Below are 124,070 nucleotides of genomic sequence, written 5' to 3'. Positions count from 1 at the left end.
CAAGAGGCTGGTCTCTCTAACACATGCTATAATTGCAAAAATATTTACACATGCATGCATCAGTTTCCAACGGACCCAACATTGGAAACTGATGAGTAGTAGTTCATGCATATATTGTTTGTTAATAGCATGCATATATTGTTCATGACTTACGAGTGGGTCATGCAAGTTTTATGTGAATAATATACCAATACTCTTTAGATATGTTAATAGCATGCATTGTTTAACAAAATAACCATCCAAATCTGTCTATAAATAAGTAGTTCCTTGTTCGCATTATTAAACCGTCTCTGATCTTCATCTTCACTTCCATATGACCAACTCTCTTACCGATTCCTTCTCGATTTCCCCTTAGCGATGAAGACTTTCATGTTAAAAATAAAAGCTTATATAGAATATGTCAATGTTGTTGAACTCAATGATGATATAGAACAAGTTCACAATTTCACGGTTTGATTCTCCTTTTAATTATTCTTTACTATAATTTTCTCTTTTTTTTTTCTTTTTTTTTTTTATAAATTTTGTATATATATGAAGATCGAAATCGGTTTTTATGCCAGAATGTGAATCATGTGAGTGGTTCATTAGGATCAACTATCAAAGAGAATGTTTGTTTTCTTTTATTTACGGTAGTTTTTTATGATTTGTTTTTCTACTTGACTCAATTGTTTGGTTTTTTTTTTTTTTTTTTTTTTTGAATTTTAGTGCCCAATTTGCCATATGTATCAAAAATGGCGAATCACTATATCAAAGACAGGGAACATATTTCGTCATGAAAATTTTGACGAAGGAGAATCTGTAGATATTGTTAAACTTGATTATTTTGGAGCAAAACTAGTAGGCTTCTCGTTTGGCAGGAGCTGGAAAATAACAACGGTACTAATTTTGTTTATTTTACTTCTCTTTTCCATAACTTTGTTTCAAAAAATTAAACAATTTATATGTATGTATAGATAAATATGTAGTTTATTTTGTTTGGAATTTTTTTTTTTTTTTTCACAGGAGAACGACCAAGTTTTTGAAGATTTTGATCTCTCTGAACAATGGATTCAAGACTTTAACGGCCATGCAGCAGTGGCTAAAAAACTAACTCTATTTTTTAGTAAGAATTAGGCGGCTAGCTAGCTAGCTAGATCTCTGCCGGTTTGTTGAACTATGTACTTTTGTTTTTAATCATTTGGGTTAATGTTTTTTACATATTTAGGTTATTTGAAGTTTTTTTTTTTTTTTGGTTATAAACTCTTAACTAATAATTTAAGTTTTTTACAATCTTGGTTAATTTAGTGAATTAACTGAAAAGAAAAAAAAATAACCTTGACACTTCGCAATTGCCCATTTAGGGATGAATGTGGTGAGTGTGGATGGACAACTCCCGACCCTCCCCAAAAAAAAAAAAAAAAGAACAGAAATTAATAGTTTTGTTAGAATATAAATTAAGTGATTAAATTCATCTCTTCCAATCGGTTTAAGTTTTTAGAACAAGTGGTAATTCAACAGTTTTTTTACAAAAAAAAAAAAAAAAAAGAAAGAAAGAAAAAAAAGAAAGAAAGATGTATTTATGCTTAAGCAGCTGTTTATTAAGCCAGATCCTTCTGATTTAGAGAATGAGGGGGCTTGTCCCTTATTTTCAAGTTGTAAGCCTTGGGCTTTTCATCATATCAATGATAGATTATCGTTTCCGTTCAAAAAAAAAAAAAAAAAAAGGTTTTCAAGAACTATTTAACCCAATAATATATATGTTGGCTTAAGTAGATAATTAAATGTAAATGTACGTTACAGTTATATCACAAGCCATATGCATATATGGGAGTGGTAATGGTTCAAATTACTCCTCGTAGTCTTGGCAATATTCTACTATTAAATTATTTTTAATTTAATTAACATTTTATTGGTTGGATCATGCATATGTTCTTCATAAATTTAAGGTAGTCTCTACTCTCTACCAAAAGGAAATCATTTGGGTGAAGAGAGAGAGAGAGAGAGACAAGAAGCTCTCTAGAAGTCTCTCAGACGGAAGGGAAAAGGAAAGAATGAAACACAACCGGTAGTATATATATACTATATAGTGCTTCTATTAGCTTGTAATTAACAGTGACCAATACTTAATTTATATTTATGATCGAATTAAGACATTGCATTTACAAGACCATTCCAATCCATAAAGGATGTGACGACTAGAAGATTCACTATATTTTAATGCTAGTTTTCTAATCCAATCATGACCTAAACCTCGGCCCAACATTTCAGACTAGCCTATAAATAGCATACTTCCTATCTTAATATGCCAAATGACATGAAAATTGGTTGAGAACATTGATTAATTCAACTCAATGAGACAACATCAATAGCTCCACTGCCACGGATATACTACACTATCCATCCGCTAAAATTAATTTAGAATCGTTCCAAATAACTTGAAATTAAGAACATAATAATACTAGTTACTAACATTGAAAAATAAACAAGAAATTTTTATTATGTATGACAAGTTGATGAATGCCCGTATAAATCTTACAAGACATTCTATCTTCTACAATATTTAATTAAAATAAAAATAAACATCAACAGATCCAAGTCAAATGATTCTATTAGACGATTCAAAATGAGACAAATTCAAAGAACTATATATGTATTCTTTAAAAGATACTAGCTATTTTTAGAATCTTTTCATATGCACATTCTGTACAGTTCTTGATCTCATCAAACTTCAGGCAATGCAGATCCTTTTAAATAATGGAAGCTCTCTAATATTTCTGCATTATCGGAAAAATACTTCTTTAGAGTATCTTCTTCTATAGACCCTCTTAAATTTTCAATCTTGATAGCCTTTAGGCAATGACGCCAACAAAGAATTAGAATAAGTTTGCAACAACTGGGATCTTTCAATTTGTCAACAAGATTTCCGTATGAGAACTGAAATATGAGCACACAGTTAGGAACATTATCAGAAATGCCAAAAAGAAGGCCTCAATCTACTTTGGGCCCAAAAGAAAGAAGGGGTTGAAATTGAATTTATGTGAAAACAAGATAGTAACGACAATAATTTTTAGTTAGGAAAAATTCTGTTAATGCAATGGTATTGCAGTAAAACCATATATATTATCCCTACATGTAACGAAGAAGGTTAGGATGACTCCAATATTGGTTACTTCTCCTCCCTCTTTAACAAAAAAATTAAAGTAGAGGAGATACTCTTATCCTATCCATTTTGAGAGTGGTTTGAGTATTATATATCTCCAAAGAAAAAGGATTTGTGAGGCTATGGAAATAGAGGGAGGCAATAATGTCCCTTATAAATTTAGGCCTTGCCCACCACCCTTTGAATCTCCTGTACACAAAAAAGTTGAAGAAAATGCCAACAGCGCCCCAACACAGGTAGTTCACAGCCCTGGCCGGTGGCATTCCCCTTGCACCTCCTAAAATGATAGGCATGTTAATGAGCCTTATCCACTTTTGCTCCGGAAACAAGTGGCAGCGGTGCCAGGATACCGATTAGAAAGAAGTAGTTCATCTTAGAGTATAGGCCAAGAATAATAAATAAAAAAAAATAATATATATATATATATATATATATATATATATATATATATATATATATATATATATATATATATATATATATATATATATATATATATATATATTATCCCTACATGTAAAGAAGAAGGTTAGGATGACTCCAATATTGGTTACTTCTCCTCCCTCTTTAACAAAAAAATTAAAGTAGAGGTGATACTGTTATCCTATCCATTTTGAGAGTGGTTTGAGTATTATATATCTCCAAAGAAAAAGGATTTGTAAGGCTATGGAAATAGAGGGAGGCAATAATGTCCCTTATAAATTTAGGATAAAGAAAAATGTATAATCAAGGCATATAGTTAAAATTAAATGGAGGAACCTTTTCCCTCATGATACTGTTCATGCAATGCCAACAACAGTATCTGAAACAATTGCCCTAAAATGTAGAAAGATCGATCAGGTGATCCTTGAATGATGTCGATCACTAAGTTACTACTTAACTATAGTATATTATGATCATAGCCCATATATAGCACTCGATTTGAATTTGAAAACTCAAGAAACCAAAAATAAAAAGGAAGAACCAAACAAGATTATTCATGAAGATGATGCTTGATTGGAAATGCGAGAAATATAGTGGATCAAGATTTTCAGAGAATGGCTCAATCTTGGAGATAAAAATTTCTAAAATCTTACTATGCAACAGCCCCCTCCCCTAAAATAGAATAAAATAAAATAACAAGCATCATAGCATAACTCATGCACATTTCAATAATGGAATTCCCAAACCATTAATAGACCAAAAATATTTACTAAAACATCATTAACAGCAAGAGGAACAACTGCACCAAAGCCGACATCATTTAGCAAAAAAAAAACAGAGAATGACATTTTACTTTAGCATTTTTGCTTGAAGCACTAAATAACTAACAAATACAAAAAAAAATAAAGGTATTAAGAGCAAGTATTTAAATTCTAAGAAATGAACATATGTAATACCTTGAATGATATATTGTCAATTGTCTTCCCGTACCGCCATTCTATAAAGAGAATCTGTAGAAGAGGACAAATCCACAACAAGGCATCCACAAGTTCGTGGATTTGTCTTGTAGATGAAGAATATGCTTCCAGCTTCAATTGCTTAACATTATATAATGGGGACGGTAGGTTTTCTCTCAATTCCTTTGCAATAATCACACTCTTCGTAAAGTAAACAATCAAACACGTGTTAGCTTTTTTATAATATATGCTAATAATTGATGTACAAAGTAACATAGACTATGAAACAAATAAAAATAATCAAATAAATTAAGCTGGAATACGTACCTCGATATTGAAAGTTTCCCAATTTAATAATTTCGGATGACTCAAATTTGCAAGGAATTCAATCTTCTCAACATCCGAAACATCCTCGTCCGTAAATCTGATACTAACTTCTGATAGACTCGAAGTATTCGAAGAGAAGGATATAAAATAACCATCATACTCGAGTCTATGTAAATTAGGAGTAACAATATCAATTTCAACCAACTCGGAGCAACTAATAAAAGCCAAACTTCTCATGCGATGACTTGCAATTTTAATCCTTTTCAACATACTACAACGTCGTAGGTCCAAGCAGTCAATGAGTGGATGCTTAGAAAGAACGTCATGCAACCATTTGTCAGTAATGCTGCATGAATATAATAATAACTTCTTTAGATTTTCGCACCGGCCTAGGTTGATTTGGCATGGTCTCCTAAGCTTGAAAACTAAAGATTCAAGATTCGATGCTTCTATCTCTACAATCTCAAGTTCTTGATTTTCTACTAGCTCAATGGCTTTGAGTTTAGGAAGACCTGACACCTGTAGACTTTTCAACCCATAACAACATTCAAATGTCATCTCTTCTATATCACGACAACCAGCAATTAGATCTTGGACAATTTGGTCCTCCACATTTATTCCCAAAACCAACTTTTTCAAAGAGGGTAAGTTAATATCACTGTAAAAAGACTTCAACTTGCACCTGCACAATTTCAGCTCAGTTATGGACTTTGCTACGAAAACCCTCTCAGGCAACTCATACTCCTTCGTAGGCAACTCATAGCTCTTTTGATCTATCCATACGTGAAGAATAAACTCTTTTAGATTGCAATCAATTGCATAGTCAATCCAACGATTCAGAAGAGCACAATCTGATTCATCATCCAACATCATGTGAAGCCTAAACTTGTTTATACTTAGTCTTTGCCTATAATGGCCTAGTAAATATCTCTCCACAAAATTTTTGAACTCTTGTTTCTTTCTCTGGAATTCCTCTTGTTTCTCGTTGGGTGGAACCTTGCGCAAATTATTAGTAAAGAGATGTTGCTCAAATTCTGGAATGGGGAGCAAAGTCCACACGTTTTGCCATCTCTTGGACAAAATACTAAGTTGAAGTATTTGTTTCGTGGGAATGAAGGATAGAATGTGGTCTAGAATAGGGTCGGGTAATTCGGATAGCCGGTCGATTTTGTTCATCATCTTAAGGTCGAAAACTTCTTCCAAGCCAGCAGAAACGTCCTAGCTACTACCACAATCTAATTAGCACAAATCAGTTTTTTTTTTTTTTTTTTAACAAAAACTATCAATAATAGAAGTTTTTTTCCTGGAAAAGAAAAGAAAAGAAAAAATTAAAAACCAGACGGCAAACAGGGCAATAGTAAAAATTGGGAGCACAAAACAGATGCTATTATTCGGAACGAGATCATAAATTGATAGGAAGACTAACCAAATAAGCTTGCAGGGGCTGCACCACAGCAGAGACAACGGCAACACAAATTGTGTAGGAATTATTTTGTGAACAACTAAACTTGTGTTTATATAAGCCCGCCTTCTCTCAAGGATTCCTAAACATACGCGAAATAGGTGTCCTACGACTTACAGGGAAACCGCTTAATTAAATAATTAAGAATGTATACATATCATCCCGATTGACGCTTTTACTTAATTATGTACGCATATTTACAATTTTACCTTCCCACTAAAATAATAAAATAAATCAACCTTCTACAGTTCTACTTGGAGAAAGTACACAGAATTCCAATAACAAAAAAAAAAAAAAAAAAAAAATAGAAAAAGTAGTAATTTATTGCATACCTACGTGGAGTAGATTTGTCTCGTCAGTGGCAACGGCGTCGTCGCAACACAGAGGCAGTTGTTTCTGTGGACTTGCGGCATAAAGGCCGGAGTAGGCCGAACCGGTTGGGTTAACTCAGGTTTTATTACTCATCCAAATGAGGGAACGACTTATACCAAATTGCCCTTCCTGGAATTTAAAGTACTCAAATGCCCTTCCAATCCACCCATATCTATCAACAAATGAACAAACCTTCCAATACCTTAAAAACATAATAATAATAATAATAATAATAATAATTTAACGAGGCCCATAATTCTCTGGAATAATGTTATAAATAAGACTTTTATTTTTATATGACTATTAAAATTATTATTATTATTATTATTTTTTGATAAACAAACAAAAACTTCATTAAACTGGGGAAAGTCTCCATTTATCCAAACTTACAAAGTCATGGACAGAGTTCGAAAAAGACTCGACCCAAACCCGAAAAATGTAATTGGAAACAATCAATTGAGCCAGGTGATGTGCAACGGCATTACCCTCTCTTCGAACAAACAGGACACGCCAAGGAGGGAAATCTTTCATTAGGTTTTAATTTATTGTAAATTTTGTGTAAAAAAAAACATTATTGTAAATTTTAAAAGTACCATTACCTTTATAGGGATAAAAAATAATAAACATTCTACTTATAGCATTACCGGTGTTGAAATTTCTCTTCACATATTTCACTCTCATTCCTCAATGGTGTAAAAGTGATACGAAAAATGGGTATTTATGATTGACAAATGCTAGAGCATTTATTGTAGTTGTTCTTGGGTTCTTCTGTGTTGACTTGGTACAGAAAAAAAGATGAATAGAGAGAGAATTAGTTACAATGTGTGATTTTTTTTTTATTAAGCCTTTCTTCCATTTTGAGATCTCGCCACCTTCAACCACCACACGACTTTTTCTTTTTCTTTTCTTCTTTTTCTTTTTGTGAATTGACTTGACGACTTGATTTTGGTGCAACATTCGTTTCGTTTAATAATAATTTTATTTTTTTTTTTAAAAAAAAGGCCCCACTCATCTGAATCAAAATTCTAACTCCACCACCATCTCCTAATACTTTGAGTCTTTGACTAACCTAAAAGAATAATTTATTAGTAACATTAAAATATTCACTTTGTTTAAACAAAAAAGTTTAAGTTTACATGGATCACTAATGGAAGTATTGAAAAAGACGAAAAAAAAAAAAAAAAAAAAAAAAAAAAAAAAAAAAAACCAACCCACTTTCAGCTTAGCTGCATGCATTCAAATAGTGTGCACGCCTCCCACCATATATTTTTCTATTTATGCCTTAACACGATTGGAACCCGTGACACTATATTTAGACTAGCAACTTTTTACACGATCCACAAACCCAACACGAAGTTATTGGGTTAGGGTTAATAGATCTGACTTATTTACTTAAAGAGGTCAAGTTAGGGTTAACTTTTATGATTTTATACTCACATCTCGACACGACCCAAATAAGATAAGTGAACACGAATTGTCACCCTTAATTACAACCATACTTGTTAGAAACTTAAGATATGTTTAATTAGTGTTATTGTTCAATTGACATTTAAGTCTAGTGGTATGTATAAAACATCTATAAAAAAGATGTACAAAATATCTATTGACCAACCTAAAAAAATCAAATTGGAGAAGATTTATCTTCAAATGTTCGGAGTACTACAACATTTTTACGTATAAATTAAGGTGCCAGTCGATATGATATTTACCACGCTACCCATGTCAGTCCCATATCCAGTCACACAATTCCAACCCTTCCATTTTGAGATCTCGCCACCTTCGGCCACCACACAAGATTTTTTTTTTTTTTTTTTCGGTGAATCAACTTGATGACTTGATTTGAGTGCGACGCTTGTTTTGTTTAATAATAATTTTTTTAAATAAAAAAACTTGACTCATTTGAATCAAAATTCTAACTCTGTCACCATCTCCTAATACTTTGACTAACCTAAAAAGAATAATTTATTAGTAACATTAAAATATTCACTTGCTTTAACAAAAAAAGTTATTATAGCCTTTAAGGCTCAAATAACGTATATAGACATTTTGTATTGACTAATTGCTAGGTCTCTGAATGCTATGACGTACTAATCCATAAAGTGAATTCAAGGAAGTTAAGCTGGCCTCTATAAAATGTTTCCAACGGACCCAACATTGGAAACTGATGAGTACATATAGTTCATGCATTGTTTGTTAATATATAGCATGCATTGTTCACTTATGATCGAGTCGGTCATGCATTGTTTGTTAATAGCATGCATTGTTCACTTAATTACGAGTAGGTCATGCAAGTTTTATGTGAATAATATACCAATACTCTTTACTCTTTAGATATGTTAATAGCATGCATTGTTTAACAAAATAACCATCCAAATTTGGCTATAAATAAGTAGTTCCTTATTCGCATTAAAACATCTCTCTTCCACTCCACTCCCTGAGACCAACTCTTTTACTCCCTTTTCCCCTTAGCAATGAAGACTTTCATGTTAAAAGTAAAGGCTTATATAGAGTACGTCAAAGATTTTGGACTCAACGACGATAAAACACGAGTTTACAATTTCACGGTTTGATTCTCAGATCCTTTCAATTATTCTTTGCTATAATTATTTTTATTTTTTATTTTTTAATATCGATGAAGAAATGGATTTTTAGATACAATGTGATCGACAGATGCCAAAAGGTGGATCAAGTGAGTGGTTTATTAGGATCAACCATTAAAGAGAAGGTTTGTTTTCTTTTATTTATGTCAGTTTTTTATTTTATTTTTTTGTTCTACTTTACTCAATTGTTTGGTTTGTATTTTTTTTAGTGCCCAATTTGTCGGAAGGATCAAAAATGGAGAATTGCTATATCAAAGACGGGAAAAATATTTCGTCGTAAAGATTTTAACGATGGGATCTTTGTAGACATTATTAAACTTGATTGTTTTGGAGCAAAACCAATAGGCTTCACGTTTGGCAACTGCTGGAAAATAACAGCGGTACTAATTTTGTTTATTTTATTTCTCTTTTCTATAACTTTGTTTCAAACATTTGAACAATCGAAATGTATAGTATGAATATATATGTAATTTCTTTTTGTTTGGGATATTCTTTTTTCAGGAGAACGACCAAGTTTTTGAAGATGTTGATATCTCTGAACAATGGATTCATAACTTTAACGGCCATGCAGCAGTCGTTAAGAAACTAACTACAATTTTTACTGAGAATCAGGCTGCTAGCTAGGTCTCTACTGTTAGTTAAACTATGTATTTTTGTTTTTGATCATTTGGGTTAATATTTTAAATTTTTATCATATTTTAAGTTTTTGGTTTTTTTGTTAGAAACTTTTAACTAATAATTTAAGTCTTTTACAATCTTGATTTATATTAATCTTCTTTCATTTTTCGTTTGTGGTGACAAGACATTAGATATTAAATAAGACGTATCCAAATGTTACTGTTTAATTAAAAAGATTAAATATTGTCCTTTGTTCCAAAAAGAAACAATATCTAAAATATCTTAATGATTTGAGAAATGTTATACATCTCAAATTTTTTTCTCTAAAAATTAGTTCTCAATTGGTGTGTTACCATCTCATGAGATGGTGACACATCTTCCAAAAAAATAGATCTTATGAGATGGTAGTATATCCCTTGAAAACCAAGTTTTGAAAACAAAAATTGAAAAGCGTACATTTTTCTAACGATTTTAGCCATTCCGGAGGTTTTTTTTTTTTGGTATTTCCGGAGAGTTAAACTTGATGGGTGTCCCTCCTCATAGGGATTTGGATTTTTTTTTATATATATATATTATTTTTCAGCGACATAATTAGAATTAACTGAAAAAAAAAAAAAAAAAAAAAAAAACTTTGCCAATTCGTAATTCGGTTAGAATGTAAAATAAATGATTAAATACAGTTTTTTTTTTTTTTTTTTAACTTTTAGGACACGTGGTGATTTATTAGTTTTTTTGCAAATTAAAATGAAAGATATGTTTGATGTCATTCTCTTACACATATCTTGTCAATTTTTAAAAAAAAAAAATGAAAAAGAAATTCATTATTGAATTTGTGAGACTCACAGATTTAGTTGTGGATTTTCAATGGAAATATTGGACAAGAGATGTATAGAGAATGAAAAATTAAAAATTAAAAATTAAAAAAAAAAAAAAAAAAAAAAAAAAAAAAAAAACTCCGAAAAAATTCCAATCCAAATGAATCCTCTCAAGACTAATTTCTGCTTTTTTGTCCCTGCAACCATTCAAATAAAACTTACTGGAGAAAAAAACAAAAAACCAAAAAAAAAAAAAAAAAAAAAAAAAACCAAAAAGAAAAGGAAGAAGAAGAAGAAGAAAAAACTTAGGGAGATAGAGAATAAATTATATGGAACAACACCATTTTCTTTGTTGGGAAAATGACCTGTGATTCAAGTTTAAGTTTTCAAGAACTATTTAACCCGATCGATAATATGTTGGCTTAAGTATATAATTAAATGTAAATGTATGTTACAGATATGTCACAAGCCGTATGCATATATGGGAGTACTTAGTTGGATCTTATGTCGTTCTTCATAAATTTAAGGTAGTCTCTAGCAAAAGGAAATCATTTGGGTGAAGAGAGAGAGAGAGAGAGAGAGACAACAAGCTCTCTAGAAGTCTCTCAGACGCTTGAGAAAAGAAAAGAGTCAAACGCAAATTAACTTGTAATTAACAGTGACCAATTTAATTTATATTTATGATCGAATTAAGACATTGCATTTACAAGACCATTCCAATGCATAAATTAAGCTCAGCCCAACATTTCAGACTAGCCAATAAATAGCACACTTCCTATCTTAATATGCCAAATCACATGAAAATTTAATTAATTCAACTCAATGAGACAACATCAATATATAGCTACACCGCCAAGGACATACTACACTATCCATTTCCTAAAATTAATTTGGAATCGTTCAAAGTAACTTGAAATTAAGAACATAATAATACTAGTTACTAACATTGAAAAAATAAACAAGAAATTTTTATTATGTATGACAAGTTGATGAATGCCCGTATAAATCTTACAAGACGTTCTACCTTCTACAATATTTAATTAAAATAAAAATAAACATCAACAGATTCAAGTCAAATGATTCTATTAGACGATTCAAAATGAGACAAATTCAAAGAACTATGCATTCTTTAAAACATACTAGTTATTTTTAGAATCTTTTCATCTCCACATTCTCTACAGCTCTTGATCTCATCAAACTTCAGGCAAAACAGATCCTTTTAAATAATGAAAGCTCTCTAATATTTCTGCATTATCGGAAAAATACTTCTTTAGAGCATCTTCTTCTATAGATCCTCTTAAATTTTCAATCTTGATAGCCTTTAGGCAATGACGCCAACAGAGAATTGGAATAAGTTTGCAACAACTGGGATCTTTCAATTTGTCAACAGGATTTCCGTATGAGAACTGCAATACGAGCACACATGGTTAGGAACATTATCAGAAATGCCAAAAAGAAGGCTTCAATCTACTTTGGACCCAAAAGAAAGAAGGGGTTGAAATTGAATTTAGGAATGTGAAAACATGATAGTAATGACAATAGTTTTTAGTTCGGAAAAATTCTTTTAATGCAATGGTATTGCAGTAAAAGCATATATATATATTATCCCTACATGTAACGAAGAAGGTTAGGATGACTCCATTGGTTACTTCTCCTCCCTCTTAACCAACAAAATTAAAGCAGAGGTGATACTGTTATCCTATCCATTTTGAGAGTAGTTTGAGTATTATATATCTCCAAGGAAAAAGGATTTGTTGAGGCTATGGACATAGAGGGAGGCAATAATGTCCCTTATAAATTTAGGATAAAGAAAAATGTATAATCAAGGCATATAGTTAAAATTAAATGGAGGAACCTTTTCCCTCATGATACTGTTCATGCAATGCCAACAACAATATCTGAAACAATTGCCCCAAAATGTAGAAAGATCGATCAGGTGATCCTTGAATGATGGCACTAAGTTACTACTTAACTATAGTATATTATGATCATAGCCCAAATATAGCACTTGATTTGAATTTGAAAACTCAAGAAACCAAATAAAAATGAAGAACCAAACAAGATTGTTCATGAAGATGATGCTTGATTGGAAATGGGAGAAATATAGAGGATCAAGACTTTCAGAGAATGGCTCAATCTTGGAGATAAAAATTTCTAAAATCTTACTATGCAACAACCCCCTCCCCTAAAATAAAATAACAAGCATCATAGCATAACTCATGCACATTTCAATAATGGAATTCCCAAACCATTAATAGACCAAAAATATTTACTAAAACATCATTAACAGCAAGAGGAACAACTACACCAAAGCCGACATCATTTAGCAAAAAAAAAACAGAGAATGACATTTTACTTTAGCATTTTTGCTTGAAGCACTAAATAACTAACAAATACAAAAAAAAATAAAGGTATTAAGAGCAAGTATTTAAATTCTAAGAAATGAACATATGTAATACCTTGAATGATATATTGTCAATTGTCTTCCCATACCGCCATTCTATAAAAAGAATCTCTAGAAGAGGACAAATCCACAACAAGGCATCCACAAGTTCGTGGATTTGTCTTGTAGATGAAGAATATGCTTCCAGCTTCAATTGCTTAACATTATATAATGGGGACGGTAGGTTTTCTCTCAATTCCTTTGCAATAATCACACTCTTCGTAAAGTAAACAATCAAACACGTGTTAGCTTTTTTATAATATATGCTAATAATTGATGTACAAAGTAACATAGACTATGAAACAAATAAAAATAATCAAATAAATTAAGCTGGAATACGTACCTCGATATTGAAAGTTTCCCAATTTAATAATTTTGGATGACTCAAATTTGCAAGGAATTCAATCTTCTCAACATCCGAAACATCCTCGTCCGTAAATCTGATACTAACTTCTGATAGACTCGAAGTATTCGAAGAGAAGGATATAAAATAACCATCATACTCGAGTCTATGTAAATTAGGAGTAACAATGTCAATTTCAACCAACTCGTAGCAACTAATAAAAGCCAAACTTCTCATGCGATGACTTGCAATTTTAATCCTTTTCAACATACTACAACATCGTAGGTCCAAGCAGTCAATGAGTGGATGCTTAGAAAGAACGTCATGCAACCATTTGTCAGTAATGCTGCATGAATATAATAATAACTTGTTTAGATTTTCGCACCGGCCTAAGTTGATTTGGCATGGTCTCGTAAGCTTGAAAACTAAAGATTCAAGATTTGATGCTTCGATCTCAACACTCTCAAGTTCAGGATTTTCTACTAGCTCAATGGCCTTGAGTTTAGGAAGACCTGACACCTGTAGACTTTTCAACCCATAACAACATTCAAATGTCATCTCTTCTATATCACGACAACCAGCAATTAGATCTGGGACAATTTGGTCCTCCACATTAATTCCCAAAACCAACTTTTTCAAAGAGGGTAAGTTAATATCACTGTAAAATGACTTCAACTTACACTTGCACAATTTCAACTCAGTTATGGACTTTGCTACGAGAACCCTCTCAGGCAACTCATACTTCTTCTTAGGCAACTCATACCTCTTTTGATCGATCCAAACGTCAAGATTCAACTCTTTTACATTGCATTCAATTGCATAGTCAATCCAACGGTTCAGAAGAGCACAATCTGATTCATCATCCAACATCATGTGAAGCCTAAACTTGTTTATACTTAGTCTTTGCCTGTAGTGGCCCAGTAAATATCTCTGCACAAAATTTTTGAACTCCTGTTTCTTTCTCTGGAATTCCTCTTGTTTCTCGTTGGGTGGAACCTTGCGCAAATTATTAGTAAAGAGATGTTGCTCAAATTCTGGAATGGGGAGCAAAGTCCACACGTTTTGCCATCTCTTGGACAAAATACTAAGTTGAAGTATTTGTTTCATGGGAATGAAGGATAGAATGTGGTCTAGAATAGGATCGGGCAATTCGGATAACCGGTCGATTTGGTTCTTCATCTTAAGGTCGAAAACTTCCTCCAAGCCAGCAGAAACGTCCTAGCTAGTACCACAATCTAATTAGCACAAATCAGTTTTTTTTTTTTAAAAAAAAAAACTATCAATAATATAAGTTTTTTTTTTTTTTTTTTTGTCTGGAAAAGAAAAGAAAAGAAAAGAAAAGAAAAAACCAGACGACAAACAGGGTAATAGTAAAAATTGGGAGCAGAAAACAGATGCTATTATTCGGAACGAGATCATAAATTGATAGGAAGACTAACCAAATAAGCTTGCAGGGGGCTGCACCACAGCAGAGACAACGGCAACACAAATTGTGTAGGAATTATTTTGTGAACAACTAAACTTGTGTATATATAAGCCCGCCTTCTCTCAAGGATTCCTAAACGTATGCGAAATAGGTGTCCTACGACTTACAGGGAAACCACTTAATTAAATAATTAAGAATATATATATATATATATATATATATATATATATATATATATATATATATATATATATATATATATATATATATATCATCCCGATTGACGCTTTTACTTAATTATGTACGCATATTTACAATTTTACATGTCCACTAAAATAATAAAATAAATCCACCTTCTACAGTTCTACTTAGAGAAAGTACCCAAAATTCCAGGAACAAATATATATATATATATATATATAGAAAAAGCAGTAATTTATTGCGTACCTACCTGGAGTAGAAATAGTAATACTTGTTGTTTTCTGGAGCAGATTTGTCTCGTTAGTGGCAACGGCGTCGTCGCAACACAGAGGCTGTTGTTTCTGTGGACTTGTGGCATAAAGGCCGGAGGAGGCCAAACCGGTTGGGTTAACCCAGGATTTATAACTCATCCAAATGAGCGAACGACTTATACAAAATTGCCCTTCCTGGAATTTAAAGTACAGATGCCCTTCGAATCCACCCGTATCTAATATCTTTTAACAAATGAACAAACCTTCCAATACCTTAAAAACATAATAATAATAATAATAATTTAACAAGGCCCATAATTCTCTGGAATAATGTTATAAATAAGACTTTTATTTTTATATGACTATAAAAATTATTATTGAACTTTAGTTGAATTATTATTAGGTTTTAATTTATTGTAAATTTTGTATTAAAAAAAAAACATTATTGTTAATTTTAAAAGTACTATTACCTTTATAGGGATAAAAAATAATAAGCATTCTACTTATAGCATTACTCGTATTGAAATTTCTCATTACATTTTTCACTCTCATACCTCGATGGTGTGAAAGTGAGATGAAAAATAGGTGTTTATAATTGACAAATGCTAGAGCATCTATTGTAGTTTTTCTTAGGTCTTTTTATACTGACTTGGTACTGAAGAAAAAGGAACAAAAAGAGAATCAGTTACTTGACTAACCTAAAAAGAATAATTTATTAGTAACATTAAAATATTCACTTGCTTAAACAAAAAAAGTTATTATAGCCTTGCAGGCTCAAATAACGTATATAGACATTTTGTATTGACTAGTTGCTAGGTCTCTTAATGCTATATATGACGTACTAATCCATAAAGTAAATTCAAGGAAGTTAAGCTGGCCTCTATAAAATGTTTCCAACGGACCCAACATTGGAAACTGATGAGTACATATAGTTCATGCATTGTTTGTTAATATATAGCATGCATTGTTCACTTATGATCGAGTAGGTCATGCATTGTTTGTTAATAGCATGCATATATTGTTCAGGACTTACGAGTAGGTCATGCAAGTTTTATGAGAAAAATATACCAATACTCTTTAATTTACTCTTTAGATATGTTAATAGCATGCATTGTTTAACAAAATAACCATCCAAATTTGTCTATAAATAAGTAGTTCCTTATTCGCATTAAAACATCTCTCTTCCACTCAGCTCCCTACCACCAACTCTCTTACTCCCTTTTCCCCTTAGCAATGAAGACTTTCATGTTAAAAGTAAAGGCTTATATTGAGTACGTCAATGATTTTGGACTCAATGACGATAAAACACGAGTTTACAATTTCACGGTTTGATTCTCAGATCCTTTCAATTATTCTTTGCTATAAGTTTTTATTTTTATTTTTATTTTCTAATATATAAGAAAAAATGTACTTTTAGGTACAATGCGACAGATGCCAAAAGGTGGATCATGTGAGTGGTTTATTAGGATCGATCATTAAAGAGAAGGTTTGTTTTCTTTTATTTATGTCAATTTTTTATTTTATTTTATTTTTTCTACTTTACTCAATTGTTTGGATGGTATTTTTTTTTTAGTGCCCAATTTGTCATAAGGGTCAAAAATGGAGAATTACCATATCAAAGACTGGGAAAGTATTTAGTCGTAAACATTTTGACGAAGGGAGCTTTGTGGACATTATTAAACTTGAATGTTTTGGAGCAAAACCAATAGGCTTCTTGTTTGGCAACTGCTGGAAAATAACAGCGGTACTAATTTTGTTTATTTTATTTCTCTTTTCTATAACTTTGTTTCAAAAATTTAAACAATTTATATATATATATATATAATTTCTTTTTTTGGGATATTCTTTTTTCAGGAGAATGACCAAGTTTTTGAAGATGTTGATCTCTCTGAACAATGGATTCATAACTTTAACGGCCATGCAGCAGTCGTTAAGAAACTAACTACAATTTTTACTGAGAATCAGGCTACTAGCTAGGTCTCTACTGTTAGTTGAACTATGTGTTTTTGTTTTTGATCATTTTGGTTAATGTTTTAAATTTTTATCATATTTTATTTTATTTTTTATTTTTTTGTTAGAAGCTCTTAACTAATAATTTAAGTTTTATACAACCTTGATTTATATTAATCTTCTTTCATTTTTCGTCTGCGGTGACAAGACATTAGATATAAAATACAAAGTATTCAAATGTTACAGTTTAATTAAAAAGATTAAATATTGTCCTTTGTTCCAAAAGGAAACAATACATAAAATATCTTAACGATTTGAGAAATGTTATGCATCTCAAATTTTTTTCTCTAAAAATTGGTTCTCATTTTGTGTGTTACCATCTCATGAGATGGTAACACATTTTCCAAAACAATAGATCTTATGGGATAGTAGTTCATTACTTGAAAATCAACTTTTGAAAACAAAAATTGAAATGCGTACATTTTTCTAACGATTTTAGCCATTTCCGGAGGGTTTTTTTTTTTTAGTATTTCATGAGAGAGTTAAACTTGATGGGTGTCCCTCCTCAAAGGGATTTATATATATATATATATATATATATATATATATATATATATATATTATTTTTTAGCGAAATAATTAGAATTAACTGAAAAAAAAAAAAAAAAAAAAAAACTTTGCCACTTCGTAATTGCCCATTTAGGAATGAATATGGTGAGTGGAGTGACAACTCCCCGACCCTCCCCCCCCTCCCCCCCAAAAAAAAAACAAAGAGAGAGTAAAAGATACATTTTATAGTTTTTGTTAGAATGTAAAATAAATGATTAAATTCAGTTTTTCTTTTAAACTTTCGGGACAAGTGATTTAATAGTTTTTTTTGCAAATTAAAATGAAAGTTTTTTTTTTTTTTTTTTTTTTTTTTTTTTTTTTTTAACACCGTCGATTAGCGGTTATTGTATTTATAACTTACAGTTTTAAAACTGTTTTTTAATTTGGATTTTGGACCGATTTTAGGCCCAAAATTCTATGAAATCGCTAATGCATTTAATAGAATGTTGGCATGTAGGGGTGTGCATGGGGCGGGGCGGGTTTCCGCCTTTTTTGGCCCCGCCCCGCACCTTTGTGGGTTGGAAATTTCCAACCCGCAAACCGCACTTGATAAAGACTAACCGTGCGGGGCGGGTTCGCGCGGGCGCGGGGATTGCGGGTATTGCGGGGCGGGGCGGGTATTTTGAGTGGCATTTACGTAATTTTGATTTTATTTTGTAAAAAAAATAAAAATTCAAAAAAATACTGGTTTTTTAAATAAAAAATTAAATTCATATTTCCATTCAAGAACATTTTTCATGGAATTAGCCTTTTAAACTAAAAGTCCTATTAATTATAAGATAAAATTCTATGAAACATGATTTCTATTTTTTCCCATCAACAAAGCATAATTGAATAAATGTAAAGAATAAAAAGTTATAATATTTCACTATTCCATATAATCAATTTTCTTGTCTTTTCCAGAAGTAATGAAAAGATTATTTCAAATAATAATACAAAAAAAATGTGTACACTTTAACATCCCATGAAATTGAACCATAAAAATTGTATTTCTCACACAATGAAATGAGCTAGTGGACCCCTTTTTTATTTTTATTTTTACTTTTTTTCTCTTTTGTGCGGTGCGGGGCGGGGACCCGCATTTTTTAAAAGGCTAAACCCGCCCCGCCCCGCATAAATTTCTCAAATTAAGACCCTAACCCGCAAAAAAACTTGAAAACCCGGTCTTCTGCGGGGCGAGGCAGGGATTGCGGGTTTTACACACCCCTAGGCATGAGAAAATCATTAAATCAAAAGTTCTGATCAGCCATAAACAATGACATTCCCATTTCTCACACCAATCATCATCATAAAAAGAAAAAAACACACCCAAAATTAAAATTTGCTGGTCCTCTCCTTCTTCCAAACTTTGTACACCATAAAAAGTTAGAATTGCATTTTACAACCCTCATAAAACTTGTTATATAATTGGCCTCTCTCAATAAATGTCCCTTTCAATGTCAATTATGAAAAGAAACCGAGTGTTGTTGGCTAGCTTTGGAGTCTATATTTTAATGTTGTTTTAAATTAGGGAAATTGTGGATTGTAAAAAAATTAATTTGTAAAAATTTATGTCAAAAATTTACTTAATTGTAAAAATCGAAGTAAGGAAATGGAGCACCTTCCGTTGCTTTTACTTTTTTCGTTATTTTCTTTTCTTTTCTTTCAGCTTGTCTAGAGACTGTAGTTTCCCTTTTCCTATATTGCCTAGAAAAAAAAATTGGTTCGAGTGCAAATCTTTTTAATATATCTAGGTAGATAAACTAATAATAGTTTTATATATATATGGGTAGGCAGACTGTAATCCCTATAACAGCTATCTGCTTTCGCCTAGGCGTTTAACGACTGCGGAGCGGTTATAACCCCTCCGTTTGTACACTCCTAGCACAATGTAAGGTAAAAACTCATAGCTTGTAAGCCCCAATATATCTTTGTTTTGCTTAGAAAATTTGTAGTATGATCAATTAAAAGCACCGCACCTTAATGTACTAGTTAGAATGTAAATATGTCTCACAAAAATGTATCTCAGTTATGTTAGAAATAATCAACATATTACTTAATCTAACATGCACAGCGGAAAACGAATAAAATAGGATTCAGGCTTACCTCTAGCCATATTTGCTCAAGCGTTTCCACGATCCATCTGAAGAACAAGAAAATATTATTTGAGGGATCTTCTAACCTATGCCTATCACCGTATTACCGTACTGATGGTGTACACAGGCTGTTTATTTATAGGCTAGGTCAGGGACCCTCAAATATGGTAAGTACCGTATTGTTCCTCCCATCAAGGAAACAATATTATTAATTGATTTTAAATCAATTAATCGATTCTATTACGGTAATCTAAATTAATTAAATTACCTAACCGTAATACCGTAAATACTATTCATTTATTAAATTATTAATAAATGCTTCCTTATGTGGCATATAGGCCATATATGGAGATAAAATCTTACAAGTTAGGCACCGATCGATTTCAATGAAAACTCAGTCAATTTCTAATCAAACAAGCTCATCCTTCTTAAACTCACAAATAGGTAATAAAAATAGTTGCTTTTATCTCAAAATTCACAAACCCAAGCAACATCCTCAAAACATTTTTTGCATCTCAAATTCCCCTCTATTAAAGCAACTTTGAACCAGTTATTATTAACCTCATACATTGCCATTCCTACACAATACACGCGATTGAAACTTGAAAGAATTCCCTCCAAATGTTTTTTTTTTAATATTTTTTGTTCAAAAAAATATGCCCTTAATTTCACATCAAAGGCCAACTTCCCAATTCAAATAGAACCACCACTAATTGTCTAACCGACACAAATTAACCCATTGGTTAACATATGGATTTGCCATTTTTTTTAGGGCATAAATTTTTATAAATCGGTTTCTAAAATTTTTTTGTCCTAAACTCACATTTAAAAGTAACATGTGTCATTTAAATATGTGAGAAGCATATGTTTATTTATTAATATTATTAAAAAAGCATATGACAACTGACAAGTATATGCTATTAAAACAATACGTGTTTCTCACATGCTAAGGGACACATGTCAATCTTATATATGAGTTGTATAAAATTTCATATAAACCAGTTTATAGAAATTTTTTGTCTTTTTTTTTTTTTTTTTATATACCGAATAGACAAAAAAAAAAATTAAAAAATTGAAAACCAAACATTTTTCTTTAAAATTAAAAATATAAGCTTAGGTGAACAATGCCACGTCAACAACTCGTGGGTATAGTCAGTAACTTGATAGGTGAGACTCAGGGTTTTTTCAAGTTGAACCGGGATGCTGCCCTGGATAGAGATCAGAAGTGGATAGGAGTGGGGATTGTCCCCCGAGATTCTGATGGAAAGGTGATAGCGGCCAAGTGTTCTTTTTACCGTAATATTTCGGACCCTCTGGTGGCAGAGGCTTTAGGTGCCAAATTGTGTGCAGAGTTTGGGATGTTTCTGGGGTTAAGGTCGGTGATTTTAGAGGGAGATGCTGTAGGGGTCGTGAATGCTCTGAACCGAGTCGACAATGATGAGGGTATAGTCAGTAACTTGATAGGTGAGACTCATCTTATGCTGAAGAACTTTGATCGGTGGTCTGTTAAGCACGTTGGAAGAGATGGGAATAAGGTAGCCCACTCCTTAGCTAAACTGGCGGTCTCCCATCTGCAGAACCAAGTTTGGTTTGGTTCCTTCCCTTCGTTTCTGTCGGAACTTGTATTGTCTGAGATGTATTTGTGATTTTCTTGCTATTAATACAAGATCTCTTCAAAAAAAAAAAAAAAAAAAAACAACTCGTGGGTGCCAATGGCGTAGACAAGAGTATGCCACGCAGACAAGAATGCTGATTAGAACGTTAATTCTGAATCTGCCTGTCTGTCTCTCTGAAAGCTCTTACTTGTGGGTGCCAATGGCGGATCTGAAGTCAACATTTCTGAAGGTATACTCCGTCCTGAAATCGGAGCTCCTTGAAGACTCTGCTTTCGAGTGGACCGATGATTCTCGACAATGGGTCGAGTGGGTACGTCTTTTCCACCTCACCTTCCTTCTTCATTCTCATCAGTTGCTTTCCAGAACATAGCTGGTATTATTCATAGTACTTAGAATTAAATATTTTAGATTTGGCCTCGCATAATAACTCGGGAAACTGTGAAATGGGAAAGTCGTATTTAGTTGTGGGAGAACTAGTCTTAGTTCCAGTTCACCCACCATTGGAAAGGCAAATCCTGGGGTTTGTTTAGTTCTCCACATTGATAAGACGGTTTTTCTCTAAGAGCTCCTCTCTCACTAAAAATCCTTTCTTCATACTGTTATTACGGTTGTTAAATCCACACAGTGTGCTCTGAAGGTGGTGATATAGCTCATAGACCAAGATGTGCTCCAGCCTCCAGTCAAAACAAATTCAACTCATATCGAGGGCGAAACGATACAGAAGCGTTCCAGCAAATGCTTATACAATCGAGCATTGCGCCGTGCTGCCCGTGCATATTCACAGTTATTGATTTTGTCCACATTTAAAGAGTTACACTTCCAAATCTTAATGACCTCTTTAAAAACTTCTATGGGGTTCTATAACCATTGATTTTGATGCAAACTGGTTTATAGTTAGATCTAAGTTCGTAACTTCATAATTAAAATCTCTCTCTCCAAGGGTGAGTGTATAGTCATTCCTTATATTAATGAGGCTTATCGTTGGTTTCCTGACTGTCTTGTTTATTCTCTCTATTTCAGATGCTGGATTACAATGTGCCTGGAGGTTTGCATTGAGCATATCTGTAAATTTATTGAGCAGCCTTTTTGCTATGTATTTTATTTGAAGTATCATGCTGTCAGCTGTCTTGAACATAAGCCATCAAAGGAAATGAAATGAAATGGGTGTAATGAGTAAGGCAGAACTTTTTGAAGAAACGTGTCTTACTGAAATAACTGTGGATTGTATTTATCTTGCAGGAAATTTGAGCAGGGGTTTGGCCTTTATGGAGAGCTACAAATTGTTGAAAGAAGGAATGGAGTTGACTGAAGACGAAATTTTCCTTGCTAGTGCTCTTGGGTGGTGTATCGAATGGGTATGGCATTTTAAAACCTCTCGTATTCAAAGATTGTTTATGTGGATAAATCTTGTTCACTAAATGTTTCGGCATACAGATAAATTACATACTAACGAATGATTTTGTGATAATGATGTATGCAGCTACAGGCATGTTCTCTTGTTCTCGATGACATTATGGATAACTCACACACAAGACGTGGTCAACCTTGCCGGTTCAGAGTGCCAAAGGTTTGTGCTAATAGTGAACAATATTCATTTTTTTTTAAAAAAAAAATTGGTGTTGTCATTGTACATAAAGCAATTAACTAGGTGGATCGGTTGGTATGATTGCAGTAAATGATGGGGTTCTACTTCGTAACCATATCCCGAGGATTCTTAGGAAACACTTCAGGGATAAACCTTACTATGTAGATCTGCTTGATCTATTTAACGAGGTGATTGACTTGCACAGTGTTTGCTTAATTAGTTCTAATTTAGATGTATGCTAAAAGTTTACTCATCTTATGCTTTATGTAGGTGGAGTTTCAGACAGCCTCAGGAGAGATAATAGATTTGGTTACTACACTTGAAGGAGAAAAAGATCTGTCCAAATACACTTTGCCAGTGTGAGTAAAACTAATGGAAAATCTATGCCAAGAAAATAATGTCTCTGCAATTCCTAAGCTACGCAGACCATTCACACAAATTTCTGGATCTGCAAGGGAGTCATTAAGCTTGGTTTAGATTTCCACAAGAAAACAGCACATGAGCCCGAGGAAAAATCGTGATATTGACAAATTCATTTTAGGAATTGATGCTAGTTAGTTCGGAGATAGTTCCATCTGTCCTGCTTAAGACAACATAACATAATTGCATCTCCTTGACTAAGGGAAAAGTTGGAAGTGTGCATGGCTTGAATTCTGATTTTAAACTTTCATCTTCTTCCCTTTTCTTTCTTTCTTCTTCTTCTTCTTCTTCTTTTCTTTTTTTTTTTTTTTTTTTTTTTTTTTTAAAAAAAGAAAGAAAGAAAGAAAGAAAGAAGGTGTTTTGGTGCTATTTGTAGTTAGATAGTCTGTTTCCATCCCCATAATGATTTATTTTCTATGTTTAATGTTCGCACTAACATGTTTACACCTCATGCAGTTACCACCTCATTGTACAGTACAAGACTGCCTATTACTCATTTTACCTTCCAGTGAGTATAAATCTTTATCACAATTAAGGCACGAGTCACCTAGATCAATACTCAATAGGGATTGTCTTTGTTGTTGTGTATTTTGAAAGACATTGTGTCAGCTTACATCTCTGCCTTGCCCTGTGGCCCCGCCCCCATATACCCGGAGTCTGAAGTTTGATGTAATATATAGCTCCTTGTTCCTCCACATATTGAGTTATGTGACCTCCACATAAAAGAAAGATTGACTTATTATTTGAGAAGTCTTTAAAACATGATGATGCCATTTTACATTTCGGCATGGTAACCATATCAATTAATTATTCTCTTACAATGACATCTGATCTTTAAAACTTATTTTTGTCTTTGACAATGAATCGTTTGTCATCTGGTTGACTATTTTCTGTTCAAATCCTGTGAGTCTACCCAGTTTGCGTGCGCATTGCTTATGTTGGGTGAGGATCTGGAAAAACATACTGATGTTAAAAACATTCTAGTTGAGATGGGGGTCTACTCTCAAGTACAGGTAAATTGTGAAGCAGACATAGGTATTGGAAACTAATTGATATAAATTGCAATTATTTTAGTTGAAGTGTCGTAAATTTTATGAACTGCATTAATTAAGAATAACCAAAGCCTTATTTGCTTAATTATGTTATGTTATTCATTTGCTTTTTTATTTTTGTTTTATTTTGTAGAATCAATGCGGCAGGGTTAAATCAGTCAATCTAGAGCGTGTCCAGGAGATGGGCTTCTTTTGTCAATTTCAATAATCTGCCTTTTTTTTTTTTCTTTTTCTTTTTCCTTTTGTAGGATGATTATTTGGATTGCTTTGGTGATCCTGAAACAACTGGCAAGGTGAGATCCAGTGTGGTGGATTTACCATAAACACCCACCCACACACACAAATATATAATCAATTTCTGTTCCATTTTTTTTTTTTTTTTTAATTTGGGTTTTTACTTGAGTCCTTGCTGCTATCAGATAGGAACAGATATTGAAGATTTTAAGTGCTCTTGGTTGCTAGTAAAAGCATTGGAGTTAAGCAACGAGGAACAAAAGAAAGTATTATTTGTAAGAGTGGAACTTTCTTTATAACTTTTTTCTCCATTTCCTCCTCAATATTGGGATTTTTTTTTGCTCATTTATAATGTTTGTTTTCAGGACAACTATGGGAAACCAGACCCTGCCAAGGTTACAAAAGTAAAGGCCCTCTACAAAGAGCTTGATCTTCAGGTTTGAGCTTGATATCATAAAGTACCTTAAAAATATATAGCTAGAGCATGAAATTCCATAATTTCCTTTAAAATTAATTTAAGGGAAGAAGAAACTTTTGCTTGTTGACATATATATTGGCTTATCATTGTTAATCTCTAGGGCTATGTTTTCTCCTATCCCAAATTAATAGGGTGTATTTAGTATTTGCTGAGTTCGAGAGCAAGAGCTACGAGAAGCTGACAACCTCTGTTGAAGCTCATCCGAGCAAAGCAGTTCAAGCAGTGTGGAACTTATTCTTGAGTAGAATACACAAGAGGCATAAATAGAGATATATTCAAGAACAGGGATGAATGCAGGTTGGAAGTTGCAGAATATTCCCAGTCTTTTATCCTCATTTCCATTTAAACAAATTGTTGTAAATGATGTTATTGTTATCACTCCCATTGATTTATTTTTCATTGAAAAAACTTATATAAGCTTGCCTCTGCTGCTTTGTGGTGTGATCCATGCACTAAGAGCCATTTCTTGTTTGCAGGCTTTCATATGCCTAAAAAGTCATAGAATCTAAGGATTTAGATCTCCTACAATTAGGCTGTTCGAATTTTAGTGAAATTCAAACAGTTCAAGAGAGAGCACTTGCAAGGCCACCTACCTCGAATAGTAGGGCTTCATACCCTAAGTAACCCAGGATACGCGGGCCTCACAACCTTATTTATGCGAGCTGCGCAAATTTTAATGATAAATAAGCTATTTGGGTCTCATTTAAATTATAAATCTACTTTGCCAATCCTCAGCTAAAAAGGGAATAGTAAAACCCGTACCGGACTTTCAATAGACAAAGTTTTCATTTAAATTAATTGAAAGAATTAAAATTAAGAGCGAACAAAGTTTCTCTTTAAACTGAATTAGGATTAAAATTGATAATCAACATAGTTTTTTTTTTTTCCCTATGTCAATTTTGATTATTTCTCTAAGCAATCAACCTAGTATATATAAAATAATTAATTGACCAAAATGAGATTTAAAAAAAAAAAATCCATTTTTTTTTTTATACGAGGATCGCACTAGCATCGTGAAAGTCATGCATCCACATTGGCTTTGAATAATGAAACGTGCGGAGCTCATGCGACTCCAATAAAATTGGGTGTATTCAAGGTTGTTGGCTCTTACTCCCACGTCATACTATCACATCTTTAGGACCAATCTGAACCATCGGATGCCGGAAGCCTCACACTTGAACGGCTAGGGTTGGACGTTGCTCCGATGCACCGGATTGTAGTTCCATCCGAGCAGCGTCTGCTAAGTGCTAAATATAGGATAGAGTCAACAACGTGGCTCACATGAAGAAGAGTTAAATATGAGGTTGCATGGGTGTCACTGTCGAAGACCAATACGCGCGAATCTCTGTGCGCAACCCTACAATCGGTTAAACCCACGTGTCACACCAGTCACGGGCTGGCACTAACGATTTCTTCAAGGTTATTGATGGGTTGGACTGTGAGAGACTACAATAACTTCGGAATTTCCTTTGGTTTCTTAACTTATGACCTCAAATTATGTCGGAAACTACGACACTACCCTTATTCCTCATATTATAATATTATTGGTAAAAGAATCCCCTTTGTTGCTTAAAGAATAAAGACCCCAACTTCATTCATATTTCATGCGCATCCACAGGTTCATACCAGTGGAGCCCAAAGCATTTTCTAAATTCGGCACATAAAATATTCCTTAATAAAAAGTAATGGCAAAGCCTGCAATTTATACAACACGTCGCCCCATTTTACAGTTCTCGTTTCAGTTCAAAACACACTGAATTCTCCAACTCTCTCTCTCTGTCTCTCTGTGAAAGCTCTTTGCAGGTGTCAATGGCGGATCTGAAGTCAACATTTTTGAATGTATACTCGGTCCTGAAATCCGAGCTCCTTGAAGACCCTGCTTTCGAGTGGACCCATGATTCTCGGCAATGGGTCGAGCGGGTACGTCTTTTTTCGATTACCTTCTTACTTCTCATTTGCTTTCTCGGAGCTCTGTTTCTATTTTTGTCGGATTTATCACTTACTCTGATAGTTTGATTGCTTTATCGGAAATTGGTTCTTGGGATGTCATTATTTTAGTGATTTGTGTGAACTTCTTTTTACGTTATGTGCATTTATGCTTGAAAACAAAAAACCAAGTAAAGCTAAAATGAGAAAGATTCAGGGTTGAATGACCAATTTTGGAGATCAGGTTGACTTTTGGCCGAGAGAGAGAGAGAGAGATCAGGTTGACTTGAGGTGATGTAGTCAAAGAGTTACAGGAAACATAGAAAATGTGGATGGTAAAATTCATGTACGAAGAATTACAGGTTTTAGATTTGATCTCACATAAATAATAACAATAACACTGGAAACTGCGAAACAGGAGAGCTAGTTTTATTCCAATTTGCCCACGAATGAGAAGGGAAATTCTGGGTTTTGTATCGTTTTCCACATTGATATTTGATAAGACGGGATTTTTCTTGTTTTCTCTTGGAGCTCCTCTCTCAAGAGAAATCTTTTTTTCATACTTTTATTCTGGTTGTTAAATCCGTACACAAGATGTTCTGAAAGTGGTGATTATAGCAAATAGACCAAGATGTTCCCATTGAAAATTTGCAAATTCACTTCATATCAAGGGTGAAAAATATACAAGTATCAGCAAATGCTTATACAAGTGAGCATTGTGCTATTCATATTCACAGTTATTGATTTGAGTCCAGCATATAAAGAGTTACCTGTTTTTAATGACCTCTTCCATAACTAATTGCTGATTTTACTGTTTAAGTCTTAAACAAGATTACATGACTTCATAATTAACATCTCTCACACTCTCTTTAAGTGTGAGTGTGGGTGCATATGAGCTGTTTATTAAAATTATGCAGTTTTGCTGACTGTCTTGTTTATTCTCTCTATTTCAGATGCTGGACTACAATGTGCCCGGAGGTGCGAATTGAGGATATCTTTAAAACTGTTGCAACTTTTCTGCCATGCATTTCATTTGAAGTATCAGTCTGTCTTAAACTTTAGCCATCAAAGGAAATAAAATGGGGAGACTTAAGGAAATACTTTTTAAAGAAACGTGTCTTACTGAAATAGCTATGCAATTATACTTTATCTTGCAGGGAAGTTGAACAGGGGCTTGTCCGTTATTGACAGCTACAAATTGTTGAAAGAAGGAAAGGAATTAACTGAAGATGAAATTTTCCTTGCTAGTGCTCTTGGTTGGTGTATCGAATGGGTATGGCAATAGAAAACTATACTCCTATTCATATATTCTTTGTTTAGATAAATCTTGTTCATTGAATTTTTCAGCATTTTGCAGGTAAATTACATGCTAAAGTATGATTTTGTGATAATAATTTTTGCAGCTCCAGGCGTATTTTCTCGTTCTGGATGATATTATGGATAACTCTCACACAAGGCGTGGTCAACCTTGCTGGTTCAGATTGCCAAATGTCTGTGCCAACCGTGAAATGTTCTGGTTTACTTTAATTATTTTTTGAGGATTTCGTTGTGAGTAAAGAAATTAACTTGGTCAATCTGTCTGTTCTAGGTTGGTATGATTGCAGTAAATGATGGGGTTCTACTTCGAAACCATATCCCCAGGATTCTTAGGAAACACTTCAGGGATAAGTCTTACTATGTGGAACTGGTCGATCTGTTTAACGAGGTAGTTGACTTGCACAGCTTTTTCTTAATTAGATTTCGTTCCGGTTATATGCTAGAAGTTCACTTGTCTTGTGCTTTGCATAGGTGGAGTTCCAGACCGCTTCAGGACAGATGATAGATTTGATTACTACACTTGAAGGAGCGAAAGATCTGTCCAAATACAATCTGTCAGTGTGAGTAGAAATTGTAAAGGATCTATGCCAAGAAAATAATGTCTCTGGACCTTTGTGCTTAAGATAAATGACCAACCCATATGCAACTCCTAAGCTATCCAGACAATGCACATAAATTTAAATAATGTCTCTGGACCTTTGTGCTTAAGATAAATGACCAACCCATATGCAACTCCTAAGCTACCCAGACAATGCACACAAATTTCTGCTTCAGCAAAGGTGTCATGAAGCCTGGTTTATATAAAATTTCATTTACTTATCAAAAAAAAAAAGATTTCCACAAGCAAACAATGCACGAATCGGTGAAAAAAATCATAATATTTAGCATTCATTTTAGGAATTGATGCTTGTAAGTGCAGTGACAGATCCATCTGTCTTTCTGTAGACAATGTAAGTTGACTGTACGAGTCCCTTTCTAATTTTAATTTCTTTTTTGGTAAGTGTTATTAAGCAGGAATATACTCTTTCCATCACTGTTGCGATTCCTCTTTTATCTAATGTTCTCCCTAACTGGTTGATATCTCTTGCAGTCACCGCCGCATTGTTCAGTATAAGACTGCCTATTACTCATTTTACCTTTCGGTGAGTATAAGGACTAGTTTGGCAAACTATTTTCATTCTCCCTCTATTTCTTTTCACTTCTTTTAAAAATATCAAAGAAAAAACATTCTAACTTTTTTACACTTTTTATATCACATCAATAATTTTTTATTATTATTCAAATAAAAAAATCCACTACAAAACAAAACTTTTTCACTTTTCTATAAAACATTCTCAAATTTTATATCACATCAATCACTTTTTACTATACAATACACAAATATTCCCCAACCCAATTACTTACCAAACAAGCCCTAAATCTTTGTCAAAAATAAAGCACGAATTACTTGGATCATTAGTGGATCCTCTTTGTTATAGTGTATTCTTGGAAGACTTCTACATCCTTCGTCTTTTTTGACATTGCCCTGCGTTAGCCCCATTTACCTGGTGCTTGAAGTTTGACAGAACATATTAGCTCCTTGTCCCACCATGCATTGACTTTTGTGACCGTCTCTTAAAGCAATATTGACTTATTGTTTGAGAAGTTTTTTCTTATAATAACTAAATCAATGTCATTAAGCGCAGATGGGCGCAACTCAAGTACACAAGAAGTATAAAAAAGACACCCCTAATTTGGGAGAAAAAGAACACAAGTACAGAAATTCAGTAAAATTAGTAAAATGAGGACCATGGTACGCTGCCATCCAAGCATAAAGAGATTTGAACATATCAGCATTTAACTCTAATACCAGTTTCTCACAATCTTCAAAGCTTTTTGCGTTCCGCTCTCTCCCAATACCCCACTTTAAGCATAGAGGAACCATTCTCCAAGCTTTTAAAATGTATCGGCTTCTCAATTGACCTCTCGAGCTAGCCAGCCCTACTAGGCGTTACCTACTCTACACCAAAAAGCAAGTTAATACCATTTTATACTTTGGCATAGTAACTGCATCATGGAACTACTTTCTTACAATGACTTGTGATCTTTAGGCAAGTTTTGTCGTTGACATGGGAATGTTGTCATTGTTTGACTATTTTCTGTTGAAATTCCATGAATCTACTCAGGTTGCATGTGCTTTGCTTATTTCGGGTGAGAATCTGGACAACCATATTGATGTGAAGAACATTCTTGTTGAGATGGGGGTCTACTTTCAAGTACAGGTAAATTGTTGCTAAGCAGACAAAAATCGCAATTCGATTTCTCTCTTCAGAGCATACAGGTGTTGTGAACTAAGATACAAAGTATTGGATTTAGCTCGTCAGAAATTTCATTTTTGGGGATAGTGTATTACCTAAATATTTTGAAATTTGCAGCAACGATAATTGTTTTAGTTTGAAGTGTTATAAATTTCCTGAACTGCATTAGCAATAAATAACCAAAACTCTATTAGCTTAATAATGTTATGTTATTGATTTACTTGTTTATTTTTGTTTAATTCTTTTAGAATCACTCCAACAAGGCTAGTTCAGTCACTTTGAAGTGTATGTGTGTAACATTTTATATTTGGTTAAATAGACTTCTGTTGTCAATTTCAATATCTGCTTTTTCTCTCCTTTGTAGGATGATTATTTGGATTGCTTTGGTGAACCTGAAAAAATTGGCAAGGTGAGATATCCAGCATGATGTATTTATAGATAAATATATGAAAAATTAAAATTTCTGGTCCATATGTTGAATTCGAGTTTTTACTGGAGTCCTTTTTGCTATCAGATAGGAACAGATATTGAAGATTTTAAGTGCTCTTGGTTGGTGGTAAAAGCATTGGAGCTAAGCAGCGAAGAACAGAAGAAAGTGTTATATGTAATAGCTCGAATTTTCTTTATAACTAATTGTTTCCTCATCAATATTGGAATTAATTTGCTCATTTATTATGTTCGTTTTCAGGAGAACTATGGGAAATCAGACCCAGCCAATGTTGCCATCGTAAAGGCCCTCTACAAAGAGCTTGATCTTCAGGTTTGAGCTTGATCTTATTAAGTAAATCCTTAAAATATGAAACTAGAGCATGAAATCAGACAGTTGAACTAGCATACGACGTTTTTTGTTTTTGTTTTTAATTTTGCTTTTGGGCATCAAATTGTTATTCATCTTCTGATGTATATTTTCTCTAATCCAAATTTGATAGGGTGTATTTGCGGAGTTCGAGAGCAAGAGCTATGAGAAGTTGACCGTCTCCATTGAAGCTCACCCAAGCAAAGCAGTGCAAGCAGTGTTGAAGTCATTCTTGGGTAAAATATACAAGAGGCAAAAGTAGAGAATGAGTTAAGCAGAGGTTGGAAGGTGGAGAATATTCCCAACCTTTCACCTTGATTTGTATTTCTAGTTTTCTATTTGAAGAAGATTAATCTTATAAACATTTTTGTTGCTGCCTGTTTTGCCTAGTTTGGTTTCCACTTCCAAATAAAACTTGAGTGATTCTTCGCTTTTGAGTCTATATTGGCCATTTGTGAATGCCTCATAAATTGTAAGACCAATGCTACTCTCCACCTTTATTTCATAATGGCTTTCATCATAAGACTTTGCATGTCAATCATTTAAAAAAAAGAAAAAGAAAAAAAAGTTGCTTAAAACACGTAGTGTCAGCTGATTAGAAATCGTAATGCTCATACATGAATCAGGTTGGAGCCAATTAGGCATATCTGATCCATTTTTACATGATTATTGGCCATTTTAAACTCTTCAAGGTGATGAATGCATGTTCTAATGCATGTCCACTGGCACTGACATTATTAATTTATTTTTTGTTTTTTAGCAAGGAATCGGCAACGTTAAGCATAGATCTTGCTTGCCCAAAAAGGAACAATTTACAAAAATAAAATAAAGAAGCAAACAGTGGTTGATTTGTAGCATGTTGATGATGGCTCATTCTCCCAATTATCTCATCGAGAGACGTTCTTGTATACGCGTTCGAACTTATTTAATTTAAAGAGTGAATATGACTTGTTGTGAGCCTTATATATAAGTATTGACCTTTGGATGATCGACTTTGAATAAACTTTTATTAAAAATTAATTTAATGGCAGATAACTACTACTACATTAATTCGATAAGATAAAATAAGGGTGTAATATATAGTATTATTCTAAATTTAATTATTTAATTATTAACGTAATAAGTATGATTAAGACTTGCAAACTAACTTGACGTTTTAATCTCAATCAAATTTAATTATTTAAAGCATAACATAATAAAGGGTCGCATTTACTTATAATAAAAATTATAATACTCCTCGCAATAAAAGAAAAGAAAAAGGAAAAAAAAAAAATGAAAGAGAGCGTGGCAAGTATGGACCACATGGTCATGGAGGAAAGAAAAAGGAGAGCAATACTCAAAGAGTTAAGAGGGTCCCTTGACTCCCTTCCCTTGTAAATGGGACGAACTGACTGAGAAAGATGTGGTCTTTGACAAAAAGGGGATTAATAAACAAATCGTTCACGTTAACTATTTAATTTTCCGTGCCAAATCCCCAAAGCCCAAAAGATTAGCCTAATATAAGCCTATTGCCAAAGAATTTCATTAACAAAAGTCAAACAGTCCAACATCATACGCGCGGAACAGGTCTGTAAAAAAACACAAAGAAAAGTCTCGTACCTTTGCAACTTCTATCCCCCACTTTTCACTTTCGACCTTCTCAAAAAAATCTCCCCCTATATTCTCTCAGAATAATCCATTTATCATTTTCTTCTTAGGGCTTTTCTGGGTTTTTTTTTTTTTTTTTTTCCCAATTCCGATTCGTCTCTTAAATTCCCAACCCAAAATTTGTCTTATTTTGTTCCTGAAATTATTTTCATTTGTTAAATTCCTGTTACTTGCATTTAAGTCAAATAAAGATTTTGATTGCTTTTATGAGATCAAATTTGGCAAGTTTCGCAGCATTGCGTGCGGAGTAGTATCAAGTTCTGTAATCTGTTGGAGGATTATTGAATTCCCAGCTTCTGAGCTCTGCGTTTGAGTTTTCTTCGTCAGTGAACAATACCCAAGTCCCACATTAACCCATATAACCCCTCTCAACGAGAATAATCATACCATTTTTGTTGAGCCTCGTATGTATGTAAAGAATGAAGCTTTCGGTACGTGTAATCGAGGCTCGGAACTTACGGGCAATGGATCTGAACGGGTTCAGTGATCCGTACGTGAGGTTGCAGCTGGGGAAGCAGAGGACGAGGACCAAAGTGGTGAAGAAGAACTTGAATCCACAGTGGGGCGAGGAATTCGGGTTCAGGGTCGAGGACTTGAAGGAGGAGCTTCTCGTCTCTGTGTTGGACGAGGACAAGTACTTCAACGACGACTTTGTTGGGCAGCTCAAGGTGCCGGTTTCGCTGGTTTTCGATTCCGAAAACAAGTCGCTTGGTCCTGCTTGGTACCCTCTGCTGCCCAAGAACAAGAAGTCCAAGAACAAGGATTGTGGTAATTTCTGTTTTTTTTTTTTTTTTTCTCCGCTAATTGAGAGCCTAAGTTTTCTCTTTGTTCTTGTGTGTAAGTCTGCAATTGGCTCTTTGTGGTATTTACGAGCTTTGGTTATGTGCTTTCCTGTTTTGTTTCCATTTTGATTGCATCACTGATTGCCAATACCCAAATCTAAGTGTTATCCAGAAAATGATCTTTGCTTCTGTGTTTTGAGTTAAGAATTTTGATTGCATAACTTAGTTTCGGTGCCTAGTAGTAGTAGTGGCTCTTCTGTCAAAATGAGATTTTGCTTCCATGGTTTGGAGTTAAGAATTCAAATCCGAACATGGTTGAAATAGTCTCTTGGTTAGTCTTTACTTTTCTCGCTGAAATTTTAATTATTTTCACTATGTTTTCCTACAGGTGAAATTCTTCTAACAATATATTTTTCTCAAAACAATTCGTTCTTGGATTTGAATTATAATGATGATCATGGGTCGAACTCACCTTCAAGGTCTTTCAATGGCCCCTCCAACTCAACTTCTCCAGTGAGAAGTGAAGAGATTGCATCCTCTAAGGAAGAGAAGCCTTATGCACAGAAGTCCCTTGCTGGCAGAATTGCTCAGATTTTCAATAAACATTCGGATACAGCTTCTTCTTCGTCCACTTCCACTAGATTCATTGACTTGTCGGAGGCACCCGAAATCGCTGGACCTGAGGTTTATGAGAACAAGTCCGATGATCAGTCTTTTTCCGATACTTTTGAAGAAGTGATGACGACAATGGAGTCAAGGGATCAAGGAAGTGAAGTTCCAAGCAATTTACCTGGAGGAGTGTTTCTAGACCAATTGTATCAGATTGCACCTCCAGACCTGAACTGTCTACTCTTTTCACCTGATTCAAGTTTTTACAAATCTTTGGCAGACCTGCAGGGAACTACAGAACTGCAGTTAGGATCTTGGAAATTTGAAAATGGTGGTGAGATTTTGAAAAGAGTGGTTACTTACATTAAGGCTGCGGGTAAGCTTGTCAAGGCTGTGAAAGCCACTGAGGAGCAGACATATTTGAAAGCAGATGGGAAGGTTTTTTCAGTTTTGGCAAGCGTGAGCACCCCTGATGTCATGTATGGGAGCACCTTTAAAGTAGAATTGCTCTACTGCATTACACCCGGGCCTGAGCTGCCATCAGGAGAACAATCTTCCCATTTGGTAGTATCCTGGCGAATGAATTTTCTACAAAGCACCATGATGAAAGGAATGATAGAAAACGGAGCCCGTCAAGGTATAAAGGACAGCTTTGATCAGTATGGAAGTTTATTATCTCAGAATGTTAAGCCAGTTGACTCCAAGGAACTTGGGTCAAATAAGGAACAGGTTTTGGCATCACTGCAGGCAGAGCTGCAGTCAGATTGGAAGCTGGCTGTACGGTATTTTGCTAATTTTATGGTGGTTTCCACAATTTTTATGGGATTGTATGTGCTTGTCCACATCTGGCTGGCCACACCCAGCAAAATTCAAGGGCTCGAGTTTGTGGGGCTTGACTTGCCAGATTCAATTGGTGAATTCATAGTCTGCGGTGTCCTGGTTCTTCAAGGTGAACGGTTGCTGAGGTTGATTTCACGCTTCATGCAGGCCAGAGTGCAAAAAGGTAATATATCACTTGTGGTAGTTCCCCTTTCTGATTAGTGACAACAAGCTCCCCTCTGCTTAAGTGTGTCATCTGTCTCCAGCTTAGAGTCCGAGCTGTCCATATTGCCATGTTACTAAAAAAGCCAGGTTACTTAAAGACTTTAAAGTAAATTTTAACTTGAAACAGAGAGCTGAATGTTGTTTTTTATCTTACTCCTTTCAGCATTTCTGGATCTTCTAATTGTTGTCCTTTCCTTTATGTGATTTGCATTCCTCTGCTGTGTCTCTACTGCCTAAACAATTTATTCTCTTGAATCAGCACCTCTATATATCAATCTCCCTTTTATATTGGATTTGATTTATTTTGTGTATCCAATAATAGGCAGTGGTGATCATGGAATCAAAGCACAAGGAGATGGCTGGTTGCTGACTGTTGCCTTGATTGAAGGAATCAATTTAGCAGCTGTTGATTCAAGTGGGTCCTCTGATCCATACGTGGTCTTTACTTGTAATGGGAAAACTAGAACCAGCTCAATCAAGTTCCAGAAATCTGATCCTCAATGGAATGGTGAATGTTATTTTCTTCTGCATCAGTGCACTGTTTTGGTCTTAACAATTATATCCTATTACGATGTGAATTTTACAATAGTTGGATCAAAATCTATTTAGGTCTTTATCTAAATATAATCTGAATCTGATTGTTTTCCTTCTTGTGACCATGTTGCTTTTTGCAGAAATATTTGAATTTGATGCAATGAGCGAGCCTCCTTCTGTGCTGGATGTGGAGGTTTATGATTTTGATGGACCTTTTGATGAAGCTACATCCCTGGGACATGCTGAAATCAATTTTCTGAAAACTAATATATCAGATCTAGCCGATGTGTGGGTTCCTCTTCAAGGAAAGTTAGCTCAGACATGGCAGTCCAAGATTCATTTGAGAATTTTCTTGAACAATACTAGAGGTGGAAATGTTGTTAAAGAGTATCTAAGTAAGATGGAGAAAGAGGTGGGGAAGAAGGTAAATGCCCAGTTCTAGAAAACCCATTATTGCCTATGTTCTGCTTCTGATTTTTTTTTTTTTTTTAAAAAAAAGCCTTGTGCTTGGCTTTTATACTTCAGTTGTTATTAATTTCATTGAAATCTTCTGTAGATAAATGTGCGGTCTCCTCAAACAAATTCAACCTTCCAAAAACTCTTTGTGCTTCCTCCAGAGGAGTTTCTCATTAACGACTTTACATGTCACCTGAAACGGAAAATGCCCCTGCAGGTGTTCTTGCTGTGTTAAATAGTACCTTTAATTTATTTTAATCTTTAAGCTGTAGTTAGAGAAAATGAATATTAACATTCCTGCCTTTTATGAGTTCAACTGATGCATGCTTCCTAAGTTATATCTCATCAACTTGCGCTTGTTATTGTGCAGGGCCGCCTATTTCTGTCACCAAGAATAATTGGGTTTCATACAAATTTATTCGGACACAAGACAAAGTTCTTTTTCCTTTGGGAGGACATAGAAGATATTCAAGTTGTTCCGCCTACTCTGTCGTCAATGGGCAGTCCAATTATTGTCATGACTCTCCGGCCAGGCAGAGGCATGGATGCCAGGCATGGGGCAAAGACTCAAGATGAAGAAGGCAGGCTGAAGTTCCATTTCCAGTCCTTTGTGTCCTTCAATGTAGCACATAGGTAGTTAATGGACATCTTATAATATAACATGTTCACCTCTTTGAGCTAGATGGGAGTTTCTCTTTTTCTTTTGTTAGCCTATCATTCTATTTGTTTGATCGTAACTATTTTGTTATCCCCTTTGGCCTTTTGTCTTGACTTCTAGCACCTTAAACTAGATCTATATATATATATATATATTTTTTCACTTTGCACACTTCTTGGTGTATGCTGCACATGACTTGACCATTCCAACCAAATTAATGCTATATTGTTGTATTTTTGTGCTTCCTGAAACTTCTACTGAGTGCCTTCATCTAAGTTTATAGTTTTCTTATCTTTGCAGCAGTGTTAATTTCTTAATGCTTCCAATACACTCTCGGATTTGTGCCTTTTGATAATTTCACTTTATTTTGGATTTCTTTTTCATATCATCCTGTCGGTTTCAGCTCATTTTGGCTCATTCCATCTTTATCAGATACCGTAATTTTTTTATTATTGATTTTATATTTGCTGCTAGGATCTTTTTTCCTTTCTTCTTTTTTTTTTTGTTTGGGGGGGGGGGGGGGGGGGGGGGGGGGGGGTTGAGTGCTGCTGCTGCTGTACTGAAGAGCATGTCCAAATACTGCTACAATGTAAGAAGAGGATTTTGCTTCTATTTTTTTGGGTTCAAAATTTTGATTGCTTTCATTGTATAATTCCATGATCGTCGTTTTCTTTTAGTGGGGATATGATGATCTGTTCAATACCAGAACAATTTGACGCTTATCCTAGATAATGCCCAATCTATGGGCATGTTATTTCTTGACTACCACAGTTTTGTACTAGAGCCTGCTTGATCTTATTGCCATCCAACATAACACCCCTTATATTTGAGAGGGGTGTTGTTCATCACCATAGATAACATCTTGCTTTGTTATCTGGGACATCTGCAGAACAATTTGATATTTAGGAGATGCAAGTTTTAAACAATCCTGCACCCTTTTTCTCTTGTCAGAATCCTCTCTCTCTCTCTCTCTCTGAAGTGATGCTTATATTGTATTGTCTTGAAATGGTGTAAACAGGCTTAAGTAATAATTGATGCATGTTTAATTTGCAAGGGTTGTGTAATAATAACAGAATAGCATCTGCAAGGAAAAAGAAAAAAGAATATTAGAAGAATTCAACCTCCTATTTTGACTTAGACATTTGATGGTTCTCAATAGGACAATTATGGCTCTCTGGAAGGCTCGATCCTTGAGTCCCGAGCAGAAGGTGCAAATAGTTGAAGAAGAATCTGAAACCAAAATCCTCCAAACTGAAGAAAGTGGGTCCTTCTTGGGCCTTGATGATGTCAGCATGTCTGAGGTTTATTCTTCTGTTCTCTCTGTTCCTGTAAGCTACTTCTGTCTCTCTCTGCGTGCATGCTTCTGCAGGCGTGCACACATAACTCTTGCATATTCCCAAATTTCTTTTTTCCTTTTTTAACCATCCTTGCATATTGTATGTGTCTTCCTTTATCTCTGACCATCAAGTTTGTCTTGTTGGTGATGTCTAGACAAGTTTCTTGATGGAGTTATTCGGTGGGGGTGAATTGGACCGTAGAGTGATGGAGAAAGCTGGTTGTCTTAACTATTCTTACACCCCATGGGAATCAGAAAAAGGTGATTCCTACGAGAGGCAAATATATTACAGATTTGATAAGCATATTTCCCGTTATAGAGGAGAGGTGACAAGTTCTCAGCAAAGGTCGCCCCTTTCTGATAAAAACGGATGGCTTATTGAGGAGGTTATGACACTCCATGGAATTCCACTTGGTGACTATTTCAACGTATGGTTTAGACTGCTTAACGTACCTTTTACAATTGTTTTTCCTGCTCGACTTCTTTTCTCCTTTTCTTGTGTAGGCAATATTGAGCTGTGTCTTTTCTTCTTTTGCAGCTTCACCTTAGATACCAAATTGAGGATTTACCCTCAAAATCAAAGGGATGTAATGTACAGGTATTCCTTGGGATTGCGTGGCTGAAAAGCACTAAGCATCAGAAAAGGATTACAAAGAACATCTTGAAAAATCTGCAAGATCGCCTGAAGGAGATCTTCTGTGAAGTTGAGAGGGAATTTGCAGAAAGATAGTAGATGGATTTAGCGCATTTCATAGTATATCGCTATATGGACTTTGATTGGAGAGAGCTGATATTCCTACAGCATTACCTCTCCAAGTGCTGTCAGTGTTAATGTTTTCTCTGTTCATCTTCTTCCTTGGAGGCTGAAGCTAGATTGCATGATAGGTAATAATTTTCCATCATAGATGTGTCTTCTAGCTGAGATTTCCATTAGTTCTGCAGCTGTAATTGATTCAAGAAAACCCTTAATTGCTAGAAGGTTGGACAAAATTGCTGGTGGGGTTACTCATATTTGAAAGTTAAGATCTGACAGAGATATATTGGATCCTTTCCATTCTTGTGGAGGCTGATAATCTTATATTTAATCAGGCTGAAGATGGCTGCAAGTTTTGACAACATTGATTTATTGGAGCTTAATTTTCAAGTAAAAAGTTTGTAAGATGATTGGCAGAAGAATTTCAGATGATGGCCAAGTGTTGTTAATACATTATTAGGTTTAGCATTGCTAACTTGTGGAATCAGTAGTCATAAGATGATTTTTTGGCTGCCTGTTCAAAGCCTCATGTATTTGTTATAGGCTTGTTGTTCATAGCCTCATGTAATACAACAAATGTTGCTTTTTTGAAGCGTAGAAACTTTGACATGATTTATGTCATTGTAGAGTGCATTTCACGTTATGATTTCGCATACTTAAAGTGTGATTTTAAACAAAATCAGAAAAAAAGTATTTTTTGAGAGTGTACTTTTCAAAATTTGCGATTTAAAAATGTAAAAAAATTTGAATCTTCAAATCACAATCAAAATAAAAAAAAAAAAACGCATGATTTTAAATGTCAAATTGTGATTTTATCAAATACTCGGCTATGTTTTTTAAAATTATATTTTTAAATAGCATTTTTTGAAATTGATATTTTTAAATTGCACTTCTTGAAACTGTAATTTAAAAGCGGTTTTATGAAATTATGTTATGATATTTTTATTATGTGTAAATACTCTTTTTTCTTTTTTTTTTTCTTTTTTTCAAAAAACAGGGGTATAATTGGCTATAAAGGTTTATTTAATTCTTTTTAAGCTTAAATTCGTTATTAAATTAAATTATATGTTCAAGTTTGATTAATTTATTTTTCAATCAAGCTTGTGTGTTGTTAGTGAACTGCTTAATTAACTTTTTTCCTTCTCATATAAAGTAATATATATTATAGTTAAGATCGTGTTAATTGAGTTAAATAGATTGATTGATTTTTCATTTATGAACTTATAAAATAAAATTCATCAATCCCTCGACATTCTTTCATGCTTTGGCTAGTTTTCAGGGATGCTTTGATCACTAAACAACGCATGTGTTGCTGGGGTTATTCAGGACAGATTCTCTGTCCTTTCTGCTATGGAGCTCAAGAGAGCCGTGAGCATCTTTTCTTTAGGTGCAGTTTCAGTAGGCGGATTTGGACTGAAATCATGGCTGAGTGTTCTTTTTACAATGTGCCTTTGGATTGGGATGATATTGTAGTTTGGAGCTTGAAGGTGATGCAGGGAAAAAGTTTAAGAGCAGTTTTGGGTCGACTGTGTTTTGGAGCTACTGTATACCATATATGGAAGCAGAGGAATGACCTTTTGCACAATAACACTCCACGCACGGAGGAAGCAATTTTGACTCGTGTTAGGTGGGAAGCTCGAGTGAAGATTGTAGCAAAAGGGAATATCAGCCATTTCAGGAAGAATATGAACCTTGTTGCTAAATGGAATTTGCATTTTCTGGAGTGATGGGATGTTGTGAGTCCTATGTGTCTTTGAGGATTGATGGGGGTTTGATTTCTCTGTTTTGATCTTGTAGATGTTTGCTTTGTTTTATGCTGTTGTTTACTGTGTTCTTAGAAGCAGTAGGGTTGTCGTTGATGGGTTTTTTCTCTCTTGGTTTCCTAGCTAGGGGTTTGTTGTCCCTATGCAGGAGTTGTTTCCAGTTTTCACTGGAGTGTATTAGTTGCTGAGTTGAGCCTTATAAAATCTTTTATTCATCAAAAAAAAAAAAAAAAAAAAAAATTCATCAACTTGGTATTTTTACTAAATCTCATCTATAATGTTAATTATCATTAATTGAAATAATTTTATTACTAAACTGAATAAATTAAAAGCAAACTTATTGATAAACTTAAGAATAAATTTTCCCCCTACCCTTTAATTCAGTCTATTAAGTTAATGCATATCTAAAATAGTTTAATTCTCATTCGCATTTTTCATATAAAATTCATATATTAATTTGATAAACTAAATGAATGAAAACCTATGGGTGTGTTGATCGAGCTCCCCGTAAAGTTCAGAGGAGTCTATTCACTGACTTGGCTTTAATTTTTTTTTTTTTTAATGGCTTTAAAATTTAGGGATAATTGTACCGTTGGTCCATGTGGTATGTCATAATTATTTTTCACTCCCTATAGTTTAAAAAGTTTATGGGAGGTCCATGTGGTATGCAATAATTACGTTTTACTCCATGAATCGATTTTCTGTCCACCATTTTGACAGAATCTGTTAGTCCTACACGCCAGTGCCATGTGTTGCCAATAAGATGGCGACACGTGTTCATCTTAAAACTTATTTTTTTAGAAAAAAAAAAAAAAAAAGGGCAGGCTTGGGGTGGCTGGGCCACCCCCAGCCAATAAAGGTGTCCGCGCGCCACCCCCAGTGGCCGCCGGGGGTGGCCCAGCCACGCCAAGCTTGCCCTTTTTTCTTTTTCTTTTTTTTTTTTTGTTTTTTTTTTAAAAAAAGTTTATTTATTTAATTTTTAATAAATTTATATTTTTTTATTAAAATAGACACACGTCGTCATCTTATTGGTGACACGTGGCGCTGACGTGTAGGGCTAACAGATTTCGTCAAAATAGTGGACGGAAAATCGACCCAGGGAGTAAAACGTAATTATTGCATACTACAGGAACCTCACATTAACTTTTTAAACCATAGAAAGTGAAAAATAATTATGATATATCACATCAACCATCGGTATAACTATCCCTAAAATTTAAGTGAACATAAAATTAGTGTTTTTTTTTTTTTTGTTTTTCAACTAAAGTTACTGTCAAAGGAAATAAAAGAAGGAAGAATCGTACGGACTCAAAGACAGGGAGCCGATAACCCTCATCTCTCTCTCTCTCTATCTCTCTCTCCGCGCTCTCCCAACTCCTAAAGCCCAGAGGAGCCTGTTAACTCCAGCAACCCTAATTAGACTTTAATCTGAGCGGAAATTGTTTTTTTTTTTTTTTTTTTATATTTTTTTGAAATGGGTTATTCTAGCTTTACCCTCTGTTACATTTTCTAATCAATCACGTTCTTCAACCTAAACTTGTTAAATTTTTTAACTTTAGGGTTTTGGGTTGGATGGGTTTGTATAAAGCATGGCGATGAGGAAGCATGTGCAAGATTGGATGATCGGGATGGTTTTTTATTATAGTGTTTTAGATGCTAATGCTAAAATTGTATCTCATCTTTAGGGTTGGGATCGGAGGGTTTGTAAAAGGCATAGCTGTGAAGCATTTGCAAAATTGAATCTCTGGTTTGAATGCTAGTGCTAAAATTGCATCTGGGCTGAGCTCAATTTCATATTAGTACTACTATCAATCGGATAATTGATTAGGGGAAATAGAAAGAGCTATGTATGGAAGGGCTGGTCTTGATCGGTTCAAGAAAGCTCAATCCTTGGAACCATTCTCAGTGACTCTCAACAATTCAGCTCCCAAAACCAATACCCAGTTGGCCCCAAAGGCCTCACTCTCAAATCTCCACTCACAGCAGCACCAGGAAGGCCGTGTTTCTCAAGAGGTGGGGCAGACCCAGCCGGTGACTCAGGTGGGCGGTGGTCAATCGACTTGGCAGCCTCCCGAGTGGGCGATTGAGCCTCGGCCAGGGGTCTACTATCTTGAGGTCTTGAAGGATGGAGAGGTTCTCGATAAGATCAATCTCGATAGGCGAAGACACATCTTTGGGAGGCAGTTTCCAACTTGTGATTTTGTGCTTGAGCATAACTCAGTTTCACGCCAGCACGCTGCGGTCATTCCTCACAAGAATGGAAGGTTGGTTAGACATCTTGTCTCTCAATCTTCATCTTGATATTGTTGTTTTATTGGACTTGTTGTTTTTGTATGCGGTTACAGGTTATATGTTTTTATTATTATTATTATTAAAAGCAAAATATTGCTAGGAAAGAGAGTGGGATTGGCTTGTTTTCGGGATAGTGCATCGAGTATTGGGTTTCATTTATTTGATGTTGGTTGATCAATTTAAAGTTCATAATCTGCTAGAGAAAAGAACGGCCTGTTTGATATAAAGGTTAGAGGTGGATGTTTTTATTGTTATCTGTACTAGAACAGAAATATTTCTTCTTTGAGGTTCAACAGTATTGGGTTTGCGTTTTGTTGATGCCCCAAGTGGGCTATAAGTGCGTCTGAGTTTAAATATGAAATAATCTGTTCTTACCCTACTTGATGGCATTTTCACATGTGATTTAAGCATGTAAAGACATGGAGATGATTGCTTGTTACTTCCTGAATATAATTCAGTTTTGTGAAGTTCGGAAGTTTCTTTTCTTATAGTTGTGGCATTCATGTATTTTCTACAGCATTTATGTAATGGATTTGGGATCTGTTCATGGTACATTTGTTGCAAATGAGCGATTGACTAAAGATATCCCTGTTGAGCTTGAAGTTGGGCAATCTTTGAGGTTTGCGGCATCAACAAGAGCTTATATCTTGAGAAAGAATGAAGCAGCTCTTTTTCCTCGGCCTCCTCTGCCTGCAGAGATTGACTTACAGCCACCTCCTGATCCGTCTGACGAAGAAGCTGTTGTGGCTTATAACACACATATAAATCGTTATGGTCTGAGCAAACCTGACCTACTGCCTAAATCGACTGAATCTGGTAGCTCTAAAGGTGGAAGAGATAACAGCCAGCAGTCAGAGAGGCTTGCTAAGAGACTAAAGAAGCTAAGAGTGTCCTTCAGGGATCAAGCTGGGGGAGAGTTGGTCGAAATCGTTGGGGTTTCGGATGGTGTGGATGTAGAAACAGAACCTGGTCCATTAGGTGTCAAAGAAGGAAGTCTTGTTGGGAAATACGAGCACCTTGTACAGGTTACAGTGATACCCAAAGGAAAGCAGCAGTCCTCTGCAAAGGAAGACACTGCTTCCCAAAAAGGTGTGACTGATAAACTGCAGCAATTCTTAAATAAGGTAAAAAACACTCCAAAAAGTGGGATTTATGATGATCTCTATGGGGAATCATTTTCTGTCAAAGTGGGTTCTTCCTGGGCATATCCCTCAGTTAGTTCTGATGATAAGCCGTCTTATCCAACAAAAGACACCCATGGGAAGGTGCCGAGTGGAAACTCGAGTAATGTTGATGATGGCAGTGATGATGATTTATTTGGTGACTAGCTGAAGTGAACAGAGTGGGTTGTGGAACTTGTAAGGATTGTGTTATCGTCCTGTTTTGTGGGCTTGATAATATGATTGAAAAGTTGAGAAGCAGTAATTTTTGGAATTTTGTGAGCTTCCTTTGAAATGGGCGATATATATGTTGTAATTCATCTACAATTCGTAGTTGTAATTGCATGCCTCAACAAGGGTCTTTATAATCTGCAATTCAATTATAACCCATTACCAGAGAGAGAGGAGGCATAGGAATTTAGTTTTGGTTGTTTTTCAGCTTATCTCTTTTACACGCTTAAACCTGAAACTAATGTGCTTTTGTCGTTAACATCAATGCTCATTGTGATAGGCTGTGCATACAGTTGGTGTCTCTCTGGGTTGAGAAGTAGTTTATCTTACCAGGATTATTGTGTGCCCTTGTTCCCTTCTTCTTCCTTAGGCTTGTGCAACTTTTGACATGCTGAAAGGCAATATCTCTGTTGTTTTATTTTTGTTGTCGTTATGGGGATTTGGGATTGTTGTCTATTTTTTGTGTTGCATTGGCTTGTAGAAGTTTTGAGCCGCTTTGCATTTGAGGGTCAATGATACAATCACATCCCTTATATAGAGTCTAGTTTTTCCTAGTAAGAAATTAATGTGGGATTTAATGTTCGTATACCACTACCATAATATATCTGTCTGGGGTTTAACTTTCACAGGGTGTTACGCCGGAGTGACAAAACTTTGCTTTTAGTTCTGCTCTTCGTACACATGTTTATTCTCAGGGTAATGGTACTCAATGTACAGGCTACTCCTAACACATTATGTGAGTGTAGCTTGATATATAAGAGATGTTGTACTCTTACCATAATATTACCACGCCCTACCTAACTTTCCCAACTCACCAACAAATCTTTAAACCTTTTAGGTATAACCAAATCAACCCCAAACAGGGTAATAGTACTCGATAGCTTTGGTAATTTTGTTTGAGGTTTATTACTATTATCAATCTGATTTGTTTGATGTTGATTGGGTTATGCCTACAAGGTATAAAGATTTGTTGGTGATTTGGGAAGGTTAGGTAGGGCGTGGTAATATTATGGTAGAGTATGGAAGTTGGTTCTATAGCATGTGTTTAATATGGTGCTTTTAGAGAGCGGAATGCCTGGAGTTTTGAAGACATAGAGTCTTCAGTGATAAAGCTTAGAAGGAGTATGTTCAAACATTTTATATACATGATAGCTTGCTTAAAAAAGTATGCTTAAAAAGCAGTCTAAGTGGCAAACAAACATAATATGTTGCATGATATCGTATTAGTCGATGTGTAATCAACAAACTAGTCTCAGAAGTGATATTTATGGTACGTAATGGAATCGATGATGATTATCCTATTCTTAATTATTATTGATGTTATTTTTTAAGAAAAGGTAATGAAATTTGAAATTTCTAAAGGAATTGATGGGGGTTTAATGCAAGATTTACGGGTAGTTAAAAGCTAGGCAAATCTTTTACTAAGACACAGACAAGATCGAAGAACAAACATGATCACTACAGCAATTGCCAATCAAGTCAACTTCAGTATAATCTTTCTCACAATATATAGCTTTCAATTCCATGTGTAGCAACGTACATGTCGACAAACATGTCATAGCCCATAGTCTTATTAGTCCATGTGCTGTGTTATGTACGGTTGAAGCTTGTTGTAAATGTATTTCCTTATATATAATACTTAATTAATTAATAATAAGCTTTTTAGCAAGCTAGGTTATATGTGGTTGATTCAATTTTAAAGAACGTTTACATAATTATACTAATGTTTGTGAGTGTACTATTCTACAAAGTGGGTGAGGATTCAAATTTAGTGCTGGAAATATTTTGGTATGACCAGCCACATATTAATACATATAGTTTATATATAGTTCTTTACTTTCTTATCATTCTTTTGATTGGGAATTAATTATAGAGAAATGATTCTTCACCACCTAAATATACAACTTTTCACCACCTTGTCTATGTGGCAAGGTGGTCCCCGACTTTATTTTATTTTTTAAAAATAAAAAAACTCTAAAATTAGTAGGGGACCACCTTGCCACATAGACAAGGTGGTAAAAAGTTGTATATTTAGATGGTAGTGAATCATTACTCTTAATTATAACATCTTGCAACCAAATGGAGGATGGCTTTCTTACAATATATTTAGTTATCTATATAGAAAGAAATCTCTAAAATATTTAGGGCACTTTTGATATGCAAAATAGACTCCTATATTAATGGAATGGATATTCCTATAAAATAACTATTTCTTTACTCGCTTCAAATCCATTATTTGGAATTGTCATTTCTATGTGAATGATTGTTCCCTTAAATAGATAAATAACTATTCTTACAGGAATAGGCAATATATTTCAATTAAAAAACCATAAAATATCTCGTTTGAAATTTTTTTCTCATATAATTTTTTTAATGTTGTTTATAGTAATATTATTTTATTAATCCGGCCTCCAAAGAGAAAAATTTTGTCCCCATCATTGCATTTATTGAAAAACAGTACATAAATACTTACCGGCTAGTCCTTGTATTTATATCATTGGCGTCTTTGCTTCTCTATATTATAGCGAGATCCCATATTTTAAAAATATAATTAAGGGAAAAATGCACCACTCAATTAACAATAAGTGAAGTGGAGATCATGTATTTTATTGTCTATATTTTGTTTTATTGCATATAACGATGAAAATGGTGTCATGTCATTTTAACATTTTAAATGATGTAATAACATATATATATATATATATATATATATATATACTATTTGATTTGTAAAATTTAGTATGCACTATGAAATAAATCATCTCTATTTCACTTACAATATATAGAGCGGATCTTGAATGGAACACTTTGAAGAGAGAGGCTATACATTTGTGTAAAATATAAGACGTTGCACCATTACGTTACATTGACTTAAAGGGGGGACCAAATGATCTAGAAGAATAAGAAAAGGTTAAGAAGTAGATACCACTTTATTTATGTCATTAGTTGCTACACCATGCATGAGTCAATAATGTAGCAAATGCATCAGAATTAATTAAATATTTGGGTGATAAAAGAGGATTCGAATTGATCTCTTACAATGGGGTTATTCATGTCAAAGGCTGTCTGAATTCACTTAGTCGAACAAATGGCCGATCAAGTGAGACTCAAACAACCTCTTATGTAAGCAATTACCTTGTTGCATGACCCAAATCCGATAAAACTTTTTGTTTTATGAAAGCACATGATTGGCTTTTTCCCAAGATTAGTTTAGATGCTGGACAATGATAACAAAATCTAATTAAGAAACTAGAAAGTAATTAAGGCTAATGATAACTATGATGATGATGATGATCATGTTATTAAGATCGTGATCATCATCATGACCATCATCAGGACCTCATCATAACATAACTGGGGTTCGGCAGCTGGGATTAATGCAGAATATTGCTTTAAGCTAATACTGCTTAAAGCTATGGGATAAAAGCCTCCCAACAGCCCCTCTACGCATTCCCTTCAAATGAAGGGACTGAAGGGATAGGTGGCCCAGGTGGGCCTTCCCTCTCCTTGTAAATTAAATAGAATCATGTGGGACATCCCCATCAAAAAAAAAAAATGAAAAATGAGAAAAGACTGATGATACACGTGTGAATGCACACGAACAGAAAGAAGCCCTACACGCATGAAATTTTGCGAAACACACAGGGACAGGAAGAGAAATACTTGTCTGTGTTTGGCCTCCAAAACAACCAACAAAGAGCCAGAGAGATCCCATCAGGATGATGTAACAAACGGTACAGGACAAGACACGTGGCCGACATGCAGATCAGGAAGAGCCAACACAGGGACCTGTAGAAGAAGAATATACCAAAAGATAGTGGGGGGAAGCATGATCATGATGGGGTACGCACAGGGGATCTTTCAATAGGAGAAATATATTGGTCCCATGATATGCTTCTTTAGGGTAGGAGCACTCCCAAGGCCTGCCCACTTGCATTGCATGCTTTTTTCTGAATTCAATCATAGAGCACAAATTTCAAGCTCTTGGGGGAAAAGAGAGAAGAGAGAGAAATCAGACTCTTCTCCCTTTTTCCATTCCATTTCTTTTCGGTTCAAGCAGCTTATCATAATATGCTTTTGATATATTACCATGTTGACTAATACCAACCAACCACTCTTTCTTTCTCTCTCTCCAAAACTCTTGGTGATCAGACACACTGGGGGGGCCTCGTTTTTATTTAGTTGGTGTGTCTCACTAGCGGATTTTAACAGAAACCCCATAGGGCATAACCCTCTCTCTCTCTCTCCCTCTCTCTGAGGATTATATGCATGAATTCTATATATTTCACGTGCCATATATATATATTCAGCTCATGTTCATGGACACTGATGCAATATACATCTGTGTTTCCGAAGCAGAAAGCTGTGGTCTCTCATCTTCAACTTTGTGCTCTCAGTTGGACCTCAAATCCTAAATTTGCAGCTTTTCATCTGTAAATGGTACTTCTTTCTTGGAAGCAAATTAAACAGCATCAATCAGATATTTGTGGTACGTTGATCTCTTCCCATCTCCTCTTTTGAGTTTGTCAATGTATTTTCCATTTTTCCAGTGTTATATATAGTGCTAACTCTGTTGGTATATATGGAGGGGGATGATGATAAGGCTAGGTGAGATTTTGATTGAAAAAAAAAAAAAAAAAAAATAGTTGTCATTGTTGTATCCCACTTCAAAACCAACCCAAAGCTTAAGGTGCCTTTTCATTCTCTTATACAGATCATGAAGGATTCTGCCATACTTTGCTAGCAGATAAGATAATGCATGTAGAAAAAGAAACTGCACTGTAGCCGTTAAATAAAAAATTCCAAAAGAATATGGACAAAAGGAAAGCAATAAAACCCTTATGGGGGGGGGGGGGGGGGGCGGCTTAAGGAAAGTTCTTTATCAATCTCAAAAAGAGAACGTCTAACATAAATAGCTAAAGATCGACCATAGTGAATGGCATGCAATCATCCAAGTATAATTAAAGACCAATTTCATTATGTATTCAGCGAGCTAGACTGACAGAAAGCAATACATTTCCTGATTGTTCATGTGAATTCATGGTTCTGGCATGGGATCTGGTAAAGCTACCTTTTGAAAAAGTGTGGCTTGGAAGGCTTCTGCCATTTTCTGCTCGGAAGAAAAACCTCAAAGGGCTTTTCCCAATCTGATAAAAAAAGTTCAGGGCACTGTGCCACATTAGCACTGTGCTTCTCTCTTTACCACCATTTGTCTGCGAAAGCAGAGACCAAAATAGCTAGGTTAGATTTCAACCGATAAGTGGTGATAAAGGCGCCTGGACCAACTTCACATTATCCCTCACTACTATAGAACAATTTGAAAAGATTCTTCTTTTTTTCTATTTTCCCCCTTCTTTTGATGGGCTGAGAAAAGTCTTTTTTTTTTTATATTATTATTTGTTAGAAATTAGAACTTTAGAAGTATATATGCTTGGGTACTCATGTCAGATGCTAAATCTCAAATATATATTCTTGAGCATCTATGAATATAGTTTCATATGTACTAAATTTGAGATAACTTTAAAGGAGTAGCTTAATTAGTTAGAGAAGGACCGTGCAAGTAAAGGTTACTTACTCGAATCTATATATCTTTCTCTCTATTAGGGCCCAATTACTAATATAAAAAAATATTCTTAGATATCCATGAAAAAATATAATTGATCTATTTTGTTAACCATTCATGTAAGCAGATATATTTGAAAAGCAAGGAAAAATTAGTTGCACCCCCTCTCCTTCTTTCTTAATTTTTTTTTTTTTTTTTTTAGGAATGTTAACCATTCATGCCAAGTAGTGATTTAATATAATATCATATTAAAAAGGTCATAAGTTTGAACTTTATCTTCATAATATACCTTTAATTTTAATTAAATATTTTATATGTTGAACCTCACTTATCGAGTGAGAGTTTTACTCTACACATGAGGAGGTGTTAAAATATAAATTAAATTAAAAATTCATCCATTTCTATTTGTTTAAGAGAAATCTACATACTACAAATTCAACTTACTATTATCTCATTAAGTTAATGTGTACTCATTTTTTTTTTTTTAACAAGAATTGATCCAGTAATTAGTGGATATTGTCGTATCAACCCAGTAAAATAAGAATATGATAAAAGAGCAGGTGATACTCAACATTATTTTTAACTTTTGAAATAGAGGTAATTTAACTAAGAAGGGACATGTGGAATGATAATTGAGAGACCTATCTAGTACTGTGGGAGTTGAGGTGACGGGAATCAATCATAAAATCACTTTTTAGGAATTCACATTAAATCGTATCATAGCATAGATCAATCTGGACTCATTTTCCTACCTAACCCCATTATACATATCTCTAACTGGCTCCTACTTCCTAATTAATTAATTTAGAAGATATTGATTAGGAACAGCAGTGCATCGATCTTACTCACATTCTTATGATATTTTGCGTTAGTATCTTCTATGACGTAAAGTGATCCAATGGCCCTAGCTAAGACATATATATATATATATATATATATATATATATATAATGAGAAGTTTGTTAAATCGCCTATTATCGATAGAAAATGATAAATTTAATCATTAAACTAACAACATGAATGGTTTGTCAAAATTTATCTGATCATCGATCTATATATAGACTATAACGGAATTTCGCGCTGTTCAGTCATAGATGAGATAAATTTACATGTGTCTGGAATTGGCAACAGAAGGCTGAAACATCCTGAGCCTAGCTAGTGTAAGTCGGTGAGGGTGGCTGCGTTCACATCTTTCTTAATGAATTTCAACCACTTGATTAACTGTAAAGTAACTTCCAAAAACACAACAATGGAGACAAATTTGCATGAATTGCATGTAGAAAAGGTCGGTCTGAAAGGCGCAGTGGCAGGATGCATGCTATTCTGCCTCTTTGCGACTCTCGCGTCATACATTTGTTGCAACGCATATATATGAGAGCAAAAATTTGGTTTTGTTTTGTTTTCTTCTAATTTCTAGGCGTAACTTCCTTCTATAAATTGAGGGGCTCGTGGGGTTACGTACAGGAAATGAGGATGGTTGGGCCCTTGTTGGACGCAAGGTGAGGTCAGTAGTGAATGATGAACCTGTCTTTCATGATCGCTATATATGCTTCTTTATTTTTCTCTTCCATTCCATTCCATTCTCGATCTCTTCCCATTTTTCTTAATTATTTTTGCCAAATCTGTGGACTTATAAATTCATTCAAGCATGCATGTTTCACTGAGCTTTTGCAGGTACTAAAAATCACCCTTTGCTCACAATCCAACGTATATATTTACTTGTAAGTACGTCCTAATTAAGACACACGTACTGCAACCCGTCTTTTCCTGGCCTGTTGGTTTTTAGTTTTAAATTTTACGTTTCTCCTATATATACAACTTTAATTTCTTTGACTTTGTTAGAATATATATGTTCAGTAATATATATTCAACTATAACTAGGCTGCTGACTTTGTGTATTGTCTACATACTGTACTGTTTTTTCTTTTTCTCCATTTCATTAATTACTTTTATGTTGGAATCAAAAAATTGGTAAAGCTGACTTCAACAGCAATAAAGCTGACTTGTGAGTAAATATCTCAAGTCCGTTTCTTTCCAATGTAATTAATTCTCTGAATATGATATAACTGCTTTGATTTTTTTTTTTTTTTTTTGAATTATGTATATCCACTTAATTTCATGCATACATTCATTGCATGCACATTTGCACTTGCTTGCTTCTTAATTTCTTTATCTGATTTTCTTTTCTTACCCTTTTGCTCTAGATTCTGGATTTAATTTCCTTTGGCAATTATCTGGAAAGGGCAGATCCCAATGTTATATATGAAGGAAGGACTGATCAAGATCTTTTGATAGAAAAAAATTAAACGCCATCACAAAAATGAAGTTTATGAAACTTGGGACAAGGCTAGACACGTTTTACACAGAAGAAGCTACCAGGTACTGTCATCATCAACTTAATTAATCGGAAATGTGTAGCATTTTGGGGCCAAAACTAATAGAATTTGTTCAACAAATGCAGGACAATGATTTCAGATTTACCTAGTGACATTATCGTACAAATTAATGATATCAATTATCTTCTCCATAAGGTATACAATGATTTTGTACTTCTGTTCTTTGCTGATGCAATCTCCTAGCTTGTTGTGTATCTTCCTGCATGCTTCCCATTTGGACTCAGATTCTCAAGAAAAAGAGAAATTACAGTTCACATGTTAATTAGTACATCCTTAGATGATCATCACGGGTTGAAATTCAAGAAAAGAAGCATTTCAGGATAGTTCAATTCTTCTGATTGTAAATTCCTGGAAGAAGACATCCTTAGATGATACTTGTTAATTGTGCTGTTCTTAGCTGCAGTTTCCACTTCTTCCAAAGTGCGGCCTCTTGCAACGTCTTTACTCTGATGCTGGCAATTCCGACAATATTGTTACAATTGAGCTTCATGATCTTCCTGGAGGCGAAGATGCTTTTGAACTGTGCGCTAAATATTGCTATGGAATTACGATTGACATCAGCGCACACAACTTTGTATCGGCATTCTGTGCTGCTAAGTTCCTTAGAATGACTGAATCGGTAGAGAAGGGAAACTTTGTTGTAAAACTTGAGGCCTTCTTCATGTCATGCATTCTGGAAGGTTGGAAGGACTCTGTCGTCGCACTCCAGAGCACATCAAAGTTACCTGAGTGGTCTGAGACTTATGGAATCACCAGAAAGTGCATCGATTCTATTGTTGAGAAAATCCTCACACCACCAGCAAAGGTGAAGAATTTTACTGCTTATTTTCTTCTTTTAATTCTCCAGAAGATGCTGAAAATTCTAAGACTTTTTTTTTTTTTTTTTTTTTTTAACCGGGTATATGGGACTTTGCTCCGACTAGATTTATAGAACACCGTGCAAAGTGTTTTCTCAGGGTTTTGCTCATGGGCGTGCTCTGAAAAATTGTTTGCACTTAAAAATGTCGAACCTTAAACCAGAGCCAAATGACTTATTACTCGAGTCAACCCTATGGGGCTAAGACTGTTCTTATTTTAGATGAAATCTTTGCTTAAAAATGATGACTTTCTACAGGTCACATGGTCCTACACTTATACTAGACCCGGTTACTCCAAGAAACACCACCATTCTGTGCCAAAGGATTGGTGGACGGAGGACTTATCTGATCTTGACATAGACCTGTTCCGCTGTATGATTACTGCCATCAGATCGACATACATGTTGCCACCACAGCTTATTGGTGAAGCTTTGCATGTCTATGCCTGCCGTTGGCTACCAGACACTACAAAGAGTAGGCCTATAGAGAGTTCAGTGACTCAAACGGATCAAGAATTCAAGGATAAGAATCGACGAATTCTTGAAGTTATAGTGAGCATGATTCCTGGAGATCGAGGATCGGTTTCAGTTGGGTTTTTGCTGAGGCTTCTAAGCATAGCAAATTACGTAGGAGCCTCTCCCGTGACAAAGACAGAGCTCATAAGGAGATCTAGTCTGCAATTTGAGGAGGCAACTGTGAGTGACATGCTCTTTCCTTCACACTCAACCTCTGAAGGCCACTCTTACGATATTGACTTAGTTGTGGCAGTGTTGGAAAGTTTAGTGGTGCTATGGAGAAGACAATCTCCTACTGCTGCAGAAAACAGCCAGTTCTTGGGATCCATTAGGAAGGTTGGGAAGCTCATTGATTCTTACCTTGAAGTGGTTGCAAAGGATGCTAACACGCCTGTATCAAAATTAGTATCTCTAGCTGAAGCATTACCGGATATTGCTCGGCCAGAACACGATGACCTTTACAAGGCAATCAACATTTATCTTAAGGTATCTTAATAACACATCAATCTTAAACCACCGCTTATCTTAAAAGTTTAACATAATACCGGTCTTGAACTTGAATTCTGTCTCTCATGGTTTACTTTAATTTCAATCACAATATTCTATGTTGTCTAGTCTATGCCTCCGAGTGGTAAAATATTAATTAACTAATTTAGTTAGGACAACCAATTTATCATGGATTATAAACTACCAATTTGCCTGCCATGTACTTTGAAATTATTTAAGGCCTAATGATATAAGCACATTCACAATGTGTCTGAATTGATAAACAGGAGCATCCTGACCTGAGCAAGGGAGACAAAAAGCGCCTCTGCCGGAGTCTGGACTGCCAAAAGTTATCTCCGGTGGTACGTGCCCATGCTGTGAAAAACGAACGGCTACCATTGAGAACTGTCGTGCAAGTCCTCTTTTTTGAACAGGAGAGAGGTTCCAAGGAAAACACCCACAAGCTGCCACTCCAGGAGATAATTTCTAAAGGAAAGCAGGCACCCACTGTAAGAGAAGATCAGTCTAAGCTAAAACTGGGTTCAGATGAGAAATTTAGTAGGGGGGAGGGCATAAGAAGAACCGCCATTCCCGGAACAGGCGAAAAAGATCAACATAAAAGTAAGATCAGATCAGATGGAAAGTTGCCAGTAGCATTGGAAAGAAAGTTGGTCATTGGAGAAATTGAGGAAGTGGAGTCAGAGAAGGGGAAGATTAAAGAAGAAGGAATGTCTCGGAGCAAGTTGGATCCTAAGAAAATGATACCAAGGGGAAGTAGATCAGACCATAGCCGTGATAAAGGCAGGGACAGATAGGAAAGGAAGACGCTCCCTTTTCTCATTGAACTTGCAGTAATTTGCTTTTCTTCTCTTCGTAAATGTTTTGCTTTTGAACTGTTTATAAGCCCTTTGCATCATTTGTGTCCGTGTAGAAAGTTCTTTATCATTAGTTGGAGCATGTTGTTAGACGTTAATCTATCCATCCCAGGCTAAATATATAGTACTGCAACATCATTTGTGCTGTTGTCAATAGACGCATTCAATCCCTCAGGAAAAAAAAAAATATATATATATATATATATATATAAAGAAAAAAAACAAAAAAAAGGACAAATTCAATTTCCATTGGATGCATGGCCCCATTGGGAAATACCAATTAGACATTTCACGCGTGACATATCCTACTCTCAAGGGTGGCTTAAATTTCATAATTTAAATCTCAAGACACGTAATATTGAAAGGTTGTTCGTGTTTAAATAAGTATTACCAAAAAAAAAAAAAAAAAAACTTCTCTCAAGCTGCTGAGGTCCAGACAACTTGTCTCATATCTACCTATTGCACCAACAAACCAAACCAATAAAAATATAAGATTATAAGAAAGTGTACGTAAACCATACGTCACATCAGCCTAGGCAACCTAGGCAGAACTGTTTCAATCTCCTTTTCGTCGAAAATTCTAAACTGGCTTAAATAATTAATGAGTTTCCTGAACCTAACTTTTTTGAGTTTTGACCCAGAAAGTCTTATGCAGCAGATGCAGATAAGGTGAAGGATTTGCAAGACCACCTAACTCCAATAGTCTCAACTCCACGTGATCATTGGACCTACCAACAAAGAGCCACGCGTATGAAAATAAAACACTTGTTTGCGAAACGGGGGTTTGGCGCTTTGCCTTCCAAATTTAGCTAGCTACTGCAGAACTAAACACCCAGATTCCATTTTTTATTTACAAATAATCACAATCATGAACCTGCTTAAACGGATCGAATAGAACCCCACCTCGATGATGGTAGTAAATTTTATTTTTCTTTGAAAAAAAAAAAAAAAAAAAAAGAAAGAAGAGAAATGATTTAGTTAGACATGTCTCAGAATCTTGCCTCGTCCTCCTCCTCGTCACGTTGGGGGTTATCTCTTCTTTCTTCTTCTTGGTCTTTCTGAAAAGGTAAGCCCCTTTTGCCCTTTATATCCATCTCCGCACTTCCCTCTCTTTGATTCTTGTTATTATTCAGGGAAACTATATTTGTTTCTGAAACTAATTGAAAGAAAATCCCCAATCTTTTTGATGGGTTCTGTTTAATCTGTTGTGGGTCTTATCTTTGCGTGGTTTGTGTCGCAATTTTGGTTTTTAATGGTGGCATTGGACCGGAAAGTTTAGGTTTTTAAATTGGCATCTGTAATATTTCTGTTCGTGCATTGCCATTATTAACTATGGTACTGATGGGGTCCGGTTAGTTTGCCTTTTGCCTCTGTTTATTGTTCACTAAGTCAGTTATAGGGTTGATTTGAAGGCAACCTTTTTCAGGCTAAGTTTCTGTTTTTAAATAGTTTGCGATTGGCCTTTCTTAATATATGTATTTTAGGTCATGCAACCCAGGTATTTGTGGGTGATAATGCAAATGAATCCCCAAAAGATGCACCCGATTTAGCTAACTTTGTTGCTAATGAAAAAACAGTACTTGGGACTAGATTAATGTTGAACATGTAGTATACAAGGTTAAAAGCTCTTTGTCACAGTGAGCTGTTGAGTGTTGATGGTATTAAATAATTGTAGATAGATATGAGTTACCCTGCTGCCCATTACATTCATGCGTAAAGATTTAGTCTTCTGTCCTGCCGCCCCAATCTGTGATAAGCACTTTGACTGTGGGGTGTTTGTAATTATCCCTTTATTGCAATATAAAGATACATTATTCATCCAAAAAAAAAAAAAAAAATATAAAGATACATAAGTTTAACCCCAAGGGGGTGGCCTAAATGGTAAGGCTTGCGGCCTCTAGGGATATCATCCTTGAGGTTTCGAGTTCAAATCCGGATAGGTGCTACCTCCCTCTTGGGGCCAGCCGTTTGGGCATTGCCCACGTTTAAAGGCTTCATTCCTACAATGGCGCTGGGAATGGGGCCAGGGATTAGTCTGATGATTCTGGCTGGGCCTTTGCGCTTGGAAGACTACCACTGTGTGTGGTACAGTAGTGAACGGGGTATGTTCGGCTATAAGTGACCTAGGATACCTTAATAAAAAAAATTAAAAAATAAAATTAAAAAAAAAAGATACATAGGTTTAGTTTTGCCAACAGTTCATATATTGTTCCTATATCATATGCTTTTTTTGTTGCTGAGAAGACAGAATGAGTAAAGGAATATTGGGTGGTTGTAGTGATCTAAGGTACCAATGAAGTAAGATCTAGATGTTTCTTTTTCTTTATTAATTTGCATGGCGACAAAGAAACAGATTGTTTTCCTTGTCAAATGGATTATCGACCCTATTGTTGATGTGGCCATGTAATTATGATTTGGGTCTATATGACGTATTGGCATCTGTCGTATACATTTATGCTTTGTTTGTTGCCAAGAGTATAGGGTAAAAGGAAAAAGTGTTAAATTGCTTACAACAGTCCACGGTGTGAATGATGTAAGATCCGTATGTTTATCTTCTTTCTATAATTTACTTGGCGACAAAAGGGTCAGATTGTCTTCCTTTGTCAATCCAGTTATTGATTTGCTAAAATGGCTGCCAGTTTCACCATGCATATATTCCTAGTTTTATCAATTGTACGTGGCATTTCTCATACTGCACATATGCTTGCTTTGTTGCTGAGAAGATGGAGGAAAGAAAAGAAATGTAGGATGAAATTCTGACGTTTCTTTCCTTTTTCTAATCTATGTCAGAAGAAAAAGCAGATTGGATTCCCTTGTCGCATGTCAAAATGGGATATTGAGTCCATCATTTACATTTGCAGTTTCCCTATTGGTGTTTGTGTCATTGCATTAATGATTGGTTGTTGCCAAGAAGACGGAGAAAAGGCAACAAATTTTTATAATTATCAGGGGATTTTAAAGAATTGGCTTGATTCTGATGTTTCTTTCTTATTTAAATCCACATGGTGACAAAGAAAATAGACTGGACTGCTTTCTTCCATGTAAGCATTCACCATACGAATATGCTTACTTTTATAAATGGTATGATTCATTTATCATATTCATTTCTGCTTTGTATGTGGCGAGAAGGCAGAAGTAAAGGAAATAAAAAGGTTTCGGATTCGTACAGAAGTCCAAGGTTTCTTCCCCTTATATATAGTCACACACACACACACAAAGGAAATAAAAAGGTTTCGGATTCTTACATAAGTCCATGGTTTCTTCTTTTTATATATAAGCACATACACACACACACACACCAGTCATTAGAATTGACTGCCTATTTCCATTTCCATGCACCATATTCTGTTTCTGTAGATACCATGTACCTGAAGGTGTCAAAGTGGAGCTTAGAGTTTTCCTGAAGTTATTCCTAGCATAACAGTGTTCTCATAATTTTGGTAACCACTGATCTCCTGCCTTTGCGAGCATGCTACACTTTTTTCTGGTATCTTAGAGATTCATTTGGGTGCATTTATAATGCAATCAATGTTTTGGGTAGCCAATTCAATATTGCTGGATGCCTGATGATTAAAAAAAAAAATGTTAGTTAAAAGTAGCAAAAAGTTTTGTAAAGTAGTAAAATGAATATTTAGTAGTTCACTTGTTTGGTAATATATATATATATATATATATATATATATATATATATATATATATATATATATATATATATATATTTTCTTTTCTTTTTCATTTGAAGTAATTTCATTTACTTTTGGCTTTTTGAACTTGAAATAATATTGGCAAAGTTTTAATGCATAAAGTCTGTGATTATGCATATCTTTTATCTGAAAGGATGTCATCTAATTTGCTCATTTTTCAGTTTAGAACAATAAAGACGTGTTATAGATTTTTTTTTTTTTTTCAATGTGCTTCTTGGTTACTTGCTTAATTTTCAGTTAAAGTCACCTTTATGCTTTATTGTCACTTTCATCAAACTTGCTTGACTGGTAACACATTAATCTGTCATAAATCACCTTCACACTTTGATGTACGATAATATACTCTAACGGTCCTGTGTGTTTAGGGGTACATTTTGAAATATGGAAAACGATAATCTTTTGCTAGTTTAGGCGAGGGTAAACCAACTGTTACAAGCATTGTAGAAAGTTCATTTTCTTTTTATTTGGTGTCAACTTTGTTTCCTTAACCACTCACTATCAAGACCTAGGTCAGCTGGAGAATTTGTTGTTCCTTTCAATTTATCACTAGTGTGTGGGTTTCTCTCAGCTTGGCTGTAGATTTCAAGAATTTTTCCTTGTGCACAGGTATGGAGTGTTTTGACGTCTCGAAAATATCATGGTGCAGTGCCTAGACGGATTAAAGCATTTGTGTGCAACAGTTGTTAATTGTTGTGATCCTGAATTGTATAATCAACCCAAGGGTCTTCAAGATCCAGAAGCTCTTGCAAGAGAGACAGTCTGTATGTTGCCTTCTTTGTTAAACTTTCCAGTTCTAGATGTCAGGAAGCCTGTCTGGGAACATTATGTGATGGGAGAGTCGTTGGCTTGTTGTCTCTTTCAGTTATATTGTTAATTTTAAAAAGCTAATGTTGTTTTACAAATTCTAATTTAATGACAGAAAGGATGTTACCCAGGTCTCCTATGTAGGTACATCATCAACAGTTTCCAAAACCTTTTTCCCTTCATCAAGGAGAAATTTTCAAAATATCTCTTAAAACTAGGGATGGAGGTATTTTGCTTCTATATTTTTTACATGCTGCAACAATACCCAAGGGGCACATGTAGGTCCTCATGATTGATGTGATTACTATCTGATATCCCAAATGGTTTTGAACACCACGTAACTGGGTTTTCCAATATTTGCTCTGGGCTTTTAGTTTCATCTTTACACCTTATGAGTAGGATAAGCATCCGGAGCATTCTAAGATATTTAATTCATGTTACTTCAAATGCAGTTAGTGTTAGTGAGATAGAAGCGCTGTACGAGCTGTTTAAAAAGATTAGCAGTGCTGTAATTGATGACGGGCTGATCAATAAGGTACCAGAGTCATAGCATTCACCATTTTTCTATCTATATCTTAATTTAATTATATTGCTTGCACTTTCAAACTAGAAGTGACTTTGTTTTAGTTTATTTCAATGTAATGACTTGACTCTCCTTTTGAATAAGAAAAATAATCCCATTTTGTTCGTCTGAATTTAATGTTCCAGGAAGAATTTCAACTGGCATTGTTCAAGACAAACAAGAAGGAGAGCTTATTTGCTGACCGGGTATTCCTTTTTGTGTCAATTCTTCACTTTCTGTCGGTTTGGATTTGATATGCTTTTTCTCCGATATTTTAGCATTCTACATATTTTCTCTTAGTAGATGTGAAATTATATCTCCACCATCTTTCTGTATCATGTAGATCTGCTGGCATGTCTATGGTTAAATTATCTAGCCATAGGTTCATTCATCGTTCTTTTTTTATGGCTTGAACCCTTTTGGACCCATTTTGCAATGTTACCCAAAGAGATTTGTACACGGTGCTTAGTTTGTCTCTGTTGGTTGGCTGGCCTAAGCCAAAATGGTTTTCTTGCACTAATTGACTTTTTTAATCCTTGAGCTCATGCATTAATGAGTTGAATTCCTTTATGAACACTCACATCTACATTTATGACTTCAATATAGTATTTGTGCTAATTATAACCATCTGTTTTCAAATTTTATAGGTATTTGATTTGTTTGATACAAAGCACAATGGGATACTAGATTTTGCAGAGTTTGCACGTGCCCTTTCTGTCTTTCACCCCAATGCACCAATTGATGATAAGATCGAATGTAAGTATCAGCTACTATTTTAGAAATTGTTGAATCCATCGAAGTACCTTAATCTAGTAGAAGAAAGGGGAGCTGTAGCATGTGTATAATTCTTGCTTTATGCCTTCATCATTTTTAGTGTGGATGTGAGGTGGTTAGAATGCAAAGAGAGACTAGTTGATATATGGTAATGGCTTGGTTATTCTGTGTTATTTTTCCCACATGGTTTTTACTTATCAAAAAAAAAATTCCCACATGGTTTTAGCCCTTTGACTTCTCTGATGATTGCATGGTGATGTACAGACACACAGAAACATGCACATGCAAACACACACATCACTCACTCACATGGACACACATCTATGATTGCATGGTGGGGATGCCTAACTTTTCTCTTCTCGCAGTTTCATTCCAATTGTATGATCTCAAACAGCAAGGGTTCATCGAGAGACAGGAGGTATTGGTATTGCTATCCTAATTTATGTTCGGTGAATATATCATATTTTGTCAACTATCATTGTGAAACCCATGAATCTTTCCTATTCACTTGGGTTCTAAACATACTTACATTCTCTATACACACATATATTATATAAATTATTAGCCATTTTGAGCCACATATATTATGTATCATTATTTGATTCTAGCATGTTATCTTTTGGAAATAGAAAATTGTACATCTTTACATAAGATTTTTTTTTTTTTTCTTTTGAAATGGGGCGTTTAGAAAATTACATTTTCTCTGGCTTATTAGCCACAAGAGGTTAAAATGTGGTTAAGAAAAAGTTGGTCTCATATTCTAAAATTCTTTGAGGTGAAATTGGAGTTGCCTAAAATCTTACATTAGGGCATTTGTTGCTCATATAAACTCCTTTTTTTTTTCTTTTTTTTTTTAAAAAAAAAACTTTTGAATGTGTGAATCACCATGGAAACCTAAGAAAACGACTTGTTATTGTGGTTGACTAATGTTGTATGTAGGGGAGTTTGTGAATCATCTTCTTCTCCACTATGAGGTCGCCAGTGCCTTGTGGAGTGCTATTTTCAATCGTGTTGGGTTAGCCTGGGTCATGCCTAAGAGAATCATAGACCTTTTTGCTTGTTGAAGAGGGTTAGGAGATGGTCCTTAGAGCACATCTGTGTGGAAGACGGTTCAGTCCCACCTTTTGTGGTGTCTTTAGAGAGAAAAAAACCGTTGAAGTTTTGAAGACAATGAGAGGATGGTGACGGAACTTTAAAGTCTTTTTGTTTTTTTCAAAACTCTTTACTATTGGACAACTACTTTAGATCTTAATTTGTTTAGTTTTCATGATTTTCTTGACTTATTCTCTCTTTTTAACTAGGTGTTTTTCCTGTATATTCTGTGTATTTGAGTAACTAGTTTTCGTTTACTTGTTAAAAAAAAAAAGGGTGTGAAAACTTTGTGAATAGAGAACAAAACAGTGCATATCCTGGAAACATGTGAGGCGTAAGGAGTGGAAGGCTGAAATTGTAATTCAGTAAGTCTGCCCATATAAGTTGTGAACCTAATTTTGTAAAGCCCCTTTCAGCTTTCAAATTGGAAGCTCCAAGTTCTTGAAAAAATTCTCATGTTTCACTTTTAAATAAGTTTTAGCAGATAATGAGGTGATAACTCTTTAAGGGCCTTCTGTATCAGCCAGATTTTTCCCTGTGTAGGCAGATTGGAATTTTTCAAGCCTCCCTAGCAAATTGTAATTCAGCATGTGCTGTACAGATTCAATTTGAAGACTTAGCACTGAAAGGAAATATACCATATAATCAAGGACCAACCATATGCAATAGTTACTTCTTTCTTTGATTAGGTGATGGATTTAGTTACTTCTTTCTTTGATTAGGTGGTGGATTTAGTTACTTCTTTCTTTGATCTTTTGTACACTATCAAATTGAGACAAGGTGGTGAGGATAAAATATGTTAGAGTTTGAAGTAAGGTCCTTTTATCGTGCGTTGTCTTTTCCTGCTAGTTTCCTATTTCCTTGGAAGAGCATGTGGAGAATTAAGGCTCCTTTGAGAGTTCTTTGCATGGATGGCGACACTAGGGAAGGTCTTGACTGTGGATGATCTAAGGAAGATGAATGTCATTGTGGTGGATTGGTGTTGTATGTGCAAGAAGAGTGGGGAGTCCTTAGATCATCACTATGTAGTGCCGAGAGATTTATGGGTTTCAATTTTCCGTCTTTTTGGTGTAGAGTAGGTCATGCCGAAAAGGATGACAGAGTTGTTGGATAGTTGGAGAGGTCAAGTGGTACAATATAATATTAGAAGTCTGGAGGAGGGTAACTCTGTGCTTAATGTGGAGAATTTAGTGAGAGCAAAACACAAGGAACTTTGAAGATTGTGAGCCTTCGGTGGTGGAGCTTAAGACCACTTTGATCAAATCCCTTTATACTTGCATAGCGGTGCATAATAGTCTATACTTTTGTAGTTTCTCTAAATTTTTTGATTTTTTTTCTTCTTATTCTCCCTAATAGAGGGTCTTTCTTGTTTACTTAATATGAACTTGGGTTGCGCATCTCTGTACTTTCTAATGAGATTGAAGTATTTTTTAAAAATAAAAAACCACTTTCACTTTTTCTTTTTCTGTTTCCAGTTCCTAAATTGCCTTTACCTCAATGTTTTGGACAGGTGTATAAGTTTATTAATGATGCTTTTACTTTACCTTGTATCTCGTACATGGCTACAACTTTAGTTTTTTTGCTACTCTCTTTGAAGAAAAAAAAATCATCAGGCATGCATCTAAAGGAAGTTGGTTGGTGAATATTTTAATGAATAGGTCAAGCAAATGGTGGTGGCCACACTTGCTGAATCTGGTATGAATCTTTCGGATGACGTGATAGAAAGTATCATTGACAAGGTACTTATTTTTATTGATTCAGTTCACGCATCAGGTCTTAATGATATTGATCATTTCTCTACATTGTCGTGATTTGGTCCATTTGTTTTGACTAATTGGTCATTTTCTTTTTGTACGTTTCCTGTCAGAGTTATTTGCTGCATGATGTATGGCAAGTCAATGTTTTTCCACTCTTTCTATTTAGTGTAAAAGTACATGGGCCTTACTCACCCTCACAAGACGCCTTGAGAGAGGAAGGGTGTCCATGGCTTATAAAGTCTACAAGACAAGGATCTCTTAGCAATGTGTAAGGTTGGCAATTTTTGACACGACCCGCGAACCCGACACGAACACGACACAAAAAATCGGGTTCGGGTCATAATCGGGTCGACCCGCCAACACGATTATAACCCGATTAAAAAAAAAAAAAAAAACCGGCAATCGAAGACATGAAGCCATTGGTATTTTTTTTTTGTCAGTTGTCTCTGATGTGCTTGTTTTCTGTATGCCGTATGTGCTTGATAAACTAGGGAAGTCTGTGTAAACTAGGGCTTGGAACTACCTTCCATGGGATGAAGCTTCTATTTTGCATGCGGTGTGGCTTCTGTATTTAGAGGTATCAGTTCTAATATATAATTATGGAATGAAGGACCCCCCTTTGGAACCCTTTTCTGTTATTAATTAGAAAAAAGAATAATAAAATAAAATTACGGAATGATGAAAAAACGCTGCCAACTTCAAACCTCATTTAGGTGAAAATAAATTTCGAAGGTATTACCACAACTAGGAATGTAGAGTAAGAGAAGCCCAAGCTTCAAATAATGCTCTTAGCTTAGTATGGAACCTAGTTTTCCCATTTGCTCAACAATTCAACCTTGTATCACTTCTTTGACTATGTAAATAATCTGACCCTTCTTTCCCAAAATTTCAAGCATATTATGAAAAAAAATTGATAACTGAATAATTTTTGATGTCTACTGTTTTGATGTACGAGAAAAATTGTTAAGAAAATTGTTAAGATTTTGATGTCAACTAGACTCAACATCAAGCACCGGTTACTTTATATTTGAAGTAATATACTTATAATTAACCCAAAAAATATTTTTTTTCCATGAAAAAACATGCATATTATAAAATTGGTGTCGTGTCGGGTCGTGTCGTGTTGGGTAAACGGGTGACACGTTTATTAGTCGTGTTTGTCGGGTCGGGTTCGGGTTACCCGATTATTAATCGGGTCGTGTTTGGGTCGCGTGTCACAACCCGATAAATGATCGGGTCGGGTTCGTGTCGGACCCGTTTATGTGATTGGGCCGGTCGGGTTGACACGAACCCGACCCGTGAACCCGAATTGCTCACCCTAGCAATGTGGGACACTTTAACATGCCCCCTCATGTGTGGCATCTTTGGCCAAACACATGTTCAACAACGGGAGGGAAATGCCCATCATTGTGAAAGGAACCTGCTCTGATACCATGTAAAAGTCCATGGGCCTTACTCACCCTCACAAGACTTCTTGAGAGAGGAGGGGTGTCCATGGCTTATAAAGTCTACAAGACAAGGATCTCTTAGCAATGTGGGACACTTTAATATTTAGAGTCTCGAGCGGAAGCCAATCTTACAAACATATCAACAAAGCTAGGGGTAGGAACAGTAGGATTTCATTGCTATAAATATAGATTATTGAAAGAATAAAACATGTATTTGGATATTTCTCTTCAACCCCACAAAATCAATTGGAAGCAAAACATAAGTATGTTGCTTGTTTCCTATCCTTCAAAACGAGACGAGGCTTATGATCCAAAACTGATAAGAATCTAACTGACATCAGTGGTCCTTGGACTGAGAGTACTTTAATAAGTTGAATTTCAGACCAACGATTAATTATCTAGGGAGTAGATGCGTGAAAAGGTCAACATTTGCTAGTTAGATTCAATGCATAAGAAAAACAATTTAGTTTCTATGTATTTTCGTAAATATCAAGTTATTATCATCTGTGCTGGAGGTAATTTCCTTTCACAATTTTTTTTTTTTTTTTTGATAATTAATTTCCTTTCACAAATTATTTCTCTCTCTCTCTCTCTCTCCACAATTGAAGAATCCAAAACCCACATAATCCACACTCACGATGAGCAAAACACATCCTGTGTGATTGACACTCATAGAGTTTCACTCCTGAACTCCTTAAGAAATGAGGTCTACTAGTGCCTACCCTATAAACCAAGGCCATATGACCATTTTTATGTAGTATTAAGAATCCCGTAGTGCATATATGACTGATTTGGAATTAATGTAATTATGCAATGTTCTTTGCCCTTATTTTTGTCAACCTCGTAAATCAATTAAATGCTCAATATTATGCAATAACATATATTGAGTTGAAACTTAATGTAAAAATTTTGCAGTTGTAATCCTCACACCATATATATCATTGTTTTTGGTTTTTTTAGACCTTTGAGGAAGCTGATACTAAACATGATGGAAAAATTGACAAGGAAGAGTGGCGAAGCCTTGTTTTGCGACATCCATCCCTTTTGAAGAATATGACCCTTCAATATCTCAGGTGAGTTAGTTATTATTGCTCTATGTTCCCAGCACATAGGAGAATCACTTAATAGGTAATGGATGATAAAAGTTCCACTAATAGTATTTCCTGTTGAAAATCGATATATGTTGTCTCCTGTTGAAATCTGTTATAAAGTGTTTTTCCCGCTTACTATATTTTAGAAGGTTTGTAATGTTAAGATTATACTGATGGGAAGCTTCTAGAAATTGGAAATCATAAATGATTCAAGAGATGTGGAATGTGACGTATTATACCTTTTTAAGTACATATTTTTTGTTATTATCGACTGTTATGCCACTAGTATTGGCAATCATGTCTTGTTTAGAGCATGATGGAGTCTCTTCCACCTTGCCCTCCTCTTTTAGTTTAATATTTCAGTCATGAAATAGTTTCTGAATTCAAACTCTTGCTTCTAACACCCGTCCTGTTTTCTCTTGGGCAGAGACATCACCACCACATTCCCGAGTTTTGTTTTTCACTCGCAGGTTGATGATACATAAGTTTCAAGCCTACAACAAGTTGACAGTCGATAGCGGGAAGAGCTTGTTTTTTCTTTTACTGTCAATGTGGCTTTTTCTGCGCAAAGGTTCATCAAGTAGAGAGGATGTTGATTTTTTTTTTTTACATTTTCAATGATCGGAAGTTCATCTCCCTTTTCGGATAGAACTTGAGCCTGAACAAATGGGTTTCAGTTATTTGTTTGTCGGTTGGTATGATTTTTTTCTTTTTCTTTTTTCGGTTCGGTTCACTAGAAGTAAGAGGAGAAAGGAATCCAGTGGCATTTCACCATACTTGTGATCAATCAAGTTTTTGTGCTGCTAGCATTCTGTTCATTTGCCTCACTAGGTTGATAAATTTGGAAAGTACACCATGCCTGCAAATGAGGTGAACTAGAAGCAGATGTGTTGGAACTAATTGGACATTGTAGCATTGGCTTCCCTAGTAAAAATGGAATTCCTTTTTCCCCTTTAATTTTGTGTAACCCCTGGCAGAGTCACAGTTGGTGGTTCGTGTATATGTGCACGGTATCATTTCAGCAAAGATGTAAAGCTGTTTCTGCCGATTATCTTGGATGATGCAATGAATAGAAAGTGGTGTTGCGTGTATATTGTTTACAGTAACCTCTATGATTATTGCAAGGCAGTTGAAGCATTTAGTCATCTTCTGTGCATGTTACAGGTGTACTTTTTTACTACTTAACAAATTATTGGCAATGGAGTGAGTATTGTTGGTTGGGAAATGATGGATTTACAACACCATTACAACAATTACACAACAGCCCTTCACATGGGGTGGGGCCCAGTGTGTGTGGCCCACCCCCATGTGAAGGGCTGTTGTATAATTGTTGTACCGGTAAAGTGTAGGAATCAAACACCTGGTTGGTTTAGTTGGTGACAACATGGATGAATAGCTCGGAATATGTGTTTTCTCATTTTAAGGGAAAAGAAGAGGATTTATTTTAACAATTAAAATTTTGTTGTATTACATCTAACGGTGTACGTGGTGCGACATAATGCATATGGTGCTACGTTAGTTATAATTTTAAATGACGTGTTAATATATACATCATTATCTTTGTGAAATCTAATATAGATCAACAAATGAATCCGAGCTCAGATTGTGCATTGAAAAAATTGATAAGAAAACATTTATAATTTTCCTTTCAACTTTAAAATAATTAGGAGAAACAATAATAATTAGGGGTGTACAAGCAGATGGTTATTAACCGTCTAATAACCGCTAATCGTATAAAAAAATAATAATATACAAAAAGACGCCATTTTGATGCGTTTGATTTAGGGTTTTCGTTTTGAGTTTAATGAAATTGATATTTATTCATAAAAATAACAATAATAATAATATTCTTGAGCTTTGTTATATTTTGAAGCCTTCTACTTATTTTAAAATGCTCAAAATCATCTAAAATATGTCACAAAAAGATGTTCAAGGAAAGCTTAAAACACAAAAATATGTCAATTTTTAAAAAGCAGTTATGCGGTGCGAATATAAATTTCAATAACTGCTAAGAACATCCCTGGTGAGCTCTAATTTTTCTCTAAATTTTAACTAGAGAATCTACTTTTTTGATTTTATTTATCACTTTTAAAAAGGCTTCCTACATCAAACTCTTCAAATCTTTCTCTATTTTAATTAAATATTAATTTTTTATTGATTTTAAACAACCACTCCTAACAAATGAAGAGAAAGGAAAAATGAAAAGTAAAGTAAAATGAGAGAGAAATGATAAAATATTCAATAGCTCATAAAATTTGTGAGCCAAATTTGGAGTCAAATTCTAACAAAAGCTAAAATAGAGAAATTATAGAGAGTTTGTTGGAGTGGTCTTTTTTGAGTTTTTTTTTATCAAATTTTGGAGAAAATTTTGAAATGAAAAGCTCATTAAGGATGCTCTAACCAACGGTTATTTTAAAACCGCTAGCTGTTTATGGTGGAGCGGTTGAGGTTACTAAAATTTGATTGTGATTGGCAGTTAGAGACAATAACCGCTAACTGCAATTACTTGTACACTCCTAATAATAAGGTATGAACTATGAAGTGCTGAGTACATATTTGCTCGAATTAGGGCCGGGGATTTCTTCTTATTAAACTTTTTAGCAAGTTACTGTTGCATTTAAGTGACTCAAATAACTTAGTTTGATTAATACCAAAAAATGACAAATAGCTTCTTATTTATTTATTTAAAAAAAAATATAGAAACTAAAATCTTTGTTTTTTTTTTTTTTTTTTGGAGCGTAAAAATCTATGTATTGGAAATGCTTCTCGGGTTGGGATATCTTTATTTGAAGAGAATAATTCTTTATTTTTAAGTTGGTTTACTATATCAATAATGAGAAATAATACACATATATTCAATACACATCTTCATATAATTAAGTTTCAAATTTAACATTAAAATTGTAGGACTTAATATATATCTTATAAATTCAATGATGAAATTGAAAATGAGATTTATAAGAGATATATTTATATCATTTCTCATTAATAATACTGGATTTGGGATTGTCCTATAATTTGACTAAAGATTTTCTCTTAACAAAAATACAAATTCATAAATTGGATTGAAAGTAGAGAAAATTACATCATTGGTTTTTGTGATTGGCTTAAATTATAAATCACTCTATGTGGCATAAAAAATAATTGTAAGATTCTTTTGGTATGCAAAAATTACTAATTACTTCTTAAAGTCGTTTTCCATCTACAAATTTAACCACGTTAGTCTAATAAAAACGCGACACGTGTCTCTCTAAATAAAAAAATATATTAAAAATTAAAAAACTTAAAATATTATATATATTAAAAAAAAATGGGACTTGGGGTGGCGGCAACCTATTGGGAGGGGGGTGGCCAGTGAGCCATAAGCGCCGCCTCTAGAGTCGTTCACAAGTCACCTTAGAGCAGGGGGTGGGCTTCGAGCATGGTCCCGTTTGAGGTGGCCTGTGAGCCACCCCAGAACAGGCTGGGAGTGGCTCGAAAGCCAACCCCAACACATGGGGGTGTTGACGACCACCTCTAAGGTGACTTGCGCATTATCCCCTGCCTATAGGTGGCCGCGCGGCCACTCCTATCTTGCTTTGGGATGGCTTGCGAGCCATCCTTGACAGTACCAAGGTGGTGCGTGTCCCCCCCAAGCTGCAGTCCATGGCGATAGCGACGAGCAACCCCATAGGTGGCATTGGCTACCTTTGGGGGTAGCTCGCAAGCCACCCCCTCCCCATAGGGGGTGGCTGCCACCCAAGTGTCAATTTGTTTTTCTTTTTTTAAAATATATATATATATATATATATATATATAATATTTGTAAGTTTTTAATTTTTAATATTTTTTTTTTATTAAGAGGAACACATGTCTTGTTTTTATTGGATTGATGTGACAACCTAACAAACTCTGTAAAATTTGTGAAGAAAAATCAACTTTAAGAAATAATTTGTAATTTTTATCTACCACAAGTACTTTACAATTATTTTGTACTAGCTCATAACCCGCACTATGCGTGAGATTCTTCATTATAATTTAATTTCAGAATTTAAACACACCTTCATCGTACTTTTTATTATAGGTTAAAAAATGCTTGTAAAAAAAAAAATTATCACACCCAAAAAAAGTAAAAATATTTAAAATATTTGTTCACATAAGTGTAGTTTATAACGAAAAAAAGTATAAAAATAAAATAATTGCAAAAAGAAAATCTAAATTCCAAATATTACAGCATAGGTACTGTAATTTTTTCAATGGTCAATATGGTAATATAATTTTTTTTTACAGCACCTAAGCCAAATCCTACAAAATAAAACAAAAATTTTCACTCAACATTTAATGCAATCAAATAAATCCTCTCACATCACGTTCAATGCTTAATCAAATAATTTTTTGCCTCATTTTGCTTTCAAAAACAGAAAAATATTCAAAAATAATACATAGTTTAATCTAAATATCAAAGCATTAATACAAAATTAGTAGGAATCTTTGTGTGATACCTATTATATTTCAATACTAATAAAACGCAAATAATTCTGAACATTGGGAAAAAAAAATACAGAGAAAAATAAACATTTTTTTATGAAAATTTATTGACATAGGTAGACATGGTTGAAAACGGAAAGTTTAAAAAAAAAAAAGGAAGAATATATAGATTCTAATTATAAAAATGCATAAAACACAAAGTCCTTCAACCTCCACAAAATCCAATATATATATATAAAGAAGAAGAAGAAAGAAAGCAAAGAAAAGTCCTTAAAAAAAAACAAAATAAAATTATGTACTTTAACAATCTGTTCTTCTCTCTTGAATGTTGCTAATGTATATTTTTGATTTCACAATTCAAGATGTTTCAAACCCTAAAGAGGTATACATAACCAATCTAAGAGAGTAATATGACTTTTCAGCTTACTTGTACGGTTTCTTTAGAATTAATGCATACAATAAATATATGATCAATTATACGTAGTTAATATAGTACATTCTTAATTTTAAATTTTGTCTCTTTATAATTTTAGAGAGTCGTAAATTCTGAAATCGTAGTATTGTACATTAAAATTTTGAACTTAATGAAATTTCATATAAAGAAAATTTTTGAAATAAAATTTTGGAGAAAAAAAAAATATGACCACTTAGAATTAATGCATGTTTTTAATTTTCATTTTTTTATAAAAATAAAAATAAAAAAATCTCACAACTTAATGTGGCTATAATGACACTTAATGATATAATGTGAAAAATTCCTTATTTTGGTCTCATGAAGATTAACATCCATGATTTTTTCATTAAAACACAATAAATTTATTAAAATCATAACAAAACCGGTTCAACTTTTAAAATTCACTGGTTTTTTTTACTTAAAAACCTGGTTCAGTGTTTAAAAATTATGGGTTCACGCCACGTGTCATAATTCTCCATTGCATAAAGAACATTGCATGAATATATAAATCATATAAAATTTGCACACAATAACTATATTTTTAGTTTTAATCCATATAAATTAAAATATTTGAAATATTCTCATATGTGTAGTTTAAAATGGAAAGAAGTGTAAAGAAAAAAAAAAATTAGCAAGAGAAACCTGGATTTTGATTATCAAAGCATTAATAGTAGGAATCTATTATATTGTTAGTGTGATACGTACCTATTATGTTTCAATAAAAATAAAATAAATATAATTTTGAACATTAAAAAAAAAATCATTTCAAATTTAATGCTTAATTAACTCTTTAGTGTTTTAAAAGCATTTATATTCCTTTTGTACACAATAATCAAATAAAATTTAGCATTTTTTGGCTTTCAAAAGTAAAATAACACTTCCAAAAAATAAGTGAAAATCATGAAAATCACATAAAAGAAAAGCAAATATCATATAAAACATTCAAATGAATTAAAACATAAGACCATTATTTTTAATTTAGAATGAAAATAAAATAGAAAATTAGTAGAAATTTTTTTTATTGTTGATGTGATACCTATTATATTTTAATCCTATATAATTCTGAACATTCGAAAAAGCAAATGAAAAAAAAAAAAAAATCTAATAAAGATTCAAATGAAGAATTGCTCAACAACAAATTTCACAAACAAAATGGAAACATATTTAGATTTCAACAAAAAATATAAAATTAATAAAGAGTCATACTTATATCATTAATTGAGATAGATAGAGGCTACTTGTATCATTAATATAAAGAGATATATTAAATAGACCGGTTCAATTTTATTTAAAAGATCGGTTTAGTAATTAAATGATCGATTTAGTCACTAAAAAGTATGAATTTATACCACGTATCACTATTCTATGCCATTTTAAGGAAGAACTCGATATATATATATATATATATATATATATATATATATATATATATATATATATATATATGATACCACGTAGAATAATTTATAATTTTGCCCAATGACCAATTTACCATTTTCCCTTGAAAGTTCAAAGTAATTCGTACTGAAGAGTGAGACACAATTGCCCCCATTGTCATAGCGTTTGTCACCTTGGAAACCATGGGTATTATCGTCGTAATGTCAGAGACCAGAGAGGCATATTAAAGCCTAAAAAAAAACGCATGGAAAAACGGAAAAGCCAAGGAAAAGGGCCAAAACAGGGTTTAAGCAGTGAAAGATTGGAGGCCTGCTTTCAGTTCCTCTGCTCCTTGGCGATCAGCCCTTGCGGTCTTTCACTGGTACCCTTTATCTTCTTCTTTCTTGTTTTTTTTTTATTTATCTTTAATCTAATGGGGTTGGTTTTCCTTGCTTTACGCCATTTTTGGGCTTTGTGGAGTTTCCTGAAGAAAAAAAAAAAAAAACTGTTATTTTTCGTTTTTTGGGAAAAGGGGTTTGTCTGGTTTCTATTATCTGCGTTACATTATTGTTAAATACTGTGTATTATTGTATTTTGCAGAAATAGAAAGTAGTAATGGAGAAAGGAGGAAAAGGTTTCTCTCTGCCCCCCCAAACAGCACGAAAATCTTCACTCAAATCTAATCCTCCAAAACAAGGTATTTTGTTTTGTTTCGTGGGTGTTATATGCATTGCTTTGTATGAAAAGAAAAAAAAAAAAAAATTTGCCCATTAAGTGAAGGAATTGGATGGCCGAAGTAGTAGTTCATTCTTTTTAATCAGGTCAGTCTGTCTATGCCCAGAAAGAAAGAAAGTCATGGTCTGTCTAAGGAGAAGATGTTATAATCCTTACTTTTTTTGGGGTGTTGAGTTGTACCATTAGTGCTGAAATCTGTGCGAAGACAATATAGGAAATACTATTCTTTAAAACATGCAATGTTGTGAAGCACCTATTTTCTGTGAATTATTTTAGGTGTATCATCCTTGAAAGGGAAGGATGATAGCTCAACAAAGTCAAAGAGGGGAAGGAAAGTTCAGTTCAATTTTGAAGGTTAACGTTTTCTTCTTTTCCTTCAATACTTATTTTTGACCTTTATTGTGGGTGATATATATGCTAGTGATAAATATGCTTGTCTTCTGCAATGTTGAACAATTGTTTGAATGAGACTTAAACATACCCATTAATCCTCTCTAATTGGTGGAATTGTATTATAGGTTCACCCGAAGCTAAAACTAATTTTTCTCCAAAATCTGGTGCGAAGTTTGAAACTCTATTTCCAAAAGGTTTAATTTTCTTCAACATTTTATTTGGCTGTTGCCTGTTTGTTTTGATTACCTTTCTCTGTGCACATCTATGATTGATTTCCTTTGAATGTGCTGTTTTTGATTGCTAAGGTGATTCGAGCAAATGGGGAAAAGGAGACAAGACTTCTACTGGTGGAAAAAGTTCAATTCCTAAGGAACCACAACCACTGGAGTTCAAAATTGAGCAGGGTGGGTACTTTGAAGCATGTTTTCTTGGTTTTGGAGAAAGTTATTTGTAGATCTGTCTCTTAAGCTGGGGGTGTCCATTGGTAGGTTAACGCTGTACTGTTACATGTTTTTAATAACATATGCAGAACTCCCAGAGAATGTCAAATGCATGATGGATTGTGAGGCTGTTGATATTTTACAAGGAATCAAGGATCAGATGGTCATATTATCAAGAGATCCAGAATTTAGACTCCCTGTGTGAGGGATAAATTTAATGCTTCTGTTATTGAATAGAAGTTCAATGTGTATTTAAAGTGTTACAATTGCTTGTTTGTTTCCAGATCATTTGACAAAGGGCTGCAGTACGCCAAAAGGGGTGGTTATTACACAAATCCCCAGCCTGTTAGACAAGTTCTTGAGTATCCTTGAACTTAATTTATTCAGAGCTTTTATCTTTTAGTTGTTTTTTTTTTTTTTTTTTTTTTTTTTTTTTTAAAAAAACTTATCATTAAAGAATTAGTTTTGTATGTGTTTGTTTGTTTGTTTGTGTGTGTCCCCACACACACACTCGCAATTTTATATGACCTATCACTGCTTTTGATATGGCATTTACCTCCATCAGCTGTTGAATTCTTAACTGGAATAAGGGCTCTCACAAAATATGATGTCTCTGATGGCGAGGTCTCAATCTCAACCTGAGTCACTTGAATCTTAAAAGTCATGCAGCATTCTTATTGTCAATTTTTTGACTGCAGATATGCCTGATTGCCAATGTTTGTCCAGAATCTGTTGATGAAGTTTTTGCTCTGGTCCCATCCTTGAAGGTATGACATGTCTGGCTTTGTAATTTTTTTGGAGAATTATATCTTTAGATTGCTTACTATGCCAAGTCTTTGCTTACTATATTGTTTCTAGTCCTATGTTTGAAAAATAAGTAGAAAATGGGCAAAGGTGTTGCCTCCATATTAATAACTGCAGAGGTAGAAGACTAGAACTAATATCAGGTTGAGCCTCTAACGTTGATAAATAAGTAGAAATAAGCCAAATTGGTGCACAGTTTATTATGACTACGGATGCAAAACTGATTTTATTGTGCCAATTATTTGAAAGGTGAATGCATATGACAATATGTTGATATTTCCTGACTTTGGGGCTTAATATTCATGACATTCCCTTTTGAACAACTAATGAGCATGCCCATCTTTCAGCTGTTGATAATTGTCATTGTCATAATATAATTGTTCTGCCAACTTATGATTAAACTGTTGGCTTTCTGAACTAAAATTTTCCTCCTCTAGGCTAAGAGAACCAAGCTCAGCGAACCCCTCAAAGATGTGCTAAGTGAGCTTGCTAAGTTAAAAGAGTCTCCTAGCTTAGAAAGTCAAATGGAAAGGGCACGAGTTGACATCCCTGGTAAAATTTTCATTTTGCTTCTTGAACCGTGATGGCCTTATTTAGCTGTCATTCACTCAATAATCTTGGTGCAGATAATTAATGTTGGGAGCCTTGGAGTTGTGGATGGCACCACAACCATGGGGTTAGCTTTGTGCAGACCTTAGAAGACATGCAGAAGTAGCCGCTATCCATTTTGATTTTGTAACATGTTTTCTTTTCTTTGCTTTTTCTCTTTTTTGGCCTTTTCCATTTCAATTAGAGATCCTTTCTTATGTAATTATTATACTCCAGTGGGCAGCTTTCATCCTTGTGATTAGCTCTTATAAACCGCCCCCCACAAAAGAAAAAAGATTGTGTATTGATTGCCAGAAATGTGGTAGATTTGGGCTGTGTTTTCTGATCATAATTATGAACAGCTGTAGCGGCAAACAAACTTGTTGACTAAACTCAAGTAGCCGTTTTATGCTTTAACAAAATGTGCGCAATATTTCATGTCTCAAAGTGGAGCAAATGCAGATCATGTTTGAAGTCTGAGTAGCTATTTATGTTTTCTTGCCCGCCATGATTTTGTGTTAGTGACTAGCGGATTGAGATTCCCTCTGTAATCCCAAAATATTGACCGTTCAATTAGAATGACCTCAATTCTTAAGTAATCCAGAAGATATACCCATCAATTAAAATAAACGATCATGATCATGTCATGTCATCGACTTTTTGTGAAAACTTAAAAACAATGTTTAGAAAAACAAAAGCCCTCAAATTAATTCCTCTCGTTTTCTCCCTCTTGCCCCTCACGCCGACCGCCATCGCTTGTTGCCACCCACTTCTTCAGTGCTCTATTGGGGTTGGTTTGGCCACTCCGAACCACCCACAATAGGTGGGTCAGCCATCACACCTACTGTCTAAAACTATTTTTTCTTCTAAAACTTTTGATGATAATCTGAATTATTCATTTTGAATGAATGGTCTGAAAAAGAAGTATTGCAACAACACCCTTAAGGAATCTCAATCCACGGCGGAACTCCCCTTTATTCCCATCTTTGGCTCCTTTTTAAGTACTTTCTCTCGCATAGAAAAAAGAGAAAAGAAAAAAAGAAAAAGAAAAAGTGAAGACTCTGAAGCGAATGAGAGAAAAAGAAAAAAAGTGAAAGACACTGGAAAGTAGTGAATGAGAGAAGAAAACTCGAAAACACATTTGAGTGAGTGTGGGAGTGAAGCAGTGGGTTCCCCGAGCACGATTGAGATTCCGTGTAATAGTGATGAGTTTTTTTACTTTTTTTTTTTTTTTTTTTTTTGGCGTTTGGTGTAGGCGTGTGATTTGAATAGTGAAAAGCATGTAGGTACAAAGAAGAGACCCTTGGGGCTTGGGCTACCAAAAGCTTCTGTCCGGGAATCTAAATGGTAATGGAGATGGAAGAGGAATACCAAGAGGTAATAATAGAATCAGGAAATTACCAAGAGGATGATGATGGCACTGAAGAAGATGACGATGACGATGACGATGACGATGACGAAGAAGCAGAGAAATGGATGAAGCACTACTCATCCAGGCAGCGAATATTGTTGGTTGGAGAGGGAGACTTGTCCTTCTCCCTATGCTTAGCCAGAGCATTTGGCTCTGCCCGCAACATGGTTGCCACTTCTCTCGATGCTCAGGGTAACCTGCAGACCTGCCTACCATTGACGCTTCTATTTTCTTCTCTCTCTCTCTCTCTCTCTCTCTCTCTCTCTCTCTCTCTCTTTTTGAGAAATTTTATTAATTATTAGGTCTCTATTTTTATGTATTTACTTGATACAATCCAGATGATCTAGCGAGGAAGTACAGTTATGGGATAGGGAATGTGAGGGAGCTGGAAGAGAGGGGTTGCTTGGTGTTGTGTAAAGTTGATGCGGAGCAGATGAGCCAACATTTCTTCCTCAAGACTCAAAGGTTTGATCGGATCGTCTTCAATTTCCCCCATGCTGGATTTCACTACCCCGAGGATAACAACTGCCAGATCAAGTTATGTTCTTTTTCTCTTCTTCTTCTTTTTTAAACTTTTTACTCTTTACCCTCATCTAATTTTTCATTTTATTTATCGCTATTATATATTAAATTTTACTTCCTTTTCAATCTCCTTATTATTAACCATTTTATTTATTTCTTGTTATTTACATTGGAATATTTTGGCTGAAAAAAGTTCTTTTACTTTCCAACTTAATATAATATAATTTGATTTGTATTTTTTGTTTCTTTATATGATTTGGACATTAATAATGCTTGACCTATTAAATAAATTAATACTATTTGATTTAGATGTCTAATATATTTTGATTTATATTTATATATTATATTTAAAGGGACACTTGTCAATAATTTAAAATGTCACCTATCGCAATTCTATATTCAGCTATATTATAATTTATATAGAGAAATGCTTGACATCTTAACAATTTTTTTTTTTTTTTGTTCAGAATTTGGTTCTAACTTAATGTGTCACGATCGTACGAGATTGTTGCACATTTCTTAAAATGATAGATCTCATTAGATTGTGATATGATATGACATGACATATGATTTGTCTGTCTTTTAACACAATGCTTGGGAGTGTATATGGTAAACAAATTAATCATATATACATCAAAACAGAAAAAGAAAAGAAATCTCAATACCAAAGATTAGTGGTTAATTAGAACTTCTGATGATGATGATGATGTAAATTAATGTGGATTATTTTGTGTTTGGAGAATGAAAAAACACACAAAGTGACGTGAATTCTATGTATGGCACTGAAATAGGTTGAACAAGATGTTGGTAAAGGGTTTTTTGAAGAATGCTAAACTTCTCTTACGGAAACAAGGAGGGGAGATTCATGTGTCACACAAGAGGGGCTACCCTTACGACAAATGGGATTTAGTGAAGAAAGCAGAGAAGATAGGCCTCGTTTTGCATGAAATTGTGCCCTTCCGCAGGGATGACTATCCAGGTTATTACAACAAGAGAGCCCATGGTAGCCATTCCGATGATCCATTTCCACTTGGGCATTGCTCTACTTATAAGTTCCGCCTCTCCTCTCATCAGTTTGCTTAGAAATTGTACACTTGTTGTTGGATCATGCATGTTTGGGACTTCTTAGAAATGCATGTCCATGTTCTCTTCGTTCTAACGCTTGTGAAAATTAAGGGTTGCTCCTTCATCCAATTAATGGAAATATTTGGCAAATCTTACCTATCACGTACCGTGTAAATTCTTGCCTTTGTTGAGGGATGAAGTACTATATTGTGCGTCTAGTTCCTCTACAATCTTGTGTGACATCAATTTAGTTTATAGGTTTTCAGTAGAAATTATGGTTCTTAAATATTTTACCTGCTAATCTCAGTTTACTTGAGAAGAAACAGGAAAGTATTGCATCATTGGCATTCTACGGGTGCGTTTAGAATTGTAATTTCGTAAAGAAAAAGTACAATTTTAAATCAAATCGCAGAAAATGAACCGTTTGAAAACTGTGTTTTTAAAAAATTTCGATTTGAAAACGCAGAAAAGTGCTTATTTAAATCGCATGCAATGTGGCGTTTTTTTGAAAACGCAGTATTTTAAAAGGCTAACCTGTGATTTTAAAGGCTAAACTGCGATTTTGCCAAACGCCTAACTACGTTTTTAAAAATCACTTTTTCAAATCACACATTTTAAAATCATTATTTTTAAATCGCGCTTTTTGAAATCGCAAACCCAAACAGACTGTGACGACCCATTTTTTTTTTTTAAAAAAAAAACATATAAAATTGGATCTTCACAGTGGCATGACTACTTGTCGCTCAGCCAACATAACGTACACGTTCCATAATATGTATCTGATATTCAGAGTTACATCTAACACAACAGAATATAAATATCAATATGCAACAGAACACATATCATAAGCGGAAATACATCTAATACGTAACAGTTAATTACAACAATGAGAGCCATTTACTAGTCTATCTATTTAAAGCTTATAAAATATATTACACTAATTACATACTAAAATACATGCTCAATAAATACATATGCCACGTTGGACACGAGCCATAAATAAAATACAAAAAATACGAACTACCCATGAGTCCATAATTTATGATTATCGCAATGTGCTCCAATTATAGTATCCCATACGCTAGGTGGACAAGTCAATATCTATATCCGCAGAACCTACAACCAAAGCATTAATGTCTGTACGGTTGCGGGGGTTGCCGCATCCGTACACGTGGAATTAAGAGTCCACCGCCTTAACATAAATAATTACACTAAGACCTCAGAGGTATACTATTCACTGAGTTTTCGCAAAGAACCAACTTTTCTTTTATAGTTTTGCAAGCACTATAAAAGCTACCAATTTTATAAACTTTTGTTTGAAAAACCCCCGTAGCTGATACAGCAAACATCGACTATTAGAAAGCATTTAAAACATACTATATAGCTGCGAACATATATAGAAGTTCCAGTTATCCCATCTTGGAAGCTTCTACATATCAATCCATCTACAATATATTACTTTTGATCGGTGGCTCAATCATACATGTATGTGAGTAATCTCAAGCATACAAGTACGTCTAAGCTGTACTAAGACATCCACATTCTCTGAATTAGGCAACACTAAGTCTAATCCCATACACTGATTGCCCTTTACAGAACAATTCGCGTAGTATTACATAGACATTAGCATCCCATAACACCATGCCTAATCACGTATACTTATTGCCTTTGTAGGACAACTTGCGCGGTATTACATAGACAATGATATCTCTAACTCTAGGCAATACAATTATCTTCACACTTTCAAATTCTATGCTTTTAAATCATGCAAATAATACATCTAGTAAAACTACAATATATAAGACATACAATACATTCCATTACACCCCAATATATGTATGCATATGTCAAGCGAATGGGGACCATATCCCAAGGAACATAGAGTCCGTAACTCCAAGAGAAAAGGGACTGTATCCCATATTAACGTTGAGTCCGTAACTCCAGAGAACAGGAACCGTATCTCAAAGAACATGGACCGTATCCCAAAGAATAGGGACCGTATCTCAAAGTTTGTGCTGTAACTCCGAATGGCCCTTTCTCATAGTGTCCGCCTTGTTTCTTTTTGTATTGAAGGGCCACTTGGCCCACCATTTTAAATGTGGGGCGCAGGTGTCCACCCCACACCACTTAATATTTATTTATTTATTTGATTATTTGACTTTTCTTTTCCTTTTATTTTCTTTCCTTTTTTTATTATCATTTTAATGGCCATTTGGCCATTGTTTTTCTTAATGGCCGTATGGCCATTTGATATAAAGGCCATCAGGCCTCTTTTCGATATATATATATATATATATATATATATATCAAAGGCCATCAGGCCTCTTTTCTATATATATATATATATTATTTTTCTAATTTCTTTTCTTTTCAATTTTCTTTCTTAATTTCTTTTATAATTTCTTTTTCTTTGGACTTAAAAATATTCATTTGCATTTTTAATGACAATAAAATAATTTTAATTAATTATTTACTCAAAATTTATATTTTAATTACTGCGAAATGTCTTGGACATTACACATACCCTAAGACCCACCTTAGAATTACGAAATTGAAAGATATTGAAAGTAAAATTACGGGGAAATTAGACTTAACGGAAACTACCAAGCGATATGATTTGAAAGTCAAAGCCTCATTGTGGGGTAAATTAAGTTGTTAGGAAATTGCTGAACAAGTAACCTATCTAATTAAGAAATTTTCTAGTTGATCGAGGGCAAGCATTGACTCTAGTAAAAACTATAAAGGGTGCATGCCTGCGTGCGTGCGTATCTTGCTGTATATGCTGGAAGGAGACAATCGACTGTGTTTATTAGACAGATCGAGACAATCGAGCAAATTAAGGTACTAAAACTTCTCTAATTGATCTTCCTAATTAATCCTGAGTTACGTACTTAAATCGATCTGTGTTTTCCTTTCTATCTTGTACTTCTATTAATTGTGTGATTGTACAACATATATTCAATGATTTTAGGTGGTGAATCAATATCTATATATATGGGAAACGGGCAATCAACAAGAGTGCAACGACGTATGTGGTCATGTACTCCTTTTCGCTATCACCGAATTTCCCCTTCCAATTCACTAAACCAACCTCTGCTAGACGATGACAGCCAGGTATGCGCGCGCGCAGGTTTATAATATTTGTCATGTTTGAGTACTCTGTGATCGCAACAACACAATTAGTACTATTAATTGGTAGCTAACGAAAGATTTATTTATTTAATGTAGTCCATGGTGTCAAACCTTCAACTTGAAGCCGATCAAGAAAAGAAAGCAGCTTTGGAGAAAGAAAATCGTGACTTGAGGTCTGCACTCTCCAGGCTAGAATCCAAGCTTCAATCAAAGGAGAGGGTATATATATATATATATATGCAAGCCAGTATGCAGCATCAATGATCAATGATCAATGACAAGATTTTCTACGATATTCACTTGTTTTAATAATTGATATACGTACTAAATATTGTTACAGGCCACTGAAGCACCAGAAGGGAGAATCGCCAACCTTGAGAGAGAGGTTAATGAACTCAAGAGTCAAGTATCGAAGCTAAAATCTGAACGTCAAGTTGACAAAGTTCACAAATTTGTGAGTGAATTTATATTTTTCAATGATCCGACTTTCTTTAATATTTGCGTTATGTAATTAATGAAGGTTTTGATTTTTCCTTGTTATGGAAGAAACAAGGAGGGGCCAATAATTATGCTGCTTTGGAGGAGATCAGAGTTAAGAAGCCGTCAACCGGCAGTGTCTCTGAGATGAAGAAGGCGTCTGCTTCTTCTCATGATTCACATGTATGTTTACAATTAGACAAGGCACAACAGGCGTTGCCGGATGATATTGTTGCCTGCCTTATCGTTTTGATATTTTTAGTATCTATTCTCATTGGCATCAACCTCTAATATGTAATTAAGGACACTGCCATTTCCTCATCAGAAAAATGGTGGCCTTCCTGATCAGTACCGTCGATATATATATATATATAATCGACAATTAAGGTGTGTAAGTTTAATTCTGAACTATTTTCGATTGTTTTCCTTTCCTCTTCAATTGCTTAGTAATCTTATCTTATCTTATCTTACATGTATATAAAAGCCGAGTTCTTCCTTTGAATGACATAGAATTGTGACACGTGGCATGAACCCATATTTTTCAGTGACTAAACCGGTCATTTAAGTACTGAACCGGTCTTTTAAATAAAATTGAACTGATCAATTTAATGTCTCTCGATCTCTATTAACGATACAAGTAGTCTCTCTTCCAATTAATGATATAAATATGACTTTTTGTGGAGACATGTGTTTCTTTAGTATTTTATATTTTTGGTTGAAATCTAAATATGTTTCCATTTATTTTGTAAAATTTTTGGTTCAGCAATTCTTCATTTGAATGTTTATGAGATTTTTTTTTTTTTTTTCATTTGCTTTGTTGAATGTTCATAATTATATAAGATTGAAATATAGTAGGTATCATTAAATGTCATTATAGCCGCATTAAGTTGTGAGGTTTTTTTAAAAAATTAAAATTAAAAACATGCATTAATTCTAAGTGGTCAGTTTTTTTTTTCAAAATTTTTCTTTATATGAAATTTCATTAAGTTCAAAATTTTAATGTACAATATTATGGTTTCAGAATTTACAACTTTCCAAAATTATAGAGAGACAAAATTTAAAACTAAGAACGTACTACATTAACTACCTATAATTGACCATATAAGTATTGCATGCATTAATTTTAAAGAAATAGTACAAGTAAGCTGAAAAATCTTATTACTTACTCTCTTAGATTAGTTATTTATGCATCTCTTTAGGGTTTGAAACATCTTGAATTGTGAAATCAAGAGCATCCAACAACGACCTTCAAGAGAAGAACAGAGTATTAAAGTACATAATTTTATTTTGTTTTGTCTTTTAAGGACTTTGCTTTCTTTCTTTCATTTTTTTTCTTATTCTCTTTTTTGGTTTTGTAGAGGTTGAAGGATTTTGTGTTTTATACATTTTTATAATTAGAATCTAGATATTCTCCTGCTATTTTTTTTTTCTTTATACTTTTTATTTTCAACCATGTCTACCTATGGAAATAGATTTTCATAAAAAATGTTTATTTTTTTCTATATTTTTTTTCCCCTTATATTCAGAATTATTTGCATTTTATTTGTATTGAAATATAATAGGTATCACACAAAGATTCCTACTAATTTTGTATTAATATTTTGATATTTAGATTAAACTATGTATTTTTCTTGATATATTTTTTTTCTTTATACTTTTCATTTTAAACCATGTATACCTATGGGAATAAAGATTTAAACATTTTTTAATGTATATGGATTAAACTAAGATGATAAAGACTTATGTTTTCTGGAATTTTTTTTTTTTTTTTCGTTTATGTGATTTACTCCATTTTTAGCCATTTTTTTGAAAATGTTTTTATGCTTGTGAAAGCAAAACAATGCAAAAATTTATTTAATTGCTGTGCATAAAAGAAATATAATTACTTTTGAAACACCAAAGAGATATTAAGCATTGTAATGAAATATTTTGTATTCGTAAAAAAATATTTTGTTTAGTTTGTTCAGTATTTTTTTAAATGTTTATAATTACTTGGGTTTTATTTGTATTTAAATATAATAGGTATCACACTAACAATATTATAGATTCCTGCTAATTTTTTTATTAATGTTTTAGTAATTAGATTGAACCATGTTTTCTTCTTGCTATTTTTCTTCTTCTTTATACTTCTTTTTTGTTATAAACTATTCATATGGGCACAAATATTTTAAAATATTTTAATTTATATGGATTAAACTAAAATTAAGTGTCTTATTTTTTAGTTCATTTGAATGTTTTATAGATATTTTTGTTTTGGTTTGTATAATTTACTCGATTTTCAATCATTTTGTTTAGTTTGCTATGTATTTTTTTTTAGAATGTTCAGAATTACATGAGTTTTATTTGTATCAAAATGTAATAGGTATCACACCAATAATATTAGAGACTCCTGCTTATTTTTTTTTTGTTAATGTTTTGATAATCATAATCTATAGGTTTTCTTCTTGCTTTTTTTAATTTTTTTTAATTTTTTTTTTCATTTTAAACTATTGATATGGTAACAAAGATTTTAACATGTTTTGATTGGGTCTTATTTTTTAATATATTTGAATGTTTAATGGTTTTTTTTTTTCTTTTGGTATGATTCACTCAAATTTTTTTTGATGTGTTTTTTCTGCTTTTGAAAGTAAAATAAGGCAAAAACTTATTTAAGTATTGAATGTGATGTGAGAAGATTTATTTGATTGCATTAAATATTGAGTGAAAATTTTTGTTTTCTTTTGTAAGATTTGGCTTCGGTGCTGTAAAAAAAGTTACAGCATCATCTTGACCTTTGAAAAAACTACAACACATATGCTGTAATATTTGAAATTTAGATTTTCTTTTTACTATTTTTTTTATACTTCTTTTCGTTATAAACTACACCTATATGATCAAATATTTTTAAAAGTTTTATTTTTTTTGAATTAAAATAAAATTAAGGGTCTTAACCTTTATTGTCTTTTTATTGAAAAATGTGCGATAATTTTTTTTACAAGCATTTTTTAACCTATATTAAAAAGTACAATGAAAACGTGTTTAAATTTTGAAACTAAATTATAATGAAGAATTCCGCACATAACGCGAATTATGAGCTAATTTCCTTAATTTGGATGATTCTTTGTGTTGCTATGCATTTTGTTGAATTTTTCTTATGGTTTTTATTTCTTAATCCATTTATTTGATTATTTTGTTTAAAAAAAAAAAAAAAGGAAGGGAGGGTGGGTGGGTGGTTCTCAAGATGCTGACCAAGTCCATCCACGAGGCAGCGACTTGGTGTAATTGCATGATTAATTAGGAATGTGAATAGTCAAAGGGCTCGGGATCGGCAAAACTGGTGTTTGGCAGGGTCGGAAGAAAGAAATTCTTATAATAAGAAGTCAACGCGTAAATGAGAAATATATTAAGTTAATGTATAAAAAAATAAAATTAGTATTCATTCATTCATTGGCAAATCCTATCATGAAAAGAGATAAGAAAGATAATAATAAAAATCCCTACTCTTGCTTCATCTTCTAGTGACACTACAAAAATGCATGCATTTTGACGCGTGTCTACAGTACCCGTTACTGTAGACACGCGTCCAATTTGACACGTGTCTTTGGAGACACGTGTCTAATTGTACAGCCGTCACAAATTGACACGTGTATTTAATACACGTGTCAAACTATTTTTTTTAAATATAATTTTTTTTTAATTAAATAGAATTTCAACAATTAGACACGCGTATTAAATACACGCGTCCAATTTGACACGTGTATTTAATACACGTGTCCAATTGGACACGTGTATTAAATACACGTGTCAAATTGGACGCGTGTATTAAATACACGTGTCAAACTGTTATTTTTTTCCAAATATAATTTTTTTTTAATTAAATAGAATTTCAACAATTAGACACGCGTATTAAATACACGCGTCCAATTTGACACGTGTATTTAATACACGTGTCCAATTGGACACGTGTATTAAATACACGTGTCAAACTGTTATTTTTTTTTCCAAATATAATTTTTTTTTATTAAATATAATTTCAACAATTAGACACGCGTATTAAATACACGTGTCAAACTGTTATTTTTTTCAAATTTAATTTTTTTTATTAAATAGAATTTTAACAATTGGGAACGCGTATTTAAATACACGTCCCGAATTGGGCACGTGTACTCAGTACACGTGCCCAATTGTTTGGTTTCTCCCGGTTAAAAGTTTATTTTTCCCGCTTATATATGTGTATATATATATATATATATATAATTTTTAAAATTCAAATAATATAATAATATAATAATAGATTAAATATATATATATATATATATATATATATATATATATATATATATATATATATATATATATATATATATATATATATATATATATATATGTACATACAGATCGGAACCCATTTGGGTTCCGATCTGAATTCTCTCTCTCTCTCTCCCTCTCTCTCTCTCTCTCTCTCTCTCTCTCTCTCTCCGTCACAGTTTCGCCGGCCAACGTCCGGCCACCGCGCATCAGCCCTTCCCGCCGGTGAGACGCCCTCTCTCCACCTCTCTCTGCTCGGTACAGTGTTCTCGGTCTCTCTCTCTCTACCTCTCTCTCTCTCCCTCTCTCTCTCTCTCTCCCTCTCCGTCACAGCCGCAGCGGCCAGCTTCCGGCCACCGCGCATCCGCCCTTCCCGCCGGTGAGCCGCCCTCTCTCCAGCTCTCTCTGCTCGGTCTCTCTCTCTATCGCTCTCTTCCTCTCTATCTCTTTCTCTCTCTCTTCCTCTCTATCTCTTTCTCTCTCTCTCTCTACCTCTCTCTCTCTCTCTCTCTCTCTCTGTGTATCTCTCCCTATCTCTCTCTGCCTCTCTCTCAGTATCTCTATGTCTCTCTCTCTACTCTCTCTCCCTATATCTCTCTGCCTCCCTCTCTCTCTCTACTCTCTCTCCCTATCTCTCTCTGCCTCCCTCTCTCTCTGGATCTCTACGTCTCTCTCTCTCGAAAATAATAAAATTTGGAAAAAAAAAAAACAAAAATTTATTAACCCAAATAAATTTAAATAAACAATAACAAAATTAAATTGAAAAAAAATTCCAAATTTGGAATTTAAATAAACAATAACAAAATCAATTTGGATTTTTTTTTTTTAAAAAAAAAACGTTTTGACACGTGTATTTAAATACACGTGTCAAACCGTTTTGACACGAATATTACAAATACACGTGTCAAACGGTTTGACACGTGTATTGCAAATACACGTGTCAAAATGTGCAATTAGAGTCTTGCACATCTGACACGCGTAAGACGCGTGTCAAAATACTCGTGGCAAACATTTTGACACGTGTACAGTGCTGTACACGTGTCAAAATGCACGTGGCAATTTGACAATATTTTTGTAGTGTGATAGGATGAACCAAGGGAGTCTCCTACTGTTAACAGAAAATTGCATTCAGAAAGAATATCCAAATGAGATAAGAAGATAATTAGAAGAAGAAGAAAAATGACATAACAAAATATTTTTGTATATTTCAGTATATCATGAAAGAGTAATACTACATACTCAACTCTCATTTCACTCTCATACAACTAGACTGATGTGGCAATGCCCACAAGTTATTGAATCTGATGTAGGACAAGAATTTCATCTTGTTCTCAAGATGATTTTATTATTGAGAGGGCGTTCGTCTTGACATCGAGATTATTAACAAACATGCTTATTCAAGAGCAATCTTACTGTAGGACAAAGAGCTTCACCAGTGGGTTCTCAGCAAGCGGGGATGAAAATGTTTTATTGTCGAAACCAAACATTAGGTTCTGACGAGTAAACTAATTTAAGCGGGACATTCTGTATCGTTGGCACCAAGTGGACATGAGGACAACTAATATTCGGCGGTGGAAGTACAAAAGGAAAAGGCTACTGGCCAAGTCGATGAAGAGTGAGAAACAACTGAAGGGCATGAGTGGGAAATTATTGGTGGAACTTTTAGTACAGCCGAAAATTAATTAATTGATCTATGATGTGGTGACAAGATTGATTCTTTTACATCCATAATATTAATATACCAAATCAAGCAGATTTAAGCAAGAAAAGAAATGGTCAACTACTATATATTGTTCAAGATGGAAAGTAGAGATTATTGATAGATTGTGATTTGAAAAATATTCTCCATAGTAACTTTTCCTAAATTTCCTGATTCCCCTTCACTTTTCTTAAATTTCTTAATTCCCCTTCTAGAAAATTCTCACATTTAGATTGACATAGTCGTCAAGAATTATCTTAGTTGTTTCTTTTGTTTTATTTTCATTTTTAGAATATTTTATCATTTTGTAGTTTTAGGGTTTCATTATAAATTATGAACAATTGTAATGAAATTGCTGAACAAATAATCTATCTAATTAAGAAATTTTCTAGTTGATCGAGGGCATGCATTGACTCTAGTAAAAACTATAAAGGGTGCGTGCGTGCGTGCGTATCTTGCTGTATATGCTGGAAGGAGACAATCGACTGTGTTTATTAGACAGATCGAGACAATCGAGCAAATTAAGGTACTAAAACTTCTCTAATTGATCTTCCTAATTAATCCTGAGTTACTTAAATCGATCTGTGTTTTCCTCTCTATCTAGTGCTTCTAATTGTGTGATTGTACAACATATATTCAATGATTCTAGGTGGTGAATCAATATCTATATATATGGGAAACGGGCAATCAACAAGAGTGCAACGACGTATGTGGTCACGTACTCCTTTTCGCTATCACCGAATTTTCCCTTTCAATTCACTAAACCAACCTCTGCTAGACGATGACAGCCAGGTATGCGCGCGCGCAGGTTCATAATATTTGTCATGTTTGAGTACTCTGTGATCGCAACAACACAATTAGTACTATTAATTGGTAGCTAACGAAAGATTTATTTATTTAATGTAGTCCATGGTGTCAAACCTTCAACTTGAAGCCGATCAAGAAAAGAAAGCAGCTTTGGAGAAAGAAAATCGTGACTTGAGGTCTGCACTCTCCAGGCTAGAATCCAAGCTTCAATCAAAGGAGAGGGTATATATATATATATATATATATATATATATATATATATATGCAAGCCAGTATGCAGCATCAATGATCAATGATCAATGACAAGATTTTCTACGATATTCACTTGTTTTAATAATTGATATACGTACTAAATATTGTTACAGGCCACTGAAGCACAAGCAGGGAGAATCGCCAACCTTGAGAGAGAGGTTAATGAACTCAAGAGTCAAGTGTCGAAGCTAAAATCTGAACGTCAAGTTGACAAAGTTCACAAATTTGTGAGTGAATTTATATTTTTCAATGAGCCGACTTTCTTTAATATTTGCGTTATGTAATTAATGAAGGTTTTGATTTTTCCTTGTTATGGAAGAAACAAGAAGGGGCCAATAATTATGCTGCTTTGGAGGAGATCAGAATTAAGAAGCCGTCAACCGGCAGTGTCTCTGAGAAGAAGAAGGCGTCTGCTTCTTCTCATGATTCACATGTATGTTTACAATTAGACAAGGCACAACAGGCGTTGCCGGATGATATTGTTGCCTGCCTTATCGTTTTGATATTTTTAGTATCTATTCTCATTGTCATCAACCTCTAATATGTAATTAAGGACACTGCCATTTCCTCATCAGAAAAATGGTGGCCTTCCTGATCAGTACTGTCGATATATATATATATATATATATATATATAATCGACAATTAAGGTGTGTAAGTTTAATTCTGAACAATTGCTTAGTAATCTTATCTTATCTTATCTTATCTTATAATATATATATAAAAACCGAGTTCTTCCTTTGAATGACATAGAATTGTGATACGTCGCATGAACCTATACTTTTTAGTGACTAAACGGGTCATTTAAGTACTGAACCGGTCAATTTAATGTCTCTCTCTATTAATGATACAAGTAGTCTCTCTCCAGATTAATGATATAAATATGACTCTTTTGTGGAGACATGTATTTCTTTAGTATTTTAAATTTTTGGTTGAAATCTAAATATGTTTCCATTTATTTTGTAAAATTTTTGGTTGAGCAATTCTTCATTTGAATGTTTATGAGATTTTTTATTTTTTATTTTTCGTCTATTTGCTTTGTCGAATGTTCAGAATTATATATGATTGAAATATAGTAGGTATCATTAAGTGTCATTATAGCCACATTAAGTTATGAGATTTTTTTAAAAAAATTAAAATTAAAAACATGCATTAATTCTAAGTGGTCAGATTTCTTTTATATATATAAAAGCCGAGTTCTTCTTTAGAATGATATAGAATGGTGACACGTGGCATGAACCCATACTTTTTAGTGACTAAACCGGTCATTTAAGTGCTGAACCGGTCTTTTAAATAAAATTGAACCGGTCAATTTAATGTCTCTCTCTCTTTATTAATGATACAAGTAATCTCTCTCTCAATTAATGATACAAATATGACTCTTTTTGTGGAGACATGTGTTTCTTTAGTATTTTATATTTTTGGTTGAAATCCAAATATGTTTCTATTTATTTTGTGCAATTTTTGGTTGAGCAATTCTTCATTTGAATGTTTATGAGAATTATTATTATTATTATTATTATTATTATTTTTTTTTTTTCGTTCATTTGCTTTGTCGAATGTTCATAATTATATAAGATTGAAATATAGTAGGTATCATTAAGTGTCATTATAGCCGCATTAAGTTGTGAGATTTTTTTAAAAAATTAAAATTAAAAACATGCATTAATTCTAAGTGGTCAGATTTTTTTTTTCTTCAAAATTTTATTTCAAATTTTTTTTTTTTTATATGAAATTTCATTAAGTTCAAAAATTTAATGTACAATATTATGGTTTCAGAATTTACAACTTTCCAAAATTATAGAGAGACAAAATTTAAAACTAAGAACTTACTACATTAACTACCCATAATTGACCATATAGGTATTGCATGCATTAATTTTAAAGAAACAACACAAGTAAGCTGAAAAATCATATTACTTACTCTCTTAAATTAGTTATTTATACCTCTCTTTAGAGTTTGAAACATCTTGAATTGTGAAATCAATAGTTTCTAACAATGACATTCAAGAGAAGAACAGAGTATTAAAGTACATAATTTTATTTTGTTTTTTTTTTTTTTAAGGACTTTGCTTTCTTTCTTTCATTTTTTTTTTTCTCTCTTTTTTGGTTTTGTAGAGGTTGAAGGATTTTGTGTTTTATACATTTTTATAATTAGAATCTAGATATTCTCCTGCTATTTTTTCTTTCTTTATACTTTTTATTTTCAACCGTGTCTACCTATGGAAATAGATTTTCATAAAAAATGTTTATTTTTTTGTATATTTTTTTTTTGGATAATTGCACCGTTGGTCCCTGTGGTATGCCATAATTATTTTTCACTCCCTATGGTTTAAAAAGTGTATGGGAGGTCCTTGTGGTATGCAATAATTACAAATCGATCCCTGATGTCAAATTCTGTTAAAATTTTTAACAGATTCCGTCAAATACCACGTCAACGCCACGTGTCGCCATCTTATTGGCGACACGTGGCGCTGACATGCACATCTTAATAAAATAATATAATTTTTTTAAAAAAATAAATAAATATACTTATTTTTTTAAAAAAAAAAAAACAAAAAAGAAAAAAAAAATGAGGCAAAAGGGTGGCCGCGCGCCACCCCCCTTGCCCCATTTTTTTTTTTTTTTTTTTGTTTTTTTTTTTAAAAAAAAAATAAAAAAATAAATAAGTAAGTATATTTATTTATTTTTTAATAAATTTATATTATTTTATTAAGATGTGCATGTCAGCGCCACGTGTCGCCAATAAGATGGCGACACGTGGCGCATACGTGGTATTTGACGGAATCTGTTAAAATTTTTAACAGAATTTAACGCTAGAGATTGATTTGTAATTATTGCATATCACAAGGACCTCACATGCACATTTTAAACCATAGGGAGTGAAAAATAATTATAGCATACCACAGGGACCAACGGTGCAATTATCCCTTCTTTTTTCTTTTTTCTTTTTTTCCCTTATGTTCAGAATTATTTGCATTTTATTTGTATTGAAATATAATAGATATCACACAAAGATTCCTACTAATTTCGTATTAATATTTTGATATTTAGATTAAACTATTTATTTTCCTTGATTTATTTTTCTTTATACTTTTCATTTTAAACCATGTATACCTATGGGAACAATGATTTAAACATTTTTTTTAGTGTATATGGATTAAACTAAGATGATAAAGACTTATGTTTTCTGGAATTTTATTTTTTTTGTTTATGTGATTTACTCCATTTTTAGCCATTTTTTGAAAATGTTTTTATGCTTATGAAAGCAAAACAATGCAAAAATTTATTTAATTGTTGTGTATAAAAGAAATATAAATACTTTTGAAACACCAAGAGATATTAAGCATTGTAATGAAATATTTTGTTTTATTTTGTATTCGTAAAAAAATATTTTATTTAGTTTGTTCAGTATTGTTTTAAATGTTTATAATTACTTGGGTTTTATTTGTATTTAAATATAATAGGTATCACACTAAAAATATTATAGATTTCTGCTAATTTTTTTATTAATGTTTTAGTAATTAGATTGAACCATGTTTTCTTCTTGCTATTTTTTTTCTTCTTTATACTTCTTTTTCGTTATAAACTATTCATATGGGCACAAAGATTTTAAAATATTTTAATTTATATGGATTAAACTAAAATTAAGTGCCTTATTTTTTAGTTCATTTGAATGTTTTATAGAATATTTTTGTTTTTCGTTTGTATAATTTACTCGGTTTTCAGCCATTTTATTTAGTTTGCTATGTATTTTTTTTTAGAATGTTCAGAATTACATGGGTTTTATTTGTATCGAAATGTAATATGTATCACACTAATAATATTAGAGACTCTTGCTAATTTTTTTTTGTTAATGTTTTGATAATCATAATCTATAGGTTTTCTTCTTGCTTTTTTTAATTTATATATATATACACACTTTTTTTCATTTTAAACTATTGATATGGTAACAAAGATTTTAACATATGTTTGATTAGGTCTTATTTTTTAATATATTTGAATGTTTAATGTTTTTTTTTTTTTTTTTCTTTTGGTTTGATTCACTCAAATTTTTTTTGAGGTGTTTTTTCTGCTTTTGAAAGCAAAATAAGGCAAAAAATTATTTAAGTATTGAACGTGATATGAGAAGATTTATTTGATTGCATTAAATATTGAGTAAAAATTTTTGTTTTCTTTTGTAAGATTTGGCTTAGGTGCTGTAAAAAAATTACAGCATCATCTTGACCTTTGAAAATACTACTATACATATGTTGTAATATTTGGAATTTAGATTTTCTTTTTCTATTTTTTTTTTATACTTCTTTTCGTTATAAACTACACCTATATGATCAAATATTTTTAAAAGTTTTATTTTTTTTGGATTAAAATAAAATTAAAGGTCTTAACTTTTATTGTCTTTTTGTTGAAAGATGTGCGATAATTTTTTTTACTAGCATTTTTAACCTATAATAAATTGTACAATGAAGATGTTTTTAAAATTTAAAACTAAACTATAATAAAGAATTCCGCGTATAACGCGAATTCTGAGCTAATTTCCTTAAATTGGTTGATTCTTTGTGTTGCTATGCATTTTGTTGAATTTTTCTTATGGTTTTTATTTCTTAATCCATTTATTTGATTATTTTGTTTAAAAAAAAAAAAAAAGGAAGGGAGGGTGGGTGGGTGGTTCTCAAGATGCTGACCAAGTCCATCCACGAGGCAGCGACTTGGTGTAATTGCATGATTAATTAGGAATGTGAATAGTCAAAGGGCTCGGGATCGGCAAAACTGGTGTTTGGCAGGGTCGGAAGAAAGAAATTCTTATAATAAGAAGTCAACGCGTAAATGAGAAATATATTAAGTTAATGTATAAAAAAAATAAAATTAGTATTCATTCATTCATTGGCAAATCCTATCATGAAAAGAGATAAGAAAGATAATAATAAAAATCCCTACTCTTGCTTCATCTTCTAGTGATAGGATGAACCAAGGGAGTCTCCTATTGTAACAGAAAATTGCATTCAGAAAGAATATCCAAATGAGATACGAAGATAATTAGAAGAAGAAGAAAAATGAGATAACAAAATATTTTTGTATATTTCAGTATATCATGAAAGAGTAATGCTACATACTCAATTCTCATACAACTAGGCTGATGTGGCAGTGCCCACAAGTTATTGAATCTGATGTAGGACAAGAATTCCATCTTGTTCTCAAGATGATCTTATTATTGAGAGGGCTTGTCTTGACATCGAGATTATTAACAAACATGCTTATTCAAGAGAAATCTTACTATAGGACAAAGAGCTTCACCGGTGGGTTCTCAGGAAGCCAGGATGAAAATGTTTTATTTTAGAAACCAAACACTAGGTTCTGACGAGTAAACTAATTTAAGCGGGACATTCTGTATTGTTGGCACCAAGTGGACACGAGGACAACTAATATTCGGCGGTGGAAGTACAAAAGGAAAAGGCTACTGGCCGAGTCGATGAAGAGTGAGAAACAACTGAAGGGCATGAGTGGGAAATTATTGGTGGAACTTTTAGTACAGCCGAGAATTAATTAATTGATCTATGATGTGGTGACAAGATTGATTCTTTTACATCCATAATATTAATATACCAAATCAAGCAGATTTAAGCAAGAAAAGAAATGGTCAACTACTATATATTGTTCTAGAAGAAAAGTAGAGATTATTGACAGATTGTGATTTGAAAAATATTCTCGATAGTAACTTTTCCTAAATTTCCTGATTCCCTTTCACCTTTCTTAAATTTCTTAATTCCCCTTCTAGAAAATTCTCATATTTAGATTGACATAGTCGTTAAGAATTATCTTAATTGTTTCTTTTGTTTTATTTTCATTTTTAGAATATTTTATCATTTTATAGTTTTAGGGTTTCATTATAAATTATGAGCAATTGTAATAAAATAAACAATTCAATTTTTGTCATCAATAATATTATTAATTTTCTCTATCAACGTGTATGTTGATTTTGTGCATTGAGAACACAGTTTCTCTTTTACGTTTATGTCAAAATCAACTTTTATTAAAAATGAACAAAATTTACGGATCGACGAGCACTACCACTTAGATCATCCCAATTATATTAGAATAGGATGAGAGTTATACTATTTAGCATTACTCATCATCATGAATAGTGAATCATGAGGTCAAGATCATCAGATGTTATGCTGATGATGTGAGGTGCAAAAGTGGCACAATATCACATAGGTACTTGAGTATGATATTCAAGTACTCTTCCCTAGTAGTTTCTTTTTCTTCTTCTTTTTTGGCTGGGTCTTATTAAATAAATTATTAATAAGCAAACAATATTTAAACTTACTTAATAATGAAGAAACATGAACAATTCATGACGAAACCCTGAGGATGTCATCGAGTAGGTCACGATAGTTGGTGGTTGGAATAATGCTAATTAAAAGTTGCATATATAGGATATTCATATGACTGAATTCTGTTCGAATTAGCAGCACCTGTTGTGCAGAAGTGGCAAGTTGTGATTGCACGCTTTAAAGTCCTTCTCTGACTGCAAAGTGAAACGAGCACTGCATATTAAAATACTATTGGTCGATATGATAGTAGAGTAAGAGTAATGCTAGATATTTTTATCGCATAATTGTTCTACAATATTGATCTGGCAGTCTCGACCAACTCTTTGAGGAGACAATGAAATAATTACTTTTGTATTACATATATGAACTGCACCAAAAAAAACATAGAGTGCAATTTTTTCTTCTTCTTCTTCTTCTTCTTCTTCTTCTTCTTCTAATGATAATCACCATCACCATCATCATCCTTAATTAATAAAGGTGTAATCTTTGGTTTTAGTTTACATTACATTAGCTTTTCATCTGATGCAAAGAAATTGTTGGGAAGGTAAAGTTGACTCTTTGCCTCTTAGGGGTTGAATTTGTCTACTTATTCTTCTTTGTGAATACTTTGCAAGTAGCTTTCCTTGTTCTCAAATTCTCGTGTTCAAATGTAGGCCAAAGTTTAGGAGGAAATTTCGTTGGAGGTTACTAGTCTTCAATTGGAATAGCGTAAATTTCTAGATGACTAAGATAGTGCTCAGTAGCTTCCAAATGAGTAGTTGGCTTCGGCTGGAAGTCAAGTCTTTTGCTTTAATGGTGATTTCCATGAAAGTTGATTCTCTAATGAAGTTCTCGTACTTCCATTGTTGACATTTCTATAATTGAATCTGTCTCTTTTGTTTTTCTTTATATACACGGCACTTGCCTCCACTTAATTCTTAATATCCCTCTGTCCTCACAGGTAACACTTTTCATGAATTCTGGACTTCAATTTGATCTAGTACTGGTTGTTTTTTTTTTCTCTCAGCTTTGTTTGCTCATGTGTGGGTTGCTCCTCAAGTTGGCTTAAAAGACATGGAATTAGAAATTTGTTGGAGTGCCTTGTTATGCCCTTCGGATTTCTATTTATCTTGCAGAAAATCTTGTATGAGTGGGTGTTAATTTCTTGTTTGTTATGTTTCCCAATACCTTTTTATGGCTTTCTGTTTAGAAAGGGCCTCTAGCAGCTCTGCTTGAAAGAAGAACAATATCAAACTTTTAAAGCAGTAGCAAGTTAAGACGTTACTATGGGAGGCAAGCCATCCAGAGACCAGAGTCAGCGCTACCGTTACAACCATAATGGTTCTTCTGCTTCTCCATCAAACCTCGGCTCTTCATCCTATTCTTATTCTAGAAATTATGCTGATTATGATAGAAGAAGCAAGTTGCAGTCAAGGTACCAAATAATTGGCGACAACTACCACTCATTGGAACAGGTATTATGCTGACACGTTTCATGAAATGTATATTTACATGCATCTCCTAAGCTTTCTTGTAGACAATATGATAACTGGAAAATTTTTGAATGCCAGTGCTGTGTAAGCACATGCCTGTTATGCAGTTCCGTTGATAATTGTACTAAATGCAGCATAGATTAGGAAATGGGATGAGACTTTTATATAATTGCTCAAGGATCAAACATCTTGAGCTTCTTGGACATAATAAGCTAATTTAAACAACAATAACAAGACGAAAAAAAAAAAACTTCAATCTTGAGGCTTTCTCTTGTCGCTTTCATTCAAGTACACAAAAAATGGTCAGGGAGTTGTATTTAGCTGATTTTGGTCTTAGTGTATGCGCGTTGATTGAGCTTACTCTTGCTGTTGCTTAAAGTCAGTCAGTAAGCTTGGATCCTAATATGTGAGTGTACATTATAGGTGACGCAAGCTCTTCACCAAGCTGGTCTCGAGTCTTCCAATCTTATTGTAGGTATTGATTTCACAAAAAGCAATGAGTGGACAGGTGCACGATCCTTCCACCGTAGAAGCCTGCATCATCTTGGAGATTCCCCAAATCCATATGAACAGGCAATATCAATCATTGGAAGGACACTTTCAGCTTTTGATGAGGACAACCTTATTCCTTGTTATGGCTTTGGTGATGGTCAGTATCAGTGCAACTTTTTTGTCTGTGGGAACATACATCACATATATGTACTAAATCTCTTCCGTCAATGTGTCAGTTTAACAGAGCTCGAAGCATAATAGTGTAATCTTTGTCGTGCTTGTGCAGCAACTACACATGATCAGGAAGTTTTTAGCTTTTTTGATAGTCGGCAATGTAATGGCTTTGAGGAAGTACTTTCTCGTTACAGAGAAATAGTTCCACATGTACATTTATCTGGTTGGTTAAATTATTCTCCGAACTTGGATTTTGTTCACTTTTCCGTGCAGCAATTTCTGTAGTTAAAAGTGTGGTATTCTGATATGACAGGTCCAACATCTTTTGCTCCAATCATTGAGACTGCTATTGAAATTGTTGACAATAGCGTTGGTCAGTATCATGTTCTTATGATCATTGCTGATGGGCAGGTTAGTCACATGAATGCTGCACTATAAGTTTCTTTCCTCTGCCTAATTCGAAATATCGTGGCAGATCCAGTAGAGATTTCTTTTAATCGAACTCGTAGCCGGAATTCACAGTCTGTTTCTTTTCTTTTTTTTCCTCCCTTAACCTGATGTTCTCGATTATAACATGATATGCAAGGTTATGGCCAGAAGTCCTCAAGAGCAAAGTACCCTCAATGCTATTGTAAAAGCAAGGTTGAAATATTACTTGAGCACCTTTCATATGGAGTGAGTGGTATGTCACCTACAAAATCTGAATGGCTTCTTATCCTTTTTGTAGTGAATATCCTTTGTCAATAGTTTTGGTCGGAGTTGGTGATGGACCATGGGACATGATGCACCAGTTCGATGACAACATTCCATTTAGAGCTTTTGATAATTTCCAGGTTAAGGAACTAAATTGGGTAACTCATGCAACCGATTTTTGTCCATGTCTAACAAGTTTTTCACTCTGTATATATTTTTTTTTTTAATATGCAGTTTGTAAATTTCACTGAAATCATGTCGAAGCACATCCCTGCATCCCAGAAGGAGGCAGAGTTTGCTCTGGCTGCACTAATGGAGATACCATCACAGTATAAAGCTACAACGGAGCTCCAACTTCTGGGGTATTGTCACTAGCATGCACTTTCACAGATGACATATTAGTTAGGGAATGATTAAGTATTGAGAATGTTTACCTTCTTACTATCTTTCAGCTATCAAAGAGGCACTTCTGGGAAGCTTCCCCTCCCTCCTCCAGTTGGGAACACTTCAGCGAGTTCTTATCCAAAGCATATGCGACCAAGCAGCAATGAACACAGTAACAGATATACATGGTCAAGCAGCAATGAACAAGGAAGTGGATTTCATTATGCTTCTTCTCCATATACAGAACATTCTTCACAGAATAGGGTTGGTTTCTGTTTTTTGTACACGCTGACACACACCTGTTTCTTCGTGAAATAGTGAACATAACTAATAGGATAAGAGAAATGCTACATGTTCTTAAACTTTTACAAAGAAAGCCTTACTAAGACGATGTAGAGCTTATTCATTAGTACTCGTAGTATTTCATTTTATTAATTGTTTTGATCATCTTCGATGAATAAGCTCCACATCAGTTAGTACGACTCTCTTTGTAAAAAAGTCTAAGTACATGTAGCATTTTTCATAAGATAAATTTCATGTTTCACATGTCAGCTGCAGGTGACATGTTGAATCACGAGCATAAGATTTGGATATAAACTCCAGATGTTAGTTCAGATTTCGTCATGGTCCCTTCTTTTCTTTTCTTTTTTCTTTTTTCTATGCAGAGTTGTCCTGTGTGTTTGTGGAATCAAAAAGATCTTGCATTGGGATGTGGACATCAGGTAATCTAAAATCAAAACCGGACTGACATCAACATGTTTTCTGATCATCTCTAACTTATTTCTATATATTTTGCAGACATGCTGTGATTGTGGAAGAGATTTAACCTTCTGCCCAATTTGTCGTGCCCACATAACCACAAGGATTAAGCTGTATGAGTGATGCTGTTGTTAAGCAGCCATATATGGGACTGAACATTAATTCCCTGTTTTATAATTTCTAGTTGATTTATGTTTCCTTATATAAGTCGATTTAGGTTTATTTGTATAGGTTGACTTATTCAACTATAAATAAACCGTCTAATATATAGTTTAAGATACACGAAAATATAGTATTGTACTCGGAATTCTTCTATTATTTTAACAGAAACAACGTCACTTGAGTGTCAGCATTAAGCTCATAATAGTTCCTTGAACTTTTCGTATCCTGTAGTGCTGTACACCTTTATGGTTGCTGAGGCTAAGTGGAATAACCAGATTCATATTCCAGCCTACTGTCTACCATAGAAAGTATCAGAAATTCCATTGTTAGAAAAGATAAACGAAAGTAGAAAAACGAAATGCTCATAAGGCGCGTTACAACGTCACTTTCCTTAAGAAGTTACTTACCCTCACTAGAAAGGTATGCAAAAGGTTACAGCAAATATTTCTCCAGGATACAATGGAACCCAGAATCCTCTGTTTATTTAATTGTGTTTTGCACAAACGAAAATTAAACCCGAACATTTTCAAATTGTTCTATTATATTGAGAGACAGACAGAGACTTTTAAATTTAAAATACAGAAGGTATCAGAAAAAGCACTAAAAAATAAAAGAAAATTTGTTATCTCTTTTATTAATCACTGTACAACAGTTATTTCTGTATAATATTGAAATCAAGCGCACTTACAGCCCACTCCTACACAAGCGCATGCGAGCGTGTGCGTCCGGACTAGAGTATACACTTAAGAGTATACACCCAAGCATTACTTTAAATGCTTAAAATGTGTTGTGCCTTATAAATGCCAACTACAGTTTCTCTTTTTCCCATGTGAGATTGCCTTCATTTAATGCTCTTTAACACATTCCTTTTAAAATATTCCCAAGACACAAAATAAATATATATATACATATTAATTTTGAAAATACTTTAACATCCATTTTTTGGATTGAGTTTTGCTCGAAGACATTTCGATATCTAAACATGGAACCATTGGTGTTTGGTTCGCTTTAACCTCCCTATAGAGTTGCAACCCGTGAATCAAGTACTAACAGAAAAAACCAGCAAAGAGACTTCTCCAATGATTTTGTCCCCATATGTGAAAGTGAAAGATAAAAGTGGTCTCTGCCACTTTTACAGCAGCATATTGCACCATTCACGAAGGTGAAATTATGGACACAAGGTTTGAACTCAAAATTTCTGTTTTGATACCAGACTAAATTAATAAGAAATGATGGATTTAATTTTTTTTTTTTTGGATGAATTAAAAGTTTTAGAAACCAAATACAGCAGAAAAACTCTTCAGTCAAACTGGATACAAGTGTTCCAAACTAGAACTACAACCAAGCTGCATAACCAGCTACAACCAAAACACAAAAAATACAATAGCTCAACTGAACTATAATAACTCAGACATTACAAGGGAAATCCTGGAGGGAACTTAGCCAAGACCCTACTTTTTACTTCCCATCTGATTCTAGATACCATCCTCTCTTCAGTTCAGGAAGTTTTACCATTTAGCAAAGAGTTTCTCTGCAACCACAAATGATAAACAGTAGCACCAAGAGAAAGTTTCTGGATACTAGCGTTCAAGCTTTTACCACGCATCTCTGCAACACTCCACAATACAATCTCATCACAATCAGTAGGAGGGGTATGTACTGAGCAATCCTGCATAATAGTTTTCCAAATCCGTCCACCGAAGCTGCAGAAAAAAAGACATGGGCTTGGGTTTCTTGACAAGCACGACAAAAGAGACACAAGCTAACACCCATGTAGCCCCAACCACACATCTTATCTCTAGTAACCAAAGCCCCATGGAAAGCAAGTCAAAGCGCAAAGGAGTGTTTAGGGATGACAGCAGGAAACCAGACAAGCCTATGCCAAGCAACAGTCGAGTGTTTATTCCTAAGCCTTTCCCGTGTCTCAGAACTAGTGAAGGTGCCTCCTTTTGAGTCCCATACCACTTGATCAATCATCCCCAATTCAATCTTAGGTAAACAGCTCTGGATCACCACCAGAGCTTCTGATCTGGCACTAGGCCAGTACTAATCCCTTCCTCTAATTATAGAGGACAGTTTAGGCCCTATATAGAGCAGAACCTGCATCATACACCGTTCTATATCCATAAACATCAATAAGACACCCAGCCGGATGCCAATTGTCATACCAAAGGAAGACAATTGGCATTACCTTGGAGATACTTGGAATGGGAAAAGAATGCAATTGGGATTGCCAGATGGTGTTTCATATTGAGAGATCAATTTTCAAATGATATTGACCGTACAAAATAGTTCCAAACCAATTGACCGCCTACTTTACAATGGATTCTCAAAGACTCGGTTATCAAGTTTTTACTTGTACCTAAATGGTAGATAAATTAACGAAAAAGATACTAGAATCTGGATGCTTGCACTGCCAATAAGGTTCCAAAGAAAGAAACAAGAAATATTGTAGTCTAGTGATGTATTTAACTCATATAGCCCAACTGGTGCAAGCAAGACCGACATGTTTGGCTTATGCAGAAAAATGAAATGACCAACCAGTGACCAGTAGAATTTTTACTTGAGTATCATATCTTCTTCTGAATCACTTTTCATATTTTTATTTTAAAATGATGCTGCAAGGACATCAAGAAAGATGAGGATGAGAACAAAGGTTAAGCCACCTAACTAAGTCAACAATGGTAGACGCATTTGCGTTTAACTGGACAGAAGCCAACGCTTCTTGAATGGACAAAGGACAATATGCCCCCTTTTTATGTTTTGGATAAGCATCACATGCCAAGATTGGGAAACACTGGTATAAATAAGACGTAGGAGTGGGAGGGATGTCATACACTATTTGGTCGTTCAGAAGATGGTGAGAAAGGAAAAATTGGTTATTGCTCTTGCATGGCTCCTGGTAATGGCATCCATGATCGTGTCAGCACAGGTGATGCAGGGTGCTCGTCTGCATGCATTTGAGCATATGGTTCATCCCCAAGGTAAGTTATTAATTCTCTTTCCTCACGATTTTCAGTCAGTTTTAACCACTTTTACTACAGCCCTCGTGATTTTTGAAGGTTGTCGCTGCTGCTGGTTCATTTGGAAGCCACTAATCCACTGTGGAAAAACATGTTGTGAAGATGGATGTTGCACTTGATGCATCATAGAACATAGAAGAGTTATACTTTGTCACTAACAGATGGTGTTGATGCTCATCAAATAAAATGAATAAATCTTACGTTGGAACAGCAATGTTCATGCGGCATAAAGTTCTGACTTTCTTATTTCTTGAATAAGGAGGTTCTCTGGGAGCTGTTAAAGATTTGATCCAACAATAAAACTTCACTTTTCATGGATGTCTTGCAAGGAAAAACTAGTCACATTTGTGCTATCATTCCAAAATGATTAATAAAGTTACAATTGGAGCCTCTGACATACTTATAAAACTTAATCGGACTTCGTAAGGGATCAAGATGGAGAATGCAGTCAGTACCACAGCAACTTTGACAGACTGATACATCTATTTCTAATAAAAAGAGAGGTAGTGTGGATATAAAAGTATATATAAATAATTCAATACATATGCGTTTACTTTTTCTCTCACATAATACGATCAGTCAATCAGCTACCTGGAATGATTTTGAACCTTTCTAATGAAATATCGTATTCTATCCCCTATGTTTTGCATTCGTAGTTTCAGAAGAGGGAACTGTGAAAAAACCCACTAAGGAAACCTCTTTTCACATTACAAAGACCCAAAGCCCCCACAGAAACAAAACCCAAAGAATGGCCCACCTACAAACTGGTCGAAAACTTGATGACTTAACATCAGTGACGCCCACAAGAAACCTACAATCACCAACAGAAGGGTCTAGGAAAGTGACCATACCAAGCCCATCAAAATCACAGCTCTGCGAATTTTGCATTTGCAGCTGATAGTAACTGTTGAATGCATATGAGATGTTTCCCTTTGCTCCAATGCCATTACATGATCCCCCATAGTTAAGTGTGGTGCAATCCGCAACACCACAGGCAATTTTCATGTGGTTCGTCACATCAGACAAATCTGTAGATGGATTTGCCACACACCATCTAGATGGAAGATACTGAACATTCCTTGCATTCTTTAACAATCTGCTGCCCAAACCAAGGTTTAGTGGATATTTAGCTTGGCCATCAAAGGAAAAAATACCCCAATGTCTCTCAAAGGTTCCTGGAATTATGCTCTTTGCCCCTTCATCAAGTAGACTGAAAAGATAAATATCCATGGGAGGGACACCTGGCCTCAGTGGAGTTCCTTGGTTACTTAGAACATGATTTATGAGCCCTTGATTGAAAACCCTTGCAGCAGTGAGATTTGCACCGATGGCTCCATCTGTAGGCCAACCTACCTCCCCAATGACTATGGGCATCTGACCATATCCAATTTTGCTGAGTGCTGCAACTAAAGTGTCAAAATTTCCATCAAATGCATTGTAGTAAACATTGGCTCCATCTGTAACAGCATGAGTAGTCCCCTCAAAGAATGCATAATCTTGCGGGAAATCCGAGTTCCCGTAGAGGCTTAGAAATGGATAGATATTTACTACAAATGGGGAACCAATTGAGTTGAGGAACGAAACAAGTTGAGTCATAATTTGGGCCAGTTCGGGTCGGAATGCCCCTTGAGAAGGAAGATCGGACTCATAGGCATCAGCATTGCAAGGGACCACCAGCTTTACATATCCTGCAAGATTTGCTTTGGCTAAGGACTGTTGTAGGTTGAGCAGTGCAGGCATGACATAGGGCTCATATTGACCTGAGTAACTGGAAAGAAAGGGCTCATTTCCTACTGCAACATACCTGACATGACAAGGTAAGAACTGAATAGCTTGTTGGAAAATTGAACTCCTGATACATATAGAAATTATTGTTTTTTTTTTAGATGTGTTAGCAATTTTCTATATATAGATGCATATATAATATTACTGGCACATCTAAACTCCAAAAATGTTTTTAAAAACAATTTTTTTTTTTTTTTTAAGTAATAATCAGTCTTATTAAACTTTTTTTATAGAGAGGATAGAAATTTATCTTCTGGAATAATATCTGCTATCACTTATCAGCCTGTCACTTAGCTTTCATAAGGGAGCCGAATTGTATGCAGTAAAATATATATTTTGTGCTAACGACTTCAACACCAAAATTCAGACAAGACACTGGCTTGTGTAATGGAGAGTTCTAAATCGAAGATTATAAGCAAATCACCAAATGAGCCATTTCAAATTTCATCAACAGAGCTAATTAAAAGACCAAGAACGCTGTAACTCAATCCCAAAAGATGAAGGGCACTACAAAAATAGCAACAGTGATATACAAAATGTGGGAAAGGTTAATACTTTTTACTTGGTTGGTTAGAAGAAATAGGTAGGAAGTAAACTGAACCTAACACTAGTGTTGTTCTGTAGTAAGGTGAGTCTATCATCCCACTTCTGGTAACCAAAACAACAAAAGAAATAAGATCCAAAATATATAATCTTTCTTGACTCTCACTTTCCTACCTTTTCTGAACAATCACACACGACCCCAAAGAAGAAAAAGAAGAAAATTTGAAAATAACAAGAAAGAAGCACAACACAAGTGCGATACCTGATATCAATACCAACTTTACCCATATATCTGGAGACGTTCTGGCGAACCCACAAATCAGAGGCCACAGTGGATGAGCCCAGGGCAGCCAGCATCTCATTGGGAACTCCAACCATGACCTGAATCCCAGACCCCATGAGAGCCTTCATAACATCTGGCTCTGCTTCAAAAAGCTTCACTTTTTGTACCTTGTTGTCCTTGAGGAGATCCACCACAGTGGAGGGCTTCAGCCTGTGGAATGAAATGGTTCCCCAGTTCACTCCAATGGCTGATTCTGCCTTTAGATAGGAGCTTACAATGAGTATCAGAGAAAGAAGATCTGCTGCTGTGAATCTGGCTCTGGGCTCTAACATATTTGTCTCATTCATTCATTCATACGTTAAGGTATATCTGAGAAGTTGTGTCCCAGTCTCAGAGTGCTTAAACACTATACACTCTTGAGGGGGTGGTTTTAAGCGGGTGAAGTGAAGGAATTGGAAGTGAGAAGAAGAATGTGGGGGCGTGTGTAATTGAGCACTGAAGAGGAGTAAAGTGGAAGAAACTCATGTCATTATTACTAACTGATATATTATTATATTCATGTGAGATTATTTTCAAAGACAAAACTACCCTCCATGATAAGTCGGTGCCATTGCCAAATGGTCCAATGACAACCCTTCTTGCGTTATTCTTTTGGGAAGGGAAAGGGCCCTTCACTTGTTTTACGCGCACACATTTATAGACGATGTGACATTTCATCCCTAGTACTAATTAAAAACAGTGGGACGTCGGTAAGGATGAGGGAATTTGGACAGGCCTTTCTCATTTGATGTAACATAAAAAAATAAAAAATAAAATAAAAATTATCTTATGTTAAGATTTTTTTAAAGAAAATACATCAAGCCCATGTAGATTGTAGAGTAATATATAATGAAAGGGGCCGGGGATGGTGTCATTGTCTTTAGCGAGAAATAATATATCAGGTAGTGACGGACTTCTTCGCTATGTGTCCATGCTCTGCTCTCTTATTTGTTCTTTTGCCCATTTCAGCAGTACAAAATGATAATTAACAAACCAATAATTTGAGCAAGAAAGCAATTGATCTTCTTTAAGTTATGATATTTGTACAGATCAGCTATAGGGTCTTACAAGACATCAATTATAGAAAGAAATCCCCCACCCATCATAGGTCCAAATCTGATAGTTATTATGTCATTCAAGCTAGAGATCTATGCTTGATTTTTTTTAGCAGTAGGCAGTCGATCCAAGGCAGACAATAAATAAATAAACGGTCTTTTGACACGAATGACATCTCTAACATGCTATACCACGTCGCATGTTGGCTTTGTCTAGTACTGGCCGCTTGTCAACACAGCTTTAGAGTCCCTCTTGTCTCTGCTTTAAAAAACAAAAAAAAAAAAAAAAAAAGACCCATGGGAGTTCTGAAGGCAGTACCATATATATATTTTCCTGCCACTCTCATGATATCATCAAACACAGTTTGGAGTAAACCTCGTCATATGCCAAAGCAGATTGTGCTTTTATCTTTATCTGTGCTTCTCAATCTTCACAGATCTTATAAGCATCCAATGGCAGTGGTAGCAACTTCTCTAGACCGTCCCCAAATTAGTTCCATGGATCTTCTCGTGGAGCGGAATGTAAACTAGATGGGTCCAATTCTAAGCCAAATTCGCCATGGCAATTTTTTTTTTTTTACTTGACCTGGCAAGCACCAGATTCTACATAAAAGGGGAGGTTGGGAGATTTGTAAAAGTCGATGCATCGTTTTGGAAGGCCACATAGTCAACAAGATATGAGATTCCCCAGCATTCACAAAGCCATAAAGAGCATTGGGTTCCCTATCTTTACAAAAAGTGTGTGACACAGCAAGATGATGAGCAATTTGCAGAAGAAAAAAAAGAAGGAAAGATTACTGGCGATTCCTAATCAAAGAAACCTTTTCTTTTTACACTTTGTCTAGTTATAGAAAAGAGCATTTGGTTGCCAAATTGGCTTGTTTAAAACTCATTTAGACTCACCACTCAATGCCCAAAACTGCTCCCTATGACTGCGGTTTCGCACAAAGTAGGAGATATGTATGACCCCAGAATCCAACCCAAAATATCACCGGCCACCAAAAGAATGATAATAACTACACATTCGGTACGCAGGGTTACGCAGGAGGAATAGACCCATGAATAGATAGCTATTACATAGTTGGTTGCCCTATCATTACTAGGGAATAGCACGAATTCTTGGAGGACATTATAAATAAGGTGGTACTGAGGGTTAAGTGTAGGTTTCCCAAGAAAATATCTTTCAGCTAGTCACTTGACATTCTTCTTCATCCGATACTTCACAAATCAAACACAGCCAAAATAGCCCTATACTATACTAAACTTACTCTAACATAATTCAGTCCTTCTATATTGAGAAAGAATCTACAAATTCAAATACCAGTTCTGCAGATAAGATCAAACACCAAAAGAATTCAGAGAAGGGAGAAGACAAAGACAACAAGATATCCACTCAAGCACAAGATCAAGATAACAATACGTTAGCTGAAGATAAGATAGTGTAATTTATGTTTTGAGTTTTGAATCCTCTGTAACAAATCCAAACTGTACATTTTATAAACACAACATACAGCTCCCACTGGATCGTTATGGGAAGCATATTCATTCACTAGTATTCAGAAACTCTTTATTCTATTGCTTGTATTGCTACCAACAAGTAAAAACATTACCAGCAATAATCTGATACCTGGTGTCCAGTTCAAATAGCCCATAAACCCTCAGTAAGAATCACTTCAAGAGACCACAGAGCCTAGATGAAACACACTTTAGGAACAACAGCGTGGTTCAATGTTTAGTTCCTCACAAATTCAGGCTGGTTAGTGACAGATCTGACCCATGCCCATTTGTGGTCTTTTATGTCAACTTCATTCTTAGCCCGTGCCACCTCCTCCAATGGTATATAGGCATAGTTTCCATTTATAGGACCGGCTACAAATCCAGTGTACCCTGCCATAACCCCATGAATTGCCGAGTGTGCTAGAAGTGTACAATACAGGTTATCTGTAGCATTTGCAGGAACTGCACGTATCATGTATGTTGGATCTATGTACTTTACAGTGAACAACTCATTTGGATGGTCTCTTGCCCACCAATTCTTTAGCTCTGACTTCAACCACCCACCAACGTCTAAGAAGACAGGGTTGCCAGATTCATCCCTCTCCTCCTTCTGTTCATCAGTCCTTGGTATCATATCCTGTCCAGCCCCCTCAGCAACTACTAGTACTGCATGCCCATATTCCTTCAGCCGCTGCTCAAGAAATTCAAACAGCCCTCCTTTTCCTTCCAAGTAAAACTCAATCTCAGGAATCAAGCAGCAGTCCACATCGCGGCTGCTCAATGTTGCATAAAGGGCAATGTGCCCTGTGCTTCGACCCATTAGCTTCACTAGGCCTATTCCATTAACTGCACTCTCAGCCTCCACAAGAGCTGCATTTATTGCTTGCTGTGCCATTTCTACTGCTGTCTGGAATCCAAATGATCTGTCAATGATTCCAATATCATTATCTACGGTTTTGGGGATCCCAACAACTGCAATATTCAGTTTCCGGCAACGGATTTCATCAAATATCTTCACAGCCCCACGCATCGAGCCATCTCCACCTATGATGTACACCTGTTTATATGTATGGGGGATGAGCAAATAGAGGAACCCCATTAGACTCTTCCATACAACTAAAAATATTTTAGCTACATAAAATCTACCATGATTGGCAACTGAGAATCTGCCTCAATTACAAGAATATACAACTTATTATAATGTATGACTCTACTATTCAGAAAAGAAGATATATAATCTTGAATCGCTAATATGAGTTGTGTGGCAAACCCCCATACAACCTGGGTAACAAACCACATGTAGGAACAAGGCTCTTTAGAAATTATTGGACCTTCCAGTGAGAATTTCTATTGGAAGACTTGCATAGTTTTCAGATCGATTCAATAGACAGTCATACTTTCTACTTGCATAGTTTTCAGTGTGATTCAATAGACAGTCCTACTTTCTACATACACAAACCTTCCTTGATACTTCTGCAAATAACCCTCAGCTTCTGTGATGTTTAAGATATAACAATAACCATCCTCCATGTCTTTTATCCATCAAGGATGAAACCGTTTACACTATATATAACTATTTTTGCCCTCATAGCTTGTGAGGATTATTCTACCCATTGTGTTCTATCACCAGCTTGAGAGAACATAAAAGCTTTAATGTGAGGAAAAAGATATGAAGACCTCAACAATTAAAAACATTATAATGAAGTCTCAAACAGAATCATATGAACAGAGCTATTAACCTCTTACGGTGGTCGGTATAAGGAGGAAAACGTCTGCAGAGGTTTAAGAATTAAGGTCCTCGAATGCTTGAGGGCATTTGCTTCATTATGTGAGTAGTTTAAAAGCTCAAATAGATAAGAAAAAAAATATACTCAAGCCCTGTAGAGTGTAGGCTATTCCACAAAAACAAAGAAAGAGGACAAATGCCTTAATTCTCTTGTTACATAACATTATATATAAATTTTCAACCTTAAACCCTTTAAGGTCTGTTTGTGTTTATTAACAACTAGAAAAGCAGGGGAATTTTAGATATATGCATAGGTAAACATCAGAGGTAAGGGTGGCTTCAAAATTTCAGTCAATTTAAGTAAGACCAAAGCCTTTTCCAAAGTTTCATGAATTTCAAAGGTTGAGGACCCCAATGATCATCATCAAATGTAAAATCAAAGCTAAGAAATTTAACATATATAATTGTGTCATGGAGTATCAGACTTGAAAGACAGAAGAAAACCTGGTTAAAGCCACGATCCCGGATTGCATCGACGATCTTGTGAAGATCAAAACCACCCCTAGAGGTCTCAAGCAAAGTGCCACCCTTCTTGTGCAAGCTGTGGACCAGCTTGGGATTCAGCTCCACAGGCTCCGAGGAGTAGAAACCCCAGTAGCCAGCCTTCACCCCGAATATCTGACGCACCCCGTAGAGGTCCCAGAGGGCCACCACCAGCTCCCTGATGACGGTGTTGAGACCGGGGCAGAGCCCCCCGCACGTGACGATGGCAGCCCGGGTTTGAGACGGGTCGAAGAAGACTCGGTTGCGCGGGCCGGCTCGATGGTAGGCGGTGGAGTGGGGGGGAGAGGAGAGATCGTAGAGGATGTGTCGGAGGATGACGTCGGTATGGGAGACGTAGAAGCCGTCGGAAGGGTGGTAGAATGGATTGCGGTCTAATGGGTTGGGGTGGGTTTGGAGGTCACGGAGGAAGTCGGTGAGGTGGGGTAGTTTGACTATAGAGAATGGCAAGGTCCTGTTGGCGTTATCGGCGTCTGTGTTGGAAAGGATGTGCTCTGTTGAATAGGGTGCAGTGGTGAGGTTGGTGGCTTCTGGGCACGAAACGGCCATGGCTCCTGCTCTTCTTCTTTTTGCAGAGAGAGAGAGAGAGAGAGTGAGAGAGTCAGAGAGGAGTTTGAGTTCTTCCTCGCATTGAGGAGTTTGTAGCAGGACGACACGTTGGGCGGCCGAGAGAGAGAGAGAGAGCGTCTGTGAGAGCCTGAGAGGACATAAATTTCCTCCGCTTGCGGTATTTTTTTTTATTTTTTTTTAGAAGGATGATTCTTTTCCTTTCTTATTCTTATAAGAATAATTGTACCATTAATCCTTAGAATTGATTTAAATTACAAATCATTTTATGTGGTATAAAAAGTTTATAGAAGGTCTATGTGTTAAACTATAATTACAAATCATTCCTTAAACCCATTTTCCATCCACTAAGTTAATAGATTCCGTTAATTTGCCACATCATACATAATTAAAAATCGGCATGTGGCAACCCAAGGCCTAGGAGAGGCCATGCGCCACCCCCAGACATCGTCGGGCCACCCCCGGTAGCCACTCCTTTGCTATTCTCTATTTTTTTAAAAATAAAATAAAATATTTTTTAAGTTTTATTTATTAATATTTTTTTATTGTAATGGACATATGTCGATTTCTTATTAAGTATGACGTGGCAAACTAACAGAATTTGTTAATTTGGTGGACAGAAAGCGGGTTCAATGAGTGATTTGTAATTGTAGTTTACCACAGAGACCGTCTATGAACTTTTTGTACCACAATGAGTGATTTATAATTTAGGCAAACCCAGGATATATATATATTTTAAATCATTAATTATTAGATTTATGGGGACATATGTCGGATCTACATGAATCCCACCGATCTAAGGGAAATGATATTTTGTCACTCTATAACATAATTATTGGCCACTTTTGCTTTTTTTATTATTTATTTCTCCAAATTTAATGACAATTTTAAAAAGTAGAAAGATCAAAAATATATATATACTATGTCTCATTTTTTTTTTTTTTTTTTTTTTTATATAAATACAACAGAAACCATTACAAACTAAAAATAAAAACACAAATATAGTAGGGCTTGGGCAACCCAAAATATAATCTATGAATGAAAGTACGTGGGGGCAATGCTTCCGAAGATGCCGGCCCATTAGCTTGAGGCACGGATGCCACGAAGCCGGGGGTCACCATTAAAGATGATTTCACAAGTGTATTGAGTCACAAAGACCCAAACACCAAAACAGGGGTAAATAAGGGGAGAGAGGTACAACAAATAAGTCCAATAAAACAAACAAATAAACACAAAAACAGCAGCAACAAGAATGGCGGAGGCAGGGTGGGAGCCCTACCGGGAGGCGCGTGAGAGCCACGCGCCGCCCAAGGACGACCTCTCAGTAGTAGGGAACGGCGAAATCGACCGGAACCACCGAGGGTTGGAGCGGAAAGTGGAGGAGGGTGCAATCGGAATCTCCACGCGCCGGTTGAATCCAAGAGAGTACTGGCGCGTGGGAAGCACGCGCCATCTTCCAAGCGACGGAGGAGAAGAGGAAGACCACCGGCAGACTCTAGAGACTCTGGTGAACCCAGTGCTGAGGAGCAAGACTAGAGAGAGAGGAAAACAGTGAATAGATCTAAGATCAAAACACCGACTCCAAACTCTAAAACCATGGAGGATGAAGGGGGATTGGCGAGTACAAGCCTGCTGGTTGGAGGAAAGTAAGACGATAGCTGGAAAAAGGTAAGATAAATTCGGTGCAAGGCCGGCTCTATGGGGGAGGAACCGGAGCAAAGCCGGCTTGGTGGTTTGAGAGAAAGCTCTCAAACTTATTTGGGTATGGGTTGGTGGGTTGTTGGGTGGTTGTGGGGAGGGTGAGAGGATGGCAGAAAATGATGGAAAGCTTCCCTCCCATGGAGGGAGCACCAGTAGCAAACGAGAAGGAAAAATTCTAGAGAGAAGTTAGAGCGTCTCTCATTTTTTTTTAACTCATCTATAAAACCGTCATCTGTATTTTTAACCTACACGATCTTTTAATTGACACATGAAAATGACTTAATTTTTTAATAAAATTATTAAATAAACTATATACTTCTTACATGTTTAAAGGATATATAATGATTTTTAGATTGAAGTTGATAGAAATTCTTCCGTCTCAGTCTAAATGTTAACTCGTTTTTTATTTCTTATCAAAGAGTTGAGCTTTATGAGATAAAAGACAAATGAAACCGTTCCTAAAATTTTTACATTGAACTCGATACTAAATGAGCCAATTTTTTGAAGGCAAAGAAAGCGTAATTTGTTGTTGAGTAATTTTAAATACTCAACTCTCATTTTATTTGACTGATATGGCAGTATTCATCAATTATTAAAAAAAAAAAAAAAATCACTTTTAATAAATACTGATCTAAGAACTGCTCAACAATAAAAATGGAATGAGAATTATGTACGTAGCATTACTCTTTATTTTTATTGTTATCTATTAAGTAAGGAATTAATTACCATAGGGCATGGGTCACATGACATAATAGTTGTGGCGGCATTAGGAGGAACAAGCCAAGGATCACGAAGTTCACCTCGTTTTAGTAGCTAATTAGTTAATTGAGTGAGGAAAGGAGATTAGTTACTAATAATCTTTTAAATAGTCTTCAAGTAAATTATATATAATAAATAAAAAACCTTGATTTTTTTTTAATGATATAATTGTTAGACTGTGCAAAGAACTAGAGAGTTGGATCAACATAAAAGAGACTCACAAGTTAAGGAAAATTGTTGTGATCCATTCACTTATAAAGTTTGTGTCCCCTATTAATCAAAAGTATAAGAAAAATGAGTAATTAATATACATAAGTAAACTAAACCCGAGCCCATTAACATAAATTTGCCGAAGACCAACTCATATTGATCATCTTTTTTTTTGAAGAAATAAATCAATTTCATTCATCAAACCAGTAGAGCCAAAATGCTCTACAAAACCAGAGTTCAAGACTGAGATTACATTTTCCGGATACCCTGAGAAAAAATCTAGCCAAACACCTATATAATTCCTACATTACAATATCCAGATTAGAATTTATAGATGATAAGCACGAGGCTCCCGTATTGTTTGGGCCCATTCAAAAAACCGGCCTCTCTGACAAAAAGAACGCCAACTTCTACAGAATTTTCTGGCCAAAAAATTCTCCTATTTTTTCCCCATAAATCTCCCTTCCTTGAAGAAATCGTTGACTTTTTTTTGCCCTCAAATCAGATGTAAAAACCGGTCCAAAAATCCCACTGGCGCTAACCCATGAGCACACATAGAGTAACCACCTCGATTTCAAATCGCCAAGATTTGTCCGATTCCTGCCTCTAGCCGACACGCCATCCCACTATAGAAGGATTGTGATACTTTCTTACAGAAAAACCCCCAGCCTCCGATCTATGAGCACCCGTCAGGTAGACCTCTCCTTCACGGCTAAAGTCGCGGCCACTTGAACAGAAACCACAAATCAATCTTAACCTCCAGAAACGATTTTCACCCAGGACCATGAAATACATCGTCCCAGATTGGTCTACACGGTAAATAAACAACAAAATAGAAGAATAAGAAAAAAAATAAAAAAGCAGAAAACACCTTCTCAATCCCATAGCAGGACGGGAATAAAACACCTTCTTCTCTACGGATGCAAACTACACCTAAAGAGAAGAACAATTATTCAGAATCTAAAGATAAAAACAAAAACAAACACTACCAGAGGAGAGAAGCATGGTGCTTCCCTCCTCCTCTACAACCAAAACTTTCCTTTTCACTCTTCTTTTACAAATAACCCCTACACAGCGTTTTTCGTGCCCTCTTGTTTTCGTCTGTTAATAACTCATATTGATCATCTACAAAGGGATCAACGGCATAAATCCTTAACATCACCGGCCTTGACGATGAAAAAACCAAAATAATTAAATCATCAAGAAACTCTTCATTAATTAGAACATCAACTCCATCCTCAATCATCTCAATCCCCTCTATCTTCCTGCGCTCCTAACCACCCACAGACCTCACCCCCTGCATTGCAAATGAAAGATATATAATTTCAGTCTACAGTACTCAAAATTACCTTTTTTATTATGTACCAAAAGCATATATATATATATATATATATATATATGTATTAATAAAGCAAAACACATGTTACAATATCATTGCATTTGTAATTTAAGAAAGAATAATAGAAAGAAAAGATAAAAGTATATTATATTATATATATATATATATATATATATATATATATATATATATATATACCTCCAGTCAAGGCAATTATCGATCCCTCGGGCTTGCATAAAAGTCAGTGTGTAGAGGACGATAGACAAGTAGCTTGAAACCAAGCTCCATCTGCAATCTCTGAAACATGTTTGCCAAATAAAAGTTGCTCCTTAACACCTCCACCTCTCGCAAGGCAGTCAAACTCCGTAGTTCCAAATGAAGGCATCCATCGATAACCATATGCCTTATATAGGCCTGGCATTCCACCTTCGTCCACTTTCCATTCTTCAATTAATTCCACTCCTATCAATTTTAGGACTTGCAGTTGGGGAAACGAATTTGCATGGATGTGGAGACCACGACAAGAAAGGCAATGTGCTAGTTTCAGCATCCAAAGTTAGGCAAGTTTTCCCAACACTTCCATGCCACCGTCGTCTAACCACACCCCAATTAAGCTGATCTTTGTAATTGTCTCTGGAAAAGAATTAGGAAGAGTAATAATATGTTCACTAAAATATGAAATTTTCAATGTCTGGAGATGACATTTGGTAGACGCCTGCCAAAAAACCTTCTAAATCCCATCTGACGCTCGGCTTGACCCGCATTAGCCCTAATTTCCTTTTATTAGGAAGCTTGCCCTCCATCACGAGACGCACTATTTTTGAGTCCCATATGATCCGAACTTTCTGATAGAATGGATGAAGAATGAAGGAATGTGAAAATGGAAGGAAAATTGTGTTGATAATGAACTCTAATTAATAGATGGAGGCAGATCCTTAGTAAATCCAATTAAGGCTGGAAACAAACCACAAGACAAAAGTTTATATCAATTCTCCATTATTCTCATTAACAACCAAATGACCTTTAAATAGAAATACAAGTAGATAACATCTAAAGTGATAACACCTAATATTCAAATTCAAACATACTCTAATCCTAATATTAACTAATCTAATCCTTATGAGTTGGAATTCCATTCCAACTCCCCCTCTTAGGTTCTTACCCTAATCTTACCCTATCATTCCTACCCCCTTAAAAGGACCTTGTCCTCAAGGTCCAGCAAAATAAAATTAACCTAGTACAACTGAATAATTAAAAATGAAATAAAATTTACACATCTACGAGAATCCAATTCTACTAACACGTCAACCCTTTTTTTTTTTTTTCTTTTTTTTTTTTCTAAGCCATATGAACAAAGATGGTGTGAGGAGATGAGGCTGTGACACTCGAGATGTGTGGCGGTGTTGATGGCTCAGTTTGAGGATACGATGACATGGAATGGCACGGTGGTTGACGGCACAGTTGGGATGGCATGGACATTAGGCGGGTTGAGTCCGGTGTTCTCTAGATCTGCGTCTGGTGGGACGGCGACCATGGGTTGTGAATGGCTCAGTCTGTGGACGGCGTCACGATACTATTAGGATTAGTTCCTCACAAAATTGGGCTGGTTAGTGACAGATCTGACCCATGCCCATTTGTGGTCTTTTATGTTAACTTCATTCTTAGCCCGTGCCACCTCCACCAATGGTATATAGGCATAGTTTCCATTTATAGGACCGGCTACAAATCCAGTGTACCCTGCCATAACCCCATGAATTGCCGAGTGTGCTAGGAGTGTACAATACAGGCTATCTGTAGCATTTGCAGGAACTGCACGTATCATGTATGTTGGATCTATGTTCTTTATAGTGAACAACTCATTTGGATGGTCTCTTGCCCACCAATTCTTTATCTCTGACTTCAACCACCCACCAATGTCTAAGAAGACAGGGTTGCCAGATTCATCCCTCTCCTCCTTCTGTGCATCAGTCCTTGGTATCATATCCTGTCCAGCCCCCTCAGCAACTACTAGTACCGCATGCCCATTCTCCTTCAGCCGCTGCTCAAGAAATTCAAACAGCCCTCCTTTTCCTTCCAAGTAAAACTCATTCTCAGGAATCAAGCAACAGTCCACATCACGGCTGCTCAATGTTGCAGTAAGGGCAATGTGCCCTGTGCTTCGACCCATTAGCTTCACTAGGCCTATTCCATTAACTGCACTCTCAGCCTCCACAAGAGCTGCATTTATTGCTTGCTGTGCCATTTCTACTGCTGTCTGGAATCCAAATGATCTGTCAATGATTCCAATATCATTGTCTACGGTTTTGGGTATCCCAACAACTGCAATATTCAGTTTCCGGCAACGTATTTCATCAAATATCTTCACAGCCCCACGCATCGAGCCATCTCCACCTATGATGTACACCTGTTTATATGTATGGGGGATAAGCAAATACAGGAACCCCATTAGACTCTTCCATACAATTAAAAATATTTGAGCTACATAAAGTCTACCATGATTGGCAGCTGAGAATCTGCCTGCCGAGGAGTGATCGTTACACTCCTCGAGCGCAACTTGTGCACTCACAGCAGTCACAAGGGAGTGGGACCCAGTGTGTGGGTCCCACTCCCTTGTGCCTGCTGTGAGTGCACAAGTTGTGCAGCAGGAGTGTTTGTATCATTTTCCCTGCCTCAATTACAAGAATATAAAACTTATTATAACGTATGACTCTACTATCCAAAAAAGAAGATATATAACCATGACTTACTAATATGAGTTGTGTAGCAAACCCCATAAAACCTGGGTAATAAACCACATGTAGGAACAAGGCTCTTTAGAAATTATTGGACCTTCTAGTGAGAATTTCTATTGCAAGACTTGCACGTTAGTTCTGGCCTTTAATGAATCTCTACAATTCCTTTAGTTCCCCTCATTTGTTATTTTCTTGCTAATTACACTGTTAGGTTATATGTCCCACATTGTATTGTGGTAATTATATTGTATTATGGTCAATGTACTATGGTCCCACATTGCTTTATCGTATGTAATCCACCTCTATATAGGCCCCTCCTGTATAGTTTACAGTGTGATTCAATAGACAGTCCTACTTTCTACATACACAAACCGAGCTTCCTTGATACTTCTTTCTGCAAAGAACCCTCAGGTTCTGTGTTGTTTAAGATATAACAATAACCATCCTCCATGTCTTTTATCCACCAAGGATGAAACCGTTTACACTATAGATGACTATTTTTGCCCTCATAGCTTGTGATGATTATTCTACCCATTGTGTTCTATCACCAGCTTGAGAGAACATAAAAGCTTTAATGTGAGGAAAAAGATATGAAGACCTCAACAATTAAAAACATTATTATCAAGTCTCAAACAAATCATACGAACAGAGCTATTACCCTCTTACGGTGGTCGGTATAAGGAGGAAGACGTCTGCAGAGGTTTAAGAGTTAAGGTCCTCGAATGCTTGAGGGCATTTGCTTCATTATGTGAGTGGTTTAAAAGCTCAAATAAATAAGAAAAAAAAAAAAAAATACTCAAGCCCTGTAGAGTGTAGGCTATTCCACAAAAACAAAGAAAGAGGACAAATGCCTAAATTCTCTTGTTACATAACATTATATCTAAATTTTCAACCTTAAACCCTTTAAGGTCTGTTTGTGTTTATTAACGACTAGAAAAGCAGGGGAATTTTAGAAATATGCATAGGCAAACATCAGAGGTAAGGGTGACTAAATTTCAGTCAATTTAAGTAAGACCAAAGCCTTTTCCAAAGTTCCATGAATTTCAAAGGTTGAGGACCCCATTGATCATCATCAAACGTAAAATCAAAGCTAAGAAATTTAACATATATAATTGTTTCATGGAGTATCAGACTTGAAAGACAGAAGAAAACCTGGTTAAAGCCGCGATCCCGGATTCCATCGACGATCTTGTGAAGATCAAAACCACCCCTAGAGGTCTCAAGCACAGTGCCACCCTTCTTGTGCAGGCTGTGGACCAGCTTGGGATTCAGCTCCACAGGCTCCGAGGAGTAGAATCCGCGGTAGCCAGCCTTCACCCCGAATATCTGACGCACCCCGTAGAGGTCCCAGAGGGCCACCACCAGCTCCCTGATGACGGTGTTAAGACCAGGGCAGAGCCCCCCGCACGTGACGATGGCAGCCCGGGTTCGAGACGGGTCGAAGAAGACTCGGTTGCGCGGGCCGGCTCGATGGTAGGCGGCGGAGTGGGGGGGAGAGGAGAGATCGTAGAGGATGTGTCGGAGGATGACGTCGTTCTGGGAGACGTAGAAGCCTTCGGAAGGGTGGTAGAATGGGTTGCGGTCTAATGGGTTGGGGTGGGTTTGGAGGTCGTTGAGGAAGTCGGTGAGGTGGGGTAGTTTGACTGTAGAGAATGACAAGGTCCGGTTGGCGTTATCGGCGTCTGTGTTGGAAAGGATGTGCTCTATTGAATAGGGTGCAGTGGTGAGGTTGGTGGCTTCTGGGCACGAAACGGCCATGGCTCCTGTTCTTCTTCTTTTTGCAGGGAGAGAGAGAGAGAGATAGAGAGAGAGTATGAGAGTCGAGATTCGAGAAGAGTTTGAGTTCTTCCTCGAGTTTGAACAGCATTGGTTACGTGGCCGCTTCGCATTGAGGAGTTTGTAGCAGGACGACACGTTGGGCGGCCGAGAGAGAGCGTCTGTGAGAGGACATAAATTTCCTCCACTTATTGGTTACAGTATTTCTTTTTTTTAGAAGAATGATTCTTTTCCTTTCTTATTTCTTATAATTAAGTTATATCATCCTGTGTTCAAAACAAAAAAAAAAAAAGTTATATCATCCTCTTATTTTTTTTAAAAAAAATCATTATTAGATTTACGGGGACATAGGATATACCTGAATTCCACATTTACAAGAGAAATGATATTTTATCACTTTATGAAATGATTATTAACTATTTTTGTCTTTTATTTATTAACTAATTAATAATCTTTTAAACAGTCTTCAAGTAAATTATAATAATAATAAAAAAAGACCTTGATTTTTTTAATGATATTGTTTGCATTTGAATTTGAAATGGATTAGAGAGCTGGGTCAACATGCATAAAAGAGACTCAGAAGTGAAGGAAGATTGTTGTGATCCATTCACATATAAAGTTTGTCCCATATTAATAAAATATAAGAAACATAAGTAATTAATATACCTAAGTAAACTCAAGTCCATTAACATAAATTTGCCAAAGACCAACTCATATTGATCATCTACAAAGGGATCAACGGCATAAATCCTTAACATGACCGGCCTTGATGATGAGGAAAAAAAAAAAAAACCCAAAATAATTAAATCATCAAGAAACTCTTCATTAATTAAAACATCAACTCCATCCCCAATCATCTCCCCTCTATTTTCCTGCGCTCCTAACCATCCACAGAGCTCACCCCCTGCATGGCAAATTAAAGATATGTAATTTCAGTCTACACTCAAATTACCTTTTTATTATGTACGTACCAAAAGCATATATATATATATATATATATATATATCAAAACTCATGTTACAATATTATTGCATTTGTAATTTAAGAAAGAATAATAGAAAGAAAAGATAAAAGTATATAAATAATTATATATACCTCCGGTCAAGGCAATTATCGATCGATCCCTCGGGCTTGCATAAAAGTTAGCGTGTAGAGGAGGATAGACGAGTAGCTTGAAACCAAGCTCCATCTGCAATCTCTGAAACATGTTTGCCAAATAAAAGTTGCTCCTTAACACCTCCACCTCTCGCAAGGCAGTCAAACTCCGTAGTTCCAAATGAAGCATCGTCATCTTAAGGCATCCATCGATAACCAAATGCCTTAGGCCTGGCATTCCACCTTCATCCACTTTCCATTCTTCAATTAATTCCACTCCTATCAATTTTAGGACTTGCAGTTGGGGAAACGAATGTGCATGGATGTGGAGACCACGAGAAGAAAGGCAATGTGCTAGTTTCAGTATCCAAAGTTTGGCAAGTTTTCCCAACACTTCCATGCCACCGTCGTCTAACCACACACCAATTAAGCTGATCTTTGTAATTGTCTCTAGAAAAGAATTAAGAAGAGTAATAATATGTTCACTAAAATATGAGATTTTCAATGTCTGGAGATGACTTAAATGGTAGACGCTTGCCAAAAAACCTTCTAAATCCCATCTGTTGCTAGGCCTGACCCTCATTACCCCTAATTTCCTTATATTAGGAAGCTTGCCCTCCACCATGAGACTCACAATTTGTGAGTCCCATAGTCGAACCGAAAGGACTTGGAGGTTCCACATAGATGTAACCAAGTGTTTAGGTAAACTCACATTCCCATACAAATTCCTTAAACGCGACAGCTTCATTATCGAGTCTGGCAAACGTATCGTAGCAAAAAAATCGGTTGCGGTTATGGCAAGTGTTTCTAGATTCGTAAGGTTGCCAATGGAATCTGGAACATCTCCCATTATATCAAAGAATTTTATCTTTAAGTTCCTCAAATGGATAAGTGCTTCTATCTCTTGAGGAACGGAATAGCCAACTAGCTCCAAATGAAGCACCCGAAGCATTTTGAAGTTGTTGCAGACCCACTTCCAGTGGATTTCTTGAAATTTCGGCCCAGATTGTTCTCCAAAAAAGGACAAAAAAGAATGAGCATATGAAGTGCCAGAGGTGTTTGAAGAAATAAACTGATGAATAATTTTACTCTGGATGGAAAGTCTGCGAGAGGTTTTCTAGGATGAAGGGTTATCATCTCTAGCTACGTAAAGAAACTTCTCTTCCACGCTCTTGGTTATGCATATGTCTCGTAGAAGATCATGAATACGACATGTCTTCGCTCCTTCATCTGACCTCCTAGTAGCCACTTGGATCAAGTTTCGATCAATAAGCTCCTCCAAGTAATCGTCAGCAACATTCTCAATGTTTCGTGATGTAGGACGGAATTTATTAATATTTTCGATGAAAACGAAAATAGAAAAGATGTTCAAAATAATACTGAAGCAGCACCGTTTAATTAGAAGCTTACCTATTCGCAGACAATGGAAGTACAAAAGGAAAGACTTGATCGTCAAGACAAGACTTTATGTTTTTTCTTTACTAGGACTAGATTTGCTAGTAGCTTTATTTCTTTCCTTACTAGGATTGGATTTGTTTTATTTCTTTTCCTTTTAGAATAAGTTTTACTTTTACTACTAGAATAAGGTTTACTATTGCTATTAGGAAAGGTTTACTTTTACTATTATGGATAGATTTACTTTTTCCACAAGTATTTCTCTTCTATAAATAGGCTTGCTTATTATGTAAAACTCAGAATCAATTGAATTGTTATAAAATCAGAGAATTCTCTCTCAAATACTTTGCGGAGTTTTATCTTTCTTTTAGCCTGCGGGCTTATTTTATCTTTTGGGGTAGAAGATGAAAATGCTTCTCCTTGCAGAATCGAAGATGCTGTTCTTTGATTAGTTATCTTAGTCTTCCGCTACGTCATTTCGTCTCCCGGTGTGCTGTATGAATCCCTCGGCTATCCATAGTTTGATCAATTTCCTTGCAGGGATTTCAAAATCTTCTGGATATCCACCAATATACAAGAAGCATGGTTTCAAGCGCCGAGGCAAGTATATGTAGCTTAAGGCTAGCATGTCTTTGCATTCAGTAAGGTACCAATTTACATCAGCAATCACTTTGGACCATGTTCGGTGTGTCTTTTCTTTGTTTTCTAAAAGACCACCTAATGCCACAATTGAAAGTGGCAACTCATGACAACCTTCTGCAATTTGTCTCCCCAGCATTTCTAACTCGGGAGGACATTCTCTTCCTTGAAACACCTTTTTACGCAGGAGTTCTCAACTTTCATCTTTGTTAAGAAATTGGAGAAAGTAAGGAGGAGTAGGGTTTGCATATAAGGCTACTTCATTTATGCGGCTGGTAATTAATATTCTGCTTCCATTGGAGTCATCAGGAAAAGCATCTTTTACCTCATTCCAGACTTGGGTTTTCCATATGTCGTCCATGACTACTAGGAACTTCTTCCCTTGCAAGCAGTTGAACAATTTCTCTACTAGGAACTCTTTTGCCTGTTCCTCACTCATCCCTTGGAGTTTCGTTGTCAACTCATCTGATATTGGAATCTGGGATTTTAAAATCTCCAGCAATAACTCTCTGGTTTTGAAATCTTGAGATGCATACGCCCATACACGACAATGAAATGTGACTCTTGACGCGATCATCTTTGTAGATTTTTCTGGCTAGAGTGGTCTTTCCCAGCCCACCCATGCCGATGATTGAAATGACATCAAGCTTTGAATTCTGTGTTCCGTAAGTAATTAGCTGATTCACCAATGTATCAGAGTCATGAAGGAAGCCCACCACGTCATCTTCCTCAACGTGTCTCCTACGTCTGTGCAGTGCCTTCTCCGCTTTTGCATCTACACTTGCTTCATCTCTTTCAATTCCGTACTTTTCTATATTATCGTAGATTTTGTTGATCTCTTTGTTGAGACCTTCTATCTTCTTTGCAACATCGTGGAGCATTTTTGCGTACGTAATGCCATAGATTATCTTTCCCGCAATATTCCTCTTCCTCTGTTCTGCGACTTTGAGGATGAATGTGTCGATAACATCCTCAGCCTCGTAAGCAACTTCAGTGATTTGCCCAACTAATGTCTTCACATTTTCATGCTCGTTCCGTTTCCCA

The 124,070-nt window shown here is 34.9% G+C and overlaps 17 protein-coding genes and 1 long non-coding RNA gene across 33 annotated transcripts; 13 read left to right on the top strand and 5 right to left on the bottom strand.

The window, feature by feature from the left end:
• Positions 1-2,700: 2,700 nt before the first annotated feature.
• On the bottom strand, positions 2,701-6,033 carry LOC133868156 (F-box/LRR-repeat protein 13-like). Its single transcript, XM_062304978.1, has 3 exons — positions 4,846-6,033; positions 4,519-4,719; positions 2,701-2,913 (listed from the first exon to the last, which is right to left on the bottom strand). The coding sequence occupies exons 1-3, from the start codon at positions 6,022-6,024 to the stop codon at positions 2,701-2,703; spliced, it is 1,593 nt and encodes a 530-aa protein (XP_062160962.1). The 5' UTR covers positions 6,025-6,033.
• Positions 6,034-9,311: 3,278 nt separating this feature from the next.
• LOC133868155 (uncharacterized) lies at positions 9,312-9,903 on the top strand. The gene is made up of 3 exons (XM_062304977.1): positions 9,312-9,404; positions 9,489-9,659; positions 9,781-9,903. The coding sequence occupies exons 1-3, from the start codon at positions 9,312-9,314 to the stop codon at positions 9,901-9,903; spliced, it is 387 nt and encodes a 128-aa protein (XP_062160961.1).
• Positions 9,904-11,905: 2,002 nt separating this feature from the next.
• Positions 11,906-14,677, bottom strand: LOC133868154 (F-box/FBD/LRR-repeat protein At4g26340-like). Its single transcript, XM_062304976.1, has 2 exons — positions 13,499-14,677; positions 11,906-12,118 (listed from the first exon to the last, which is right to left on the bottom strand). The coding sequence occupies exons 1-2, from the start codon at positions 14,675-14,677 to the stop codon at positions 11,906-11,908; spliced, it is 1,392 nt and encodes a 463-aa protein (XP_062160960.1).
• Positions 14,678-21,728: 7,051 nt separating this feature from the next.
• LOC133869682 (farnesyl pyrophosphate synthase 1-like) lies at positions 21,729-25,813 on the top strand. Of its 2 annotated transcripts, XM_062306747.1 has the most exons (12): positions 21,729-21,936; positions 22,647-22,671; positions 22,866-22,981; positions 23,107-23,196; positions 23,286-23,399; positions 23,482-23,570; positions 24,088-24,139; positions 24,549-24,644; positions 24,932-24,976; positions 25,103-25,192; positions 25,283-25,354; positions 25,527-25,813. In XM_062306747.1, the coding sequence occupies exons 1-12, from the start codon at positions 21,757-21,759 to the stop codon at positions 25,545-25,547; spliced, it is 990 nt and encodes a 329-aa protein (XP_062162731.1). In that variant the 5' UTR covers positions 21,729-21,756; the 3' UTR covers positions 25,548-25,813. The 2 variants fall into 2 exon arrangements, 1 of the variants encoding a protein (XP_062162731.1); XR_009900497.1 differs by lacking the exons at positions 25,283-25,354; positions 25,527-25,813 and having other exon boundaries at positions 24,817-24,976; positions 25,103-25,193.
• Positions 25,814-27,098: 1,285 nt separating this feature from the next.
• Positions 27,099-32,171, top strand: LOC133868544 (farnesyl pyrophosphate synthase 1). Its single transcript, XM_062305468.1, has 12 exons — positions 27,099-27,315; positions 28,275-28,299; positions 28,479-28,594; positions 28,725-28,811; positions 28,910-29,026; positions 29,110-29,198; positions 29,729-29,780; positions 30,804-30,899; positions 31,300-31,344; positions 31,450-31,539; positions 31,624-31,695; positions 31,865-32,171. The coding sequence occupies exons 1-12, from the start codon at positions 27,205-27,207 to the stop codon at positions 31,991-31,993; spliced, it is 1,029 nt and encodes a 342-aa protein (XP_062161452.1). The 5' UTR covers positions 27,099-27,204; the 3' UTR covers positions 31,994-32,171.
• A 1,107-nt stretch (positions 32,172-33,278) lies between these two features.
• Positions 33,279-40,172, top strand: LOC133868446 (C2 and GRAM domain-containing protein At1g03370). 2 transcript variants are annotated; one of them, XR_009900338.1, is made up of 10 exons: positions 33,789-34,146; positions 34,549-35,772; positions 36,136-36,321; positions 36,488-36,771; positions 36,904-37,020; positions 37,174-37,436; positions 38,621-38,789; positions 38,953-39,225; positions 39,336-39,682; positions 39,887-40,172. XR_009900338.1 is itself a non-coding variant. In XM_062305346.1 (9 exons), exons 1-9 carry the CDS (start codon positions 33,798-33,800, stop codon positions 39,525-39,527), a joined length of 3,057 nt encoding a protein of 1,018 aa, XP_062161330.1. In that variant the 5' UTR covers positions 33,279-33,797; the 3' UTR covers positions 39,528-40,172. The 2 variants fall into 2 exon arrangements, 1 of the variants encoding a protein (XP_062161330.1); XM_062305346.1 differs by having other exon boundaries at positions 33,279-34,146; positions 39,336-40,172.
• A 2,444-nt stretch (positions 40,173-42,616) lies between these two features.
• Positions 42,617-45,298, top strand: LOC133868718 (protein phosphatase 1 regulatory inhibitor subunit PPP1R8 homolog). Its single transcript, XM_062305698.1, has 2 exons — positions 42,617-43,578; positions 44,124-45,298. Exons 1-2 carry the CDS (start codon positions 43,160-43,162, stop codon positions 44,932-44,934), a joined length of 1,230 nt encoding a protein of 409 aa, XP_062161682.1. The 5' UTR covers positions 42,617-43,159; the 3' UTR covers positions 44,935-45,298.
• Positions 45,299-49,001: 3,703 nt separating this feature from the next.
• LOC133867605 (BTB/POZ domain-containing protein At5g47800) lies at positions 49,002-55,787 on the top strand. 8 transcript variants are annotated; one of them, XM_062304353.1, is made up of 8 exons: positions 49,002-49,486; positions 52,025-52,064; positions 52,235-52,281; positions 52,765-52,939; positions 53,022-53,091; positions 53,354-53,761; positions 54,071-54,814; positions 55,102-55,787. In XM_062304353.1, the coding sequence occupies exons 4-8, from the start codon at positions 52,881-52,883 to the stop codon at positions 55,627-55,629; spliced, it is 1,809 nt and encodes a 602-aa protein (XP_062160337.1). In that variant the 5' UTR covers positions 49,002-49,486; positions 52,025-52,064; positions 52,235-52,281; positions 52,765-52,880; the 3' UTR covers positions 55,630-55,787. The 8 variants fall into 8 exon arrangements, with proteins under 8 accessions (XP_062160337.1, XP_062160338.1, XP_062160335.1 ...); XM_062304354.1 differs by having other exon boundaries at positions 52,003-52,059; XM_062304351.1 differs by having other exon boundaries at positions 52,003-52,064.
• A 653-nt stretch (positions 55,788-56,440) lies between these two features.
• LOC133868320 (calcineurin B-like protein 3) lies at positions 56,441-68,062 on the top strand. 3 transcript variants are annotated; one of them, XM_062305160.1, is made up of 10 exons: positions 56,447-56,755; positions 59,047-59,129; positions 60,000-60,154; positions 60,650-60,732; positions 60,906-60,965; positions 61,407-61,515; positions 61,899-61,951; positions 64,284-64,364; positions 66,791-66,903; positions 67,349-68,062. In XM_062305160.1, the coding sequence occupies exons 3-10, from the start codon at positions 60,031-60,033 to the stop codon at positions 67,404-67,406; spliced, it is 681 nt and encodes a 226-aa protein (XP_062161144.1). In that variant the 5' UTR covers positions 56,447-56,755; positions 59,047-59,129; positions 60,000-60,030; the 3' UTR covers positions 67,407-68,062. The 3 variants fall into 3 exon arrangements, with proteins under 3 accessions (XP_062161146.1, XP_062161144.1, XP_062161145.1); XM_062305162.1 differs by lacking the exon at positions 67,349-68,062 and having other exon boundaries at positions 56,441-56,755; positions 66,791-66,907; XM_062305161.1 differs by lacking the exon at positions 59,047-59,129.
• Positions 68,063-73,454: 5,392 nt separating this feature from the next.
• LOC133869486 (DNA-directed RNA polymerases IV and V subunit 4-like) lies at positions 73,455-76,626 on the top strand. The gene is made up of 11 exons (XM_062306511.1): positions 73,455-73,601; positions 73,820-73,916; positions 74,231-74,308; positions 74,473-74,541; positions 74,653-74,751; positions 74,877-74,988; positions 75,072-75,149; positions 75,378-75,411; positions 75,486-75,554; positions 76,029-76,143; positions 76,218-76,626. Exons 2-11 carry the CDS (start codon positions 73,835-73,837, stop codon positions 76,223-76,225), a joined length of 744 nt encoding a protein of 247 aa, XP_062162495.1. The 5' UTR covers positions 73,455-73,601; positions 73,820-73,834; the 3' UTR covers positions 76,226-76,626.
• An 823-nt stretch (positions 76,627-77,449) lies between these two features.
• Positions 77,450-79,339, top strand: LOC133869485 (uncharacterized protein At4g26485-like). Its single transcript, XM_062306510.1, has 3 exons — positions 77,450-77,782; positions 77,929-78,127; positions 78,904-79,339. The coding sequence occupies exons 1-3, from the start codon at positions 77,524-77,526 to the stop codon at positions 79,193-79,195; spliced, it is 750 nt and encodes a 249-aa protein (XP_062162494.1). The 5' UTR covers positions 77,450-77,523; the 3' UTR covers positions 79,196-79,339.
• Positions 79,340-81,868: 2,529 nt separating this feature from the next.
• On the top strand, positions 81,869-83,399 carry LOC133869741 (uncharacterized). Its single transcript, XM_062306818.1, has 5 exons — positions 81,869-82,018; positions 82,149-82,291; positions 82,406-82,528; positions 82,650-82,763; positions 82,856-83,399. The coding sequence occupies exons 2-5, from the start codon at positions 82,172-82,174 to the stop codon at positions 83,075-83,077; spliced, it is 579 nt and encodes a 192-aa protein (XP_062162802.1). The 5' UTR covers positions 81,869-82,018; positions 82,149-82,171; the 3' UTR covers positions 83,078-83,399.
• A 5,758-nt stretch (positions 83,400-89,157) lies between these two features.
• LOC133869932 (uncharacterized) lies at positions 89,158-90,449 on the top strand. Of its 2 annotated transcripts, XM_062307028.1 has the most exons (5): positions 89,158-89,298; positions 89,422-89,564; positions 89,679-89,801; positions 89,945-90,058; positions 90,151-90,449. In XM_062307028.1, the coding sequence occupies exons 2-5, from the start codon at positions 89,445-89,447 to the stop codon at positions 90,370-90,372; spliced, it is 579 nt and encodes a 192-aa protein (XP_062163012.1). In that variant the 5' UTR covers positions 89,158-89,298; positions 89,422-89,444; the 3' UTR covers positions 90,373-90,449. The 2 variants fall into 2 exon arrangements, with proteins under 2 accessions (XP_062163012.1, XP_062163011.1); XM_062307027.1 differs by lacking the exon at positions 89,158-89,298 and having other exon boundaries at positions 89,328-89,564.
• A 6,345-nt stretch (positions 90,450-96,794) lies between these two features.
• On the top strand, positions 96,795-100,591 carry LOC133867691 (E3 ubiquitin-protein ligase RGLG2-like). 4 transcript variants are annotated; one of them, XM_062304457.1, is made up of 11 exons: positions 96,795-96,960; positions 97,359-97,619; positions 98,061-98,286; positions 98,416-98,526; positions 98,617-98,714; positions 98,890-98,945; positions 99,031-99,136; positions 99,231-99,358; positions 99,449-99,644; positions 100,046-100,102; positions 100,179-100,591. In XM_062304457.1, exons 2-11 carry the CDS (start codon positions 97,431-97,433, stop codon positions 100,260-100,262), a joined length of 1,251 nt encoding a protein of 416 aa, XP_062160441.1. In that variant the 5' UTR covers positions 96,795-96,960; positions 97,359-97,430; the 3' UTR covers positions 100,263-100,591. The 4 variants fall into 4 exon arrangements, with proteins under 4 accessions (XP_062160441.1, XP_062160439.1, XP_062160438.1 ...); XM_062304455.1 differs by having other exon boundaries at positions 97,355-97,619; XM_062304454.1 differs by lacking the exon at positions 96,795-96,960 and adding an exon at positions 96,967-97,105.
• Positions 100,592-103,049: 2,458 nt separating this feature from the next.
• LOC133867590 (uncharacterized) lies at positions 103,050-103,564 on the top strand. The gene is made up of 2 exons (XR_009900115.1): positions 103,050-103,285; positions 103,364-103,564. It is a non-coding gene; the product is annotated as an uncharacterized LOC133867590 (long non-coding RNA).
• A 269-nt stretch (positions 103,565-103,833) lies between these two features.
• Positions 103,834-106,426, bottom strand: LOC133867598 (glucan endo-1,3-beta-glucosidase 5). The gene is made up of 2 exons (XM_062304341.1): positions 105,915-106,426; positions 103,834-105,128 (listed from the first exon to the last, which is right to left on the bottom strand). Exons 1-2 carry the CDS (start codon positions 106,280-106,282, stop codon positions 104,027-104,029), a joined length of 1,470 nt encoding a protein of 489 aa, XP_062160325.1. The 5' UTR covers positions 106,283-106,426; the 3' UTR covers positions 103,834-104,026.
• A 2,024-nt stretch (positions 106,427-108,450) lies between these two features.
• LOC133868440 (ATP-dependent 6-phosphofructokinase 2-like) lies at positions 108,451-111,496 on the bottom strand. The gene is made up of 2 exons (XM_062305339.1): positions 110,757-111,496; positions 108,451-109,583 (listed from the first exon to the last, which is right to left on the bottom strand). The coding sequence occupies exons 1-2, from the start codon at positions 111,360-111,362 to the stop codon at positions 108,762-108,764; spliced, it is 1,428 nt and encodes a 475-aa protein (XP_062161323.1). The 5' UTR covers positions 111,363-111,496; the 3' UTR covers positions 108,451-108,761.
• A 4,889-nt stretch (positions 111,497-116,385) lies between these two features.
• LOC133868617 (ATP-dependent 6-phosphofructokinase 2-like) lies at positions 116,386-120,027 on the bottom strand. The gene is made up of 2 exons (XM_062305549.1): positions 119,274-120,027; positions 116,386-117,793 (listed from the first exon to the last, which is right to left on the bottom strand). The coding sequence occupies exons 1-2, from the start codon at positions 119,877-119,879 to the stop codon at positions 116,972-116,974; spliced, it is 1,428 nt and encodes a 475-aa protein (XP_062161533.1). The 5' UTR covers positions 119,880-120,027; the 3' UTR covers positions 116,386-116,971.
• Positions 120,028-124,070: the final 4,043 nt, after the last annotated feature.

The sequence above is a fragment of the Alnus glutinosa genome, chromosome 5, assembly GCF_958979055.1.
Source record: "Alnus glutinosa chromosome 5, dhAlnGlut1.1, whole genome shotgun sequence".
Lineage (NCBI taxonomy): Eukaryota > Viridiplantae > Streptophyta > Magnoliopsida > Fagales > Betulaceae > Alnus > Alnus glutinosa.
The sequence above is the reverse complement of the archived record's forward strand: the minus strand, read 5'-3'. Positions and strand labels throughout refer to the sequence as shown.

What these genes read in the sequence shown, in the direction of transcription:
- LOC133868156 (XM_062304978.1), bottom strand. Translation starts at nt 6,024, where the DNA reads ATGATGAACAAAATCGACCGGCTATCCGAATTACCCGACCCTATTCTA. An exon ending in GGGAAACTTTCAATATCGAG is followed by an intron (nt 4,720 to 4,845) that starts GTACGTATTCCA and finishes TACTTTACGAAG; the next exon opens with AGTGTGATTATTGCAAAGGA. An exon ending in TTGACAATATATCATTCAAG is followed by an intron (nt 2,914 to 4,518) that starts GTATTACATATG and finishes CTCATATTTCAG; the next exon opens with TTCTCATACGGAAATCTTGT.
- LOC133868155 (XM_062304977.1), top strand. Translation starts at nt 9,312, where the DNA reads ATGAAGAAATGGATTTTTAGATACAATGTGATCGACAGATGCCAAAAG. An exon ending in GATCAACCATTAAAGAGAAG is followed by an intron (nt 9,405 to 9,488) that starts GTTTGTTTTCTT and finishes TATTTTTTTTAG; the next exon opens with TGCCCAATTTGTCGGAAGGA. An exon ending in ACTGCTGGAAAATAACAGCG is followed by an intron (nt 9,660 to 9,780) that starts GTACTAATTTTG and finishes TTCTTTTTTCAG; the next exon opens with GAGAACGACCAAGTTTTTGA.
- LOC133868154 (XM_062304976.1), bottom strand. Translation starts at nt 14,677, where the DNA reads ATGAAGAACCAAATCGACCGGTTATCCGAATTGCCCGATCCTATTCTA. An exon ending in GGGAAACTTTCAATATCGAG is followed by an intron (nt 12,119 to 13,498) that starts GTACGTATTCCA and finishes CTCGTATTGCAG; the next exon opens with TTCTCATACGGAAATCCTGT.
- LOC133869682 (XM_062306747.1), top strand. Translation starts at nt 21,757, where the DNA reads ATGCTGATTAGAACGTTAATTCTGAATCTGCCTGTCTGTCTCTCTGAA. An exon ending in GGTTCAGAGTGCCAAAGGTT is followed by an intron (nt 23,197 to 23,285) that starts TGTGCTAATAGT and finishes GGTGGATCGGTT; the next exon opens with GGTATGATTGCAGTAAATGA. An exon ending in ACAAAGAGCTTGATCTTCAG is followed by an intron (nt 25,355 to 25,526) that starts GTTTGAGCTTGA and finishes CCAAATTAATAG; the next exon opens with GGTGTATTTAGTATTTGCTG.
- LOC133868544 (XM_062305468.1), top strand. Translation starts at nt 27,205, where the DNA reads ATGGCGGATCTGAAGTCAACATTTTTGAATGTATACTCGGTCCTGAAA. An exon ending in CTCGGCAATGGGTCGAGCGG is followed by an intron (nt 27,316 to 28,274) that starts GTACGTCTTTTT and finishes TCTCTATTTCAG; the next exon opens with ATGCTGGACTACAATGTGCC. An exon ending in TTGGTTGGTGTATCGAATGG is followed by an intron (nt 28,595 to 28,724) that starts GTATGGCAATAG and finishes TAATTTTTGCAG; the next exon opens with CTCCAGGCGTATTTTCTCGT.
- LOC133868446 (XM_062305346.1), top strand. Translation starts at nt 33,798, where the DNA reads ATGAAGCTTTCGGTACGTGTAATCGAGGCTCGGAACTTACGGGCAATG. An exon ending in AGAAAGAGGTGGGGAAGAAG is followed by an intron (nt 36,772 to 36,903) that starts GTAAATGCCCAG and finishes AATCTTCTGTAG; the next exon opens with ATAAATGTGCGGTCTCCTCA. An exon ending in AACGGAAAATGCCCCTGCAG is followed by an intron (nt 37,021 to 37,173) that starts GTGTTCTTGCTG and finishes GTTATTGTGCAG; the next exon opens with GGCCGCCTATTTCTGTCACC.
- LOC133868718 (XM_062305698.1), top strand. Translation starts at nt 43,160, where the DNA reads ATGTATGGAAGGGCTGGTCTTGATCGGTTCAAGAAAGCTCAATCCTTG. An exon ending in ATTCCTCACAAGAATGGAAG is followed by an intron (nt 43,579 to 44,123) that starts GTTGGTTAGACA and finishes TATTTTCTACAG; the next exon opens with CATTTATGTAATGGATTTGG.
- LOC133867605 (XM_062304350.1), top strand. Translation starts at nt 52,881, where the DNA reads ATGAAGTTTATGAAACTTGGGACAAGGCTAGACACGTTTTACACAGAA. An exon ending in TCCTCACACCACCAGCAAAG is followed by an intron (nt 53,762 to 54,070) that starts GTGAAGAATTTT and finishes GACTTTCTACAG; the next exon opens with GTCACATGGTCCTACACTTA. An exon ending in CAATCAACATTTATCTTAAG is followed by an intron (nt 54,815 to 55,101) that starts GTATCTTAATAA and finishes ATTGATAAACAG; the next exon opens with GAGCATCCTGACCTGAGCAA.
- LOC133868320 (XM_062305161.1), top strand. Translation starts at nt 60,031, where the DNA reads ATGGTGCAGTGCCTAGACGGATTAAAGCATTTGTGTGCAACAGTTGTT. An exon ending in TCTTGCAAGAGAGACAGTCT is followed by an intron (nt 60,155 to 60,649) that starts GTATGTTGCCTT and finishes CTTCAAATGCAG; the next exon opens with TTAGTGTTAGTGAGATAGAA. An exon ending in AGAGCTTATTTGCTGACCGG is followed by an intron (nt 60,966 to 61,406) that starts GTATTCCTTTTT and finishes CAAATTTTATAG; the next exon opens with GTATTTGATTTGTTTGATAC.
- LOC133869486 (XM_062306511.1), top strand. Translation starts at nt 73,835, where the DNA reads ATGGAGAAAGGAGGAAAAGGTTTCTCTCTGCCCCCCCAAACAGCACGA. An exon ending in GGAGTTCAAAATTGAGCAGG is followed by an intron (nt 74,752 to 74,876) that starts GTGGGTACTTTG and finishes TAACATATGCAG; the next exon opens with AACTCCCAGAGAATGTCAAA. An exon ending in CCAGAATTTAGACTCCCTGT is followed by an intron (nt 74,989 to 75,071) that starts GTGAGGGATAAA and finishes GTTTGTTTCCAG; the next exon opens with ATCATTTGACAAAGGGCTGC.
- LOC133869485 (XM_062306510.1), top strand. Translation starts at nt 77,524, where the DNA reads ATGGTAATGGAGATGGAAGAGGAATACCAAGAGGTAATAATAGAATCA. An exon ending in CACTTCTCTCGATGCTCAGG is followed by an intron (nt 77,783 to 77,928) that starts GTAACCTGCAGA and finishes GATACAATCCAG; the next exon opens with ATGATCTAGCGAGGAAGTAC. An exon ending in GATAACAACTGCCAGATCAA is followed by an intron (nt 78,128 to 78,903) that starts GTTATGTTCTTT and finishes GCACTGAAATAG; the next exon opens with GTTGAACAAGATGTTGGTAA.
- LOC133869741 (XM_062306818.1), top strand. Translation starts at nt 82,172, where the DNA reads ATGGGAAACGGGCAATCAACAAGAGTGCAACGACGTATGTGGTCATGT. An exon ending in TGCTAGACGATGACAGCCAG is followed by an intron (nt 82,292 to 82,405) that starts GTATGCGCGCGC and finishes TATTTAATGTAG; the next exon opens with TCCATGGTGTCAAACCTTCA. An exon ending in TTGACAAAGTTCACAAATTT is followed by an intron (nt 82,764 to 82,855) that starts GTGAGTGAATTT and finishes TTGTTATGGAAG; the next exon opens with AAACAAGGAGGGGCCAATAA.
- LOC133869932 (XM_062307027.1), top strand. Translation starts at nt 89,412, where the DNA reads ATGATTCTAGGTGGTGAATCAATATCTATATATATGGGAAACGGGCAA. An exon ending in TGCTAGACGATGACAGCCAG is followed by an intron (nt 89,565 to 89,678) that starts GTATGCGCGCGC and finishes TATTTAATGTAG; the next exon opens with TCCATGGTGTCAAACCTTCA. An exon ending in AGCTTCAATCAAAGGAGAGG is followed by an intron (nt 89,802 to 89,944) that starts GTATATATATAT and finishes ATATTGTTACAG; the next exon opens with GCCACTGAAGCACAAGCAGG.
- LOC133867691 (XM_062304457.1), top strand. Translation starts at nt 97,431, where the DNA reads ATGGGAGGCAAGCCATCCAGAGACCAGAGTCAGCGCTACCGTTACAAC. An exon ending in TGATCATTGCTGATGGGCAG is followed by an intron (nt 98,715 to 98,889) that starts GTTAGTCACATG and finishes ATGATATGCAAG; the next exon opens with GTTATGGCCAGAAGTCCTCA. An exon ending in CATTGGGATGTGGACATCAG is followed by an intron (nt 100,103 to 100,178) that starts GTAATCTAAAAT and finishes TATATTTTGCAG; the next exon opens with ACATGCTGTGATTGTGGAAG.
- LOC133867598 (XM_062304341.1), bottom strand. Translation starts at nt 106,282, where the DNA reads ATGAATGAGACAAATATGTTAGAGCCCAGAGCCAGATTCACAGCAGCA. An exon ending in AAAGTTGGTATTGATATCAG is followed by an intron (nt 105,129 to 105,914) that starts GTATCGCACTTG and finishes TTGTCATGTCAG; the next exon opens with GTATGTTGCAGTAGGAAATG.
- LOC133868440 (XM_062305339.1), bottom strand. Translation starts at nt 111,362, where the DNA reads ATGGCCGTTTCGTGCCCAGAAGCCACCAACCTCACCACTGCACCCTAT. An exon ending in GGGATCGTGGCTTTAACCAG is followed by an intron (nt 109,584 to 110,756) that starts GTTTTCTTCTGT and finishes ACATATAAACAG; the next exon opens with GTGTACATCATAGGTGGAGA.
- LOC133868617 (XM_062305549.1), bottom strand. Translation starts at nt 119,879, where the DNA reads ATGGCCGTTTCGTGCCCAGAAGCCACCAACCTCACCACTGCACCCTAT. An exon ending in GGGATCGCGGCTTTAACCAG is followed by an intron (nt 117,794 to 119,273) that starts GTTTTCTTCTGT and finishes ACATATAAACAG; the next exon opens with GTGTACATCATAGGTGGAGA.